This window comes from Aythya ferina (genome assembly GCF_964211825.1).
Source record: "Aythya ferina genome assembly, chromosome: 3".
NCBI lineage: Eukaryota > Metazoa > Chordata > Aves > Anseriformes > Anatidae > Aythya > Aythya ferina.
The window spans coordinates 65,024,694-65,168,872 of record NC_140298.1 but is presented as its reverse complement, the minus strand read 5'-3'; the positions used below and the strand labels follow the sequence as shown (position 1 = coordinate 65,168,872).

General features: G+C 36.9%; 1 protein-coding gene and 1 long non-coding RNA gene across 7 annotated transcripts; one reads left to right on the top strand and one right to left on the bottom strand.

The window, feature by feature from the left end:
- Positions 1-31,487: 31,487 nt before the first annotated feature.
- On the bottom strand, positions 31,488-142,792 carry FUT9 (fucosyltransferase 9). Of its 5 annotated transcripts, XM_084515639.1 has the most exons (5): positions 66,931-67,035; positions 64,302-64,404; positions 51,217-51,257; positions 49,029-49,127; positions 31,488-41,541 (listed from the first exon to the last, which is right to left on the bottom strand). In XM_084515639.1, the coding sequence occupies exons 4-5, from the start codon at positions 49,075-49,077 to the stop codon at positions 40,454-40,456; spliced, it is 1,137 nt and encodes a 378-aa protein (XP_084371765.1). In that variant the 5' UTR covers positions 49,078-49,127; positions 51,217-51,257; positions 64,302-64,404; positions 66,931-67,035; the 3' UTR covers positions 31,488-40,453. The 5 variants fall into 5 exon arrangements, with proteins under 5 accessions (XP_084371765.1, XP_084371766.1, XP_084371767.1 ...); XM_084515640.1 differs by lacking the exons at positions 64,302-64,404; positions 66,931-67,035 and adding an exon at positions 136,784-137,283; XM_084515641.1 differs by lacking the exons at positions 51,217-51,257; positions 64,302-64,404; positions 66,931-67,035 and adding an exon at positions 46,221-46,311 and having other exon boundaries at positions 49,029-49,238.
- On the top strand, positions 70,853-111,734 carry LOC311435021. 2 transcript variants are annotated; one of them, XR_014691878.1, is made up of 6 exons: positions 70,853-70,916; positions 85,476-85,599; positions 87,057-87,283; positions 94,128-94,228; positions 109,429-109,592; positions 111,339-111,734. It is a non-coding gene; the product is annotated as an uncharacterized lncRNA (long non-coding RNA). The 2 variants fall into 2 exon arrangements; XR_014691877.1 differs by lacking the exon at positions 94,128-94,228.
- Positions 142,793-144,179: the final 1,387 nt, after the last annotated feature.

Here is a 144,179-nt window from a genome sequence, read left to right as displayed (position 1 = left end):
GTAATTATTAGAAAACATAAAGTAATGACAGAATATGTAAAGACTTTTGTGGATTGTAGTGTAGTTACACTAAGGAGATCTAAAAGTACTTAACTAGTAAGCTGCAGTGCTGCTTAGAAGAAATAAAAGTCATATATTCATCTCATAATCACAAGGATACCACATGGAAATTAATTACCATGTAATTATATGATCAGTATTTACCAAATTTAAATAGTATTTGTGCCCCTTTAATTTGAATTGCCACTTTAATTCTAAAATATTAAATTACTAAACCTCCTGTGACTGTGATCTAAATCTAGAGTAGTAATCACTGTGTGTGGTAAAGCGTGTAAGAAAAAGTCGCTGAATGCTGAATGACCTAGTTCACTTTCTATATACACAAGAAAAAAAAATTGGCTGATGGAATTTCACTGCATATCCCTCTTTGGATTCTTTTTTCATATTCTTTTAAAAATATTTCCATTTTGACTGAGCTAGAGGTTTGATCTAGCCCAGTCCAAGACAGCAGGTAAGCATATGCCCATACCCAGATAATCTGCTTGGAGACAGGAGGTTTAGAATATGCTTTAAAGTCAGGGCATGACTCATTGCTGTGTTACACAGGGGTAAGTCATGGCCTTGTGCTTATGTTTCCTCAGAGGTAGCATAGCAGTCTTCAGCAGAGTTGGCAAAAATTAATATGCTGCACTAAAAAGGAGGTTCAGGTTTTGTCCAGTCCTAGGTGACTCCTGCCAGAAGAACAGTAGGAGCAGAAGAGAGTGGACAGTGATGGATGAGGAGCTAAGGGCGAAGTCCTGGGGAAACCAGCCTGCTGCTCTAGTTGTGACAAGAGGGATGGTGATAACAGAGCATGGGGTTTGAAGCTTTTATGAGAGATTGGTGCACCAAGCAGTGGCCTTCACCTTCTAGTCTCTCCTGGGTGGCATCAGGAAAGCAAGCTGATTTTTCAGGGCTTTGAAATAGTTACTGTGAGCAGTGAGCCATATCCAGCTCATGATCCTCGGCAGTATCCTGCCCAGGACATCTGCCAGCTTTGCTGGTGCCTTGGATCTGCTCAGTTTTCCTGAAGAGGTATATTTTTTTTGAGAGGTATTTTCGCTCTAGGATGGTACAGCTCACTTGCTTTGTACATAAGATCTTGGCTGCTGGCCCTAGCATTGGAAAGCAAAGGTTGCTTTTGGGGTTGGGAGGAAAAATTGTTGTTTTCAGTTGTTGCTGCAATTTAGTTGCCGTGGAAACCTGTTTATGACACGAGTATCTTCCTTGCGGTAATTTCTCTGAGACCACCAGCTATCACTGATATTTGCAAGGTGATAATTTTAATTAATTGACACCCTGAATTGTAGGACTTTGCCTGCCCCCCCAAAAAAGTTTGAAAATTAATACAATACCAGCACAGGTGAAATCATAAAATCTGATCAAATGAAAACTGATGAATGGAAGTGGAAATGTCTATAACTAAGTATCTGAGACTTAATAAGACTAGTTCCTGCTCCCTGACTTGTTTTTAAACCCTACTCACAAGAAGTATGTTCATGTGTGGACACCCACATAATGCTCCACACAGGTGAAATTTGGATTGACAGCACACAAGGCAAGACAGCAAAGAATCAGGAAAACATTTTTCCAGAATCCTGAAGCAGAAATGTAAAGATGTTCATCACTGATTGTCCCTCAAACACAATATATGGTTACTCACCTTTCTTTGACATCTACATCAACCTGAGATACTGTAAGGCAAGCATGAGATATTCAGAAAATCCAAACCTAGACCTGCGTGATATGGCTGGCTACTCTTAAACTCTTTTGATCTTTGGAAATTGAAATTCCAGATCTGGATCTGATATGTTCTACTTTCTATAACTGTGAAATCAAAGCCAAGAGATAACTGTCATTTCCCAGAGAAAGATTGAAATAATACCTGAAGATCTACCTTAGTATAGGTCTCTTAATATTTTTCTGCATATAACTTGTATTTTTCTTAGTTGTATCTTTTCCTTGGGCATATCCTGTGAGCATTTTTTCCAGTTTCGTTGTAGTATATGGAAGTAGCTATGTGAATGGTATTATTCATTGTCCTTTGAGTAGTTCATGAAGACATCTATTCAAATACATGGGAAGGTCATCATTTTTGTGCTGACAGCATGAAAGGAGGTACAGTACTGGGCAAGAAAGCTAAATTTTGTATAGATATTCATTGTTTCAAATAAAAAAAAAAAAAAAAAAAAAAAAAAGAGAGAGAGAGAGAATGAAATAATCCTCCCTAAACAATTCTGAATGCATGAATACAGAGTGTCTGGCTATAGAATTGGAGGGTAAAGATACAAAAATCTGAAGTTAAATTCTCTTTTTCATGCCTTGCTTTTGCAGCTCATAGTCCTGCAAATGCCACATTCAATGATCTGATCTCTTGTCAAAAAGGTGCTTTTTTTTTGTTGTTTGTTTGTGTTTGTGTGTGTGTGTGTGCTGGTAACTAACAAGCATGGTAGAATGAATCAGTAACTTTTCTCAAGTTAGACGAAAACTTAATTGATTTTTCTTATTGCTTATGGTCCCAAACTCTCCTAGCTCTAAGCTCTGTTTACATAAGTGTGTTGTGTGCCCTCTCCTTTGCCTTTAATCATTTTAATTATTTTCTTCTCTGAAAATCTAAGTTACTACGGCTAACAATTTCTTCTGTCTTTCAATGTTGGAATGAAGCATGTTATGTTTTTATGTTGAAAAAACGCAAAATTCCACTCATTCATCATCAGTAGAGTGAGAAAGTGTGTTCCAATTGCTTCTCACCATCAGCAATGTCCGAGATAGAAATGATTTTATGGAATAACTTTGTGGCTTTTAAATAGAAGTAATTGTTTACTCAAAAAGTAGTTTGGCAATAGTCAGAATGACAGTTTCTATGGGAGTCATTGTACTTGGGGAACTATTTGTTCTCCTGATTCTATTTATCACAAGGTGATTAAGAGGCAGAAGCTGTCCACAGTTTAGTTTTCAGAGTGAATTTTTGGAGGACTGTATCAAATGTTCAGCTAGGGTGCCAACATTTGACAACATTGTCCCTTAGTTACTGATACAAATCTGAAGGGATTGCTGCTTGAGGAGTAACATTTGATTTACAGCAGTACAAAGAGCATAACTGACAGTAGGATGCATCTATACTTGTATGTTTAGGGTAAAGCATTTATCATGTGGTGTATAGAATGAACCAGTGTGGAAGTGGAGCTCTTGTTAGTTTAATGTCTTTTACCATTTATCACAGCCCAGGTCAATTGCTCATCTTTGAATACTGAAAAAAAAAAAAAAAAAAAAAAAAAGAATAATTTTGTGGCATATATCACATTGTCAAATTACCAGTTAAAAATTAAATTTGATTAAGCATGTAGGTTGAGCCAAGTAAAACAGTGAAGGTAGGCATATGTTTTGATATTCTTTATCAATGAAATCCACACTTGAGAAAAGTGAAACAATCCGATATGATCTAGTTTTCATACACTGACATGACCATAATATAAGGAGTTGACACATAATGCTGAAAACTGTTGCTGGAACCCAGCCGCATAGCAAGTGAGCAGCAGGAACTGATGTGCTTTTCCTGACTCTTATACGGGCTTTTGTCATGTAGTAACAGTTTCTCCCTTCCAGTCCCTTTGCCTGGGTTCTGTAGTACTCACTAAGGCATCTTCATGATTGGCAGGATTTCTAGATGAAGCTGGACTTTAAGGACAACTACCATTCCTGATTACCCGTGAAAATCAGGACTTGTAGATAGTTCCATAATTCTTAACATAATATTCAGCCAATATCCAGATCAAAAACTTCTGTTACAGTTTTTTGGAAATCTTTAAATCAAGACTTACATTCCTAATTTCAGGTGGTTTCTATTTCCTCATCTATGCTACCTGAATGCAGGAACTGTGGGTCAAAAAAATACCATCTGCCGGGACAAAAAGACAGCCTACATAAGGTCTGAGAAGATGGCGCAGCTACTGCCAGTACTGCAACTGTGTCTTATGCTGTATAATGTGTTGCAAATAAGGGTATGTGCTTGAAAATTCTGCATAGCCTTCTGGTGGCTCTTCCACAAATAGGATAAGAAACAGCTTTTACATACAATTACAGAAAGTTTTTCACTTAAAGTGTTTTTGGAGACTTCTGTTTCTGGAGCTGAAGGACATCAGAATTACATTCATTATATGTTCTCAGTGCACATTGTATGTACCCTTGCTTTGATTCTTCTTAAAATTTTAAACAAAAGCACATCAGCAGAATTAAATCACATAAGAAGACAATATTCATACTAGGGAAAAATATGTATGCAGTGACATTCAAGATAATATTGTTGCCAAAGACTCTGTTCTAATTTGTAACAGCAGCATCACACAATCATTAACCTAATAATAATATTAAGAACTGTATCAACTGTATCAACAGCAGTTTGAAAATCAAAACCTTATCTGTGTGTCATACGCTATGCCACAGAGGGAAAATGTAAAATATTTCTACGTCATAGAAGGAAGAGTCAGCAAGAGACAGCAATTTTCATCTCCAAAACACTTCATAAACAACAACAGTCACTGTAAATATCACTACCCCCATTTCTATAGATAAGGATAATATAATTTACTTTCACATTGTCATGAGTCATTCTGAGCAATTTCAGCACTGCTCAGTTTCATTTTCTGTGTTTTTGATAAAAACATCAGACTAATATTCCAGCCTCTCAAACATAATTATTTCAATCTACGATCTATTTACATTGGACAATGTAAGTTATATGTAAACAAAAAACTGAGAAGGTGAGACTGCACACATAGTATGTGATATTCATGCACAAAGAAATAAAACCAAGGGAGAATGAATTAGGCAAGTGTGAATTATGACTTCTTTAAGAGAAGCTTTAAATTTCATAATCACTACGTTAGTTATTTAATATAGGTCTTCAGTGCTAAACTGTAATAGTTAACTGTAATAGTTAACTTCATATTTATTTAGTCAATTGCAATTAAAATAATTAAAGTATGAGGCATATAAACTTATTAGCCTAGTGCTGATAACATGATTAGTGTGCTAGTAAAAACATAGTATCACAACAGAGAAACTGACCCCTATAAGAAAGGTTAATAGTTTTATTTATCATTTATTGACACATATGTACATGATCTCCAACCTCATTGTCTTTCCAGGACATGATCAATGTATTCTGAACTTCAATACACTTCTTATGTTAAAAAGCTGTAAAAGCAAGAACTTATTGATGCAATTATTTTGTATAATTATTTTATGTTTTCTAATTATGAGTTGTGCAATCTTTATTAGTTGAATAGTGAATATTGTTGAATAGTGAATATAATTGAATCTAATATTAGATGAACTCTAACTAGTCAGACAGATAACAGCTAGATAAAAAGTTTGATGTGATACAATATATTTTTTTTCAATCAGTGGAAATACAGTAACATAACGTTCCTCTTAAAAAATGTGTTGACTTTACTTAATTTATTCCAGGCAGTTTCTGTGCCATTATTCATCAGATAAACTCCAAAAGTTGTGTTAAAGCTGGGTTGGAAGTGGGGATACTCTACTTTATTAAGATGAAATCACATGACACTTGCCGAGGCGATCGGCTCCGGGGCAGACACATTCTGCAGCGGAGCGGGGGATCTGACGGGCAGGGCTAATTTTTCCGGCACCGAGACTGGGAGCCGCCAGGACCCGGCAGCCCTCGAGGGAGGCGAACGAGGCGCGAACGAGGCGTAGGCGGAGCCAGCAGCGCCCCCTCCCCGGCCGTTCAAAAGCTGCCCCTAGGGAGCGCGGCGACCAGGACGGGCAAACAGGGGAAGGTTTACAATCTTTGGAAAAGAGGGCAGGCCACTGAGGAGGACTATAAGGAGGAGGACAAAATTGGGAAGGCCAAAGCTCATCTGGAGCTCAATCTGGAGACTGCCGTTGAAGACAACAAAAAATGTTTTTACACATACATCAACGCAAAACAGAGGACTAAGGAGAATCTCCAGCCTTTACTGGATGTGGGGGGGGAACTTAGTTACAAAAGATGAGGAAAAGGCAGAGGTGCTTAATGCCTTCTTTGCCTCAGTCTTTAGCGGCAAAACCAGATTCTGGATACCCAGTACCCTGAACTGGTGGAAGGGGATGTCCCTTCCAGGGCCAGAATGGAGGGCAGAATGTGGCCCTCACTATCCATGAAGAACTGGTTGGTGACCTGCTACAGCACTTGGATGTATGCAAGTCGATGGGGCCAGATGGGATCCACCCAAGGATACTGAGAGAACTGGCAGAGGAGCTGGCCAAGCCGCTTACCATCATTTATCAGCAGTCCTGGCTATCGGGGGAGGTCCCAGTCGACTGGTGGCTAGCAAACGTGACGCCCATCTACAAGAAAGGCTGGAGGGCAGACCCTGGAAACTATAGGCCTGTCAGTTTGACCTCAGTGCCAGGGAATCTCATGGAGCAGATTATCTTGAGTGTCATCACTTGGCACTTACAGGGCAACCATGTCATCAGGCCCAGTCAGCATGGATTTATGAAAGGCGGGTCCTGCTTGACGAACCTGATCTCCTTCTATGACAAAGTGACATGTTTATTGGATGAGGGGAAGGCTCTGGATGTGGTCTACCTTGATTTCAGTAAGGCTTTTGACACGATTTCCCACAGCATTCTCCTCAAGAAACTGTCTGATCGTGGCTTGGACTGGCGTATGCTTCGTTGGGTTAAAAACTGGCTGGATAGCCAGGCCCAAAGAGTCATGGTGAATGGAGTCAAGTCCAGTTGGAGGCTGGTCACTAGTGGCATTCCCCAGGGCTCGGTACTGGGGCCGGTCCTCTTTAATATCTTTATTGATGATCTGGATGAGGGTATTGAGTGCACCCTCAGTAAGGTCACAGATGACACCAAGCTAGGTGCGTGTGTCAATCTGCTTGAGGGCAGGAAGGCTCTGCAGGAGGATCTGGATAGGCTGGACCGATGGGCTGAGGTCAACTGTATGAAGTTCAACAAGGCCAAGTGCTGGGTCCTCACCTGGGGCGCAATAACTCCAAGCAGAGCTACAGGCTGGGAGATGAATGGTTGGAAAGCTGCCAGGCAGAGAAGGACCTGGGAGTATTGGTTAATAGTCGGCTGAATATGAGCCAGCAGTGTGCTCAGGTGGCCAAGAAGGCCAACAGCATCCTGGCTTGCATAAGAATCAGTGTGGCCAGCAGGTCTAGGGAAGTGATTGTCCCCCTGTACTTAGCTCTGGTGAGGCCGTACCTCGAGTGCTGTGTTCAGCTTTGGGCCTCACTACAAGAAGGACATCGAGGAGCTCAAAAGAGTCCAGAGAAGGGCGACAAAGCTGGTGAGGGGTCTGGAGCACAAGTCCTACGAGGAGCGGCTGGGGGAACTGGGTTTGTTCAGCCTGGAGAAGAGGAGGCTCAGGGGCAACTTTATTGCTCTTTATAAGTACATCAAAGGAGGCTGTAGCAAGGTGGGGGTTGGTCTATTCTCCCATGTGCCTGGTGACAGGATGAGGGGGAATGGGCTTAAGTTGCACCAGAGGAGGTTTAGGTTGGCTATTAGGAAGAACATCTTTACTGAGAGGGTTGTGAGGCATTGGAGTGGGCTGCCCAGGGAAGTGGTGGAGTCACCATCCCTGGAGGTCTTTAAAAGGTGTTTAGATGTTGAACTTAGCGATATGGTTTAGTGGAGGACTTGTGTTAGGTCAGAGGTTGGACTCGATGATCTTGAGGTCTTTTCCAACCTAGATGATTCTGTGATTCTGTTATTCTGTGATTTTCTCTTTAGAACCATGGTTGACTTCAGAAGAAACTATACTGAAGTAGCAAGTAGTGTTTTTTGACTGAAAAAACAAATGGCTGGAAAAATTTGTAATATGTTTAGCATACTTAAGTATTTTGTTAGCTAAGGGGAGAACTTCATAAGTAGGAAATGCTGAAGGTGATTTCATTTAGTCATATTTAGAAGTCATTACAGGCTTGTCATGAGAGGTTCACTTTAAAGCACCAGGTCTGTGATGGCAGTTCTGGCTTCATTCTGGGTCTCAATTCCCTTTTAATAAGGGCACAATACCTGTCATGGCTTGATGAGAAACAGAAAAGTTTTAATGTGACCACTTGACATGACTGCAAATGATGAGACATTTTATTCTTTGAACGTTTTATTTTCTTACATCTAGATAAGAATGTTATGTGTAAAGACAACACTGTGGGATGCTAAGGCCTAAAGGTTTTAGTGACTTAAGTGTTGGAAGCCCACAGAAGTAATCAGACTTAAAGTCAATCAGTCAGGTCATGCTGTGCTTTGATATACCAGAAAGAAGAAAGAAAGCTTCAAAGATTTTTAGGGTTTTTTAAAAAGACTTGTGGGTGCCATTTGTATAGCCATCTTCATATTCAAGCCATCCAAACTAGTTATTCAGAAAGAAACTGAAAAAAAAAATGGGAAAAGTAAAATGATCAAAAGCAGTGCTTACACATTTAGACATGTAATAACCTTGTACGTTTCATCAATGAAGTTTTATTATAATCTAAAAAAAGGTATTCTTACATGGGCGAGAGTGTGAGAGAGAATGAGGAAAGGAGACAAGAAATGTGATTCACTATAACCAGTGAAGAATTTTATGAATATTTTGATCCAGAAGTTATTGCAAGTTTGTTTTTTCTGTCTTCCTTCCAGTAAAACAAAGTTGCTTTAATTTAAATAGAAAGCTTTAAAGGCAAATATATATTTAAAAAAATCCACTAAAATTTTATATTAATTCTGTAGCAGATTGTTTTTAACACAGCTTTTTGTGTTTATATAGAAGTCGTATAATAAGTTCCATTATATAATTAATGTATAGCAAATTCTAAGAAAGACCACAGTGGCTGCAGAAGTCTTTCAGTGCAGATTTATCATACTGAAATAGAAATATCTGATAAGAGTACAATTAGGCACAAAGCTAGCAGACCACATTAGTAACCTGTCTACCCAGTCCATTGGCTTATTTATACTGGCTGGAACAAAATCCTCATATAGATGGTAAAAACACTTGTAAGGAAAATAATGACTCAGAAAAAGCCTTACTTTAAGTCCTATCATTTTGAGATGAATTAATAATTTGAATTAGGAGCTTTTAACACTCTTCAAAACATTTACTTCCACTCTCTGAACTTTAACATGGAGGTGTATACCCATGTAGACATTTAAGTATTAATGTGCAGCTTCATGTATGACTTGTCTCTGTGTCTAATCCTATTTTTGGTTTAATTGTTTAGCCTCAGCAGTAATCTGGCACAGAAAAGCCTTCTGAATAGTTTAGATACATCTACATTTGCCTCAACTCACTGGTCTCAGGAGTGCTATGAGATGTAGAACATCTGATTTTCCCATAATTTTCCTGTAGGCAGCCTGAATGTGGTTCAATTTTAGATTTCATCTGTCGTTGTATTAGGCAACAATGAAGCTCTTCTAGGAAGGGCCAGCTTGTCTCCTGACAAGAATGTCAGTCATGTTATGTGACTGCAAGGGCAGATGAAATAACTCAAAGGCAGAGTCCAGAGTCACAAAGTCCATCCACATACTAAATAAATCTCTGCCACATTTTGCAAATTCTCCCAGCTCCTGAGATATCTCCTGCAAAACCACTGCAAGAATGCTCCTGCAGGCAAGGAATATGGATGAATGCAAATGTGGCCATCAGCCTGGCCTTAGAATATTTCTTACCCACCAATGTAGAGGCAACAGCTGTACTGTAGTAGGATACATACTAAGTAGATACAAATTTGCTTATGTGAGAAAATTTGTCTGCAATACAAGTTCTGTATTTGCTTGAGTAAGGCTCCACATGACAGCTATAGCCCTAAACTTGATTCCCAGGTAGGACTTTAAAATATCATTAAAAGCCTGCAGCCTGACATCCTGGCTTACAATATTAGGCTATAAATAAGTCTACATATTATTGTACAGACAGGTTTTTACTCATTCCACCTATACTTTAAGCCAAAAGGATATCAGCCAGCTTTAAACTAAAGGCACCATGGTCAGAATTATCCTTGCTCAGAGCACAATGCTGGCTAATGAAGCTATGTTGTTTCTGGATGAGACCTTGATTGCATCCAGCCAGTTCAGAGCACAAGCACAACAAGCTCAGAGCTGTCTGCAAAGGATCAAATGGATCCTGAAATGAGGCAAATTGCAAGCTCTTAAGTGAAAACTTTAATGGCTACTTCCCCAATTTCTAGAGCAAGAATGAGACCAAACTGTGGTTAATGTGAGAACTGAAGTTGTGTAAAATCGGGGTTGGACCCGATGATCTTTCAAGGTCCCTTCCAACCCCTTCAATTCTGTGATTCTGTGAAAATTCCACTAACGTTGCTTACTCAAAAGTGATTGTGCAGGCATAACAGTGGAGAGTATGTTAAGCAGAGAAAGAGACAGTGGAAACTGTCCCACTGTCCCAAAATAAGGAGGATAGCTAAGAAAAACAAGATGAGCAGTGCGAAATCGGTAAAAAACAAAAAATCATGGGCCCTCTAGTCATGAGAGAAGGGCGGAAAAAAAAGGGAAAAGGAAAAGGCTAAAATAATGATTGGTCAAATAAAATTGTACATATATAATACAGTAATAAGCATTGAGTAGTTTGTGAACCTGTAGTACTCAGCCAGTGAGGAAATGGGAGGAATTAAGCTTTGTATAATTGCGAATATAAGGTTATGATAATGCTTTTGCTGTGCACTCCTTCTTGCAATCACTAATAAAAACGCTGCTTCACTGAAATCCTCACCTGAGCCTGTGGATGCAGATTGTTTCTCACAGTTGAGAAACAGTAACCTGATGCCAGTTGTGAAGCAAAGTTGTGGAGTGCTTGTATATCAGTCCAGTGCTGCATCAGACTGTGTCAATACAGCATAGATGTAATCAAGGGTAATGAAGAAATATTGGTATGATGAGTGACATTTTGGAATGATTTTTAATCTTCTTAGATATCCCAACTGTTTTAGTGTAGAAGGTATTTTGGGGTAGTAATGCTGAATGAATATATATAGCTCTTTGCATGCTTGTATTTATGCTTGTGTGTCCCTATATTTGTTGCTATTAATAGATGCTCTAGCAGAAAAATAATGAATGTATTGGAATAACAGAGTGGAAGCTGACATGGATATTGGAGGCAGAAGGCAGCATGCTTTTAAGAATGTCAAGTGAAGGTAAATCTAAATTCCTGATACAAATTTTGATGACTAGCCCATGATTTGTTTTTCAGTGTTCATACTTGTATCATTTACTTTCTTACTGCAGGCAGAAATCACATGAGAAGAAATTCTGAAGTCCTTATTCTTTAGCCAAGCAAAACTGTCAGAGACCAAGTATTCCACTATTCTTAGGTGGATTCAGACCAACAAAATATACTTGTTATCTGTTGTTTTCCACAAATTCTGTAAGATATTAATATGCTGAATGCAGATTTCAGGCATGTTTAGGTCTTGCTGTTCAGAAGCAGAGGGAGGTTAGACTCTTTGATGCCCAAGGCCTCATCTCTGAATGCCTCTCTCTTCACCACACTGCACGAGAATTTAGCAGCTGATGAAGCGATGGAGGGGGAAGAAAGTCAGTGTGACTAACATGCTCGATTGGTTGTATTCTCCTAAAGCAAAGCAACCACCTAGGACTGAATTCTGATATTCTGAGTCTCAAGATTTGGACTGCTGTGCTCCTGGGGCAGTACAAATATGTGCCGTTCAGGGCTTGTCATAAATCCAGTTTTGCCCTTAAAAAATGGTGAATTTTATTAAAGTGAGAAAAATACTGTTAGTAAGAAGAAGGGCACATTTGGAAGTGCTGTAAATAGCTTGTCTCTGTTAAACTTGGTGGAATTTGACTGCTATCACCAGTTCACAATTTTGATAATATTTTGGCAGAAATGAGCCTTGAGGTTCCGCCATAGCGAGTTCATTGTTACTGTTATTTTCTCTTAGGTTTCACAGCAGGGAGAAATGAAATGAGTGTGAAATCTTGTTAGCTATCTGAAGACCATCTGTATTTTCTTAATGAATGCAGCATTCCTCTTGAAACCATGAAATATGTAATATATTATGTTGATTCTAAAACAAATTGTGTGGAATTTAAACTTTACATATACAGTGAACCTTCCTTTATTTAGGAGATTCTCCTGTGAAATCTACCAATGTGATATTAATCATTTAGCAGCTGCTACAAGAAAGAGCTCTTAGAAGGTTTTCCTTAAAGTCTGGCATTGAAGTAATTACTTATTGGCTATAGGCACTTGATTTTATCCAGTGAGGAATGCTGAATTTTAGCTCATTACTTTTTATGATGGCTATGTCCTTTAGTGTAAACCTTTCATTGGTTGTAAGCAGTCTATACATTCTAAAGCTATAAAACACAAGGATGGGGGAGGACGAGTTATATGTACAGCCTACCTGAAAGGAATTTTTCTCCTTTGAAATCCTTTGAGGAAACCTTTAAATAGTACCAAATGTTAATGCAGAATAGCAGTAAAATATTCAGCTGAGTTTCACAAATGAAGATGTGTGTTTCATAAGTGTCCCAGAAGAGCTATGAAATGTCATATCTTATAAGCCATTAAGTATTAGGCTGCTTAGATTCTTAGTGCAGAATTGGCACGGTTTAATTTTTGCATTGTCATTAACACAATGATACAGCATATTGAGGTTTCACAGAGCCTTTTAAAAAGCAAGATGGCATGAAATGTGGTTGGGGAATAAGAGGCAGGTTGTGCCAGAGAATCTCCACTGCTCACACTTACCAAAATAATTGACACTTCATTATGTCAATGCTGTGGGATCTAAGACAGGTTCACAGCTCCTGAGATCAGACACACAGCTGAGCCAAAACCTCACTCCATGTTGGAAAAGGGGATAGACATGAACCATGCCTATACAGCTGGCTGATCCTGGTTTCCATGGAAAGAAAAACTACTACTGAGCAGAAGAGGACCCCTGGTGCACTGTCCCACATCCCCAGATTTGGACAATGAAGGGTCAGGTGTCTCCTGTGGCACCATCAGAAAGGTGCCATAAAAAAAATACCCCCAGTATTTATATATAATATTATATATATTATATTATATTATATAATTATATTCTATATTCTATATTCTATATTATATTCTATATATTATATTATATATTTAATTATAATATATTATAATTAAATAAAATTATAATATAATTATATATTATATATATAATATATATATAATATATATATATAATATATATATATAATATATATTATAAATATAATATATATAATATATAATATAATATTATATATATTATATTATATATATTATATTTATATACAAATACTGTGAGCCAGGTAGCCAGGGAGGAAAAGAACTTTTTTTTTTTTTTTTTTTTTTAAGTCCATTTAATTTTTTTTATTGTATGCACTTGCTTGATCTAGTCCACTTGATGAAATAGGGTAGTGAAATTTAGCTTTATATCAAGTTTGTGGCTTTTGGAAAGCCACCAGCTATAAATCAAGTATGAGAAAGAAAGTCTTATATAAAATAAGGATTATAATAAAAACTGTTAGGGACCATTAACTTTAAGCATTGTTACTGCTCTATGAATATTACAATTAAGCATCTCCTTAAATTTGAAACATTAAGGGGTAACTTCTTGCATACACAACATTTAAGTTTGGGTGTAAAATGTTTGCAATATAAACACCACAGAGGTGAATGCAGATAGCTGTTTTTATTTATGACTTTCTTATATGATTAAGTGAAGCTTTTCCTATTCATTTGTTTTCCTAGACACGGGGCCTTGCCTTGGAGGAACTATTTTGCCTATTTGCGTCTATGTAAATGAAAGGCATGGGGGGCATTCTTCTACAACAATTAGCTCTACAACAACTTTGCACAGCACAACATTTGATTTTTGAAAAGCCCTTACAATTTGACCCTCAAGAAGCAGAAGTCCAGATGAGTAAGCTTCACAGTGCTGTTCTTTTATTTAAGCACCACAGAGAATGAGAAAGGAAAGGAGCCAGGGTTCCCTGCTTAGCTGTTTGATACAGGTAATCAACAAACAAAGCTCTAAGCAAAACTGTGGCAAGAAATAATTATCACGTTCATTCCCTTTGTTATCATGGTCTCTTGTCTTTATGGAGCTGAGCACTGTTCCCTACTACAGTAAGTGTTGATTCGAGAATCACCAGGTAAAAGCTGTACTCGGTGTGGGTGCATTCCTTTCACTTAGCACAATAATTTTCTGTTCTTACTGTTCTCATGCTTGGTCACATCTCTGTGATGTAATGAAATGGGGAATGGAAAGGGGGAAAAGAAAGGTTTCACATTTGAAATGCGCTTGCCAGTTCATTCTCCTTTTCCTTCTCCTTCAGCTTGGCCTTGAAATTCTCCATTACAGAATCCCTCACTGAGCAAAGGATTGCATGAAAACCAGCCAAGAGCCCTCAGGTCCCCTGCCCCACAGCACAGAGCATGCACCATTTCAGAATACAGGCTGGAAGATTTGAGGACAAAGAGATTGGAATGAAGACACTGCTTGATGGGAGGAGTGGGTGAGGGAAGCCTGTGAATTACTTGCTTCTTGGTGAAGAGAAAGTTTATCTGAGAATATGCACTTCAGGGAGAGGATCCTGCCTCACCTCTCCAGGCACAACTTTGGTTTTGGATGGCAGCACACTTGGGTCTCTCACTTGGAAGCTGGGAACTTAAATGTCATGCTGGCTCTAATGCAGATCAGGGTCTGCCCCGTGACTCTCCCACTGCTGATTGTCCTACGTAGAGTCTACAACAGACAGGAGGTGCCTCACCACAACTTTGGTAGGTATATATGCCTCTGTTGTGACTTTACCTCAAAAGAAAACTGCTGCATTAGACAGAAATTAATTTAATCTGTTGGGCAATCCCTGGATTGTTCTGATACACAACTTTTCAATTAGCAGTAGTGGTGTTTTCAGAATTGGGAGCTCTTTTACCCTGTGTTTCTCTGTAATTTCCTGCCAGTGTTTAAAGGAGCATTTGTGAAGAAAATAAAAATGTTTTCTATGGCTTGACTTTTCATCACATACTCCAATGTGCATAGGTTAAGTTGTTAAGCAAAATCCTGTGTAGACAGGAGTTCTGTTTATACTTACCCACAATATGTATAACATTATAATATATATAAACTGAGTAACTTTGTCATGGGATATTGTTTAGACCATACATCTATTTCTTGTAACATATGCATTGTTAAGTTCAATAATACTAGGTACTTGAGGGTAGAGAGGATTAATTGCAGACTCTGTTTTTGCAAGCAGGAAGCAGCCACTTAGGGTGTGTATGTGTGGGTACTGAAAGTGAAATGAAAAGCAACAACGGGTAACGACAAAAGTTCATGCTGAAACAGAAAATAATATCAAATGAGGCTTTGTTGAACAAGGAGCCCCTGTGAAGTGGGGTTTCGTACCCCTTATTGGCTTCATATTCTTTCTGTAGAGCTCAGAAATCCTGAGCCTTCATTACTTTTTTATTGCAGCCTGCACCTTTCCCTACTCCCACAGGCACACATGTAGCAGAGCTATGGAAAGGTTTATTTCCTCATGCTAGCAAGGATTTAATTGTGTGAGCTGTTGGACACTTATATCTCTTATTCAAGTCATCACAGCTGAGGGCACTCAGGATCCTCCAAGATCAAAAAAAATAGAAACCACAACATCTTCCTATCTTTCAAGAAGTGAGAAGAAAATCCATAGTAGTGCTAATCCTGCTCTGTCTCCAGTGCTACTAATTCTTGTTTGAATGAGTGCTAGTGCTGCTTTTCTAATTTCTGATTTACAGCAGGTGATTATCACTTGCCCTCCTAACAATCTATTTTTAACTACTCCTAGTAAATATCTACATTTTTGAAATGAAATGGGATCATGAGAAGTCACTCTACGTTAACTTGAAAACTAGGAATTATTCAAATTTGTTGCTGTTCTCAAGGCTACCTCAACATATAAAGTAATTTAGATGTTAAACCATCTGTAATGCTTCTTCCCATAAAACATAGAGTGAAATTCTAACACACCGATTAATTTGTTATTTTTTGCTTTCCATTCACAACACTACAAAGCCAGGCTGTTTTCAGATGTCCTATGTTTTATTCATAAATCTACCTTTAAAACAATAATAAATTTTAAATGATACTAAAGCAAAAAACATTTAAGTTAGTGGCAGCTATAACTGTTTCCTTTCGAGCAAAATAATTAAACAGGGATTATAATATTATTTATTTTAACGTGGTTGGCATTACGTTTTCTCATATACGAGCTTTTGGCATTGATTAACTTTATTTTCATTTAAATTAAAGCCCAACAAGAAGAAAAAATAAAAGTCAAGTGCCCATCAGACAGTATAGTCTCACACAGAATTCAGAGCACTGAATGAAATGGAAACCATCTCTGCAGGAAGAGTGCTTCATAATTTAAAAGCAAAGTACACAAAAATCAACTACTATGTGTTTACTGCCTCATATGCCATATGAAGGATGTTATCACTCACACTTTTTAAATAGCTCTTCAAAATGAACTTGTTCTGTATGGCTTGCAGCTGTTTGCATTTTTATAAGTTTAGGAGAAAATTACAAATTGTGGATGGATTTGCACTTACTCAGCTTTGTATCTCAAAGATTTTTTAGAGATATATAAAGGCCAATATAAAAACAATTCAGTATGGAAAAATAAGCTTGGACAGACCTGTTTTTGCCTCACAGAAATTGAACATCAAGATAGCTAGGTTTCCTTTTCATCACCATTAATTTATCTGAATCTATGTTCTGAAAACTGACTGGATACTGGCAAGAACATAAACATACAAGTTGGATAATGACATTAGGTTGATTTTTATAACTGGTGATACATGGCAGGGAGTATTCAGTGCTCTAAATGTCAGTGCAGGTCCCGTAAGAGGTACTTGACTGGTTCTGGACACCAGAAACAGTATATTTGAGCTAGCACAATGCCCTCCTGCAGTTCTTTTACTATATCCAGTAACAGTATGCTTTGACTTTCAAATCCCATGCTGCATTTCTCAGACTGAGATCCAACATGAACCCCCAAGCATATTTTGCCTGTGACATAATAAAATGTCACACAGCCACATGCATAAAATGCTTCATTTTGTAGTATCTTCTCATAATACAGCATCATTTTGAACATCATAGTGGCAAGTGTGGATTCTATTAGTTACCACATAGCCCTCAGGTACAAGAAGTCCTTTCACTTTTGCCCCTCATACCTAAAAAGCAAAAAGGTTGCATCTTGATACTACCCCTGCAGAAGTTCTTCACAGAGTCACAGAATGTTCCAAGTTGGAAGGGACCCACAAGGACCATCGAGTCCAACTCCTGGCTCCACACAGGACCTCCCAAAAAACAGGCCATTTGTCTGAAAGCATTGTCCAAACACTTCTTGGACTCTGGCAGGCTCAGTGCTGTGACCACTGACTGCACTGGGGAGACTGTCCCAGTGCCCGACCACCTCCGGGTGCAGAATCTTTCCCTAACCCCCAGCCCGACCCTCCCCTGTCCCAGCTCCATGCCATTCCCTCAAGTCCTGTCGCTGTTCCCAGAGAGCAGAGCTCAGCACCTGCCCCTTCTCTCCCCTCGTGAGGGAGCTGCAGGCCACCATGGGGCCTCCCCTCAGCCTGCTCTGCTCTGGGCTGAACAAACCGAGTGACTTCAGCCACTCCTCATACATCTTCCCCTCCATTCCCCATCTTCATAGCCCTCCTTCAGATGCTTTCTAATAGTTTTATGTTCTTCTTATACTGTGGCGCCCAAAACTGCACACAGTACTTAAGTTGAGGCTGCACAAATCCACAAATCTTCCTCTCCAGTTTAATTCATGCTTTACTGACATAAACCCTTTCCCACCTCTTCCACTTATTAATCCTCTCTGCCCACTACAACAGTTCTTTGATCATTCACCTCTGAAAAGTCTGTGAATATCAAAATGATATGTCATTCTGGACTTTTAAAGCAGGATTTGCTTCCTCTAATTTAACTGCCTAGAATTTGTGTATTTCAGCCATTCATTTAAACTTCATTTACAGTGAGTAGAGAGAAGCAGGCATCTTCAAGTATATATTCATCCTACCTATCTAAAATACATACTTTTTTTAATCATTCCTTTAATCAGTTCAAGGGGGAAAGGACCTACACATAAAGCTACATTCATAGCCTTAATATTGTGCAAGATGAAGCAACTTCGCCAAAAATCCAGTTGGTTCTTAACTACTCATTCCATTTGGGAGGCTACTGCTTCTAGTAAATTTCCAAATGATTATTATTATTATTATTTCCCTTCTAAGCCAAACCAATGTGTGTAATGGTATTTTCAGCCTACATTGTTGCTGTATATTGAGAAGAGAGGCAGTGAAGATCACATCAGATAGCATAACTGGGGATGTGTTGGAATAGTGAGCTTCTTACTCTGGAGTAACACAGTAAAGGAGTAAAACTTTCAGAAGAAATGATCTCTTTTGGGTTGCTCATGATCTCCTCAGCTGTTGAGTGTTTACATTGACTCTGACCTGGAGCTTTTTTTTTGAGATCTTTGATTTCAGTAATAGCTAATTGTTAAATACCCTCAGAAATTTTGTGTGCAGAACAAAGGCAGGGAATAGCATAACAGGTATTGGCACCCTATATTATTTATTTCTTCAAAAGAAATGGAACTATTTTGATGAAAACGCAAGAATTCTATTTGGACAGCACAAAAAAAAAATAATAAAAAGCATTTCTTATTTTCTTGAAGCATTTCTTTCTTTTACTTATTTTTTCTTTTCTAGCTGAACTGACAGTCTGAACAGCGAATTTTCTGGATCATGAATTTCTAAAATTGTCTTAGTTGCTTTACGCTTCCCTGTTAGATACTTCTCTTTGAATTTGTCCAAGTTCTACAACTTAAACATTTAAACATTTTCATTCCTACCTTTTACCCAGTAAATACCAATTCCCCACTGTTGCTTCATTCTGCTTATAGTTTTTCTAAACTAGTGATTAGAAGCCCATAAATCATCCAGTTTCCTGTTTTGCTGTTATGACACTGCAACTTGTGTGCTTCTTTTCCTGTGGAAGAGGCAAGGAGCAGGTGACGAGCTGTGGTGTTGGGAAGAGGTATCTTCTCGCCACCTACCATGATAACCCCACAAGGCTGAGGGAGGATGTGACAGGTAAAAGTGCTCCATTGCTACATGATTGGACGTTAGCAAAGATAATCCTGTATTACTTTACATAGTTGAAGCCATTCAACCTTACATTTCTGCTACAAACACACGTTTGAAAACAACATGGGCTTCTTCAGCTGTAAAGTTTCCTTGCCTAGAGCAAAGTGATAGGTAATGGTTGAAAATTTTGTTTCACCCCTCTCACCACACAGAGTTATCAGATTCATATCTCCATCTCCTTCGTTGAATCAGGGCCAAATATTCATCACCTCACAGGAGAGATCCTTTGATGCACGTACATGATGAATGCAGCATCCAGTTCAGCTCACCACATTATCAGACAAACAATTTGAAAGAGAAATTAATGCTTTATTTTTCCAGTTTTATCTGCTTTAGAGTTTTATCCTGAATTCAATATCAAACCAGCAAACATTATTGTAACTAAAGAGAGGGACCAGATTGTATTACTTTTGTCTGTCCTAGCTGCTAAGCTTTGTGGAGGAGCCTGTTAATTTCATGCTGTGATGCTATGCATAGTAATGTATATATAATGGTAAAGCCTTCATCACATCAAGCATTACAGGATACAACATAGGGAATGGGGTTTTTAGTCTGGGAGGACAGTTCAGGTTAGGTACCTTAGGCTTTTTCTTATGCTGGTAAAATATCCTCATTAGTGATTTGGATAACAGAATAAAGAGTAAGCTTAAAAAATTTGCAGATGATGCTGAGCTGAATGATTTGAAAGTACTGTGGAGGAATCAGAAAGATTAGAATTCAAAGGTTCTTGATAAATTGAAGAAATAATCTGAAATCAGAGAGACAAAATCCACTAAAGAAAACTGTATAGTTCAACGCTTAGGAAGGAAAAATCAAAGGTTTAAGTACAAAATGAGTTATAACTGAGTTGTCAAAGATAGTGCAGTGAAGACCGTGAGGGCTAAAGCAAATCACTAATGAAACATGAATCCCTGCTGGGTTGTTATAACAAAAAAAGTGTATCTCATTCTGTGATATATTAGCACGAATAGTATATAAAGGAAACAATTACTTCTGTTAAGTGCTGGTGAAAAACTGGAACTTGGGCAACGTGTTTAAAGAAGGATCTATATAAAAACTAGAGACAGACCACTAAAACCACTGAAATGAAAGAAAACTGTACTTCTGAAGCAGTTGGCTTTATTTAATCTAGAAAAGAGAAGAGGTGGGAATATGGCAGCAGCCTGTGGATGCTGAAATGTTAGTGTAAGGATATTGTCCATAGTTATCAGAAGCAAGAGAAAGGTTACTTTGCAGCAAGGAAGATTATATAACAGTCTATGAGAACTGCCAGCCTTCTTGAACAGTGCCTGTTTTATCACTTATTTATTGTGTTTATTTATTTATTTTTAAATAGATAAATGTAGTTCATCCTAACTAGAGAGATAATGCAAGTACAAACAGAAATACATGTATGTTTCCTCACTCTTTTCATAATTAACTGTGAGATCTTACCAAGGTGAATTGCTTCCTTCCAAAACAGTTAAAGGATGAAACAGATGGGCAGGGACTTTATGTTGTTATTGTCTATTGTCTATTCAACTATAACTTAAGTTTACCAAACTATGTTCTGTCCAACAGGGGACCCACACATGTGCAGTGTATTCAGTTCTACTCACAGTACAACATTTGGTAGAGATTTTTATAGACTTAATAGATAAGTAAGTGGATATCAATTTAAAATCAATATAAAAAATCTTAGAAAGCAAAAACTAAGACGAGAAGATATGCTAACATTATCTTAAAAAAAATATAGAGAGAAATTAGTATGGTGGTTTCACACTTACGTAGCTAAACATCACCATGCTGCTCTCTCATGCTCCTTCCTCAGAAGGCCATGGGGTAGAAAATAGGATGAAAAGTTTGTGGGCTGAGAGGGAGGGGAGATCACATATCAATTACCATTGTGCGCAAAACAGACTCAGCATAGGAAGATTACTGAATTTTATTACCTATTACTAACAAGCTAGAGCAGTGAGAAACTGAAAGAAAACTAAAACAACCTTCCCTTCCCATCCACTCTTTTCTACCTCCTCCCCACAAGAGGTGCAGGGGAATGGGGAATGGGGGCTGCGGTCAGTCCTTAACGCTTTCTCCCTACTACTCCTTCACGGTCACTCTCTGTCCCTGCTCCCCGTGGGGTGCCTCCCATGGGATGCCATCCTTCCCAAACTGATCCTGCAGGGGCTTCCCACAGGCAGCAGCTCTTCAAGAGCTGCTCCAACATGGGTCCGTACCACAGGGTCCATCCCCCAGGAGCAAACTGCTCCAGCATGGGTCCCCCTCGGGTGGGAGGCAGCTCCCCCCAGACCCTCTGCTCCTGCTCCTCTCACATGGGCTGCAGCTCTGGCCCAGGGCCTGCTGCTGCGTGGGCTCACCATGAGCCTCAGCCTCCTCCAGGCCACATCCCCCTGCTCCACTGGGGGCTCCTCCACGGGCTGCAGCGTGGAGATCTGCTCCATGTGGGACCCATGGGCTGCAGGGAGACAACCTGCTCCACTAGGGGCCTCTCCACAGGCCACAGGGGAACTGCTGCTGTGTGCCTGGAGCACCTCCTGCCCTCCTGCTGCAGTGACCTTGGGGTCTGCAGGGCTGGTGCTCACTCCTCTCTCCCAGCTGCTGTTGTGCAGCAATTTTTTTTCATTTTTTTTTTTTCCTTCAATCTTCTCTTCCAGAGGCCTAGCGTCGCTCCCTGACTCAGTTCTGGCCAGCAGCAGGTTCCTTTGGAGCCCGCTGGAGCTGGCTCTGCTCTGACGTGGGGCAGCTGCTGGGCTCTGCTCACAGAGGCCACCTATACAGCCTGCCTGCTACCAAAATCTTGCCAGGTAAATTCAGTACAATTAGTTTTATATAATTTTGGAACCTTTTTTTTTTCTTTTTTTTTTTTCTTTTTTCCCCAGCATACATGTTTTTAAGCCACATGGAATAACACTGTACTATTTGCAGGATAATCTAGATTGTGGTAATGGTATATTCTGCTAGTGATGTTCCTCAGTGAATAAAATAGAAAGACCTAAAAAGACTGCTCGGCCACAATATCTTGGATAAAGCACTCTGAAGATATTGCTAGTGGGTTCAGAGACATGCTATAACTGGAAACTGATCTTGACTAAATATCAAAATGGAACTTGATAAATTCTAATGAAATTAACAAGTAAGCAATCTGAATTGCACCAATCAATTATTCTGCCCATCTTGCCTGCAGTTGTATGAGTGTTTAATATTATGCTGAAGTATAGTCCCATTGTAGTCACATAAATTCCATTCTGGAAACAAGGTAAACAAACATACACTCAGAGTCACCTCAGAGTTTATGAGTAGCGTAGGCACAGTTAAATATTGCTGTTCTAAGAATGGGATAGAAGGGCCTTGTTACCTTTTTCTGCTAGAAAAGGGAGGAAGAAGGGTGGGTCAGAGACAGAGGGTAGCTTAAATAGAGATGTCAAAATATGTACCTTTCATTCACACTGTGTTAGATATCAGATGGTGTCATCTTGCCGGTGACAGACTAATCTGGAACAGCTTGGAATATTGAATATAAATCCAGCTTAACGTAACTTGATTTTTTTTTTTTTTAATAAGAATCATTGTTCTCTTAACAGGATCTAACCAACTCTAAGGATATCTACATGGAAGCTGTGGTGATGCAGATTTTTTGTACTGAGTTTTGAGTTTTGATGAAAAAGTCATAAGCTGTTATGACATCAGGGAGTGTTGCACCAGTGAAGTTTTTATTTATTTATTTATTTTATTATTATTTTTTTTAGTACTGTATTGAAAATCAGAACATAAAGGAATTGTTATATGGTCATAAATACATAAGCATTGCACTTCTGTGCAACTTTTGATTCTTTAAGTTTTAGATCTACTAGGTTTCACATTCTTTACTCAAAACAGCAAACAGAACAAAATAAACAGATCAAAACAATGCAACAAAACTGTTACAACTTATTGTAATTTGTAGTCTTCACAATTTTTGTCTAAAAAGGATAACATTTTAAAAACATTCTAGCCTAGCTGACAAATTCATTTCCTAACATCCTCCTTAAATGTGGAGTGCCAATATATGAGATAATAAGTGAATTTGGTTGGACTTTGAGTCAGTTATGTATGCAAACATGCAAATGCTCCTTTGAATCCTTTCATGCAGGACGTCCAAACTGACATAATTCACCCATCTCCTATGCTTTTATAAACATATTCAGTACTTGTTGGATTCATTAAAAGAATGTGTCACTAGATTCAAGGAATGTCAGCAGATACTTATTAAAAGAACAGAATTTCTTCTGCTTGTTATTTATCTTTCATATCTGTACAAACAGCATCTTGGTCTTGCCTTCTATTTCAATTATACAGAAAATATTTTGGAGAAGAAAAAAATTATATCCCCAAATAGATATCATGTGGTGTGGAATAATGAACGAACCATTTAATCAAGAGCTACCTCTTCTCCAAATATGTGAAGGACTCAATTCACTCATACACCATTGAACTCTGGAGGACTTTCATAATAATCAAGGGAGGGAAGGTGGGACTAAATTTAGATATAAGTTAGTTTCTCATTTTATGCAATATCAGTTGTAGAATTTTGTTTTCATTAAGAATAAATTATCACTAAAAAGGGTAAATTCACAGTGAATATGTGAATGTGAATTGTCAGCATGTTGTCAAATTGGTCACGCACTGAACAGTAACAGCAATTTCTTGAATGAGTTCATAGCTCTTTCAGGGTAACATGATTGCTATCCCCAAGGGAATATGACAATACCATTTTGTAGGTGGTGGGTTGTTACATTGTTCTAGTTCATGAGAAAGACAGGGATCAAGAATCTAAGGAAGGACATAATATTAAATGCTTAAATATGTACTTAGCTTTAATGGCATTTATACTAGTGAAATATGTCCACGGCCATTTTCTGGCACTAGCCGGCATCTAGCCAGGCTAGTCTAGTCAAGTCTATCCTCCAGAACAGAGTAATCTCATATTAAATGCCTCTTGGCATGAGATGACTCCTGAAATGTGCTAAAGCGATACTGGGATGTAGCAGCTGGCCTGAGGCATAAACGGTACCAGGGATCACTCTAACAATTTAATAATATAGATCAGATTACAATGCCTGGGGCATGATGGAAAAAGTGACCTTATATATTCATTTCCCACTGCCTCTATCTACCTTTGCAGCTGTGGCTCATAGTTTTGCTGAAGCCAGATTTCAGGGAGATTTGGGTATTCCCCAGTCACTTGAAGGACCAGCAAGGAGGGCAGTTCTGTGGGGCTGAAGGCTGTGGGAATACATATACACAAGCAAGGACAAGTCTTATGTTCATGAAAGAGGACTGAGAAAACTGTATCTTCCACTCCTCTGAGGCTCTCTGAGTCCAGTGCTGGTTCTGGAATTGGTTAACGTTTGAATTTTATAGAGAAATATGGTACTCTGTTGCTTGTGTACCACATACAATGTCATGATGCCAACGCAGCGGCGAATTAGCTTTATCCACATGCTGCTGCCTCCGAGGTGTGTAGCTGGCTTGCACATCCCTGGCAGCCTGCTGTTTCTGTGAGCTAACACAGGTACAGCCGGATAAGCTTTCAATTAACTCTCACAGCAGACTTGCTATGGGAGAAACGATACCATTAGACAGTGTGCCACCTGCTGCCATATCTGAGTAGCGTGCCACTGGAATTGCCTGAAGAGTGCACACAGACTGGTAAATGAGAGGGATTTTAGAAGTTGGCCAGTGAATGTGGTGCTCACATTGGTCTCCAGGAATGACAAACTGTGGCATCGGTAGGTCAGATTTCAGATGCAATCATGGCAAGCTCAGCATGATGCTTCTGTATGAGGACATAAGAAGGATCAAAGTTGGCTGGACATGGAGTCCACCTAGCCCAGTGGTCTGTCTCCACGAGCAGATAAAAGCAGATGCCCATATGTACAGTGCAGTAGGCTTCCTAAAATAGTTTTTCTTTAATGCCTGCTTGGCTGTGTACTTACTTGTGAGCAGCTTGTATTTTAATGAACAGTTGGGGAATGGTTGTTCTTTAGCAAAAACTCTTAGCTGTTATTCTAATGCTTTCTTTTCTTTTCTACTTTTTTTTTTTTTTTTTTTTTTTTTTTTAATATGTGGACGTTTGGGAAATACTGTCAATACTGTCTTTGTAGGTAAGACAAGAAGGGAAATATTGCATGAAAGGAACTTAATGTGATTCTTACAAAATCAAGAGTCTGATGAAGAAGGAGCTTTGTAAATGGATCGAAAGTGAAGCAGTAGTTGTTTCAGCATAGAGGCTGGTTTTTGTCTTGTTTCTTCATGGAAGTTGAAAGTTGAGCTTGTGTTTCTCTAAGGATATGAAAATGGTAAATATTTGTAATGCTTCATGGTAGAAGGAGCTTTGTTTCAGAATGAGATATTAGAGATATTTCCTAAGGATACGAAGCTTAGGAAATGTGATTTACTAAGTGATTAGTGAAGTGATTTTACTAGAGATTACTTTCTCCTTTATATGTATCTACCTATGTCTCTCTGTTTAGTGGTATCTTTCAAAATTTATCAGGACATGAGACAATTCCACAGAATGTTTGTAGATGTGAAGATAATATGTTCATATGACGTTCATTGAAATGGGCAACTAGATAGTTCAAACAGTCCTGTAAAGTCTTCCTTCTGGAAGAAAGCCTGACTTCTGAATGCAGCCCTCCAGAGACACCAGGGAATCCACAAGAGAGAGCTATTATGAATGTCCTGATTGTGAGAAAAGCTTTAATCAGACATCACACCTAATTATATGCTAGAGAATCCAGCTACAGGACCTGAATTCATAAAACTACGCTTCATTTCTTCTTCTGCTAAAGGATCTTAAAAGAATTAAATGTCTATTAAGGGGATAGAGCTGGTGATGAACTTCACTGAATGACTACTGTGGAGAGGCATTGTTATGTTTAGGAAATAAATTGAGAATGAGCAGTGTGTTGTCAAGGTAAAAACTGGTGGTGGAGAGGGATGTTTTGAGGAACTTTTTAAAACCAGAATGTGTTGTGAAGTAAAAGCCACAGAAGTAATTAGCTTCAGAGGAGGTGATAAAGCTTATTAAGCCTGTTTTCTGTCTTGGAGGGTGTCATATCATACAGTGGAGATATTGCTGCAAGTATTAGAACAATGCAATCAACGGTGCCTTGAAATTAATGTTTCTGGACTTCACAAGCAATTTCAATTATATTATGCTAATATGTTAAAATAGGAAAACAAAAGTTATGTAAGGTTTTTAGATAATATTAGGGTGCTGAGCTGGTAAATGAATGAAGGGAATTCTGCTGTAGTGGGAAGGGACTGAGAAACAGTTAAGGGAGGAGAATTGGGAAATGCCCTCAAGCTGAAGCAATCTGCTATTGGGAGAGCAATAAAAAATCACTATAAGGCCAGAGACATCTCCAGTAAAGGGCTCTTTGGGGAGGGGGCTGGAAGAGAGATGGAAAATGGATCAATCATTTTAGAGAAGTACTTTTGAAGCTGGTACTACCAAGCACCTCAAATACTGTATAGAAGTCTAGTCACTCATATTCAGGAAGGATAAATTGCTCTTGGCAGATAAAAATATCAGGGCATAGCAAAACTGTGATGTGAAAAGCAAAAGGAAGAGCAAACTGAAAGCAGAGAAGGGATGCAACACTAAGAAAACACATCTTGAAGGTAAATTTAAGGGAGGAAGAAAACATTTTTTTCTCTTTTAAGCTGAAGAGCAGTGCTGTCACAAGATAAGATGGGCTTCAGTGAGAAGGAATACATTAACTATTGAAGCACCATGATTCTAAGCAGCAAAACTGCTTCCTGAGTAATTTTAAGGTAAGGTATAAAAAGATTATGCTCAAGTTACTGAGAATGGCTGGTTCTGGGCATTCTGTCTCAAAATGTATCCTTTCCAGTCCTGTCGTAAATCTCAACTATCAAGTTGGCATTAACAGATTGTCAGAAAAAAAAGACAGGGCTACAGGGTAGAAAAGTAATGGGAAGGGAGAAAGGAGCTATCTCTTCAGTGGGGATATAAGCATTAAATGGTTTCCAAAATATCTAAATGTTTCACTCAAGACAAGCTATATTTGCTTTTCCTGAGAGATTAAGAGAAAAATCTCTTTGTTAATGACACCTTTATTAATGATGTGGTCAGCTGTAGTCAATTGCTTTGTAAAGGTATGTTCACCACAAGGAGAGGCTCCCATGTAACTTAGTCACAGATTTCATTACAGGATTAAGAAATACAGAAAATCACCTAAGGCTGTTTTTCTTCCATTAGGAGAAAAAAATACTAATCTTGAGGGAGAAGTCTAAAGATTTCCTGGATGGAGGGGTGTAGCAGATCCCTTTCAGAAGTTCAATGGCTCAAGGTGAGCTTGCTCAGGTGCTGGGAGTGGTGCGGGCAGGTGGTTACATTGGTATGTATGCGTACTGTGCTGTACAATAGCTGAGCTAGTTCCTCCTGCTCATGGCTGCACTGTGATAGCAGACAGCCTGACTACCTGAAGTGGACTATCTCATTCGTAAACTCTGCTTCAGTTCTTGTAGGAGGATGAAAACATGAGGATTTACACAAGACACCAGTTTGTCTGGAAATTAAAGGCCCCAATTTTGCAAACACTTGTGCAGTGATTTTCTTAAGTATGGAAGGAGTCTTATAGCCTTTTATGTCTACAAATTGCATTATCAAAGAAAAACAGCTTTAAAAATGCTGAAGGGTCAGATCTATTTCATTAACTCTTTGATCTCCTTGGTTGAATGGAAGATTGGAAAAAGCAAGAGTTATCATTATCATTATGGTGCACATTTCTGCATATTTTTTTTTTTGCTGATAAGAAAGAACTTGTGAGCTGTGTTTTCATTTGTAAGTACATTTCTGAGCCTTATAAAAAACAAGGTAGAAGATCTCTGTCTTGCTATACAATATGTTTATCTGTGGAAAGCATTCATCTCAAACACAAACTAAAATTTAATGCATCAGAGACATGTAAAATCACTACAAAGATTAAAGATTTGGTTCTGTAATTTTTGTAAGAGGTTCTGAATGATAATATTAAGTGCCACTGCTTTCAGAGCTAGTGGAAAAGAGCATGCTCTTTAATATCAAACAAACAGAAGATAAAAGATTTTTTCAGACATCCAACATGAAAGACATAAAAATAAAATAAAATAAAAAAAGATGAAGCTGCACTTTTGAACATTCTCTCATTGACCCAGATCTTGTATGGCCAGTGGGTGTCCTGCAGGATTAAGCCTGCCTCAGTCCTCACCAGGCAGTGCCATCCAGCTCTCAGGAAAGCTTGGAGATGTATGTATTCTTCAACTTGCTAGACAGCTTGTCTGGGGCACTGGAGAGCTCCGTGGGTCCGCATGGTGCTCTGTGCTAGCCAGAAGCCAGGACACTAGGTGCAGACTCAAGGATTGTGATGAGACAGAGTTGATAAATGGTGCTGGACATGAGATGGGGCTGTGCAGGTGGATTTTGCTGTAGTAAATTGTACAGTATGTCTACCTGTATCTGATTTTTATTTTTCAATTAATCAGGAAATCTCAGATAACATCTGACTGCATGGTTATCCTGTGATATTGCTCAGTCCCCTTCATATTGCTTGCTGTCTTTGAGCTCAGGACTGGGTCTGGTACAGTACAACCACATGACAGCTTGGAGCAACATTGGAATAAAAGGTTTCAAGGGTAAAATTGCCATTCTGGATGTGATTGACACATCCAGTTGATTGCATTACAATATATTTGGTTGAAAAGCAGAACCAATTAAAAAGTACCTGATTGCCCATGTACCTTGTTAGATTTCATCTCAGTGCACTTATCAGTGAATTAAATCTGATTTAATGACAATGAGGGGGCAGTGGTGTAGGAGTATAGGGCTCACTAGTTCAAGTGTACAGGGGCTTGAATCATTCTAGCTGGAAGTAAATATTATTATTATTTCTTTCTTCTGTCAAAATAGAATGCAAAAATATAGATTCAGTGCAGAAGGGGAGGGCATGATATGGCTGAGGAAACCAAGTTGACATAAGGTGGAGACAGTGTCAACAAATGCCAGAAACTGATGGTTCTGGAAAACAAGAGTGAGCAGCTTAAAAAGCAAAGTGAACTTTGTACCTTGAAAGAATGTGTCTGAAAGATGGCAATGAACTATTAGACGATTGCTCCTATTGCAGGAATAACATGATTGTGGTGTATCAGAGAGTCTGTGACTATATAGAAATTATTTTGAAACCTTTTGCAACAACTTTTCCATTTTGATTAACCACAGCCCACTGAGTATGTGTTCTTCACACATGACAGAATTCAGATGACAGAGGCCAAGTGAAGAATGAAAATGCTGTTGATGACATTTTCCTCATTCAAGAATCCTGTCATTGAAAAACAGCCTCTTTTGGGAAAAAGAAACATCTCATAAAAATTAGTGTGGAGTTTCTCAAATTAGTCTTAATATTATGTAGTTATTATGGAAATATTAATATTATTTTAAGGTTTGAATTAAAAGCAAAAATTTTGAGAATACTTTTGATCTTTCATAAATATAAATTAGAACATTATAAAAAACTAATTTTTACTGAAAAAATTGAACCTTATAATTTTTCACCTTTCAGCACAAGCAACTATTTTCTTCTTCCTTGTACATCAAAATTAATTGTAATAAAATTATCATTGAACTGCTAGATAATACATTATTTTTTAATGTGATCTTAGGCAGGACTGAAGATAAAGACCCGCAGAGTAGGTGAGATGAGTTGCTCTCAGACTCCTTTTACTTTTTTTAACTTGTGACTCTTTCTCATGTAGTGGGAACTTATTTATTGCACCTCTACACACCTATATGTAGGCATCTGCTCTGAGATATCTTAAGCTACAACCAGGTCTTTTGCCTAAAGGCTTGTTATCCTATCCAAAAGCTTCATTGGAATTAAAATATGTGTTGAGAAAATATTAGACTTGGAAGGAAGCTGCTATTTTAGTTAGTGAGAATCAAAATGGGGTATTTTGTAATGTGGTGTGTCAGGGTGCAACCAGCTGATAGACTAAGAAGTGCTGTAACTATTTGTCTGTCTCTAACTTCTATATCAGCTTTGCTGAGAGGTGCTAGCCTGTTCTCAGACTCACACTGGCTTCATATTCAGTTCCATGCACTGTTTTGTGCCAAAGTACCAGCCTGCATAAAGCTAAAGTGGGGTTATTGCTGGTTTTACTGCATGAGGAAGTTGTGCCCACAGCAGCTTTATCACTCATAGATATGGTTTCAGCTTCTGGAACCCTAATGCTGGCAGTGCTAGAAACCTGCACAACTTCTGTGCATGACAACTTCTGGCTTTCACTTCAGGTATATACTTCTAGAGGCAGATCAAAAAGTCAGTTGCTTCTGACCCGGTTTTCTAAACATGTAAAGCTTTATGTCCAATAAGTTGGTGTATCCAGAAGGAGTTTGTATTTGAGAGGGAGAATGAAATGGATCATTTGAGAAAAAAAAAAAAAAAAAGTTCTGTTTTAAAGGCAGAAGGTTGTATTAGCTGTCTTAGCCTGACTTTTTGATATGGCTTTTGAATGTAAGAAGAGGAAATGAGAAGGAGTGAATAATGAAATGTGACAGGGATTTCTTTCCCATGTACTATTAAAAAAAAAAAAAAGCCTCTGCATTTTTTATGGGTAAGTTGAAGATAATGATAATTCTAGTTTGAGCAAATGACATAAATGTAAGAAATTTTAAAGAATGTATCCAAGCTTTAGCTCAGGTGGAAAGCAAATTACCCAGCTAGTGGGAGGGAGAAGGATTTTTGAACACCCTAACCAATTCTACAAGTTGCAATGTAGCCAAAAATAATATTCTGCCTTGCTATTCTTGCCTGTTATCATGGGGACCAAATACTCTGTTCTTTTGGGAATGCTGCATTAGTTAGTACATTTATTTGACTGGCATCATCAAAAGCAAGGCAAAGTAACTTCAACAGTAGTACCATAATGATTTAGCTATGTTGCTTACTGTACACGGGAAAGTCAAACAAGAGTCCACATGAATTCATTCTGACTCTGACCACTTGCAAGGATTTTGTGTGTAACAGCTTAAAAAAAGGCAAAGTACTGTTTGTGAAATCTCAGTCGGAAGTCATGGGAATGACTAGCAACAATCAACAATCTTTAGATACGGCTCTTGTTGAGAACTACAAAAAGAAAAAGAATGGCATTAGACCTACAAAATAATGATCAAAGACTGTAGTACACTTAGAATGTTTTCTTTTATTTTAAATATACCTATTACAATAATTTGTTAGGCTTATATAGAGCACTATTATTTACATAATTCAGTGTTTATCCTTTGGGGTGAATTCCAGTGCTCAATAAATAAGAGTCAGTGAGCTGCTTGTTAACCATGTCAGGATCAGAGTTCAGAAAGATTAATTTCACATAAATGATGAAAGTCCTTGAAATGGTTACAGTTACCTATGGTTTCATACAGCAGGTATCTTCTGACTGCAGTCAAATTGTGTTTAAAAATCTGACCATAGTTATACGTAATTAGAACAAAGATTAACAACAACATCAAATTAAAAATATACTGAAAAACATCAGTGGTTAAACCTCTACATTTTTCAGATGCATCTCAGGGTGACGATATTGTTCAAAGGTAACAAAGAAACAGTTTGGTAGAATTCCTGTTATAAAACATCATGGGGCAAAATATACAGTCACTAACAAATAAAAAATACAGCTTTTTACAATATTTCCTTTTGACATGGCATCTTAAAATGTGCCTGCAGATAAGAATGGTTTTAATTCTTTTATTAAAATTAAGTTTTCCATAGTTACTATTTCTTACACATGAATTTATGCATTATGTATGCTATTTAAAACATATAAAAGATTAAGTTGTCAGTACACGAAATATTATTAGTTGAGAACATGAATAAAGGGTTCATATCAGATCCCATTCAATGTTATGCTCAAATACACAAGAAAGGAACTTTGGTCCTGATCTTTCACTAGCAGAGTAAATGTCCCATGTTTCTACATAGAGAACTTACTATCTTTACAGAGATTGTGCCAGTCCTGAGTGCAATCCCGTGATCCATGCCCAAAGTGGGTTTGAATCAGGACAAGCAGCTTTAGGGTTTTTCTCCTAATTCTTGTCAATATGTTTTGGAGGTCAAGTCTATGGCACATCATGCAAGTGGCTGAATATCTATGACATTCAGCTATGGCACCCAGTATTGTTTCTCGAACAGAGAGAAAGATAGGGAAGTGCAGCTCATAACTACCAGGCATTTATCCTAGCGAATGTAGCATTATCATCATTATCATGGACCAAAAACCATTGCTTATTGACAGTATGCCTGTTTGTTCAACAAAACATTTTGAATTTCAGCAGCATTACAGCTTTGCAGAGAATAGTTTCTGAAGTACCTTGTTACAGTTTTGAACATCTGGCACATTTAAGACACCCACCCAGCTATTTAAACAATATTTTAAAGCAAAATTAATGTTTGATATAAAATAACAGTTGTGTTGTAAATGTGGAAAAATAGCCTACAAAAAATAAGTATAAAAGTGATATCAGATTTATGAATATGTTTCATATATAAACAAGTCCAGGTGACTAGTCTGTGTGTTAGAAATGGCCCTTGACAGGCTGTGTCACAACAGTACATCACATTTTTCACAGTTTACATTAACACAGTTAGATTCACTATATGATGACACCTTATATAAGAAAAATAGTATTTTACAAACTATACATTTGGCATCTATTTTTACATTTTTTTTTTCTGTTTCTTTGTCAGTTCCTTTTTTTTCTTTATCCCTCTTTTTTTTTTTTTATTTTCTTACAAAATAGTGCAAAATTACAGTGCATTAATAGAAGATTTTGCAAATCCTAATAAAAAGACATACATAACTTTTTATTTTATTTTTAAATTATTATTATTATTATTCACTGGAAGCAGTTTGGCACATTAGAATTTTGTATAGATGGAAAATCTTCTCATTTTGTTGTCTTCAGGATATCCACTGAATCCTTGAAACATTAACCTGCACCAAGGGAGTTAACTTTCCATACTTTTTAATCTCATTTAACATATGCATTACAGAAGGAAACAGCAAAGGAAAATATAGATTTTATGGTTAAATTATTTACCAAACAGCATACATATATCAGACTGGCTTTTCATACCATGTTATAAGGAAAAGGACTGATGGGAACATTTTCATTTGGTGACTGTTAAGTGGTTAGTTACAGCTTCAAGGCTCTATAGGAAATTTATCCCAATTTCAAAGCATTAGTTTATGGTATATCTTTCACATTTTGCTGTCATGCATGTCCTTGTATATAGATCCAAACTGTCTGTATCAAGTCAGGGGGACAGGGTTTCATGAAAGCTTGTTTTATGCTGGACTAATTCATATATAGAATAACAAACAATTGCTTTTCCTGCCAATTTGCAATGATTAGATGATTTTTTTTTTTTACTAATTATTTACTTAGGAATGTTAATGAAGAGTTCCCCCAGGTATGAACACTTCATTTGTACAGACAAGCACTATACTTCAAAGAAATGTCAATACTCTTGAAGACAAGAGACTTATGTGTAATCACAAACAGGCATGGTGAAGGCAGCAGGACTGGGAGCACCCTAGGTCACTCTGTGCACTGAGAAATGCACAAAGATGTCACATGAGTTCAGTTCACATGACTTCAGTTCTTTACCTCCTTAGCTAAAAGTAGGAATGAGAAGCCTGGTTGAGATCATAGTATCACCTGCTAGAGGTTCCCAAATAGCCACCTGCACCAACCTACACATAATTCAGGCAATTAACCCAGAGGTGAAAGGCTCTGACATGTGACCAAACCTCTGAACTCTTCACTGCACAGAAACTATTGGGTTCAGTTAATTGCATGGGGAATATGGCAACATAAAGGTTTCTCAATTAAATAGCTTTCCAATAGAGTAATTAAGTGACTTTTTCCAATACAGAAACCACAGGATGATGTCTCTAGGACTAATTATTTCTCATGAGTTTATGGTTTTATTATCTGTATCACTCTGTGGCATTTGTGCCATGAATTAAAATTACTACTGCATGGTTTATTTAATCAATTTCTTGGCATTCCTGTACTTTTTATGAATATATCTAACCAGTATGAATGTTACACCAATTCTTTGAAGTTAGAATGGGCTGTAGCACTAGAACCATTTATTCATATATTATAAGGAAAACATCCACAAATAAGAAGGTTGCTTTTTACCCCAGCCATTCCACTCTGGGCTCATCCTGTATGAAAGTTTGGGAATGTCCCATTTGGGAATGTCCCATATCGGCTACTGACTTTGGTGGAATATTTGCCTGAGCAAGGGGTAAAAGATGAAGCTTAAACAACCATTTTGAATGAATTGTATTTGTATCGATTGTGGTCTAACATCCAAAAAAACCACTTATATGAGAAAAACAAAACAACAAACAAGAAAGCAGAATTGTCACCCATTGTTAATAAGAATACCCACCAACTGTTAGATAAACAAGTACTTCACCTAGATTCTCTTCTCAATAATTTACTGGTTTGGATGAAGGAAGCACTTGAATATTTGACTAACTTCCACCATTAGATTTAAAGAGGTCAGAAGCCTCCCTGTGTGTGCAGACACACTTGTGTTCTCTGTCTCTCCCAGGCTGTCGGCCTCTAGTTCCTAAAACTCTAGTTTAGTATAAATCAGTAGTCCAATTAATTTACTTACAACTCAGTTGTTTCTGGTTCTATGCTTCTCTAAGATGAAGAATGCAAACATTTCCTCAACAGTGGGAATAAAACCATGTGCTGTTTTTCAATTATATGCCTTTTCTTATCCTCAGAAAGCAAATAAGTAATTCAGGGGTTCACATTTAGATGTTCAAATAGCATTTGGACAATACTCTTAGATACATGGTTTAACTCCTAGGTTGCCCTGTGTGGAGTCAGGAGTTGGACATGATGATCTTCATGGGTCCCTACCAACTCAGGATATTCTATGATTGTTCTAAGATTAGACTCATCCCCTCTAGGACGTCCTTGGTCTGGGTTAAATGAAGCAGATGTGACCAGGTTTTATACTTTCTTCCTAGGAGAATATTCTAAATATCATCTCAGCAAGCCTCAGCTCCTCTCACCTCTGTATTCAACATCTAAGTGCACAGCACAGGGAGGTTGTAAGGTGGGGTGCCATACTGAATGGATGATATGAGGTGATGATGCACATGCTATATGCTGAAGCAGAAGAGTAGGGCCAACGTCTGATGGATAAGCACTAAGCTAGAATTAGTCTGAAGAGTTTTCAGTTTGGAGTAGCCAGTTTACTCACAGAATAGACCCATGGATGTTAAAAGGACACACAAGTTGGCCTATGCTATAGACTGTGCTCTCAGGCACAATTCCCAAAGACAGTAAAAAATATACTGTTAGAAGCCCCATTGCATTAAAGCACTTAAGATGATCTTAAATTCTCATGGTCATATGCATGTGCTTAAGGTCCTTTCTGAATGAGGTCCACAAAGCATTGTTGCATAAGTGCAGAAGGATTTATTTCAAAATCAAAAAATAAAAGATAATAAGAATTCTTTATATCAAATGGGAAATATGATTAGCATACTGACAGACTTCAGTCTTCCACCCCCAATGTTATTTTTTACCTAATAAAAGAGATAATACAAGGCCAACAGGAGTGTCATTTTTGAATAACCAGTAACAGTTATTAGTTATTTAACAGATGCCTGATTAGAGAAAATTATATGGTACTTTTCCTTTTCCTTTTCCTTTTCCTTTTCCTTTTCCTTTTCCTTTTCCTTTTCCTTTTCCTTTTCCTTTTCCTTTTCCTTTTCCTTTTCCTTTTCCTTTTCCTTTTCCTTTTCCTTTTCCTTTTCCTTTTTCTTTTTCTTCTTCAGTTCCAGGTTGAAAGTGAACATAAGTAGCTAGAGCCAGTAACCATCTGTTTACTGTGATCAGCAGTGCCAGTTACACAGATAGTGCTCAGTCTGCATGAAATCCACAGCCCCACATACATATTCTAGCTCTCTCGGTCTTTCATTTCATTTAATATATTTCTTAAAAAACAAATATGTTGCTGGCTCTTTCTTGCACAGTCTGTGGGCCTCGCTCAGGCTGCTTGTTCATTGCAATCACAGCCACCTTGGATGACAAGAGGCATTCAAAGAAACTGGGAACCCGAATTTGCTAAGGAAGGGAGATCTCACATTGAGCATGAGCTGCTATGGTCATTGAGTGTTGGTGAAATGAAAGGAAAAGTCTTCTTTAGAAGGATCTGCTGCCAGTTTGTCTGACATCTCTTCACATTCAGTGGGATAGCAATGCATCTGCTGTTAGCATTTTATCTGTTTTGGATCTTATTTTCCACACTGATTAAGACAGTATAATGTTGATAGCTCAGCATAGCACAGAGTGCCTAAGAACAACCAAACGAAGGTATAGTAAAAGAAAGAATAATGATTACTCTGTCTTCAATGACTGACGATGTAATATGTGACAAGTAAGCATGCTGCTGGATTACTTGGCTGGCAAATAAAATGAACTGACTGGCTAAATAAAATTGTTAAGAAAATAGTAAGAATTGATGTGATTTCTCATCTTTAATTTCTCTTTTATTGTACAAGTATCTTCTTTTGACAGTGGTACCATGGCATAAATAATGCCTTGTTTTCCATTTTAACTAATTCCGTGTAATTTTTCTTTCCATAATTAATTGTTTTTGCCCATTCTCCTTCACAGTGATTTACTATTTGAACCCATTACACTAATTGTTCATGTAGGATGGCACACAGAAAGACCATAAACAGACTGGAATCAATCTTCTGTTAGTTAGGTGTGTAGGTCCAGGCAGATTGCATTTTTGCATGCATGAAGTCCAGATAATTTACAACCATTTTTTCCATCATTATTCACCTAGGCTGGATACGTCTGAAGATGTTACAGCTTCTGTCAGCAAAGCTCTTTACATTCAGTCTTCCATACTGCTTAAGTCTTGACAATACATACACGTAGATCCCCCTAAAATCTTCATAAAATGACTGACTCACTTTTGTTCCAGACTGCACACTTCAGGAATATCAATGAGACATTAGGGCCATGTCTTGTGTTAGGATTTGATCATGATTCTTAGTCATTTCAATCTGGTTTAATTTTTTCCTGTTTTATTAATCTTTGAAATAATTCAAGTAATGAATCCTCAAGGCAAAGTATCTACACAAGCTTGTGTAGAGTTTTTGTGACAAGAATGACTGTTTCCGGTTCCAGCAAAAGACTGTCATGTACCTTAAAATTCAGCACAAGATTAGCCACGCTGACTGGATCCAGTGCTCACAGAAGTAACAATATTACTTACAGGCTTAACACATAGCATATATTTCAAAACTTTCCAGTGTATACTCCTATTGATCTTTTTAGTAACGAGTAATATATATTCCCATCTCATCTCATTATTGTGCTTACTTGTTATTAATATAAGAATTTATCAGATGAATCTTGAAGCCAAGGAATTAGTCTCCTCTGACTAAGGCCTTGTAATGCCTAGCACACCTCGTGCTATCTGGAATGAGGAATGAAATAAGAGACAGTACATGTTCACCAATGGGTGAATATACTTCCACTGAGGTCAATGCAAAGAATTTTAAAATTCCAGCATCAAAGAAATCAGGTAATCTAGCTGAAGCAGTGCCATATTCAGCAGCTGAGAATTTCACAGCCCTGAAAACAAAAAGTATGAAGAAACAGAAAGGTTTTGTTCCTGTGGGTAATAGCCACTTGCCTTCAAAATGATAGAAATATTATTCACATTACGACAATGTCAACACTGGTTTTAGAAGACTGGGTTTCCTTATATTGCATTAATTTGCAAGGTAAGCCCATCTTGTTTCCTACAGGAATGCTGGTGAATTTAGGAGGTTCACAGTATCTTGTAAATTATTTTTTTAAGACAGCAATACACAGTATAAATAAATATTTAAATGGAGACATAGGGAGAACACAAGTGTTTCTATAAGATTTTCAGAGGAGTTTCTGAGTTTAGAAATGTAAGTATATTATTCTTACAGCCTTCCATGTTTCTGTTCCAGCCTGGGGTAAACAAAGTATCTCATAAATCACTTTATTGTTTGTTAATCATCACTTACAACTTGATTCATTATTGCAGCAGACTTGTTGTCTGCAAGTTTAATCTTAAGTACTTATCAATTACATTGCTTGATCAAGGTCTTCTACATCACATAACTAGAAGTTTTTCCAGTTAAACTATTAGACTTTTTTTCATTCTTTTCTGTATGTAGCTTCTTTTACCAGGCCTTACTTTAGTAGCAGGACATGTATTTGTTCACGGTAAACGAAAAGTATCTTACACCTTCACGTTTCAAGCTTTTTACATGTTATTTTCTTTTTCTTAGGGATAAGTCTCAAAAGTTTGAACTCAATGTTCATCTGTTAACTATTGAAACAACGTACTAATTTTACTGTGTGATGCTTACCAGTGAGTTTGTACCTTTTAACATTTCTTTTACAACTCTTTCTGTAGTTTAAATAAAAGATAACATAGTCAGAAAAGAATTCACATTTCTAGTATCATTTTAAAACATATCAAAATAGTAGACACAAGATTCTGAGAGCTGACTGCAACTCAGTAGAAACTGTACTCTGTAATATTTTGACCTAAAAAAACAAGCTGATTGGTTTTCAGTTGGTATCAAAATATATCTGTATGTCCTACATCATTAAACTAACCTTGTACTATACACAGCAATCCAGAATTTAAGTCTTAGCTGTTGAAAGAAAAAAAGTGATAAAATCAAATAACACACATTAGAAACAGACATATTTTTAACAATCATGACAATCATCACATTTCTGTATTTGTTATCAGAGCAAATTTAATACTTAAAAACCTGCTTGTATATTCAGATTTTGAAAGCATCTACTGTTCTTAAGAATGCATTTGTTTATACCTGTCACACAAAATGTTTTCAGAAAAAAAAACTCATTAGCATAATGAGTTGAATGGTTGAATATGTCATCTTGATAACTTATTTACTGATTTTCAGCATATTTCTTTCAGAAAAGAAACTCGGTACTCAGCAAGTTGTCCAACTATAATTACAGTTCAACAGATCTTTACAGAATTGGAGAGAAATTTAACAATAAAAAAAAAAAAAAAAAAAAAAGGAGAGAGAAATTTCTAGAATCTTTTAACAAGCTATTTCTAAAAGGTTACTATTACCAGCTAAATTCAGTGCATGAATCTACGCGATCAAATGCCTATATTAAAATCCGTTTACTTCTGTATCAATATATCACCAATTACAGCCCTGATTCAGGTAAACAATACTTGATACACCAGGAAAATTAAGGACATGCTGCATTTAAATGCATTCAAAAGTTGGATGAATCGGGCTTTGATCACTATGGTTGTTCATCTTGTTCATATCTGGCTTCTCTACTCTTTGGAGGGTAACAAACGTATTACTAAAGTAACTCTAGGAGCTGTTTCTTAGGAAACTCATCCTTTTTAGAAACAGAGCGTCTGCTATGGTAATACGTTTTAAAAACTGTATTTCTACATTCTGCACCCTTAAAAAGGGGTGCAATTGATCACACTGAAATAATGACAGATATTGAACTTCACTGTGTTCTCAAAATATAAGATGACCCATAAAAAAGTTACTGTTTTTTAAAACATTACACACATTTCAGAATAGAACAGAAAATTATGTTCTTAAAATTCTCTATGGCATTTAAGAGTTGTGTCCTCATTTTCCAAATAGGTTAAAAAGCAAATAAAATCTTTAAAAAAAAAGGAAAAAACAAATGTTAAAAATCACCACTTTATGTGCAAGAATGAGGCATACTTCATAGACAATGTGAAAAATCTTGTTTAAAAATTATAGTAAACAATCAAATATTCTTCAGTGCACATAATTAGTATGTACATTATAATTTAAAACTGAGTATTGATGACTGTTGCTCATGATCTTTAAAATCTCTTACAAAATATAAATAGGACAGCCAAGAGAGGATAGCTGATAAACCATGACATAAGGTTTTCTCTTCCTTCTTTTCTTTTCTTATTCCTTTCCTCTCCACTTGGACTAAAGATCCTTCTGGCTTCTTCAAAAAAGTGCACACGTACGTGCGCACACACACACATACACACACACACATTAATTCCAAAACCATTTTTCTAAATTTCCAATTGACTTGTATTCCTGGTGTCTTTTCACATGATCACAAGCAAGACATGCATGTGATTCCCAAAACCTAGGAAGATGCACTGAGAAATCCTTCTTCCAGTTGAAATAACTAAGGTACATCTTGTTATTTTTGTCAAGCATTAGAAGATATTCTGCCAGCTCTCTTGGGGAGAGAAAATCTTCCACATGTATGAAAGAATCTGATGGAATGTAATTCTCATAGTTTTCTCTGGAAGGGCCCAGTACAACTGGTACTGATCCAGCCAGAAGGGCATTGTAAAGTTTCTCAGTAATATAATCTTTGTGGATTGAATTTTCAAATGAAAGGTAGAATTTACAAGTAGAGATAGTTGGAATTAAGTTTTTATCATTGACGTAGTCTCCGAAGGCTTGCCCATAGGTATGGATTTCAATGTATTTGCTAAGCTCATTGTAATACTTGACTCGAGCATGCTCAGGGTTCCAGTTACTTACAACCCAACACACCAAGTTTTCTTTACTTGGCACTTCATATGTAAAGGAACTTGTACCAACCATCATGAAGCCATAAGGCACCTGAATATCTGAATCACGCCGATAAGTCAGGGTCAGGTTAAAAAGGTGTTCAATGCCACTCTTTTGAGGAGTATGAGTTGGAGACTCCAAGTTCATCCAAATCCATTTCTGGAATGGTGGCCTGGCTTGCTGAGGTAAATTAGTCAGATCCCAGCTAATGTCCCTGTGATGAATGAGAACTGCATGGGATTTGTTATATAGTGAGCGGTCAATAGTCAGATGGCACCCATGGATGTTGAACATTGTTTGGCAGGATGTTAGATCAAATGTCTGACCAAATGGCCAAACCCAGATCAAAATAGTAGTCTCGTTAATATTATCAGTTTTGGAAGAAAAGAAGCTCTTCATTTTCAAAACTGAGCTGGCTGATTCTATAGGACCAGAGATCCAGCTGTTTGTCGGTTTAATATAAATTAGTATAAATGCCATGAAACAACCAAGGACAATGAAGATAATCAAAAATGGCCGGAAAATTCCTTTAGATGTCGATGTCATAATTTGTTCTGAGAAAAAAAAAAAAAAAAAAAAGAGGAAGAGAAAGAGAGAAAATAACATCAGATATTTAAATCATATATATATGTCTTGTTAATGCAATCAGACATCAGACCCCAAAATGGACAAATTTTGATATCATTGACCTATAATCTCAGAAACTTCTTCTAAGTAGAGAAGGTATGTTGTGGGTGCCCCATCCCTGAAAGTGTTCAAGGCAGATTGGATGGTGCTTTGAGCAACGTGGTCTAGTGGGAGGTATCCCTGCCCATGATAGGAGGGTTGGAACTAGATGATCTTTAAGGTCCCTTACAACCCAAGCCATTCTGCACTTCTATGATTCCATGAATCCATTTTCCTATGAATCTATGTGATCTTGCACAGCATTCATGGCAAAATTTTGGATAATAGCATATTTCTCCTCTTCACATTAGAAGCTATCTGACATAAATTGAAAGTAGGGTTTTCAATATATATATCAAGCATGACATGTGTGACATATATATATCAAGCATGACATGTATGTCTTAATCATTGTATATCTTAAACAGTGTTTTTGCTTAAAACCTAGGCCGAGGATTTGAGACAAATGATTCTCTTTGATTCTCTTCTTGTGTGTCTGCGTGAAGGATAATATGATGCAGTTTTGGTCCATACATATTCATATGTATATATGTATGGAGGATGCAGCTTTAGAGAAAAGAAAAAGGAAAGCACTGGAACTTTAATTCTGTTATCAGTAAGACTGTCAAAAAATTAGCTTATGCCTGGTGGGTACATGGGTATGAACATTTGTGCCTTTTCCTGAGAACTCCAAGAACAGATAGGGAAGCAAACAGCAGTACAGGTTCTCAGCTCCCATATTCAGCGTCACAGTTCCCACATAAAGAAAAACAAACAGTAGTATGTCCTTAAACATTTAGTTATGTTTTTATGCCACAGCCCTGTGTTAAAAATTACAAAACTACAGATATGCTGCATCTTTTTGAGGCATATTTTTTTTTTCTTTGGGGAAAGAAAGGGTAAGAAGTTCCTATAGTTTCCTTTGTTCTCTTTCTGGTAGTGTCTTTCTGAGATAACTGATAAATCTCTTTCCAGCACTCATTTTCCATATGTTTCTTGTGAAACCTAGCAAAGTTAGGGATTGTTTGTGGTTAACTTCTACTGCTGTATGTAGCCCTATAGGTGTTCTAAAAATAAAAATAGTTAAACATGTAAAAAGTACTATGACACACAATGAAAAACAAACAGAAGTTAGATATCAATAAGAAGTGTTCTAAATATACTGTCTGACTGTAGAAATGTAGTCCGACAGTACACTTTAATTACTATAAAATTTGTCTGACTTTCTTTTTCTGCATGTTTTTCAGTGCTTTGGGTTTCTTATTTATTTATTTATTTATTTTATAAAGTACTCTTTGATTCTCTTCTTGTGTATCTGCGTGAAGGATAATATGATGCAGTTTTGGTCCATACATATTCATATGTATATATGTATGGAGGATGCAGCTTTGGAGAAAAGAAAAAGGAAAGCACTGGAACTTTAATTCTGTTATCAGTAAGACTGTCAGAAAATTAGCTTATGCCTGGTGGGTACATGGGTATGAACATTTGTGCCTTTTCCTGAGAACTCCAAGAACAGATAGGGAAGTAAAGCAGCAGTACAGGTTCTCAGCTCCCATATTCAGCGTCACAGTTCCCACATAAAGAAAAACAAACAGTAGTATGTCCTTAAACATTTAGTTATGTTTTTATGCCACAGCCCTGTGGTTCTCAGGTTCTCAGCTCCCATATTCAGTGTCACATTTTTTTTTTAATTAAAAAAAATCCCATGCCTAAATATATATAAAATATCACTCTTAAAAAAAAAATCAGACAGAAAGCAAAAAAAAATAATATATATATATTTTAAATTTAAACCAGCTCATCTCATTTAACCTGTGAAATAAACAATTACATTCAGCACAAAGACATGGTAGAATGTTGTGAGTGTAAAAGATGATGTGTAAGCATAGCAGCACAGTTACAACAAAAAACATTTTCACATTCATCATTTATGAAAGGGACACAGAGGGGATGTCATTCCTAGTTCTACACTACCACTGTATCTTGAGGAAAAGAATTTTCCACAATTTCTTCCTTATTTTAGAAGGTCAGATGGTCTTAATTTTCTGGTTTTAGGTACTGTAGGTTAACCTTGGCTGGCTGCTATGTGACCACCCAGCTGCACTCTCAATCCTTCTCCTAAGCAGGACAGGGGCAGAAATTAAGATGGAAAAGCTCACTGAGGTAAGGATAGGAAGATAACTTACCAATTACTGTAAGGGGACAATAAAACAGACTCACTCTGGGGAAAATTAATCTGATTCATTGCCAATGAAAATAGATTTGGATAGTGAGACCCCTCCAAAGGGAGCAGAAGGGATTGTTAATGGGGATTGAGGTCAGTCTATAACAGCTCCACCACACCACTCCTTCCTCACACTTTTCCCCTATTCCAGTATATGGGCTGTAGTCTTTCTATAAATAACCGCTGGTCCAGAATGGGGTTTTCCACAGATTGCAGTGTGGATATCTGCTCCATCATGGCCCTCTCCGTGGACTAGGGGGAAATCTTTGCTTTGGTGCCTGAAGCATCTTCTCTACTTCTTCTCTGACTTTGGTGTTCACGGGGCTGTTTCTAACACTTTTTTTATTATTATTTTTTTTTTTTAAAAAAAAACCCTCTCATTCCTCACTGCCTGTCTAGTGTATTTGCCTTTCTTAAACACACTTTTTCCTAGGCACTGCCATCTTGGCTGCTGACACCAGCTGTGCCCAGTGGCGGGGTCAGTGGAATTGGCTGGAATCCAGCATGGGGCAGCCCCAGCCCCTGCTCACAGAGGAGCCCTGTAGCCCTCCTATCCTACGAGTGCCTGGACATGGACAGCCAGTAGAGATATTTAAAATCTTGTGGTGTGTTTAGTCTGACTCCTTTGTCTCATCCTCTTCTTTTGGACATAGATTAGGAAGTCCTCTGTGCTTTCAAGCAAAATGATCCTGAAAGGAGTAAAGGGGAGGAATGTTTGTGTCCATAACTTTTCCACTTCTTCTCATCAGTTCAAGTTCCTCTGAAGGAAATTTGTGGTTTTACAGCTACATCACACTGGCTTTTTTTTCTTTCTTTTTTTTTTTTTTTTTTTTTTTTTTTTTTTTTTTTTTTTTTTTTTTCCCCAGCTTATGTTGATTTTTGCTTGAAATACATCTAGAGGGCAGTTTATGACCCACAAGAGCAGAAGGTTCTTTCCCTGCCTTTCTATAATGACAGTCTGAGCAGGGTCTCTGAGGAATAAGGGATTTAGGTTGAACAGCTCTAGGAGATGAAACTCAAGTTAAAAACAAGGGGCTGAACCAATCTTTATGTGACTGTTCTTAGTTTCTCTGCTATCGAAACCAACACAGAATAGGGACAGCTTTTCACATAAGAGCTAGTGTGAGCTGAGTTTGGAGAATAGGTTGGGAAAGGTGTCTATTCACAGAGACTGATCATTTTCTGGAGACTGAAATGGCCGGCAAATCAGAAAAGTACTTTAACATTGTGCCTTGTAATGCAGTCACCCTCCGGTTAAAAGCTCACAAGGCTTTCATTGCAGGGATTATTTTACACCAAGCTCATCTGCTAACTAATGAAACCCCCTGTATCATCACAAGACAATTTCTGCTACACAGGAAAGAGTCAAATATTATTTATTCTGTTCTCTGCAAGAAATTATAGTGTATTCACGGTGCAGTATTTGTGTAGGAAGTTTTGAACTATAATGTCAATGTGAGGATAAACACTTGCTGCTCCAGAATACCAACATTAACTTCTCACAACACTAAAAAAGTAAATTAACCTATTTTCTGTCCTCAAAATCTGTTTCCTCACATTGTTTTGGTGCCCTCTACTTATGTGCCCCCTACTGATGCGGGATCGTGGTTCTTAGAATTTACCTTTCACTGAAACACTAACTCACAGACAGGATAGTACTGTCTGGTTTTACATCCTTTGGGTTCAGAGAACTAGCCATTCATTACACAGACTCAAACATCTATTAGGAAGTTACTGCTAACAGGATTGTGGAAAAGTGTTACAAAAGCAAGATGTTAAAACCTGGAATGAGAGGTTTGCAAGGAAGCAGAAGCCTAGAGCAGAATTCTAGCAATGCCACTTGCTTATACTCCAAGGAGCTGACAGGATTTTGTGGTAACTGCAGTAATAACTATTAAGATATTCACTGGGAATAGCAATATTTTTTTTCAGAATGAAGTGTTAACCTCAGAAGCAATAACTTCTGCCTTCCTTAAAGCAGACTGAACAACCAGCAAACTCTGCCTTCATGGCTTTTGGGACCCTTAGTTCTATATACAGGGAGGCAGTAGACCAGTGAAAACATACAGCAAGCACCTGTTGACAAATAGTATTTTCTTGCGAAGCAGCTTTTCTATAATGCTAGGATATAGAGATTGGTTCCTTTGTTTGCCCACTAGAATTTATGGAAGATTTATTTTTCACAATGTTCTTCAAAATGTGTTTTCCATATTTAACATTTCCTTCTTCCTTTTTGTGCCTAAGGTAACTACCAATCTCCTGCTGTAGCTCTCACATAAAGGTGACAGACACTAAGGAGACATTCATTACAAGACATCCAGCCAAATAACCTTAGCTCACCCTTCCTCTTTCATGGCTTTCCTTCCACCACGGAAGCACAAATTTCCTTTTTGCAGATCCCCTCCCCCATCAACCTCTGGCATGCCAGCCTCTGAAAAGAAAACTTTGTCAAAGAAATGTGTTTACTGAGACTATTGCCAACTGGAAGAATTCATTACCTTTGATAGTTTCATTATAAAGTACATTTCTGAGTGTTGTGACATAGCGAGTATCTTCTAGGTGCTTTTTTTCCTAGTTGAAAGTATAATATCTCATCAGTACAAGACTATTTTTCTCAGTACAAAACTTAGCAAGGCTCCCTTTAAAGTGCAAAATTTGGCATTACATCTGCAAGCAACTCCACGTAGTAGCAACACAACCAAGGAGATACTAGCAGGGTACTAGCAACATTAACCCTAAGTACACCAGGCAAGGCTTGCAAAAAATATATCTATTGTGTGAATGCATCATGTTCACAAAGAAATAAAATGGAATTTTAAAGGAAATGTTTTATCATGGCTCCTTTGCAATGGTGACTTCTTAGTTATTCCAGAAGGGATATATATATACATTTCTGATATGCAACACTGCAGGAGGGAGAAAAAAAGGTAACCTTCCTGGTCAATAATATCAATATCTGCTTTACTGGCATATCTTTATGCTAGCTTCACTGGCATACTATCAAAGTTTTCCCAGTAACCCAAATATATAACTACTTGCAGAAGTATAACTGTCATTACTAGTCTAGTACTGAAATCTTCCAAAGGCTTAGTGTCAAGGTCAGTCCTATGATTTTTTCAATCCAAAAAAGCTGGCCACTGCATCCATCAAAAAAAACCACCTGACTGTCAGCACTGGCAGTCACTGCAAATCTCCTAGAAGAGCTAAGATGGCTTTCTGGAGAATTTGAAAGTGTGAGGGAACGTTTTGTTTCCAAGGGTGGAAAGGGGCATTGAGGACAGTATTTTAAAATTAAGCTGGAGCAAAGGGACAGTGTTATTTTTGAAGTCATGGACACTGAATAATGAATAAAGACCTCTTGTTACTTTTCTTGCCTTACTTAAAATCCTGAATTGTTCAGGGCTAACTCTTATCTTTATCAGCATTTGGTTTCAGGAGAACTCAAGAAGAAATACTTTAAAGTCTCTGGTGATCACTCCTGGGATCAGATTGGGCATCTCTGGCACAGAGGATTTGTCAAAACTGAGAAGCAGGAGGACACTGAGGCAAACAGATGTGTCAGAGATGGGCCCATCTAGAAGCAGATAGTATCTATGGAGATACTCTAGAAATATTAAAAGGACAGTTGAATGCAGTGGGAACTGATACGAATCTCATGAAAACAAACATTATTGTTGGAAAGAACATTCCTTTGAAATTCCTTTCCCTGTCCTCTGGCATATTGTAGCAGCCCCAGCCGTGACATATCTACCTTTATGCTAAAGGTGGTGTTGTCTTAGACCAAACTTACAGTTAGCTGGAGGTTTCTTCACCTGCAGTATTAAAAGAAAATATATTGCTTCAGGCTAGCTTGAGTTTATCTTTCTATCTCCAAGTCATTGCTGTGTGGACATGCCCCAAACTACTTTTGCTTCAGTTCTCTGAGACTAAAAAATTTTTCTTTTTGATGGAATTAACTCTTACTGCTCCCAGTTATGCCTTTTTAGCAACTGAAGTAGTGGATTTTTTCCTTGCATGGGCTTGTTTCCATTCTTTTCCACACCTGTCCCACAGATTTCTGAAAGCAGCCCAGTCTGAAAAGACTCATCAGAGCTACATAGAGTTAAAGGTTTTCATGCTGAAAGTTGAATGAGCTGCTAATCTCAGGCTGTGTATTTTGATTCTATTTGCACCATTCTTTTTCTTCCCTTCTCCACCTCTTTTGTTTTTGGGTTATTTGTTCAATTCCTCAGATTCCAGTTTTGTGTGTTTGCACATTGAGGACAATATAGAATGTTCTTATTCAACAGTGGTAATTTTTATTATTATGAACAGTTTTAGAAAAATAATCTAAGAGGACAGGTAGCATAATTAAGACATTGTTTAGGGAATGTGCTAAAGCAATCACTGGAGACTGTTAAGAACAGGTTAGACAAGCATCACTCAGCAAGGAGAGATTAGATTCTCTCAGGTCCTGGGGCTGGGCTAGATGACCTCATTTGATTCCTTCCAGACTTTTGGTCAGTGATGATATTAATCACAGACTGTTGTAAAAAGTACCTAACAAAAATGCATCCCGACAGCCTAAAACTGCAGAAAATTGCTGAATAAATTAGTAAAAAAATCTCTCATCTTGAAACTTTTCTTGCAGTCTATGAAACAGCAATACTGCATAGTGAAAATGTAAAGGAAACTGAAAAATCAAGTGCACAACAACGACAACAACAACAAAAGTCCCCGTTTTCAAAGGCAAAACAGAGAGCTTCCTGTCAATTGCTGGCTGAGGTACTGCTGCTTTTTTGAGAATCTCTGAATCTTGTCCTCTCAGGCCTTGGTGAGGAACACCCTATTCTCATCTCCGTTCTCCCGATTGCTGTGCAACACACAGAATGCTGCAATGGCTCAGCAGCCTTCAGCGTTCCCGTGTGATTGCCATCTATCCTCTCCTTCTCCTGGTGGCACTCACATACTGTCACTCCCCAGCTGCTGAGGCAACAGCTCAGTGGTTCCTTTCTGCAATCTGACACTACAGCAGACAGCCTTAGCCAGGGATGCAGGGTCTTTTGTAATAACAGAGGGAAGCAGCTACAGCATTGCTCTCCGTACTGGACAGATCCTACTTCCACGCCCCACTGCCACATATTTGAAAAGAAAAAAGAAAAGAATTACCTGAAAATCCTATCCAAGGAACTTTTTCCAGCCAATACAGAAGTAGCATCAGGACACCCCACTTCACACTGCAGCTCTATCTCTTTCTATTTATGAACTCTAAGGGAACATAAGAGTACTGTCTGTTCCCTCTCTTGCACAACTGGAAAATTCATGCATGCAGAGCTTTAAGAAACACCAGCAGCATTGCCAGGCTTGGTAACATGCAGAGACAGTAACTTTTTACCTTAATGACCATGTTGGCTTGTCCACGTCAAAGCTAGTTTACAACTGATAACATTCTGTGAAGGGAGTGGTGGCTTTCCATACTGTGCTGACTACAGAAAAGGCAGTTCTTTACCACCATAACTTACGAGCCAAGTTTATCCACCTCCCCAGGAAAGTACTTTTTGTCTTCCTGAAGATAAAACTCCTCCTAGTTATACAGCACAATCCAAACTTCTTTCAAAAGCACTGAAAATGCTCTGCAACAAATGAAGCTGTTCAAAGAAAAGCACCCTCAGAAGTGGGTAAGGGGGTTTCTTTCTCCCTTCTTTCCATGTAGTTTGGGGACAGCAAATTGCTGTTCTCACTGATTGTGCCAGAACTGCAGAAAGAGCTGTTCAGTAGCTTTGTGGATGGCTTGTAAAACTGCAGCCAACCAGCTGAAATATGGAAAAAAAAACATATCTACACAAGGTATGAGTTTGTGATGGCCACCAGCCTACCAGAAAGCCCTAGTTAACTCACAGTAGCTGTGAAAATGGTGTAAATTAAGTTAAAAAGAGATGGGATGTAAAGTGGCAAATGAAGAATCATAGGCTTTGCTGTGTATGTGTGCTAAAGTGAACATCCCAGAATCATGGTTGCTTCTGACCAATTTCCTAGTATATAATTCCTTAGTACAATGGAAAAAAATGCCTCTCCATGCAAAGCAGACAAATCAGGGTCAGGAAAAAGTGGAAAATGCCTGCTTATAATAGTGAACATTTACTAGGGGACATTACTTCTGTGGCAAAGCAAGGCTTTTGGAGCTCTAAGCACCAGCTGTTTGTGTAGATATGATTAGAGGCTGTGTGCAGCCTCTTACACTGCTGAATCTTGCTGCATAGGCAAGCTTGAAAATTTTAATTGGGATTTAATGCTGTTCTTTTTGCAGATACAACTGCAAAGATCTGGAGGATTGTGCCAGTGGCAGCATAACTTCTGAGACAGCTCTGTAGCCTAGACAGCTCTGTAGCCTGAGAGGCCTCTAAAACTTCCCATAAAATCCTCATAATTTGAGCTCTTCTTAACATTTCAGTTCCCTGCCTGCCTAGCACCTGTTTCTTAAGAAACTCATAAATATTCTGGCTTTTGGATCTGTACTGATATCAGTATTTTAGGATGCAAATCGATGGTCTTGCTTTAATTTACAAAGCCTAAACTGTTAAGAATGCTAGTTGCTGGAGAGAAAACTGCTCTTGAGAGAAAAGGGGGCAACTGAAGTGCTCACATCCATTGTAATCAGCTCTATGGCTGAAAGGGAAAAAGACATTTACTTATAAAGTCAGAATAAAAATGCAGAAGAGAGCTGATTTTCAACAGGACTCAGCAATGGCCAAGAGTCCTTATCCAGATTCTGCAACTTCTTGTCCACACTGCTCTTGCTTTCTTAAAAGAGACTCAGTAAGTCAAAGGCTGAGGTTAAAGTCAGTGTATATAAAATACAAATCCTTCGTATCCTATGATACTGAGTGCCAAAAATGATCGTCACTTATTTTCTGTATTGAAAAAATGTACTTCAAGTAAGTGAACACTTATAAGTGCAAGTGCCTCAATACAAAATACATGGACAATTGGAAAAACACCAATCATTTTCCAATTGCACACCAGCAGTTATGTTTTCAAGGTGAATTATGTTGGTAAAGTGTTAAACATTTTAAAGAATGAGCCTGGTAGGTGTAAGATGGAAGGTCATTATAAAACAGGACTCTTAAGGTAAGTATTTTATCTTGCTGGAGCAAAGAAGTGTGTAAGTCACTATAAACGTTGGCCAAATTTGGAAATTTTAAAAAATAAGAAAGGAAAACTTTTTAGAGACCAATCCATTTGGCTTCTTACTCATGCACAGAAAGCAAGAGCAAGATCCACACACACACACACAAAAAATAAATCATAATTGCTCATAACAATTTTATAAGAGCTTAAAAATCATGCATATACATACCCTCACACACAAACAGAAACAAAACTGGAATCCACCAAAACCTAAACAGCAGAAAATTAAACAGTAAGGATGAAAACATATTTTAAATATATGTATTAAATAGTATATATTGTAAACCCAGCAAAAATAGTAACCCCTAAGCCTCTCAAACTGTACATTCCTCTGAGAAAACAAAATCTCAGTTGAGAGAAACAGCGGTTAATTTCTTGGAGTATCTCTTTGTGTGTATAATGAAAGGAAGAACAAAGAGCTGGAACTACTAGTATAACAAGCTGAGAAATACAAAGCTGTAACAACAAGTCACTGAAAAGACATTTTCTATAGAAAAGAAAAAAAAATCTTTCAGTCAAGAAACAGTAAATACATGAGGAGTGAGTTGAAGGAATTACAGTCTGGAAAAAAAATCCTACAACACCTACATGCACTAAGATGATGTTTTCTTGTTACTACTTACTGTCTGGGTTAACATATGCAGTGATGCCTCTGAAAGCAACGCTCACAGTTAGAATATAGGAAGGAAGAACAAGTTGATGACAATAAATTGCATAAAACAGATTGGTAGTTAGTACAGAGATCATGCTTAATTTGAAAAGACTCAGGTTACTTGCTATGGAACTTGCTGTTTCCTAGCTAATTTTCTTCCTTTTCAGACTATTGAAAAAAACAAGTTGAGCATCTGCAGTGTAAGTTAAAGCAGTCCATTCTGATGTTCAGTTACTGCATTTTACTGTCATACATTATTTTATTCTTAATAGAGCAAAAATTCCATAGTGAATTCATGTATTTTTTACCACTGCAATAACAGGTTAAAGTAAAATTATTTACTATATCTTGAAGATGCAATTTGCTAGGCAGTCTTTTTGCCATCTTAAGGTTTGCAGCCCATATTTTTTATCTGCTACAATCCTACTGTACATATTAGAATGAGGCATTTAAATAGGGGTGAAAAAATAGTTCTCATTTGTTCCAGTACATGAGGAAGACTTTCTATAGCCATTTTACTCAGAAAACAGCTTTCTAAAAAAGTCAACTGAGATGTCTAGGAGCAAATGCAAGGAGAAAAAGAGAGGACAATGAAAAGAAATTAGAAAATGGGAAAAAAAGGAGCACTCTGCTAAATTCCATTTTCCTCTGCTTTGAAGATGTTGGTGTAAAGAAAAATGATGGCAGGAAGTTGCCTTTATTTAGTCTGTGTCTCCCTGCAGTTAGTGCAGCTTAGCACAGGTGGGTAGGACTAATTTGATGACAAGGATGATAAGAGGGACCGAAACTCATGCTTGGTTAGCCTACCCCTGGTCCTAAGGAGCCCTAAACCAGAAACAGGCACTACTAATAGGGCTCAGGGGGTATGCTGGTGTCTGACTCCAAAACTGCAACCCTGAAAATCTCTGTTCATTTGTTCCTCAATGCTAGTCATGCTTGAACACTCTCTGGCCCTCTGCCTTTCAGGCTCCTGTGCACTCAGCAGCCTGGTGCCAGCACATGCCTGGAAGGGGCTCATTCTTCACAGGGAAGGGCCACTTAAATCGATAAACCAGCTATTCTCCCAGCTCGCAGCCCTGAGGAAGAACTTAGTAGCTGTGTCTACAACCACAGACTCCATCTCAAATGCAGTGTTAGCAGCAGCTTTTTGCTTCTCTGCTTTTAAACAAACCAGAATAGGGTGAAGTCCCTTTATGCAGCACTTGAAGCTACAAACTCGGATGAGAGATACAAATCCTACTTCAGCATGAAGTGATTCAGTCCTAGATATTGCACTTTCCTTAAAGATTTCCTAGCTCCTTGATGGCAGTGACTGTTGATTTTAAAATGTGAGAAGAGATCTAGGATTAGAAGGAAAGAATCCTTTCCTCCTTATTGGTGCCCGAGCTGCTAATCCAGACACTACTATTTTCCCCTGACCTCCTTCTGTCTCTTGCCTATTGACTCCTTAATGATTTATGCCCAGGGGCACATCTGCAGCAGTGGAGCATGGTGTCCAACTTCCTTCCCTGTGCAGTTTACAGCCTTGTAATGGGGGATGGTGCAGGGAGGTGATAGAGGTGGTCTGAATCTCCTGTGTTGGAAAGATCACAAAAACTGGTCTGTATGATGGGCGACTGTTTTTTCTGTCCTCCTCTTGCTAGGTGTAAAAAGCTGTAACACCCCAATTTCTTCATAAAAGAAAGAGTCTAGCTCCCTGATTTCAAGGGAGGATTCCCAGCTCTGAGTCCCAGGGAGAGTACTCTTAAAGAGTACCGGATGTGCCTTGGTGAGGGATGGAGGAAGGCACATCCCTGTCCCATTTTAGGTAGCCTCTTCCATTGCTTATCCTGTGTCTCCATCCTCACTGGTTTAATTTCCTGCATTTAGGTTGGCAGCCTAAATACCCTAAGGAAGCTTTTGGGTTCCTATCCTGGGGCTGACAGCTAACAGGCAGCCATGCTAATGTTTAGGGCACAAGCTGGATCTGAGTGCAGATTCTGGCATGCATGGTCAGACATCAAACAAAACCAAAGACCAAACTACTATGAATACTATGAAGTCTCCCTCCCAGCCAAATTAAATGAAGTAAATAAAATTCTTATGTTGTAATCTTTCATAAAGGGAGTGAAACCAAAAAGAATAATAATGTTAGTAAATCTTGATATTTCTGACCAGCATATTGATCTAATGAAGAACAGCATGGTTTTGCCAAGTCTAAATCACTATTAGAGCCTGCTGGTGCCCTAAAAAACCTCTTACATGGGACAGAGAGCAAGGTGATAGGAGAACTTCCTGGCTCATTTATCCGTTTCACTTGAGTTCAGTTGAATGAAATTTAATTTGGGTTAATCACTTTCTATCTCTTTTTTTTTTTTTTTTTTTTTTTTTTTTTACAACTATAGCATGAAACTAATGATATTTTCCCTCCTTTAATAAAATACTTTAAATAGTCTACAGATTATAAGCACCATACAAGCAAAACCAATGCTGCATTGGTAATAGCAATAGTTACTTCTGAAATGCCTTCCTTAAATAATCTTAAAGGACTTTTACAAGCATTAGTTAAGTTCTAATCATAGCACAGTTAGAAAATTATTACTGAAACTGCTTTAGTGGGAGTCAAGGAGGGGTGAAAATGAAGTCCAAGAAAGATTAAGTGATTTACATAATGCCATATAGTTTTTATGGTATTTGACAATGATGATTTTAATTTATATCAAAATGGTTGCATCTGTGGGATAGAATATCTTCCTTCAAACAAATGTCACCAGAAACTACTCATCACATTAATTCAGACCAGATACCTCTAGCATACCTTCATTTCAGTCTCTGAAAACAGATCCCGAACTTCTTGACTGTAATACATTAGTAGAGGAAAATGTAAGATATAATCAGAAGCCAATATAAGCCAATGACGCCTTGATTTGTACAATAAATAAATAAATAAATAACACCTTGAACTCTTTTTCTTTTTTTTTTTTTTCAGAACACTGAAAAACACTGTCAGAAGAGCTGAATTTATTGAAAGACAAGAAGTATCAGAGATGAAATCTTGCTCACAGAAACACTAGCAAGCCTTCTATTAATTTCAGTATGGTTACGGTTTTGTTCTTTCAAGTGAATGCAGCAACATCTAAGAAGTGAGAAAAAGAGCACAAAAGCTATTCCTTTGTGACCAAAGTTGGCTTAGAAATGAAAAACCTAAGGCAGCTCAAGAGACAGCAAGAAAGATACATGTCAGAACCTAAACTCTAGAACAAGTTACAAATAATAAACACTCTCCCCTACATAGACACACACACACATCAGTAACCTTAGGAAATTTAACACATTTTTTAGATTCACTGTAATGTCTTATCAACACCACTTTACATTCTTTGTGCCTGTACCCTTACACACATCATCTATACGTATGTAAATACACGCACACACACACATGCTTATGAACATATAGAAAACTACTGCCCAAACTGCTGGACATGGGTAGAAGCAGTGGGTCTAAGGAGATAAGCTGATGCTTTGCCGTGTGACAGCCAGGAGATGTAGGTGGTAATGGCACAACTACTCCTGCCTCACTGACAACTATGAGGGAGAGAGATAGGTGAGAAGAGGAGATGAAGAGTGGAGATGGGGTTATTGTGTATGAGAAATAGTATCTTTTTCTTTCTTACCTTAACCCTTTTATCAGAGAGGATGTGAAAGAAAGCACTGATCTCAAACACTTCCCTTAGAAAGAAGCATAGCAGCAGGCTGAATCCTGAAGTCCTGAACATCATTAAGAGCATAAGACTTCTGTATACATATCTTGAGATCAGAAATCTTCCTTCAGACTTTTTGAAAAAAAGTACATCAAGGAAGAGAAGGAAGTTGCTCATATCAGGACGTTGATGAAATTTGTCTACGATGTGGCAGTAGGGTGGATTGACTCAATAATTGTTTCTAATATGCAAACAAGTACATCTATTTGCATAGTTGACACGAATAGAAAGCTTTAAGGATAAAGGATTCTTAAAATCCATTTTAGTTTTCATTCATATTCTGCTCCTTTTTTTTTTTTTAAATTTCCATGTCAGCAAGGATTTTTATTTTCTATTTTTTTTTATTATTACATTGATTACATTGCATTGCATTTTATTATTATTTTATTACCTATTATTATTATATTTTATTTTTATTTTATTTATTATCTTTCAAAGTTACTACGCTATGCAAGGTTACTAGGTTGGATTTGGGTCTTAAGTACAACAAATATGATAACTGTTTTCAACCAGCTACTTCTAGTGGATTTATTTTAACTGCCAATACAGAGGATTAATATTTTTTTAATCAAAGAACATTAAAAATATTTCTAAGGACGTTTTAGAATAAAATCTTTCAATGTTTCAGCAAAGTGTTTTTTTGTGTGTTATTTCCATGACTGTGGTTCCTAGTGAACTCTTACTGACACCTGTTACTAGCACTAAAAACAACAGGAGAAAAAAATATATTTACAGAAAAAAAAAAAAAAAAAAAGCCTTTAAAAAATGAGTTACTTTGGATTTTCAAAGACATAACTGTGTGGAGAAGATGTTTTCTAAGTTCCAAATAGTATAATATTAACTTGAAAATGTATTTTTTTGGGGTACTCAAGAAATATTTAGAAAAGTACTTACAATTTCAAGGAAGTCTTCCCACTTTAAGCTATTTTCTGAATGCCAGGCAAGCATTTATTCAATGCCCATGGTGTAAACATTAAAACACGAAGTAAAAGATCACTTAACAGAGCTCGTGTATGATTGACAAATATTGGAATTTGATTGCATTTCTCTGTTATTTAAGAAGATACCAAATGAAATATGTACAACCGGAAAAAAAAAAACAAAAAACAAAAAAAAAAAAAAAAAAACAAACTATTTTGGATAGATGACCTTACTTGCTGATAAAAGTAAAATGAAATAAATTACATTTCAGCATTTCTGAAACTACCCTATTATGCTGAACTGAACGGTAAGTATTTCACCGGGAAATTCTACATTCTGAAAGATATATTTTTTTATTATTATTATTGCTTTTTTTTTTTTTTAATGGAGAATAAAATATGATAATCTCCCAGGAGACTTCTGGAAAGATACTTTAAATTGTCATTTTGTGCAAGGAAGCAAGATAGAGTTCTGCAGAGCTGATGTGTTGATAGTATGATTACTGCAGCTAGATTTATTTTTCCATTGGGATTTTACATCTCTGCTTTATTTAACTGCTACATATAAGGGAAATTACATAAAAGGGCAAATTTGGCACAGAATTTCAGTTTGTAGTACCATGATTTATAGAACCTAAAAACAATAGACAAGTTTCCACTGCTGTTATTGCTTAAAATACAGAAGTAAGAGTTTTATTTCTTTTACAAATTCTTGCAGTGTATAAGCTGTTGCTCTGTTAGTAGAGGCCAAACTGAGATTTACTGGACAGCAACTATAAACTATGGTACAAATGAGTGTCTTGTTTTCATTGGACAAGGTGAATTAAATTCCCTTTGTTTCCTACTCTCCCTCCATATATTGCTTCTGAAATGTTTTTGGATTCTGATGCATTGCACATAAAACTATGTTATTCTCTGGAAAAGTTCAAGGAGACTTGATCACAAAATGTTTAATAAATTTTGTTGTTGTTTTAGTTATCAGTGTGTAAAAAACAAAACATTCTCTTGAGAATATCATTTTGTTAACAATTTCTCAAGGATATTTTTTGGCAGATTTTGAACAATTTTTCAAGGAAGCCCATAGCTTCTCTAACTGCTTATTAGGGAGGGAATGGTTTGAAAGCAATTTTGCACAGAAAAAAGTAAGAACATTTTCAACATCACAAAAATTTGTGGAGGGCAAGAAATCATTCCAGCTATCAATTCATGATAGCTTTAACCACTGGAAGATTTCTCATCCTTTGTGAAAACTGAAGGACAGGTACACACTGTTGTACGATACTAACAGCATCACAATGTCCTCCTGAGTTGTACAACTAGAACACCTAAAGAAAAGCAAAAGCAGAACTACATCTTGATGCAGACATAGCCTGGGAGATTACTAGTTTCCCTAATTACCCAGCAACTGGGCGGCTCAGGCACCAGCCACCCAGATGAATATTTTGCTTCCAGTTTTCCCTAAATTTTTTAGGTAAGGGTACTTTGAAGAATCTGCCTCAAAGAGTTTGTACCTGTTGCATCCATATGTACAATGTTTCTGAGATATCTTATGAAATTTCAGTATACAAAGAGAATCATAGAATCACAAAGAGCATGAACATGGTGACAGCTTCATGGTCTTAGCCTTAAAAATCATAATTCCCACAGACAGTAGCCCCAACTCTCTCTATTAACGGCCTCTCTTACCTTTTTTTTTTTTTTTCCTACTTCCAGTGGCAAGCTCATACCCTTGCTATATTTCAGAATTAACAACAGCTGTGGGAATCTGGCAGCTCCAGCAACATCCTAACAACTTATTGAACTAGCCAAATAGTACTGCCAGTGTCGCTTTTTTGTCTTCTTCATTTGGCTTTTGCTGTTGTCTATGTATTTTCCTATTTTAAGGCCAAAAACCAGAAATTAGAATGCTTTTGGTATGGCCTAGCATGTGAATACAAGAGTAATTATTAAATAAATGGGAAGTGCCCCATGGACAATAAAGGCCCATGAGAAGACTGAGAGAAGAGCATCTGGAAGCTGTGCATTTTTTTGTTTTAGTACTCTACTCCACTGGGAGAGACAAAAGATTATCAGTGCTAGACAAGGATCTGGAAACTTTAGGACTTTAAGTGTGTTCAGGAAAGACGGGATCTCCAGGCTAGTCCAGAGTAAAGACTGAAGAATAGAGACGGTTTGTTGATAGCAGTACTTGTTTGTTAAAATATATTTTATGTTACATATATGTTATTTGTGTTCAGACATGAAAAACAATACATTTTATGTGTTATTTGCTATGCAAAATTAGTTCCATGCCTATGAGTGTGTGTTACTCTCAGGGAGACATGGTACAGCATGTACTACATCCCTGACACTTCCTGCAGACTTCATTCTTAATCTTAATCTTACATTCACTCCATACCAGGTTCACTCGGCTCATTACTCATTAGTGGAGTTACTCCTTGTTCCCCCAGCAGCAGACATTCCAAATTAAAAATATCTGCAGGATCCAAATCACTGGAGCTTTCAGGTGAAGCCTCTGCCCCAGTAATGAGCATGAATTAAAATCCCACAAATTTGGTTATAACAGTGGTGTTTTGCATATATATTTTCTGGACCTACGGTTGCAGGCCTCATGTAGGTGACTATGTTAATGCCTTATTTCAAAGAAGAGGCACTATGCTTTTCCAGCTATATTCATCTCTGATTTCTCAGTCCTTCTGGAAGACTCTGGATGCAGGTGACAGCACTGCCAGCAGCTGATGCTGCTCTGAGCAACCAAGTCATTTTCTCCCATGTTCCTCAGTGTGACAGACCTAGAGCCCTGCACTGGCCCAGCAACCAGCCAACACAGGGCCTGCACTTCCATTTAGTATTTTTAGTGGAAGCACCCCGCTTAATAAGTTTTTAGTTTACCAGATGGGAATTACTGTTGAAGTTTTCCTGGTTGTTGGCCACAGTCTAGATATGACCACTAGGCTATCAAGATCTATATACTCCAAACAATAGGAGTAAAATAGAGGGTTTCCTGGTCATCAGCACTCTCCCTTTAGCTTTGCAGGTCTGAAAGCTGTTGTCACTCAATGCATAATAAGCCTCACTTTCTCTATAATAATGGTGGTAGATGCTTGCTACTGTGTGTCATAAGTCTGAAGGTATATTTCCATTGTAAATACAGAATATAAAACCCCGTATTTGAATGTCATACCCACAACTCAGCTAACACTGTCACTGTCATTTTAGCATCCTAATTACATCAACATTGTCCTTTGTGACTCATACTGCAGATTTCCAATCAAAATGTCTCTGATGAGGGAAGCTGCATTATGGCAATCAAGCAGCAGAACAACATCTCTAAATAATCCCAGCTTATTCAACATCCCAACTGCACTGTAAAAAGGTGATCTAAACAGCTAAATATGGCAGGAAAGTACACATCACTATGTGAACAACTCTGGCTTAGATAGCTGATGAGGAGCAATTAAATATAGAATCATAGAATCATAGAATATCCTGAGTTGGAAGGGACCCTTAAGGATCATCAAGTCCAACTCTCGACACCGCACAGGTCTACCCAAAAGTTCAGACCGTGTGCCTAAGTTCACAGTCCAATCTCTTCTTAAATTCAGACAGGCTCGGTGCAGTGACCACTTCCCTGGGGAGCCTGTTCCAGTGTGCAACCATATGTCTGAGTATTGCCAGAGTTCAGTACACATTACCCATGGAACCACATAATGATGAATGATCGTAAAGAAAAGGTGAGAAAATATACTTTATGCCTGTTAATATCTTCTCTGCATGCCCTGTTTTTATTATTATTATATTATCTTTTATTTATTTATTTATTTATTTATTATTTAAATTCAAGTGAATGGGGAAGCCTAAACTTGCATCAACCTTAAGTTCCTGGGAACCACAGCATTGTGAATTCACAAGAACCAGAGCTTCCATTTTCCCAAGGAAATACATTCCTAGCAATTGCAGCTGTAGAGGAAAGCTTGAAAAAGCAACCTGGTGTACCACAAAAAATAAGATAAAAAAATACAGTACTGATTACAAGAAATCCTATTATGGAATTGTAGGAAAGCAGCTCCCGAGTTTCAGTGCCGGGTACTTCCAATACAGCTTACAGAACTCAGTTCTTTTTCTCTCAAGGTGGAAGACTTTTAGTGTGGAAAGTTTGAAATAGTCCCCAAAAATGCTTCCTCCCCCAACCCCCCCCTTTTTTTTTTTAATTTCTCTTTTAATGTCACATGGATCCAAACCATTACTGCAGACTATGTGTTTGGAGCAAAATTATACTAAGTATACTTGGCTGTGATACTTCATTAGGAATTGATGTAGCAATTGAGTAGGCTCAGAGTAGAAACATATTTGGGTGATATTCTCTGTATTTTGGAACACATCTGAGAGGTGGAATGGGTATGGTCTGAATTGCTTTAGCTGTATTACTGTCACAGAATGACTATTATACTTCCGAGAAATTTTTCTTTGGTTAGATGCTCCTGTGCTGCTTTGCTGCATGCTAGGGCTATGCTAGATAGCATATGCTGTGAGGTACTTTCTGCAGTCTCTTGTTAGACTTTTTTTCTCCCCAACTTATCCATGAACATCAGTGGTGGAGAGTCCCATCCTCTCTGGAGTACCCCAGGACACTGGGATGACCAGAACCCCTCCTTAAGCTTGTATCTTCTCTGAGAACACTGTACCACTGCTGTCTGTACAGGACTGCCATTTGGTAGAGAGAGAGCAATACCTGTGGTTTGCCTGCAGTGCTATAATCACTGTCCCCATTGCTATAACATGAAGAAAGGTGAAGAACAGTTTTATTTTGTGATAGTGAAAAATATTACAGAAATTCTGCTGGGGAAAAGATATGCAGAAATAGAAAACACCCTGTTTCAGAGTTACTTATAAATATCTAAAAATGTCTGATTTCTTATTTCATTCAAAAAAAGACATCAGGATGCTTACAGAGCTCTCACCTCTGGGATCCACTTCTGGGCAAGACCCCCATCCTGAGAACTGTCAGTACCGATCAGGATGCTGACCTGCAGCACGTCTTCCCAAATGCACACATCCTCCCCATTCACATTTTACTCTCTTCCACAGAATTTCCTGTGATTCTCAAACTTAATACTTAATCAAGGTATCAATTTTTAACATTGTTCCTAAAGGATTTCTAACTGTTACAGCATAGGTTTGGAAATGACAATATCTCTAGGGTGTAGTTAGAACTGTTGCCTGGCCAAACCGTCAACAAGCTTTTTCAGAATAACTGTGGAAAGCATAATGACTGGGCTGGTATTTAATTTTGTGGTGAACAAAAGATTTATCTCACTCAAATAAAATCCTCCCTCTAGACCAACAGGGAGAAGTTTATCTCAGTAAAAATTCATTTACACATTTAAAATATCATTTAATCCCTTTACACGGAAAAGCACTCTTTAGGCTACCATAAAAGAGAAGCTATAATCATAGTTTTGGCAGAGACTAAATACAAGAGGAACCAACTAGGAGGATACTCGCAGTTTCAGTGTGGATGACGCTGATACCTAGTTTGCTTGGGTGGTGGGACAGGTGATGGTGACACTGGTAATTCAGATCTTCTTCCTGATTTAGTTTCCTTGAATGTAAAATGAAGTTAAAAATACTTGCCTTCTTTATAAAGTGTTCTGAAAGTACCTACAGAAATTATCATGTAACTAAGATCGGTTCCCTTGTACTTACTGAATCTTCTGTTAACCAATTAATTGAAATCTGTGCCTGCTTTGTGCTTGCAAATCAGCACAGATGAGACCCAGCAGAGTGGAAAAATAAAAAAACAAGTTATGGTCTATCAAGATACATTTTAATATCAGTTTCATGTCATGTGCAAGAAGTAGGTTGCACTGATTGCAGAAGAAACTCTGATATGCTCTACTGATAGACTAGTAGGTCCATATCATCAGATTATAGCCTTGGATTGCTTGCCCTCTAAGTAAGCCCAAATCAAGCCACTCTATTTCAGTGATGGTGCGAACACAAACTGTAATCTAGCTGATCTGATGTACCCGACCTTTAGCACGATGTCAAGAGGGCTAGCTGTGCTGATGACCTTAAACACAGCCCAGGGCAGAACTAGCTTACTTCCTGAGTATGGCCAGAGCAGTGTTACAGCACAGATCTTACGCAGCACAAATGCGTAATGACAGTCCTTATGAAGAAGAGATTCTTAAGGTTTCCATTAATTTGTGCAAAAGGACAATGAGTTTCTCTCATTGTGACTTCTCTCACAAGGCACACATAGGTGATCACACGTTGCTAGGCACTTGTGTCAAGGCCTTGCCATCTGAAAGACTGCTGTGCACTTTCTTTGATGGACACCAAGACTTTTAGGCTGGTAGAAGCAACCTCTGTTCTGGTATGGCTTCAATACCTGGAAGAAGCATTTCTTAGTCTTAGGATGATATAAAGAAGGGATAGGTAGAACTGATGGTTACAGAGGAAGAGAGGAGTAGGTAAATACACTCAGAGCTGATATTTTTACATTTCCTCTCCCTTTGTATTATATCATATGCTTAGATCAGTCAATATGCTATTAAAAGGCAAATGTTAAATTAAGATATATTTGCTACAGGAATATAACCCAATCTTTCATTCCACTTTCTGAGATATAGGAGTAGGTAGTATCAACAGTCTCTCTTCATCTGCTCATTACTACAATTCAAGTATTTTTATCTGGCATAGATCTTAAAAAAAGAAAACAACAAAAAAGTAGACAGTAACACAGATATACATTAGTAAATATATATGTATTTATGGAGATATGTCCCATATTACCCCTTTACTGCCTGTTAGTATTGTATTAAAGCATCTATCAAAACAGAATAAGAAATAATTGTTTTGGAAAGGATTATAAAGTTTCTAGTGGTGATGGACTCTATACTTCCCAAGGTAGAAGTTGTCCCTTCCTGTGTTCTTTTCAGCTGTTTCAGATTATGTCTCCAAACCATGATTTTCAATTCAAAGCTCTTTTGATAGAACATATGAATTATAGTTGTTATCACATGAAACCCCCTTTTTTTTTTCTGAATAGTAACTTTAAAATTGCCCATTGCAAATCTGTAAGAACACTTTCTTTGTAAAGTCATAATCTTGTTTTATAACATAGTCAAAATGGCAACAGAAAAGAGTGAAACCCATGATTTCCACATTATTTCAGAATCTCTTAAGAGAATTAAAAAAGGAAGAACTAAAAAAAAATAAAAAATGTAATGATCAGAAGATTAAATCTTAAGAGTTAACAAGTGCTTCCATTCCTCTCTGAAGACTCATGTATAAAATTAATTTTTAAAGCTTCTTTTATAGTATTTTATAACTGTTTTACATAGTATGTTATATCTACTTTATACAGAGTGCAAGCAAACCACTGAATTTTAAACTATAAGTTAATTAAATATAATGAATTTTAATGGAACACAGAAATAAATTGTTACATCTTACAATTTGCATCTCATAATGATGGCCACATTAAAATTCCTTATTAATACATCTAGTGGTTTTAAAACCAGTTATAATTTAAACTATTGTTATGAATCTTAGCTTTCTCATATAAATCTTCCTTGAAAAATGTAAATGCTAAATTTAGTTTGCAGAATATGTTGCACATATAAAGTCCCAAGTCCCAAGTTAATGAAATGCACTAGGGTTCTCTTTGCAGAAGCACTAAGGGGGTACCCTTTCCAAAAGCCGGTATCATCTATATGCTTTAGAAATCTATCCCAATTTTCAAAACAAACCTAGGCATTTTAATTGGGACTTCATTATCTTAAAAATTAGGTGTCTGTTCTAAATTTTTCATATAATCTACATCTCATATTAAAGAAGAGAGAGGGATATTTCTCAGTAAGTCATATGTCTCATCATAAGATAACTATCTTGGACATTACATGCTTATTTCTCTGAGAGAATTGAGAGAACTTACTTCCCCTTGTAATGGAGAATCATTAACCCTCTTTTGGTCTTTGGTCAGTCCTTTCTGGGTTGGAAGGTGGGGGACGCAAGCTGCAGCTGGATATAACGCTGTTCTGGAAAACAGAAGAATCAAATCCAAATCCCTTCTGTGTTTGATTTAGTTTCTTATCTTTTACGCAAGAGCTTAACAACTAAGCCATAAGGAGGCATTCAGAAATTAAGATCTCAGTGCATCCCAGAGTGAAACTTAAGTACTTGACTACTGCAGCAGACCTAACCAAGCTATTCTGGTTGTGGAGGTGAACATCCTCCCTCTATGACACATCACAGAATAAAGCAGTTGCATGTGAGAGCCTGGAGATGATGTAAATCTCTACTTCAGATTCTCAAACAAAACAAATTTTAATTAGTGATATTGTAAATCAATAACTTCAGCTACTTGTCAAATAGATGTTCTTCCTCTAACTCCATGCCAACTGGCAAAGCTTAGACAAAACTGGTAATGAAGTCTAAGTATGCAGGTAGCACAGGGAAAATCCGTTTGGATTTGAGGATCCTATCAGGAGGTGCTCCAGGCACTGGAGCAGCAGTTCCCCTGCGGCCTGTGGAGAGGCCCCTGGTGGAGCAGGCTGTCCCCCTGCAGCCCATGGGTCCCACATGGAGCAGATCTCCATGCTGCAGCCCATGGAGGAGCCCCCAGTGGAGCAGGTGGATGTGGCCTGCAGCCCATGGAGAGCCCCCGCAGCAGCAGGGCCCATGCCGGAGCTGAAGCCCATGTGAGAGGAGCCCATGAAGCAGCAGAGGATCTGGGGGGAGCTGCCGCCTGAGGGGGCCCCGTGCTGGAGCATTTTGCTCCTGGGGGATGGACCCAGTGGTATGGAGCCGTGTGGGAGCAGTTGTTGAAGAGCTGCTGCCTTTGGGCAGCCCCCGCAGGCTCAGTTTGGGAAGGACGGCATCCCGTGGGAGGGACCGCACATGGAGCAGGGGCAGAGAGGGACCATGAAGGAGCGGCAGAGACGAAGAGTTAGGGACTGCCCACAGTCCCCATTTCCCTGTGCTGCTTGGGGGGAGGAGGTAGAAGAGGGTGGATGGGGGGAAGTTGTTTTTAGTTTGTTTTGGGTTTCTCACTGCTCTACTGATATTAATTGGCAATACATTAAATTAATTTTCCCCAAACCAAGTCTGGGACAGTAATTGGTGAACCATCTCCCTGTCTATTTCTACAAGTGCCTGAAGATCAAATGTTTTCTGTTTATGTCAGAATCATTTAACGTGCCAGGGCAATTTTCTAAAGTTTTTGGGTACTGTTCATTAATTTACATTCATACCTTCAAATTCCGCCTTGTCCTTCCCTTGCACTTGCTTTTCAAAATGAAATTTCAGAAACTGTTATACAAGGTGCTTTTAAAAACCACCCTTCCCTTTCCTAGAAAAATGTAGAGTTTCTAGTCTTTTTTTTTTTTTTTTTTTTTTTTTTTTCCCCATAACAACAGGTTTACTTAAAATGTCATGTACAATAAATAAAGAAAAGGGAGAATGTAAATGTTAGCCTTTTAGGGTTTTGATATGTTTGAAAACCAAATCCAATTATACCTCCATATTTGCAATTCTTTATCCTAATAAAGTTGCCGTGGGTGTTTTCTGCTATTTATACCATGAAAACATGAAGAAACAACATGATTATTTTCAGATTTGTGTTTAGATTTTTTTTCACATCATAATCACATGAGAAAACTGCTTGAATGTATTCAATATTAAAATCAGCAAATAGTTTTTAAAGGAGAGAAGGTAATTAACTTCCCTTTTTAATGATGCTTCTAATTTAGATTATGCATGAGATGTATCATAACTGAGAGAGATTTCACACGAAAAGACTGTTCTGTAGCTAAAGTACTAAACTCAGAATCAATACAGTTTGATTCTGTTTTCATGTCTTCAGCAGACTTGCTGTGTGACCTTAACTGAATTATTTAATTATTCTGCTCCACAGTTTATCTGTAAAATTGAAATAATGACGGTCAGATTACTGAGAGGATGTGAGGATTAATTATTTAATATTTACATCTTCAGATAGAATAGAGTTAGAATTATATTATAGAATTATATGTTAGTTAGAATTATATGGTGAATGGTTAACATTATTTTGCTACTACCAAATTCTCAAATAGTAGCCTGGCTATTTTATTGTACAGAAATATTAATTTTTTATAGTCTTGCATCTGACAACTACTCTTCCTGAAATGTGTTAAAAAACAAATGTAAAGTCCTTCTCTTGGCTTTTAAATCTAATTAATGCCCAAAGTACTCCAAGAAGGGGTAGAGAACAGTACTGTTCAAGTCTACCTTTGTTGCTCCCACCTGCCAGTTCCACAGAAGGACGAGTAAAAGATATCTTCCATATAATAGATATTTACCACAATCCAATTGTTAAAATAAATACCACTACCACAGAACAAAACAACAACAACAAAAAGAAAGAAAGAAACAAACAAAAAACACCAAACCAACCAAACAGAAAAACCGAACACAGAAACACACAGTGCATTCACTACAGGCTTATAATGCAGGTCCTGGAGACCAAAATAAATAAATAAACTAAACACTTTCTGCTTCTGGCCAGAGCTGGCAATTATACTCACAGGAAACAGACAAGATTTGTTTTGAAGGTGATGGGCTCCTGAAGTACAGATCTGTCCCACACAGAATCTGGCTACCTCAGATGTTATTCTATGCAAATCTCTCAGTCAGTGGTTAAAAGAAGAAGGCTGTATATATACCCCAAATGTGTATGAAATGCACTCTAACTGATGATAATGAATTGTCATCATCAATTGATAATTGATAATTGGCAATTACACAGCAATATTAATGATGTACAAGTACTACCATTTTGAATCAACAAGTAATTGCCAGAAAATGTCTCTAAAAATTTTCAGCATAGTTGTATTCAATATACTGAGTTAAATGGCCTTTTTAATTCAAACACTTTCTTGACATTATTGGCTGTACTTTGTGGATTATTACGTTGAACTGGAGTGTGCTGATAAAGGTCTTCAACTTCTTCAGATATGTGATGCAGCTGAGCAAGTTGAACTTCCCACCTGTTTGATTTATCAACGCAAGCTAGAGGAAGGTGGCATGTATCCTTTCTGGTATTAAAAGGAATGGAGACCGCAAGTGGATGATTGCTATCCCCGTGACCATATCCTAGGATGAGTCCTGCATACAAATACCTGCTCCTTATCACAGGTAGGGCACACAGCAAAGTCTGGGTTAGCTCATAGCTCAGCTGTGTTTTGCTCCCGCATATGTGCAAGGAAAAGTGATTTTAACTGTAGTGCTGAGGCACAGCTTGGAGAACTAAGAGCTCGTGCAAATACTTTGGAGAAAAAAGAGAAAGCAGAACTTCATTATTTCTTAGCAAGGCACCCAACACATTTAGAATAGATTATACTGAAATGCGATGATTTTAACTCTTGTGCCTGAGGATGATGCCAATAAAAAGCAGCTATTATCAAACATAGCTTAATATGAAATTTTTACAAATGGTTCATTTGTAAGAAAGAGGTCCCTGGTGAAAGGCAGGTTACTCAGATAAGCTGTGAGACCATAGTTTTTCACCCAGGAGTAAAAAGCATGAATTAGCCTACGATCTTACAGTGATGCCACAAGCAAAGATTAAACATTGTGAAACAGGCAATCTATAAGGTTCTTGAAGCTTAATGTCCAACAAAATCCCAATAGAATAAACTGTCTAAAATGACCTTTCTTATTACCTCACATTCTGTGAACACTGTGACAATATAAACACAGATAATTTAAAATAGCCTAACCCATATAAACACGATGTATGTGTATAAAAACTTCTCATTTTTGACTTGAATCTCTCCCAATATTTTACTTATCTCTATTACCTTTGGAGTCAGAAGCTTTGTTTCTGAATAACTGTAGAGCCTGCCTTGCTATAAACAAGCATTAAGACCCCTACCTGATTGGGGAAGCTTGTATTTCTTGGTCTTGATGAGCAAATGCAAGACTCACAAGTTCCACAACATAAAAAATAAGAGCAGGTGTACCTCTGAAGCAATTTGGTTCTTGTACGACTGCTGCTCAGACATAGAATCGTACGTTATGCAGCCAGAAAAAAAATCACACAAAATTTCCCTGAGTTTTTCTCACATAGAATAGAAATGAATGGGATTTGAGCATAATTCCCATTGAGCTAAATTCTCTACAAAGCCTTATTCTGATTCATAACAGCAAGAAAAACCTGATCTGCTTATTCAAAATAAAAGCAAACTCCCCAAATAATTATTTTAAAGGACAGTACCAAGTTTTCTGATAATTTTGTTGGTCTTGGTCAATCACCTTACAGAACATTATTATGACCTGATAGGATATACAAAAGGCAGTGAAATCAGAGCAGCAAAAACTCTTAGTTAAATACTACTCTCTTTACTTTCAATGAACAAGATCGATTAATTCTAGGGCCAAGGTCTTTCTGTCCAGTAAAAATTTGCATGCTCTTGCTTTAGTATGCAGAAAAGTCTAATACCGCTATTCAAAAATAAACAAATAAATGAAATTTCTTTAACACAGAGAAAAATCTAATGCTATTGTAAAAAAAAAAAAAAAAAAAAAAAAAGTAACAATAAATAAAACCAAGGGACACTTTCCTGTCTATGTTTAATCTGCTCTGTGGACTTTGCACAAAAGTATTGTCATTAGAAGTATGAAATGTGATGTAATCAGAAATGTTCTACATCCTGTCTATAGACTAAGCTGAGCTGATATAAGAAGAATGCAGGGTGGTGGATACAAAAATCTTCTCCATCTTTCAGAATCAGGATCAAATAGACCATTGCAAATATGAAATAAATAAATAACTGTCCAGGAAATAGAATAAATCCTCAGTAACACAGGTTCAAATATACTTAATGAAAATGTTGTTGCAAAGAAAATATCAGAATAAAATACTTAAGAAAGTATGGAAATTACAGCTTACTTACTTGGTTAAAGTGATGATTAAATATTTGTCAGGTAAAGTGACATGGTAACATGCAAAACTATACATAAATATTACAGTGATGAAGAAAAACAATGATTTTAGGAACAGAACCATAATCTCTTCTATCAAGCTCAAAGAGAATTACCTTTTTTTTTTTTTTTTTATGTGAACATTCTTAAATTCACAAAAAAAAAAAATACAGAGATGAAAAAAGTACAATTTCATACTATTTAATGACAGCTACACAGCTACATCACAGCCACTGGCCATGACAAGTGAAAATACCAAATATGAACCAATGTAGTAAATAAAATTCCAAATGCTTGGAATGCCAACCAAAAACATTATTTTTGACTTACAGGTCAAAAAATTAGAATTGCCCTTAGGAGGACAAAACACATATACTTCAGACCAGTATGATTATATTTTTAACACATGTCAATTACATTTACAACCCTGGATACACATTTGCAATCTATCAGAATAATCTAACTAAATGAGTGTCAGATGTGATTAGAAGCAGCAGAAGGAGGCAATGCAGTTAGAATATCAAATAGGCACAACATGTTTAGCCCTTTTCTGCATTCTGTCTACCCAGCTTTACTATATGTTTGCCATAGCTTTCTGCCCTGGACTCTAGGGAAACAATCAAAAATGAGAAATGTAAGATTTTATAGACTCATAGCCTTTCTTTCATTCCCTAGCCATTTTTAACCCTTTAGATATTTCAGTTGTTTAGGTCTATCAGGTCACAATTAGGTCACAATGTGAAAAAAAAAGGTGATTTTTATATGCCTCACTCACACTAAAAGATTTTGCTGTCACTGACTGTATCAGTAAATGCCTCAGTATTGCTCTTGATTAGCCACTGGTTTTCTCTGGATTATGCCAAATTCACCAGCAACACTGAGGACAAAGCCTTCTGAATATTCCCAGCACTTGGCTGTGCAAAGCAAGGATTTCAAGTGAGTGATGCCTCTTGCATTAAAACTGTTTGGACTGCTGAAGATGCAGTGAGACCTGCCACAAATACACAGGGGGTTTTGGAGCACAGCTGGTGACAGGTAATGGTGACATTGCATACCCTTACCTTAAAATTAAGAACATTTATTAAATATGTGCTTATAAGGCCAAAATTGTAACAGAAAAACATACTAAGTTAAAAAGGAATTAACATCTACTTGCTGCTACAGTGAAATGTCCCAGTTAGGGACTTTTCTGGATACCCTGGGCAGTCTCTTACAGAAAATATTGAAAATAGATAACAGCACAAAACCTGCCACCTATCTGTGCTTACCAAGGGCATTTCTTTCCACCTCCGTTCCTCCAACAGACTGTTTTTTTTTTTTTTTTTTTTTTTTTCCCCACAATGTCTCTATTTACCCCCTCAGGGAAATCCAAAGTGAGCATGTGCCTTTGCTCCACCTCATATCACATCAGCTCTCAGTCACCCACATTCTCACAAGCTCTTAGTCTGATCTCAGCTAGGAATCATTAACTCTGCTTAAACAACTCTTTATAAAGATATCACTAATATAATGTATGCAGTACACAGTCAAGGTCAAGCTGCTTAACATGTGTGTTTGCTCAGGTGTTTTTGACTTTCTACCTGCAAAAGTGAGTATGTGGACTGGGCTAGCAAGTTTGATGCTCTAAGGGATAATAAATGAAATAATTGGGGGTAAGTTTCTTCAGCTGCATCCATGAAACTGGATTCTCAGACTGGGTTTTTAAGATTTTTTTCATTGTTTTAGAGACAAATTTCATTTTTCTTCTGAAAATATTAGCTAATATGTAGATAAAATACATAATGTTAGAGGACATTGCATTACTTGAGAAATAATGAAATACATGTAATTTGCATCTGTACTGTAAAACATATGTAGAAAAGAGTAAAGTTAAGACTGCAAATGGAATTTGTCATTTCCTGATGAGTACAACTTTATAATAGGCTATGTTATTGCATATCACCAGAAAAATTGTCACACTTTTTTTTTTTTTTAATTTTTGTAAATACCATGCACTGAAAATTTACATTACATGGAAATCATAAATACTTTGTTGTATCCAAAATATTTTATTATGAATTCCTCTAGTTCAGTGGAATTTGCTTCACGTTCATGTGTTAAAAGTGATGACTTATGTAATACATGTAGATGATGCACTCTATAACTGAGTTTAGGTGGCTCAGACTTCTTTAGCATTTTGTAAGAAACACATGGGCACAGGACCCTTTCTTTTACAGAAGCATGTGTGCTTGGATGACCAACGCAGTTATAGTTTCTATAACAATATGAAAATTAACATATATATTGGTAGGTTCCTGCAATAACCCATCTGAACAGAAATTTTGAATGTATTTGCACCATGAAGATTCACATACATGTGGAAAATTTGCCACAAGGAACATTTTTTCTGAATCAAGATAAAATAAATGAATGCAGCAAAAGATAAGAAGAAAGACAAAGCAGAATTAAGATCATGTGTTTAAGTATGCATATCCAAACTGTTTTAGAAAGCTTAAAATAGATTTATATCAGACATCTGGTTTGCTCTTGAATTTATGACAAGGTACTTCTTTCCAAACTTCTTTCCTTAGGTCTTAATGGGAAGAGAATATGATCAATTTATGGATCAATTTTAGGAATCTATTGTAGGATTAAGAGGCTACCTCAGAGAAACTTCCAAGGTGTTTGCCTCCATAGCAAAAGAATGAATAAAGATGGACATGGTCCAAGGTGTTGTGATGTGCAATGTCAAAAACACAATGGCTGACCCTGATGTGGTAGGAAATAGGACAAGAAATAGAGCTTCAGAACAGAGGAAAGCATACTATAATAACCGACAGGACTATTTTGGCAGATGCATTTTTTGTAGGCAGAAGAGTGCAGTGAGAAGACTAGTTAAAAAAACAGGAGAGCAAATAACAAAAATCAGTTGTGGGTTTTAGCAGCAGTGGCAGGAAAACACACTTTGGAGGAATACGTGGCCAGAGATGGCTTTATCATGGCAACAAAGTAGAAGGAGGAACTGAAAACTTTCTTTAGTGAGTTAAAGGGTCACTCTTTCCTACCAGATGGGTTGTCTGAGCACACTACACATATTTCCTCATGGCGACCCAGTCTGAAGTTGCGAAGGAGCAAGTCATCCGTATAAGAGAAACATCCCTGTGCCTGCACACTAAACCAATCACTGCTTCTCCTCAGTTTATTCCCTTTCCTTTCCAGTGTATAACACTATTGTTCTATTTACCAAGTATTTCCCAACATGGTCTACATTTCCCTATGATGATTTCTATTTGCTCAGTGCTTACTGAATCCCCTATTTTTAGAATTTAAAGAATTTCGATTATTCTTACTGAATCCCCTAAATAATCGAAATTCTTTAAATCTAATCATATTACTTATTAGCTTAGTACTTTGTGAGTAGACAGCTAACTTTGCACATAGCCTCTGAGATGTTAGAACTTGTGAGGACACTGTCCTGGCTGCCACAAAGGTCAGCATTATCTTTTCTCTTCTCTTCTGCTGTGTGGGCACAACAGTGAAGGTGTTCTAACCTTGTTCCTTTGAATGAAGGGATTTTCTCTGTAGGCTATGTCCTATTTGAGCACAGGTGAGAAGGGTGCTTTATAAAATGCATTTATGCTCAACAGGTGGTTAAAGAGCCTATATTACCAATCCCAGGGATGCTGTGTGTATGAATTATTTCTCAATAATTGCATTGTTTCTGAGTTAAATAATTTCCTTACCCATTTTTTTCATCAGTTTTCTCCACCAAGTCACAGGTATGTTATCTAAATGCAAAATAGCCCTAAAATTACCCAAGCACACTACAATCCATTCCCAAACTGAAAGTTTCCATCCCAAATTATGTTTCACAAATCAGCTTTCCATCCTGCAACTTTTCAATTCTCTTCATTTTAAGCATTAATCTCTGAGGTGAAATCATCTTAAACACTTTTTGAAATAAATTCTGCACAGGAGTTAACTTCAATTTCATCTTCTCAGAACTCATATATGTCTTCTATGGATTTCTGCAGGCAGTAAAATGGCTACTTCATTCTGACTTTTCTCAGTAGCATGATGTTTTTTCTTTCAGTAGTATGTTGATTGTAATGTAACTCTCAGGGGTATTTTTATCATTATTATTATATATATATATATATACTTTTTTTTTTTTTTCTAGTGTAAGAAAAAAAATGAGGAGAGAAGAATGCAGTGCTCAGTGTTATCTTTTTAAGAACTAGAAAAGGGCTCAGGCAACTGCAATTTAATGCTGCAATGCCTAAATCCTACACACTGAGAACCAAGTGTAACATTTGCATTGAAAAGTGTGCAATATGAAGTCAGGTGTCCATGTTCCCTTGAATGCATGAAGAACATTTTGCACCTATCAGCAAGTGAAACAATTTGGTGCTTAAATGAGTCCAGAAGAGGGTGAATCTACAACTCTTTTTCTGTTAGAAGCAGGCACTTGGTAGTTAGTCATCTCTCTTAAACTGAGAACATGAAGCCCAGCTCCTGAATATGGCTACCAAGCTGGATGTTGACTGGTCTTTGCTTCCTATGATGGGAAGGGCACATACCTGCTTGAGTGCAGCACTCAATTGGAGTGAGTGGTCTCAGAAAACTGTCCAAGCCAACAAGCAGTAAGTCATTATGGAAAGATAATGTGTGTGCGTGTAACTTTTCTTTTTTCCCTGGTTCAGCCTGTCAGCCAAGAAAACAAAAGACAAAAGGAGTAAGCATGATACCAAACCCTGAAAGGTTTTTATCTTTCAAATCTTATTAGCTCAGAACTTTGTGTTTATGACATTCACCTGAGAAAGAGTGTGCTGGAGGTTTCCTGCAAATGTGCTTTATTTTAGGTACTCAGAAAATATATTGTTTGACCTGGAGATAATTGTAAAGATAAGTAGATTCTCCTTGCATAGAGGATGCACAGAGACAGCCTAGTTATATTGCCTTAAAAAGTTCAACTTGAGAGTAGAAGAACCTTCTGTGAGGTTCTGTGAGAAGAACCTTTCTGTGATGCTACCTTGGATTTAGAGTAGGAAATGTTTGTTGTTGGATTTATTTTTTGTCTTTCATTTGAAATTTGTGCGTAGTCACACTAAACTCAGCAGAACTAATTATGAATTTAGCAACAAGCACGTGAAAATTATTTGGAGGGCTTTGGACCCAAACTAACTGGTATGTCTACTTCATCTCCAAATGACAAGCTCCCTGGCTGCCTGCTTCTGGTCTGCTGGGAAAACCTGTGCAAGATTAAACTTTTTCCAACTTCATGCAAGAAAACTTTTTTTTTTTTTTTTTTTTAATCTTGATACTATGTAAATCCTTTAGATGGGAATCAGGCTGCATGATATAAAAAACAGGACTAATCTCTTGAGAGCAGAAAACCCTTCTACCTTAACTTGATAGTTGTTGATCATTTCTTTGTTTGCATGGGGACGAAAAATCCTAATGAGCATCTCTGTAAATTCCAGTGTCAATTTAAATATTATTGAAAAACTGCTCAAGACTTACAAATGTTCTATTACAAAGATTACACTATACTGCATAGTGGTCTTTAATAAGAACCGAAAGTGATTCACTTTCAGTAACATTTTTCACCTTTTGATTCCTATAAATTCAGCTAGTACACAAAATAAACTTTTTTTTTTTTTTTTAATATATGACTAATGTGAACTGCTAGTATTGTTATTACAATTATTTATATATATATATATATAAAAACCCAGCTACCTCAACCTAGCATCCTTAAGAAAAGGATTGACAGCCAATGCACATTGTTCATCAGAACAGCTGAGATCTATTTCCACTACAAGTTTTTCTCTGTTACTTTTAAAACATCAAATAATTTAATTCACCCTTCTATCTGAAATGGCATTCGTCATATCTATTTTTTTTTCCATTTTCAATTCTTTTTGCTATTTTTGCTTTTGCTATTTCTCTGTATTTTTCTTATGTTTTCATATGTTTTTATATGTTTATGTTTCATATGTTTTTTATTTGTGTATGTTAAAATAGATTTTAAAGCATTTTGTATAAATGAATAACTAGAATCACTTTGTATTTCTTCACAATTCAAAATGCTGAAAAGCTTTCACCATTCTTTAATGTGCTAAGTTTCTAAAGGAACCACAGCAAACATTTATTAAATTGCATGCTGGCAGTTCTACTGAGCTGTTACTCACATGTGTAGAGTTAAGCACAGGAAAAAAATTAAGACTATAATCATCTTTCTGTATATATTTAGAGAATATTGATCTAGAGGCACAATTTGGAGTCAAGTGCCAGATTTTTGGTTTGACAAAGGCAAAGCTGTCACATTACATATCTTTCTTCGCACCTGCTTATTGATACTAAATTTTTTGGCACCTTCCACATAGAATCACAGAATCATTAAGGTTGGAAAAGACCTTCAAGATCATCTGGTCCACTGTATGAAATAAGCATCAACTTAAATAACTGAATGTGGACAATCTTATTGTAGCTTTCTGTATATTGGATTAAATATAATGCCCAATAAGTATATTGGGCTAATATATATTTTAAATATATAGTTATATATAGAATGTTTCTATACATATATGGAATGTATATAGAATTCTATATACATGTATATAGAATGTTTCTATATATATATTATATATTGTAAAATATACATGATATATTAAAAATTATCTGTGTTGAGTATCCAATGGATAAATTAATAAAGTTCCTAAAATGACAAATAACTTTTTAATATAATATTATGTAAGATCATACCCCTTTTATTTTTCAACATTTTAAAAAATGGTAGTCAATTTGTATCACTCAGCTAATTATGACAATTTTACTTAGATATGTCCTTTGATATATTGCAACTTCTTCTGGAAAGAAGGCAATGAATGATTATGATTCCCTGGTTCAGAAGGTGGATCGGACCAGATGACCTCCAGAGATTCTGTGAAAAAAATGTAGTTTCTTTCTGGAAATTCTGCTTGAATAAAGAATTCATGATCATTTCCCAATTCAAGGTTTAGAAGAATGTTGGCCCAGCATTCCTGTCTGTATCTTCAATCCTTTGAAGACACTGCAGCTATGTTTAGGTAAATATGACAGATAGCAGAACAGGCTTAATAAAAATCAAAACCAGATTTGTTTGAATAGGGATTGCGTGATCAGGTTATTTACTAGCAGAATAGAAACTACCCAAGGCCACAGGACCTTAGAGGGAAAACATATTCTACGCAAACAGTGAAGACAGGATGAGCTTTATGGAAAGAATTATTTTAGAGTTTGAGAACTGTTGTCTCTGGTATATATAGCAGCAATGTATTTCTGCTACACTTCTACAGTGCTACATACCACAAGCCTCACCTGTGTTGGCCCCAGAATTTTCATCTGTATGCACAAGGGTGAACTATATACCTTACAGCTATTGCCTGCTCACTGTTTCCTCTTATTATTCTTTAAAAACAATAAATTGTTTTATCCACAAGATAAGTGACTTTTGCCACATTTCTCTCTCATCTACCTAAGAAGATTAATTGATGTAGCATAGATTTTAGATGCAGAAGACCTTTCCTGCAGAGATTTATAAAATGCTTAAATCCACTTGTATGAAACTTTTTTTCTGAAGTGAAATGCCCTTGATATTGTAAAGGTGCAGTGCCAAACAACAGATACCCGTCCTTTTGTTAATATGTCATTCACTTAGAAGTGATTTGTGCCACCAAAAGAATGATAAAGCTGGTGTAGTCTTTGACACTTACACAGACAACATAGCTACATTACAAAAAGGATATTTGTGTGTGTATTTGCACAGGATTTAAAGTACTCCACCTCTATAAAAACTGTCAAAGAACCTTTGTGTTACCTGACACCACTGCACTACCAGAAGTTTTAGAGTAGGTCCTATAGAAGATTCCTGTGTAAAATACATGAATGGAATGGGCAAGGAAAGGAGCTTATCCATAATAAAAAATATCAAAGTGTTCCTTAACCTTCTGGAGAAAAATATCCATTGGTATTTTGTTATAGTCTGGTACTGAAGGATGAGAAAGAGAAAGAGCAGTAGTGAAGAAGAATGAATAAATACAGAAACACTTAACACTGAATTAAAAACAAACAAACAAACAAAACTATTGTTTTTTTTTAAAAAAATGACTTTTGAAATTACAAATAGTTTCATGAAATGCTGGTTTGGATTTCTTTGTTTTCATACTGTTCAAGTCTCACTACCCCTTCATAAATTAGATTATCACTTCATACCCCCTCATAAAAAGATTGTTTATCACTTTACGTTTTTGACAGAAGTTAAGAAAGCAATGTTAAAAAAAAAAAAAAAAAAAAAAAAGTGAAACAAAAACCAGACTAGTCTCACTAGCACCAGTGTGTATTTTCCTATAGAACTGTAAATTTCTGTGCTATGGGCAGGGACACTTTCTACTAGATTAGGTTGTCCAAAATCCTATCCAACCTGCCCTTGAACTTTTCCGGGGATGGGGTGTCTGCAGCATCTCTGGACAACCTGTGCCATTGCTTCACAACCCTCATAGAAAAGAATTTCTTCTTAATGAATAATCTAAATCTATCCTCTTCTATTAGAAAACCGCTACCCCTTATCATATCACTCAACACCCTGATAAAGAGTCCCTCTCCATCTTTCTTGTAGGCCCTCTTTAGGTACTGGAAGGTTGCTATAAGGTCTCTCCAGAGCCTTCTCTTCTCCAGATTCTCTCAGCATGTCTTCATAGGAGAGGTGCTCTAGCTCTTTGATCATCTTTGTGGCCCTCCTCTGGGCTCACTCCAACAGGTCCATGTCCTTCTTGTGCAGGGGGTCCTATAGCTGAGTGCAACACCTAGAGTGTTCCACTCTCATGAGAGTAGAGAAGGAAAACCACTTCCCTCAACCTGCTTGCCATGCTTCTTTTGATGCAGCCCTGAATACAGATGGCTTTATGGGCTGCAGCTGCACACTATAGACTCTTGCTCAGTCTTTCATCCACCTACACCCCCAAGTCTTTCGCCACAGAACTGCTGTCTATACCACTCAGTGCCCAAACTGTGTTCATGGTTTGTCTACTACCCCCTCCCTGTCTGCTACCTTTAAGCTACTGAGAACTGATCAGATGGAAGCAGGGAAGCAGGTAACTACAGAGATTAAGCATGATGAGAGTCAGTGCTGCGACAACCATTGCCTTATTTTCTCCAAATTTCTTTACAACAAAAGAGACTCTTGGTCTCTATGGTCTCTTACATATCTTTTTTTTTTTTTTTTTTTTTTTTTTTTCAAACTAGGCACTTTCTAATTTTTGACAAAAAACACAAGTGGAGAACTACATGGAGTTAAAATTAATATGATTTCCATGGCTTCTCAAAAAATTGTTCATCAGTGACTCTGTGGCTTTTCATATGAACATTTAGGCTACAATACTAAAAGTGAGCACCTGCTTGTCATTTTGCATTGCAAACAGCTTCATTGATTTAGTGAGTTAAGCCAGGTCTCTGAGTATACCTTTGCAGGATCAAAGCTCAGCTGCTTCAAATTTCAAACAATAATAACATGACATGTCTAGCTCTAATGTCGCTTCTGCTTCAACAATCTATTTCTGTAGCTGGTTTTGTTAAGTACCCTGGTTTTTATCCTACCTGCAATAATTAAATTTGAGTTCAATCTCATGCTTATTTAGAGATTTTTTTTAAAAAAAGAAAACCAAAGTTAACTACTTTTTGTAACTTGATTTGACAAGAAAATAGAATGAGCAAAAGAGGTCAAAAGCTTTACAGGCAAAATAAAACCAAAAGAAGTTAGGAAACAATACAGAAAACTTGAGACTTAATTAGGATGTGCATAAGAAATCTTAGAATGGAACTAGAAAGACAGAAATGAAATTGTTTTCCACAAAATTAAGTGCCTACAAACTGCACAATGGAAAGATTGCACAGCTATTTCAACTTAGAAGCTAATATAGATATTTTTCAAAACATGAAATAAATAGTAACTAGACAGAAGTAATGGAGTACTTCTGCTTCCTTGTTTCTTTCTAACAGAGTCTAAAGTTCAGAAAACCCAATGAGAATTACATGCCGAGTTTTTAAATCATTCAGAGGAACCTTATCATATGACTTTCTCACTCTTTATTCCTTTCATTTAGACCTGCTTTGTGTGTTCATACCATATTGGTTTGCTAGGCAGAAAAGTCATTATCTTGAAAACTTACTTTCTGATTTGGTAGCTTTGCTTTGTAGCAATAGCAGGTACAGTAACTTTGTAGATGAAGTAGTCAAACTTTATGTCAGGAACTCATGAATAAGCTCAAGCAGGTCTGTCTATGATGGAAGTTAAACTGCTGATTAGTTACAGATGAAAGTGAACTTTATTGGCTTGCATAGAATCTAATAACTTAGAAATGTCCAATAAATCCCCAGTTTATGTAATGGCTATAATAATATCAGGTAGGTTAATCTTGCCTCTCTTTTATTCAAATTGGCCTTCAACTTGATTATTAGCTTGAAGAATGTAATGCACAAGAGAGACAGTCTTAGTGCTTTTGGTTCCCAGTGCTAGAGACCAGAGTGACCTGTAGAATACGGGAGAAGAAATTGTAGGGAAAGTCCCTCTCAGTCTACATAAGTCTGAGATGTAACATTCTCAGTTTAAATATATTTTCCAGAGAAGTTAGTAGCTACACTATTAACCATTTATGAACTAAACATTCTGAGAAGCTATTTTTTTTTCACTTGGCTGAGTTTGAGCATTCTTACATCTTTTTTCCCTTTCCCTTGCCCTTGCACTTGCCCTTGCCCTTGCCCTTTCCCTTCCCCTTGCACTTTCCCTTTCCTTTTCCCTTACCCTTTCCCTTTCCCTTTCCCTTTCTCTTTTCCTTTTCCCTGTTAATAACAACAGCAGTGATACTAAACATCAAATCTCAGCCTTTTTACTTCCATGTTATTTGGAGCTACTTAAACAATTCCAAGAATTACTTTGAAGAACCAACCAACAAACAAACAAAAACATCCCGCAAACCCCCAAACAGAAACAAAACCCACAAAAAATAATGAAACTATCTTTCTTCCATTTTTATCCTTGGAAATAGCGAACCAGACTTGGTCTCAAAATTGTCATAAATCAAACAATACAGAAAAATGCCGATCAGATGACTGAAACTTTACCACATAGCAAGAAAAGGATTTTGTGTCTGAATATATCATGTACTAGCTCTCCCTATAGAATCAGGTTGGAAAAGACCTCTAAGGTCATCTAGTCCGACCTTTAAACCTATAATAAACTATCATAAGTGACATGGCCTTAAGAGTTTAGAAGAGGACTTTTAAGCCATTGCTTCTCTCTCTCTCTTTATTTTATTTTATTTTATTTTATTTTATTTTATTTTATTTTATTTTATTTTATTTTATTTTATTTTATTTTATTTTATTTTATTTTATTTTATTTTATTTTTTTGGTCTTCAGAAGACATTGTCAAAAGTCATGGGAGGTGGCACTGATTGCTTTTGTGCTATCCAAGATATCTTCTAGAATAAATGAGCTAAGTACTTGGGTGGATAGCATTCTTTTTCAGATCCTGCCTTCTGCCTCCTATTTTTGGTGATCTATGCACTATTCCAGATGGTGAATAATCTTCATAAAATAAGACAATAAATCATAATAAGAGAAAAATACTACATTATGAGGTTGAATTGGAATAAGTTTCCTATGTCTAATGATCTTCTAGCAGTGCTCCATGTTTTGGTAATATCTGTTCATCCAGAGTATATTTCTCCTACTATTGCCTAGCATTAAGATTAGCAGCATTTTTGTTTCTCCAGCTGCTTTTGTTTCTCTTGCTTAGCAATTAAATACAACTACAGACAATTACTTACTTTATAATTTGTGTATGTAACTGGGCTGTCTTACTATTATATGTTTCAAACTGTGCATGATCATCTTTATTATCAAACACAATATGGAGGAAAATTTGTGGTGGCACAGAGAAATATATTTGAGTAACTATTATAGACATTAATAGAAATCACACAGCCTGATCTATTTAAAACTTGCTGGAATTTAAATACTGAAATATTCTAAAGAAATGATTAGGAAAACAGGATAATTCCAATCAAAGTAAATTCCATATGTCAAATTCTTATTTTTATTTATATACCTTAAGGCCACTCATGAATATTCACCCACTTCACTTCTGTCAAGACAAAATCAATTTCTGTTGTATCAATTTTATACTATTGTCTGAAAAGTCTTTAACTTTCTTTCAGGATAATAGTGCTTTTTGGATGACTGTTTCTTTATTTTCTTTATCCACTGAGAACTTTCCAAATTTTGTGTTCAGTGAGTCAGAGGTCCTTTGAGAAAAATAGTATGTGATCATGTAATTAAAGACAACATGCACATTCACATAAGGGTAGACTGAAGACTCACAAACAGCATTGATTCAGGCATTTCCTAACTCACAATGTTTTGGCTTTGCAACCCAAATAATATTCTTCAGTATATTTTTTGCGGGTCAAGAACTGATTTATGTGAGTGAACATTTGTAGGAAGTATGGTTCAAATAGGAAAACAATACTCTGGACTAAATATGAATGTTGCAGAACTTCCAAAGATGGTCATTTCGTTGTGCAACACACTGATTAACTTTTCCTACTTCAGTCTCAAAATGTCTTAGCATGATGTCATGACGTTACTTTATATCTTCTTGTGGCTTTAAGGCAACTCCTCTGCTTTTCACCACAGTATGTAGTTATTTATCTTCAGCCCAGATGTATTTATCTCTGGCTATATATATATATTCTTCTTACAAGTTAAAGAAATGACTTGATTGAATTTACAATTTAGTCTACAGTAGAGTAGTGTTTGAACTTCATGGTTTAAAGACAAGGTGATAACAAATTTGGAGGGAATCTTATATACTGTTACTCAGATATGCTATTTTTTGGTAAATGAGAGCCAATTTGGTGCAAATTGCAGCATTCTGAAGTAAACATATATATATATATATATATATATATATATATATATATATATCTGTGGAAGCTAGATCCTAAGAACTGTATAATCTCCCATTTCTCTTTCAGTTCTACTGAAGTTCAGTAAGGCTAGGTGCTGAATGCGATGATACAGGCTGAGGTAAGAGTTGCTGGAGAGTTGCCTGGTGGAAAGGGACCTGGGCGTATTGGTCAATAGCTGACTGAACATGAACCAGCAGTGTGCTCAGGTGGCCAAGAAGGCCAACAGCATCCTGGTTTGTATCAGGAATTGTGTGGCCAGCATGACTAGGGAACTGATTGTCCCCCTGTACTCAGCTCTGGTGAGGCTGCACCTCAAATACTGTGTTCAGTTTTGGGCCCCTCACTACAAGAAAGACTTTGAGGTGCTGGAACATGTCCAAAGAATGGCAATGAATCTGATGAAGGGTTTAGAAAACAAATTTTATGAGGAGCAGTTGAGGGAGCTGGGGTTGTTTAACCTGGTAAAGAGGAGGTTCAGGGGAGACCTTATCACTTTCTACAATTACCTTAAAGGAGGCTGTAGCGAGGTGGTCTATTCTCCCAAGCACTAAGTGATAAGACAAGAGGAAATGACCTTGAGTTGTGCTGGGGGGAGTTGTGTTGGATATTAGGAAACAATTCTTCACTGAAAGGGTTGTGAAATATTGGAACAGACTGCCTAGTTGAGTCACCATCCTTGGAGGTCTTCAAAAAAATGTGTAGATTTAGACATGGTTTAATGGTGGACTTGGCAGTGCTAAGCTAAAGGTTGGACTAGATGATCTTAGAGGTTTTTTTCCAACCTAAACAATTCTATGATTCTATTGGGTCTATCCTGTTTTGCATGAACCAATAAGAACCATTAGAAACATAAGAACCATTCTCTGATAGGAAAATCTTATTCAATTCTCATGACTACTCTCAGCAACTTGATGGATGTTAACTGAATATGAGTTCATTACTTGTGAACATATACCAGGATAGGATTTTTTGTCTGCTGCCATTCTAAGATAACTTCTGAAACTGCAATATTCTTATTAAACTAAGTGGTAAAATAGAAGTATACAGGCAATTGTACAAATAAACCCAAGATACTGGGTCATAAAAATATGACATATTTACCATAGTTTTTAACGCAGTATGAAACAAGCAACAGATACAAGACTCAGAGAATGAAGCTCCATCTTTTTCTTCCCACCTGTAGATTTCTAAAGCAATAATGCTGTAATAAATACAAAGGTGCCTGCCATCTGTTCTATTTTATGAAGATTATTTGTTGCCTTTGTAACACTGGAAACTTTCCAGCAAATGTTCCAGCAAATTTGAGCAAAGAAACAATCAGGTGCAAGGTATATGACCATTATTCATGTGATGTGCTATAAAACATAAAGCAGCACAGAAACACACAAAAAATAAATAAAATAAATAAAATAAAATAAAATAAAATAAAGTACCAAGCAGAAGAAAATAAATGTTAATAAAGATAAATTATATTTGATATGTTTTTTTTTTTTTTTTTTCATTTTCACTAAAAATTAATAATTCTATGCAGAGAAAAAGGCAGTGGCTCATAGAATCATAGAATGGCTTGGGTTGGTAGGGGCCTTAAAGATCATCCAGTTGCAATGCTCTTACCATGAGCAGGGATGCCACCCACTAGATCAGGTTGCCCAGAGCCCCATCCAACCTGGCCTTGAATGCTTTCAGGGATTGGGTATCCACAACTTCTCTAAGCAACAATTTCCAGTGCCTCACCACTCTCTGAGTGCAGAATTTCCTCCCAGCATCTAATCTAAATCTCCCCTCTTTTAGTTTAAAACCATTCCCACTTGTCCTGTCATCATGCGTCCGAGTGAAAAGTCACTCTCCAAATTGTCAAGCTGTGATTTCAAACACTTTTAAGCTAGATAATAAATATGTCATTGATGAACACTCTTGATCAATAGCACACATCCCTGGTAGCTTTAGGAGAAACTAAGCACTACCTGAGCAAAGTGAGGCCAACAGTGAGGTTTGGAGCTCGTGAGAAAGTACTGTTGTTATGTGTTAAATGGATAGCAGCAAACAGCTCTAAAACAAGACAGGATGGAATACTTGGATAACACTTCAAATTTGGAAGAAATTACTGTAATTTCATTAGGTTTGGAAGAAGAATTGACAACAATTTAGCATTATTTTTGTCTCCTTTTGTGAAACACTGTATGACTTTCAGCTTAACTTCATTCACTTGACCATCTGAGGTTGTCCAGTCCTCATTTATGAACTAGTAAAGTGTTCTTACTGTAATCTCTTCAAAGATGCAGCAGGATCAGCTTCAGGTTTTCCAATAAGATGTTCTCTAGAAATAAAAATGAATGAGATGCAAATAGACTTTTAGAAAAACATTGTTCTGGCCAGTGGATTCAGGTTAGGATGAATGGTGTTTGGAACAAAATAGAGACCCAACTGTTCTAATTTCTACTCAGAGCTTTGACATAGCCATCCTCTATGATCATGGATAAGACCTATTGTAGACTGGAAAGTCTGGCAGAGTTGAACATCTAAAGATGATAGTCACTTGGAATATTTTTCATTTGGAGTCTTTATGCATTTCTACTTTGACTGAAGCCAAATTTTAGTTGGAATCCTATGACATGCCAGGAAAAAAAAAAAAAAATCAACTATTGCTCAAACCTGAATGGAAAAAAAAAAGAACAGGTTTCTTTTTCAGTTTATTTGAGATTTAGTTTTGTGCGCTCATATTAGATATTTTGTCAGTGTGTCTAGAATCTGAAATAGAGCTTGTACAAGACCCAGGTTAAATGGTCATGAAAAGTCAACACTGCTATCTCAGTTTTTCATCAGTATAACTATGCTTGCTCTTGAAACATTCTTCTCAGTTGCTATTAACATGTTTGACCAGCCAAGAAGCAAACACTGTTTACATTGAAAAGGAAAGAACAAGTCTATGATCCATGGTGAAGACAGTACAAGCTACTGGAATTTTCAGGGTTACCAGAAAACTAAGAGAATATGCTCCAGTTCAGGATTTATTTAGCTGCTTTTGTAGTTAAAACACCTTTTCATGTTAAGATATTCATAAATAAACTCAAATAAAATAATGTGTAACAAAGAGGTGTTTTGAAGATGCATCATAAGAAAGAAATAAAACAAGACAATATCTCTCTGTACCACTCAGGGGAGGACACAATCCTGGATATCAAGGCTTCAGAGGATATTGATGAAAACAGAGCAAGATCAGGAAATGGAAGAAAAGTGATAAAGAGTCCTGGAGGAATTGATTTATGAGAAAGATCAAAAAGGTAAAACAAATCTATAGCTAAGTAGTGACTAAGGATAAGAGAGAGCAGTAGAAACTGGCATGCTTTATAGCCACACAGAGAAATGTTACTGGAATAATAGCGGGGAATGGTAGTCCTGTGAAACTCATTACAGAAGAAGCTGGTAGAATAGCAAAGTAGGCTGACTAACATCTTAGAAAAACAATGGGAGAAAAGATGTTAGTTATTGTAGGCAGATGACAGAGAGAACATGACTATTTTTTTAATTACAAACTTGGTAGTGTATTAATGTTAAACTGGAGTTGATGAATAAATTAGTGGTGCTGGCTGCTGTAGTGGGTGGCCTCAGCTTAAATCACTTGGTTTATTTTTCAGTGATAACCTCATCACACAAGGCAAGGAATACATAAGAATCTTGTATACCTATGATGCTAAGTTGTGTATGAGGCAGGAAAGATGCAAAACCTTCATTCAGTCTAAATTCAGAGTGTTGGGTTGTGGAATGAACTGAACTATGTTCCCTCTAATTAGTGTCTGACTTTCTGAATTCATTCGTCATAATTAGTCATTCATATGAAGACAAACGTGGAAGACCTCTGTGTCTAGTGACCACAGATATATTGCCATCCACTTGGAAAACAAACAAACAAACAAAAAACCAAAACCAAAAAAAAAAAAAACAACAACAAAAAAAAAAAACACACAACAAAGAAGATTTTGTTGACCTGATATGAAAAACTAAAGGAATTATTTGGTGTGTGAATTGATAGAAAGATATTGATACTAGTATCTAAAAGGGCAATCCCGAATTTATCATATGAATTACAGCCTCTGGCAGGAACATCCGTAGGGGAAAAAATCCAGGAGAAAGAAGACTTTCTTCTATTTTTGAATGAGATCAAACTCCTTGGATACTCTAGTGAGGGAAAAACAGAGCGTGTATTGGACCTGCCTGCTAATGACAAGCCTGGGTCCAGAATTTCTGGCACTAAAAAACTATGACTGGAATTTAGCACATCAGGGAAGATAGAAAAAAAGTATTATCTAATGATTCTATCAAACTCAGTGATTCTACTTTTGATGAAAGTGATTCAGATTTTGTGTTCTTCTAAAGCACCCCTATTCAGAAGCAAAAGCAAATCCCAAAGCTGCTCTAAGTCAACAATGAATGATAGAATCCTAGAATGGTTGGGTTTAAAGGGAACTTGAAGATCATTTGAAGACCAAACCCCTTGCAATGGGCAGGGACATCTCCCCCTAGATAAGATTGCTCAGAGTCCCATCCAGCCAGGCCTTGAACTCTTCCAGGGATTGGGCTTTTCTAGCTTTTCTGGGCAACCTCTTCCACTGTATCACCACCCTCATAGTAAAGAATTTCTTCCTAATGTCTAAGCTAAATCTATCCTGTTTTATTTGCAATCTGTTACCCCCTGTATCATTCCACCCCCTGATAGAATCCCTCCCCATCTTTCTTGTAGTACTGGAAGGATACTATAAGATCTGGTCTCCATCCTTGGACATTTTTAAGATCTGAATGCACACAGACCTGTGAAACCTGGCCTGACCTGAGTTTGAGCATTTGAGCAGAAGATTGGACTAGAAATGTCCTTGGATCCCTTCCAAACTGAATTATCCTAAGATTCTGCCTCAATAAATATTAAGGAAATGGAAGGAAGGAAGGAAGGAAGAAGTGAGAATATTTATGGTAAGATCAGAAAATTGTCTGTATACTAACTCCTGCAACCTTCATTCAGGTAAAATTGTCATTTTATCTTGTGTGATATAGGCAACTGGGATCTACAGAAGGATTTAAATGACTGCATTTGCATTGAACTGAAATCAATGAGGGCTGTACCTATTTCAGTAGAACACTAGATTTAACACCCAAATCTGCTAAGTATATCACAGACTTTTAAAATAATTCTGCAACACTTCAGTTCCACCTTATTCAAAATAGGAGTAAAGTAATATCTACTTAGAGTTACAAAGACTTAAGTGCTTGTTTTTATTTCTTCATTTTTATTTTTATTTTTTTGCATATACAGGGTGGTGCAGTCTTACTGATATCCCAGAACAGTAACAAATAAATAATGGTTCAGTGTACAGTCAAGGGAAAGTGAGTTGCTGATGGAATTAACACTATTGTTTCCTGGGTTACCTGTATGATTTATAAAATCCCTTCCTGCCTTTAGAAACAAGAAAATTTAACTTTTTTTTTTTGATCTGCCAACAAATCAACAAACAAACAAACAAACAAAAAACTTAAATACAAGGACATCAAGTTTATTCTGTAATTGTGCTTGTAGCCAGTGTTATACCTAGGTGTTGCCAACAAAGATCTATTTTTTTTTTTCTTTTTTTCCAGTTATCTTCTCCACTGCCACAGACATTATATGTGAAATGAAAGGCACTCACAGTGCACCTGAAGAGTTTAAAGTCTGTACATGCTACCTATATAAACATGTAATATTATTGTAACTATCACAGAATCATAGAATCATCTAGATTGGAAGAGACCTCCAAGATCACCTAGTCCAATCTCTGACCTAACACTAACAAGCCCTCCACTAAACCATATCACTAAGCTCTACACCTAAATGCCTTTTAAAGACTTCCAGGGATAGTGACTCCACCACTTCCCTGGGTAGCCCATTCCAATGCCTCACAACCCTCTCAGTTAAGATGTTCTTCCTAATAGCCAACCTTAACCTCCCCTGGCGCATCTTTAGCCCATTCCCCCTTGTCCTGTCACCAGGCATGTGGGAGAATAGACCAACCCCCACCTCACTACAGTCTCCTTTAAGGTAGCAGTAGAGAGCAGTAAGGTCACCCCTGAACCTTCTCTTCTCCAGGCTAAACAATCCCAGCTCCCTCAGCTGCTCCTCGTAAGTTTTGTTCTCCAGACCCCTCACCAGCTTTGTTGCCCTTCTCCGGACTTGCTCGAGCACCTCGATGTCCTTCTTGTAGTGAGGGGCCCAAAACTGAGCACAATACTTGAGGTACGCCTCACCAGAGCTGAGTACAGGGGGGCAATCACTTCCCTAGACCTACTGGCTACACTGTTTCTTAGGCAAGCCAAGATGCTGTTGGCCTTCTTGACCATCTGAGCACACCACTGACTCATATTCAGCCAACTATGAACCAATACTCCCAGGTACTTCTCTGCCAGCCAATACAAAATATGGTTGGAATTACCTTTTTGTGTATTTACTTTCCTTCTACGTTCCTAATTCCTCTTTTATTATGTGTGTTTTTGCTTTTCTTCTTTTTAATTTCTGGAAGTTGTCCAAATTATCCCTATCTTGGAAGCACACACTTCTTTTCCACTTATGCTCTAATTCCCTCCCTCCCTCCTTTCCCTTATTCTTTGATATAGGTTAATCTCCCTTTTATTCCAACCCATGACTTGACATTTGCTCTTTTTAGGAACCAGAGAATCTGTAATATTTCAAGAGAGAGAACAGCACAGAGCAGGAGAAGCATGCAACATACTGAAAAGAGGAATGGAGAAAAATTTGGTGTGGGAGGGTGGTTGAGCTGAGTAGAGAACTAGCAGAGTCCTGACTATTCTTTAGACACCAGAAGACTCATGGTGTAGGACTGACAATGGACCTTTGGGGTGATGAAACATCAGCAGAGAGCACAGTTGTGATGGCCTTGTTCAAGACAAATAGGAAGAAGACAATGTCATATAACAATAAAAAAGTGACAGTATATGTCATCATTGCTATTATATTTCCTCTCTTTGTGTTTCCTCTCTCTGGTTTCAGAGCTAGAAAATCTATAATATGCCTTTCTGTATATTTTGCTATCAGAATTGATCTCTTTTTATACACTGTTTCAGTTATCAACAACATGCTTTCACCACAGGCTGCACAATTAAGAGACTATTGTGGACTATCCTAAAATAATGACTAATGTACAAACTAAATTATCTGTAGAAAATGTAAAAAAAAAAAAAACAAACAACAAACAAACAAAAAAAAAAAAAAACACCAAAAAAACTAATTACAGAATTCATCCCCTTGGAATATGAAAACCTGAAAGCAAACAAGTCAGAGCACTGCTTAACTTTCATGCTAAGAACAAGACAATGTAACTAAATACAATTATATACAATAAACAAACAAGAAAATATTTATTGCAGCTATGTTCAGAAGTCATGTTAGAAACATGAATACTTTCTGAACTTATATTAAAATGAAAAGTTATGTACTTTTTACCAGAAGTTATAAACCATGTCTTAGCTCAGTTTTCTGATATAACATACTTTGCAAAAGCACCTGCATTGTAAAATGAAGAAAAATATCACTTTTCAAAAACAGAAAATAATTTCATATTGCATGAAAGATGGATATTTATATATATATATATATAAAGTTGCATAGTTTATAACTATATACCTTGAGTTTTAAAAAGTCCATCAAGAAATTAAGGATAACAAGATGGTCATCCTCACAAGTAATGACGATATTTTGTTTTCAAAATATAAGCATGGGCTAAGAATTATTCGAGATGGGAAAAATCAACTTTTACTGGGGAATGAAAAAAACAACATTTTAATGAGGACTTAGAGAACTTATACATTATACATGATTACAGGCATACTGCATACTGATGAAAATATTAAAATAAGCCAGGTTAAAGGAAAACAAGATGTCTTATTCTGCATAAGTCAACATTTAAGATTACTGTTTCAAATCAATGATTTTGAATATAGTGACCTTCTGTGATTTTAAAACATGTGATTTAAAACTCTTCCAAGTTTGATGTTATGGCACAGAGATTTGAATCCTCATTGTTGACAGATTAACAGCATAGGTAGTCGTACCCTACTGCTATGGATACAGCATAAAAACCTAGATAGATGAGTTACATATGCCAGATTTCCTAAGAGAATTTAGGATCATGCTTCAACAAAATTAGAACAATTAAGTGGCAAGCATGTACTTCACAAAGAAATACTGCCCATTACAGGTACATCATGTAAGCCATATGGTACCAAATTTTCACAACAGAAATATAATTTGGTTTTAAAAATGAATGAAATGAGCAGGGATGGCTTAGAATGAACAGAAAACTTTTTAAGCATGAAATGCATAGAATAATGAGGATGTTGCACCTCAGTGGAGAAACACAGCATAATGACACAGAGATGCTTGCAAACAACTGCCTTGTACAGTAGACCTTAATCAAATTACACTGTTCTTGTTTTTACAGTCCAACCCCTCTCGGTTTCCCTTTCTTTCCATTTATTTCTTCTCTCATAGTCACTAGGGATGACAGAGAGTACATGTAATACTTTTGACAGAGACAGGGAGAAAGGACAGATCTGGTTCTGCTCTGAAAGTGATTTTCCAAGGATCATGCTACTAGTAGTCACTACTAATGAACACTGTGAAGATAGGAAGAATGTACATTTGTGTATGACTCAACACCCACTGAATTAAAAGGAAAATTACTTCCTAAAATTATATTCTTGATGCATTTTTGAGTGTGTGTAGGCACAAAGAGAGAAAGAGAGAAAGAGAGAAAGAGAGAGAGAGAGAGAGAGAGAGAGAAAGAAAGAAGGAAGGAAGGAAGGAAAGAAAGAAAGAAAGAAAGAAAGAAAGAAAGAAAGAAAGAAAGAAAGAAAGAAAGAAAGAAAGAAAGAAAGAAAGAAAGAAAAAGAATACAAAGAGAAAACATGATTTAATTTTCAGTTTTTAGGAAGAAAATTAAATTGATAATAGCTCCTGGAAAAGATATAACTACAGTTTATTTTTAAATGTATTGCTCTCCTAAGTTAAAATTTGTTGCTATATAGATATTGTGTTTCAGGTCTATATGGTGGCTTGGAGTGATGCAGATCACTGAGGTTTTTCAAGGAAATGATTTATCGAATAAAATACAGTCCTTAAAGAACAGGCACAAGTGATTGCATATAGGATAAAGAAGAAATAATGCTGGAAGTAATATTTGATTTGAGCAATGCTATTCAAAAGTAAAATGCTACGACATGTAGAGCTTGTAATGCAATAATTCTTGCATGTACAGGTAGTTTCAGCACTGTTTTTCTGCAAGACAGAAGTCTTTACAATTACAATATTTAATTTAAAATAATATGGGTTCTTTTCCTATATTAATTTACTTGAGAAAAGAAACTTAAAAAGGATCCAAAGAAGGAACTTTACCTAGGCTTGCACTACTTCCTGTAAAAAGAACTAGAAAAGGAATGCATTCACATATTCATTCAGGTCAAGAACCTGAACCTGTGAATGTTTATATCCATCTGGATTCTGCAATCAGATTTGCCATGGCTGCTAATAGGGATTAAGCTATTCGTGTATCAAGGAATCCTAGGTGCTGCATCACAAGGCCTGGACCCTTCTGAATTAAGAGATAAAAGGGTAAGCCTAATGTGTGCACCTGCCTAAAAACTTTGGTTCCAGCAAGTTCTATAAACTGAAGCCATATTATTAAAGAACTCAAGAACACATATGCATTTGTTCAAAAACTCCAAAATCCTATTTCCTTTTTAAATCTGGTTCTGGGCCATAACACGTCACAGGGACTGAGCAATTTACGGAGTACTTAATTATTGAGTGCAAATTTTCTCAAGTGCCTAGCTAATGAGTTTAGCAAAAACAAGCAAAGCAATAACCAGAAAGAGGTTCGAGTTGAAATTAAAGTCAGTGCTTCAGCCAATTTGTATGTGGGTAATACCTCTTTAGACTGTTTTTGTAATTCCATCTGGAAAAGATATGCTTCTTTTATCACTTTTAAACATTTCCATTTTGTTTCTATGTGCCATTGACCTGAAGCTGTATTTTAAATCTAACCTGATGTATTTTGTGGCTTCAATTAACTCAGTGCGTATTGAATAAGGGTCTGATCCTTCATCTTTGATTCACAGGTATATTCTGTATTTGATTCATATCTGTATTCTTTGCTTATCTGGACTATCTATTTGTAAGAGTAACAGTCTGTAAAAATGGCCTTTGGAGCTCTTCAAGCACTTTCAGATGAGACATGAATTACTGTTCTATAGCAAATTTCTTCTGTCTCTACTACGGTGTTTTGACTTTTATTTAACCAATTCTCTCATTCTTTTTCTAAATATATGCTACCCTTAGTTTGGTCTTTTTTCTATATCTCACAATTAGAAACTTCTTTAAGTCTCAAGACATGAAGCCTCAAGACTTTGGTAAGTAGTAATGGTAATAATTATAGTATGTCTTGTTCTTTATTCTCTTTTTATTGAATGAGACCTGGTATAATGCAAACATGGTTATCGCATGATTGTTTTAATTATATTACATTTTGTGGAACAACATACAACTGTGCTAAGTTGGTGTAACAGCCTACAACATCAGAACTGTGCTGGTCTACATCCACTCTGAAATTGCTTTGCACGGACAAACACATATACAAAAATGGTAAGGGGGGGGGGGGGAAAGAAGACAGAATCAGACCTTCTCAGTATAGACAGAGTTTAATTTTAGATCATAATTGAATTACTGTAACTGGCTTAATGCCTACTAAAGTCTGTTTCTTGCATAAAACATAAGAACATTTAAGATATGTGTTTCTAACCTCATAAGACACCTTTATAATGTGGATTATTGAAAATTATTTTAGACTTGTTATCAAATAGGCCCACATAACTATTCAAAAAGACTTGTAATTTTCAACCATCACCAGCAGAAAAAGTCTTCAACAGTGAAAGAGGTGGGCAAAGAGGAAAGCACATTAGTTGAGCATGCCAAAGGGTAACCAACAGAGAAAGAAACCACTCACCCTTTAAAATTAAAGCTTGCTTGGTGTGCTTTAATGTGTTCTATATCTAGGGCTGTGCTTTTCACTGCTCTTGAAATTCCTTTCTAGTCCAGAGACAACAGCTATTAGTGTAGCTGCTCTGAATTAATTTACACCATATTTTATTGCATATATTTTTACAACGAAGCTTTTATTCAAATCAACCATACCAACATATAATTATCAATCATAGCTTTCTCCTGGAAAATTACCAGTATATTCAAATAATCTGACTGCATGGGAAATAAATATTATTTAGAGCTCTATTTCTGTAAAACTGTGAGATCAATACTTCTGAGGCTGTGGAATACTTTATTTTTATGAATATGATGTGAATTAAGTTACTGCCATGACTGATGTGTTAAAAAGCTTTATTTATTATTTCATGCCAGACTCACTGAAATCTTTGGCCTGTTCTGATATGTAACTTGAATTCTCTTCATTTTCCCCCAATTACTAACTGACACAGAAAAGAAAATCAGCCTACAGAATTGCTTCCAGGAGAGTCTAAGGTGAAACTTCATTTGCTTCAGTAGTACAAGGCAAATTCTAGCAGTTTTAAAATTATAATTTTGTTTAACAACATCAATTTGTGCACTGATCTCTTTTATGGTTAAGAAGTGTCTTCTGTAAATGCGAGTACTGGTAAAAGACATACACAAAACCAGGGAGGTGCACTATTAATTATTTGAATGTGAAGATGGAATTGAAGTTTAAATGTGAAGCACTAGTCCATGGTTCTTTATTTCTAGGTACTTTCTAAAGCCTTTAGCCCTGTGTGCATATTAATTCCATGATCTTCGGATGGGAAGGCATCAGAGCTGAAGCTGATGAAGACATGAAAGTTGATAAGGTTATGTTTCTATGCTACTTGTGCTGTGCTATGCTATGCTTTACTGTCTTATCCTACCCTTGACAAATCACATACATTTACAGGACTCCTAAAACCAATATTTTTATCTACAAGGAGACTTCAAAGGGGAGTCCTTCTTCAGCCAGAAGGAGGCAGGATCTAGATGGATAATGAAAGATAAAACACTGAGATGATGGTACCGTTTGCTTGGTGGAGATTATCTATGGAGAAAAATACAAACAAGTAGACCCCAAAAGAAGGTTGTTAAATCTCATGGAAAATTAAGGAAGGAATGGGGAGAATCTGCTGAAGTGGAAGACAAGAAGTGTTCATCAAGAAGATAGTCAATATTGCCTGGCAACCTAGGGAATGTTAAGTTCAGTTCTGAGACACCTAGACTGGGACATACTTGTAGAGTGACTTCACTACAGTGGGTAGAACTTGATTTAGAAACAATCTAGCATAATTTTTGTCTGGTCATAGAAAATGTTGCTGGTCAGGCAGGACTTGCCTTGACACAGGACTTTGTGTCCTCCATTCCATTCTACCTTTCACTTTAAGGTTTATTACTTTTAGAAGTCTGGCAAAATGTAAATTTTTTGCTCTCAACATAAAAGGGCATGATATGATTGGCTCAAAACACTTTAGTACAGTCACTTCTGAATGCCTGAGTACAAAGGCACTGGCAGCAAAACATATAAAACAGGAGAGAAGAAGAGTGATGTTGTTCATTTTGAGCGAAATAAGGTCAGAAAGGCCTCAGCCCATTTTTTTTTAGACAGCTGTAATAAAGAAATCTGTGGCAAGTCATCAAACATCTATGTGACTCACCTCTTTCCTTTATTTAGTGGCCTCAGTATGATGTTTTCAATAGCAGAAAATATCCCTAGGTGTTTTTACTCTTTTGATTTGCACTTCTAGTTATTCAGATGCTGCCACAGAGCTTCCTGTTATGGATAACTTGTTGGAGCCAGGAACTTTACATGAAACAGCAGTGCAAGCTACAGGCATACCCTTCACAGTATCAGCTGAAATAACACTATGACCCAGATGATCGTCCTGGAGTTCTGTATGGTGTATAATCATGCATATGTTGTTTTCTCCTTTGAGTACCAGTCTCTTTATAACCAAATGCTCAGAAGTAAAAGCACTTAACCTGATCCTACTGATTATGCAGTGAGACAGTGAGACAATGTGCTCTCCTCTGTCTTTTAGATACAGCATTTAGGTGTCTGACCCCACATCTGAAGCTGATTTTTAAAAATCATAACAATCAAATTATGGATTTATTTATTTATTTATTTATTAATAACAAAACTTTTAAAGCCTTTCTAAGTAATCTCATCTGGGATGATGTTGTCTTCAATAATTTTAAGATACCTTTTCTTCCAAGATGAATTTATGCTAATCTTTCATACACATTATCAGATTTCATGAGGTCCAGGTTTTTAATTTCTCTCTTGATACTCTTGATAACAACAGCTATGAATATGTCTTTTTCCAAATCACTATTTAAAATGTTATGAAAAGTTACACTTACCAACAAAACTAATAGCAAGGTCTGGATAATTCATCAAGTAATGCATGTTTTATTCTTTGAATTTAGTCCTTCAGAATTTAAATTATTTGGGTTCAGAAGCTGCCAGGATGAAGACAGCATTTATATATTGCTTCTCCATGCCTCCATGTTGTGGAAAGAAAAAGTTATTAAGATTAAATGAAGGCAGAACAATTCTGCTCAACTTTTCATGGATTTCTGGGATTTTTTTTGATGTGAAACCAAGCAGATGATCTACACCTTTGGCAGTGCAATGACATGTCACTTTATATAGATAGTACATACATTCATACAATACCTTGTAATCTTTACAAGAACTGTCACCTTATACTGTAGCAAAATGTACTATTAAGCACCATTTAATCCACATATCAATGGCATAATGCCATGGAGTAAGATTATAACATTTTCCTTGCAGTTCTAAAAATTATCTGTCTGAATTGTCAGCTCTTTAAAGACTGACATGATTTTGGTGTGGTGTTACAAGTGTACATCATGATAAAAAATGTAATTTAAAGTAACTCCCCTGAGTGTACAGAATCTTTTTAAACAGCTGCTTCAGATTTATTTATTTTATTTTGTTTTATTTGTGAAGCATAAAACATAAGAAGATATTAACTCAGTAGGTAGCAAATGTACCTATACTTCTTTTTTAAACAAAGTCTTTGTCTGAAATTGAGCCAGGAACAGTATTCCCTTTCCAGCAACATACTGTCACAGTGGAATATGAGATATATGAGATATTCCTTCCCATGTTCCACTCTCTCTTCTCCTGAAATTATATATACATATAAATCTATTTTCCACTAGTATCTTGTCACAGTCCTCTACACTTCAATGGGAGAAATAGATATTCAACATGAAATCAAAATGAAGGTTTGTAGCATGTATAAAGTAAGCATGTAGCATGCAGAACTTATTTATATATATTTTTTAAAGCATGCACTTTCATTAAACTCCATGCAATAGACCTGATGGGAAGAATTGTTTTTGAGTAAATGTCTCAAAAGGAGTTCAGTCATTTCTCACCAAAGTACTATATGTAGAACAGCTAAAGAAGACAAGAGGATATATTAGTATTCTGGTGATCTTTTATATACAGACTGCATGGAAATCACAAAGGTTAATTTACTGCTAAATTAATTAAAACAAATACAAAGTCAGACTGTGGAATTTCCAAGGTTTTTCTGTCTCACCCAAACACTAATTCTTGATTTTATTCTTCAAAGAAAATAATACTTCTTTGTGTTCCAAGACATGCAAAAGACTTAGGAAAGCAAAGCATAATGAATCTCATAAATCATTTTAATTCCAACCTCAAAAACAAACAAACAAACAAACAAACAAACACTTTTTTTGTCTGTTTCTTAGACTACTGATATTATGTAGACTGCAAAGGAGATCATACTGAACTCATGACTGTGAGAAGTGCTGTATGATGTCATTCAATCATAATTTTTGTTGTTGTTATTGGTTTTTTCACCCATCTTTTCCTGAATAAGTGCAAAGTTGTTAATAATGTGTTAGACCAAAATGTGGGGCAGAGAAAAACAGAGAAATAGTACTCAGGGGGAAATGAACAGATCAGAAAACTGGCAAAATAGAGCAGTGATCATAAATTATGGGAAGGAAAATCAAATGTGTTTATATATATCAAAATATCAGCCCTATTCAAGTACTTGTTTCTATTTCCATGAAATGAAATGACATCTTAACTGAACCCATTAAATTCTATGCAGGAGAATGAAAATAACAAAATACTAAACTTGAATTCAAAAGCAGAAAACACAAGATGGATAAATATGGTCACATTTTGCGTTATCAGTATTGGGAGCCTCCATAGGCTGGTATTGACTGAATAGGCCTATTAGATCACGTGGTGTCTCTCTTTCCATTTGACCACAAGCAATCATTACTTTTTTCCATGACTGCAGTCCTGTAAAGTGATCATTGATCACTTCATAGATTTTAAGGCCAGAAGAGAACTCTGCAGTCATTTAATCTGACCTGCTATGTGACACAGGCAGTAAGATCTCACCCAATAACTTCTATACGAAGTCCAATAATTCATGGTTGACTACAGAACACCTTTTAGAAAGAAACCAACACTGATTTTAAAATGTTGTATGATGCACAGAAAATCTACTACTTTCCTTCATAAATTGACCCAATAGTTATTTTCTCCTCACTGTTGGAACTGTGTCTCATATTTCCATTTTGAATGTGCCCATCTATAAACTGTGGACATTTTTTGTTGTTGTTGTTGTTGTAGTTTAAATAACATGGTATCCATTAGCCCTCCCTTGTTACATACATATATGGGAGTATTATAGGTCAGTCTCTTTATTTTCCCCCTGATAAACAGATTATTTCCTGACGTATATTCCTGTAAGGGAGTCTTTAAGCCTCATGATTCATTCTTTTGAGCAACAGAGCTAGAAGTTACATTTTCAGCCTACACTTTGTACCTGCAAACAACAGAACTAGAAAACTTTCCTGTATAGAGACAATATAAGCTTTTGGTTTCTGTTGTAATTATCTGTATATACACAAATAATTTAACTTAGTATCTGTTCTAATGATCCTATGAAGATAATTGTGTAGTTTGTCTTAATGGGGAAATGGCACATGCACATTTGCAAATAGAATAGAATTTACAGCTAGCTAAGTGTAAGGAAAACTAACTATGATAAGCAGAAAGTTACTTAGTCCAATATTTCCTTAGTCTGAAATATTCAACAGACTGTGGAAACAGACATTCCCAGGAAGGAAAAGGTTAGAGCATACCAAAATTACGTAATATTTTCTGGATCATAGCACATAGTGCACTGATACTAGAAACATCGTTCTGATTGCAGCTTAACTTCACATGTATGTGATATTATTAGAAATGGAAAATAAATATTTTTATTTTTTATAAGCTTTAAAGCATGTTTGACAGTCTTGAGAGGTGAGACTATGAAATTAATGTGAAATTAAGCAAGACCAAGTGCAAGGTCCTGCACTTGTATCAGGGCAATCTCAAGCACAGATACAGGCTGAGTGGAGAATGGGTAGAGAGCAGCTCTATCCATTCCATAAGGACCCGGGGGTGTTGGTTGTTGAAAAACTGAATGCAAGAGAGCAGCGTGCACTTGCACTCCACAAAGTCAATTGTATCCTAGGCTGCACCATGAGAATTTTGACCAGCAGGTCGAGGGAGGTGATTCTCCTCCTCTACTCTGATCTTGTGAGATCCCACCTGAAGTATTGCATTCAGTTGCAGGGCCCCCAGCACAAGAAAGATGTGGACCTGTTGGAGTGAGTCTAGAGGAAGGCCATTAAGATGATCAAAGGGCTAGGGCACCTCTCCAGACAGAGAGTTATCCAGCCTAGAGAAGATCCGGGGGTGACCTTATAAGTAGGGGGCCTTGTAGCCCCCTTTTAAGTCTTCCAGAACTTAAAAGGGGGCTACAAGAAAGCTAGGGAGGGACTCTGTCAGGGAGTGGAGTGATTGTGGAGTGACAAGGGGAAATGGTTTTAAACTAAAAGAGGGTAGATTTAGATTAGATAGGAGGAAGAAATTCTTTACTCAGAGGGTGATGATGCACTGGCACAGGTTGCCCAGAGAAGTGCAGATGCCCAGTCCCTGGATGTTCAAGGCCAGGCTGGATGCGACTTTGAGTAACCTAGGCTAGTGGGAGGTGTCCCTGCTCATGGCTAAGAGTTTGGAAGTAGATGATCTTCTACCCTATTATTCTATGATTCTATGATTTTATGATATTATAAAGTGATAGAAATTAGTGATAATGTTTGGAATGTTCTTAGCAACTCCTCAAATGAATAAAGTTTCTAACTTTCTGTCTTAATACACCTCAAATATACTGTAGGAGTCCTATTTCACTAGGGCCATCAGATTCTCTTTGCTGCATTTCAGAGTTAGTTTGGGATTTTGAAAAGTCTTTTTCCAAATAAAGCTTCCTCTCTCCTTTCAGAACAACCCAATTTCCAGTTTGATTTGCAGTTTCAAAGCTTCTCAAAACCAAATGAGATATGCTGGATTTTCTGAATTATTCTAATGACATAACCTAGTTTCCACAAAAAGCAATGGGAGCTTGATCAGTTGCTCTAATGGGAGCTAAAATGGAAAACTTGAAAAAAAAATCACCCATAGCTAATTGGCTTTTGTGTACATATTAGCTCTGCCAAGTTGAGTTGTACTGAGGAGCCAGCCTAGAACTGGCAGGATACTTGATGATGCAGTTGCCATCCAGTCTGCCAGAAACACTTTTTTGAAATAATGCTACACTTCCATTACTTGAAACTTTCTTATTTCATTTTCTGTATAAACTGATGTATTAAAACAGTTGGTGAGGGAAAGAGTCCTGAGTTTACAAAGAACAATGTGAATAAAAATTTCTAGAACTATGAAAGACCAACTTTAGGATTTGTTTAATCTTATTTTATAAATGCATATGATCTAAGCAGTAAACTATGTAGAATTCTAGAGTCAAGGTAGGGAGATGGTAAATCACACCTGACTAATCTGATTACCTTCTATAGTAAAGTGGATGGATCTGTGGACAAGGGGAGAGCAGTGGCTGTAATTAGTGTCTGTTTTAGCAGGGCATTTGGCTGTCTCTCAGAGCTTCATTGTATGCAGATTAGGACATGATCTGTATGGGTGGATAACTATATGGGTGGAAAGCTGACTGGCTGGATAGACTCAGAGGATGCCAGTTAATAAATAGGCCACAGTCCACTTGAAGGCTAGTAAATAGTGAGTACCACAGAGGTCTAAATGGGGACCTGCCCTCTAACATCTTTATTTATGACTTGGAGGATTCAATGGACTGCACTCTCAAGTTTGCAGATGATACTGGGGACACTCATCAGTTCACCTGAAAGCAGAGATGTCATCTAGAAGGTACCAAACAGCATGGAGGAATGGACCAGTATTAACCTTTGAAATTCAACAACATTATGTTCTCCACCTACAAAGAAGAACCCTTTGTGATTATACAGTCTCAAGACTTAATGGCTTGAAAGCAGCACTGTGGAAAAGGACACAGATATTGTAGTGATCTTGGAGGAGAGTAAGCTGAATGTGAGCCAACAACGTACCCTAGCAGGAAATGTCAACAGTTTTGGGGGCTGTATTAACAGAGGAGCAGAGCCAAGAGGTAAATGAAAGTGATTATCCTTCTCTACCTGAGACAATTCCTAGACACAGTGTCCAATTTTGAGGCTCCTCCTTCTCCTCCCCCTTCCTTCCTTTCTCCCTAGCCCTATCAGTAATCTGGAGAAAGCACAGCAGAAGTGACCAAGATGCTCAGGGGGATGAAGCACTTGCCCTGTGAGGAGAAACTGATGGACTTCACCTTGCTCAGCACTTCCTGAAGAAGAAGCAGTTTTGAAGGGACCTAAAAGAAGCCCCCTAGTAGCTACAAGATGGTCACTGAGAAATGGTGCCAGTCTCTTCACAATGGTGAAGGATGAGAGACAACAGGAATAGGCTGAAACAAAGGAGGTTCAGGCTAGATACAGGGAGAAAAGTTTTCCACTGAAGACAGCTGAATCATGGAACAGGCTGCCTGGAGATGTTGTGTAGTCTTCATTCTTGGAATTTTTAAAGGCCCAGTAGGATGAACCCCTGAGAAACAGTAGATTGGACTGAGAATTTTCTGAGACCACTTCCAACATGAATTAGCCTATGATTTAAATTCTTTGTAAGACATAATTGCCCTTACCAAGTGTCTAAACTGCTACAGAAGGAGCCTAGCTTGGGGTAAGATGACTAATTTTTAATGTGTCATTGTTAAATAAAAATGTCCTCCTATTAGTAGGGAACTTCAAGTCAGCTAATGAACTGAATGGGTGCGATTACTGGTAATAATAAAAAGGCTTTTAAATCACAAGCCAATTCTCCAATCTCACCTGCATAATAGTGACCAAAAGTCTTTTCTATTGGACAAGGCCTTATCTGTAAAATCCTGTTATTATATATTTTCCTCCTTCCCCCACTTTCCCCTCCTCCCCCCCACCAATATACAAACAGTGCAGCAGCTGTATCAGAACTCCACAATAGTTTCTGAACTATATTTATACCTATTTTGCTTACTTCAATGAGCAGTAAATTGCTCTAACTTTCTGTTTAGATGTGGACATGAGACCCAGAAGGATGTTGCTTTCCTGGTTTCTAAGCTACTTCTCTGTCCACTGCACTACCTTTCATCTTTATCAGATGGTCTTCCTTGAAAATTATCATCCTACATAAAGGTCTAATCACATGAAAGAGTCAAGGACCAAGGTGCTGCTCGTCATGCTTTATTCAAACAATGCTTATTTTTCCTATATCTTATACACTAACTTCCAAAGCAGTAATTAGCTTCACGTTCAACGATCTTACAGAATTCTCTGGTCTTCATCAGGCTTTTAGCCCTTCACAAATATGAGCTATTAATTCATTAATAGATGAGCAGTTAAATTATAATGTCTTTTTGGTGTCAAGAAAGAAAAATATCTTAATGTCACAGCAAAGCTGAGAATAGTTTCAAGGAATATAGAGAAGGTTGTTGTCTGGAGTACAGATGTGAGAGGATAAGATAAACAAAAGATGAAGTAATAGTCTGAAGGGAAACCTGATACACAAGGATAAATTATGTGTTCTTAATTCCTAGATGAGTGTTTCCTATATCTACTAAAATGTAGGATAAATAGATGTAAAAGGGAAGCATCCTTGAAGACCACTGTAGAGAGGATAGCAGGAAGTGGCAGGAGTAGAAACCATAGCCTGCCTGCTCTTCTTTATACTCCAGAATAAATAGGGCAAGTATAGAGATCTGGAAATGTCCATAAGCAGTATGAAAAATTTTAAAGAAAAAGTATGGACTTCCTATTGATAGGAATAGAAGAAAAGGTATATGTTTCTTGAGATTCTTTTCATCATTCTTTCCACAGTCTTTCCCTTCAGCAATTAGTAAATTAATAAATTTAATTAGTAAATAATTAGTGATCCTTTAATTTACATGATTATAGTATACATACATTAATAAATTAACACAATTTGAAGAACTCTGTCCTTTCTTGTTTTTAACCTTCCAGTCATGCCATCTGGTCCTGTGCAACGGCTGCTTAAATCATTCATTTTCCTTTTTAAGTTGACCTTGGGTTGACTTCTTCACTTTCCACATAACTGATTAAATTTAGTGGCAATTATTTTTGGGTAGTCTAACATACTCTCAATCCTTTTTAATGTACTTGCCAGAAATCTAATTTTAAAATAAATTTGCACATGTACAATTTTTGCTGTTTGCTTTGCTTATATAATTATACTTGCACCACTGTGCAGGCAGCTTCAATATGTTCAAAGATGGGTAGAAAGATCTTCCTGTAAATGTATTCACAAAGGTAATTTTGGCATCACCTTTCAAATGTAAAGGTAATGATGAATCAAGGGCAAACACCCTTTCTTTACAATTTGGTCTGTAGTAATATATGTTCCAACAGATTAATGTCTTTGGCAGTACAATTTTAAGACTTCATCTCAGTCATCTATTTTTTGTTGGAAATTTCTTGAATCTTTGCCATATGCTGAGGCAATCCCTGTTCAGTAGGCCAGTTGAATTACCGAATAAAATTCAAAAGGCATGCAGGCATTTTGTCTCAATAACTTGATATTGTATCGTCACTTATACTCAGAAGTTATTATAAATTAATTAAAAGAGCATCTGAAACCCCTCAGGTAATTTTTAAACACAAGAAGAACCTCTCTTGTAGTGATACTGCTGTCCCCGTAACTCTATGAAGATATTTTAATCAGACATACTAATTTTACTGCACTAAAAGGAAAGGGGGAAATATATGATTATGGTCTGTGCCTACTGTCAGAAATGCATAAATTTTCTGGCATAAGTAGGATACACAGGGTGTAAATCAATGGCACAAAACCAGTGCCATTGATTTCACATGAAGTATAGCAGCCTAAAATGAAGTAAAAACATTCTGTGTAGGCTGTCATGTTTAAGAAACCAAGATGCAGAAGGATTTACTTGACACCTTTGGCAATTAATATACATATGTGCTGTGATAGTTTGTGGAAGAGGTTGGCAACAGTACTCTCTAAAATAGCAATTTGGCTGAGATGCTCAAGGATTTCAGGGTATCCACTGATGACAAAAGATAGCTGTCCGAAAGCTACTTCTTTCTGCACATCTCTTTTCCAGTCTTACTCAATGAGGCTCTTGATGTGTAACATAGTTTATGAGCTGTCATACTGCTGGATGGACTGGAAAATGATTCCCATCCTTCTCAAGTTTTTTCTTGTTTTGGCTTCGTACATGTAAAAAACTTCTTCTGCAGGCTATTTTGCTCCCAGGTGCCCAATATTTTCTGCTTACTGAAGATACTGTTCTTGGGATAGGTCTTTTACTGCTCATGCTTCCTTCTCTGTATTAGTCATTAGCTGTTGTAACAGGGACTTGAGCCTTATTTTCATTTCATTATGTCACAATGGAGCAAAGGCTCTAATGAATTTACAGTAGCTTTTTAAGTTACTGTCTCCCTGTATGTGCTGACCTACTTATGGCCATGTTGTTGCTAACATGGAACGGACAAAAAAAGTGGAAGTGCATTGGCTTCTCAGTTGACACAATTCATATCCTATAATATGAAAGTAAAATCCATTAATTTCAGTTCAGTATGGTATGATGTGCCACAGGGTGTCAAGAACGAAGAGAATAATATACATTCAATTTTCCTATCTCTGATACTTGGGCAGAAAAAATCTGGAGCAAAAAATAAGGATGATAATTTCTTAAAATATTTCACCAGGATTCAGGAGGCCTCAGTAACTGCTTCCATTTCATGTTTTCCTTCTGAAACTATTCCATTTTCCAGGGGGTTGGCCAAAAGAATTTATTTATTTTTAGAAGTGGTTCTTCTAGAATGGAGAATGGCTATGGGTGCCTAGAAGCTTGCAAATTAAACTGGAAGGAAATAAGATATGATTTCATCATAGCTGGACCATAGTTTGGTATGATATATTAGTATGTAGTTTTGCAGGAAGTCATGTGTCTTTAGATATCCCTGAAAATTATTATTCTCATAGAAACATGATTCTCCATAACAGGTGTTTTAATCTATAATCCTGGTAAGTAATATAAAGGTAAAGTAAAATGATGAAAAAAATTCTTAGTTCACTTGTATGCTTTACAGTTTTATATTCTTATATTTATAACTCTTAAGGGCAAAAATCACTTGTTACTCATATGAAAATGGATACGATAGTAAGTGTGCTGTTGAAGAGTCAGTACTGACTCTGACTTCTGGTTATGATTCTTTTTTCCCCCTGTTACCATACTGAAACTCTGCAGAAGCAATGCAAAGAATGGAGAAAAGTATAATAGAAGGGGAGGGGAAGGGTGTCACTTTTTGAAAGCTGATCAGCTAACTCCATCACATTATTGTGTTTGAAGGAAAGCATACTTATCTTCCAGGCATGAATACAATGATAACAATTTTGGCCCTACACTTTCATAATATCGTTAAGGTAGTTGTAGAAAGTTCAAAGGTCAAAGTGTGACAGATAATAGCCAGCTCTTTTAGGACAGTTCCTGAGGCTGAATTCTATGCTTATCCAATACTTTAAAAAGTGTCATTGATACTTGACATGCAAAGATTTTAAAAGCCCGACTCATTTTAAATTCAACAATATCATTAAGCTACACAGGACTCAACACTGCCATTGCTTTTCAATCTGAGAATTTAAAATTCAACTTGGAAAAAGTGTCCTAAGGAATCAAAACTAAAGTAAAATAAAATAAAGCAAATCTAACATATGTAGACCTCTTAAACTATCTACAAATACATTGCTATTAATTTTTTCTTCTATTTACGTAAAAAAAAAAAAAAAAGAAAGAAAGAAAAAAATGTTTGCTAAAATTCTACCTCATATCTTGCTTTGGAACTCAAAGTAAATATAAAACAATTCAGCCCGAAGAAATATCCAGATCTGAAGTGTACTGGTCATAGTGCTCATATCAACATTCACTACAAATCTGCACAATCAAGTTCTATAGCCAGATTTAAGAACACAGAAGCATTTACATTTACATCTTTTTACTATCCAAACCAACCTGTAAGCTGTGGAATATAAAATGGATTTGTTCTTTACTAAAGAGCAATAGAGGCCCTACAACATGCAACCAATCCTCCATAAACAAAATATAAAACAGGAATAAGTTTCTGTTACCTACAGCCCATATAACAGCAGTTTAAATTTTGGTCCAGATAGTGAGAATTCCAAGATTCTAATTAATTCACATTTTGTCTGCCTCAAACTTACAGAAGGTCAATATTTTAAAAACAACAGCTAGAATAATAAAAAACTACAAACATTTTTGTGATCATGCACAAGAACATTACCCCATGTCTCTGGCAACCTTGCAGCAAAATTAGCTGACTAGGTCCAAATTATACTGATAATAAATTTTCTCACTGCATAGCCTGAGGAGAGAGATGAAGAAAATGAACAAATACAAAATGAAGAAAAGTGAGAAAGGAGAGACATGGAGGGAGAGTAAATATATATTAGAGACAAGGAAGCTTTTAATAACACTGTTCCCTGAGCTTGAGCTTGTTCTTTTCTTTTGTTCATAAAGGTTTATAAACTATGAACTCACAGAGAAGAATCACTATATTTTTTCAAGGAAGTTTTATAACTTTTATTATCATTTGCACAATCCAATAGATATGTAGGACTCAATACAAAGCAAATTGATATCAGATTCTATCTTAAGTATATATGGAATTACAGATGGAAATATAGAAAAAAAAAAAAAAAAAAAGTTTAGCACAGCATATCTAAGCCCACATTTAATATCTTCCATGGAGTAGCATTGTTTTCAGTGCAAGCTGATGACATTCACTTGGATATTATACTAACTCTTGCATTGGTATATAAGAAATCATAATTTTGTGTCCAGATAAATGGCAATGTAGAACATGTAAATCCTAACAACACGTTACTGCTTTGGATGCTTTCTAGTATTAGGATGCTTTGGAAGCAGCACCTAAGCAAGCATCATCATAAAACTCACAAACCGTTTAGAGGGATATACATGTAAACCTACTGACAATATTTAATTTGAAGAAAGGAGACTTAAAATGGCTCAGTTTCAAATTCAGCTAATTATATCTTGTGCAAATCAGACAGATGAGAAAATTATCTATCACTTTACTTTTAAAAAGCTTAAATATTTTTTCAATATTTACTCACAACACTGGAAGAAGGTGGCATTTCCAGGCTGAGACAATTCAAGTATAGTACATTCTTTTGGGAAAGATGCTCCCATTATCAGTTAGAGAAATTAATTTATAAAAGGTAGTCTAACAGTTAATTACTCTTATTTACTCAAAGGAACCAATAGCATAAGATTATGTTGGTAGAACACCAGCCCTACTAAAGAAAAGTTACTTTCAAAGCTTAATTGATACCAATTACAATAAATTTCTTTCCTTGACTGAAGCAAAATGCGCTGAACTTTCCCAGTACTCAGACAAAAGCATACTGATTCGATACTTTTTCCATAGGTCTTGAAACTCATCACTTGACTCCTCTAGTAGTTCTGCTTTAATGTGACATGCTGGGAAAGCTACAATAGTGAATCATATTAGCTATTTTTTTAGCATTATTTTGGAATGCAGTCTGGGTTTACAGTCTTAAATAAACAAGCATTGAGTCATTTCAAAAATACATTCTACTGCTCCGTTACTTTTGTGCAATTTAGAATGAGATAGAAAATCTGTGGATTGAAAAAAAAAAAAAAAAAAAGAAAAAGAAAAAAGAAAGAAAGAAAGAAAAAGATCGAGGAGTTATGCCCTTTCATTCTTAAAATGTACTTTTTGGCAGTGAAAAAATCCAACTGAAAAAAGGCTTTCTTTTAATCTGGGGGCCAATTTAAATGTCTGCACTTAAATTTAGTGCGTAGGTTAATGTCCCTCCAATTGGATCTCAATTACATACACTCCAGTTCTTGCATTTAGATCATTGTACTCCTTAACAAATCAATAAATAATTTAGCTCCCTAGGGAATAAACTATTAAAGCAAAATCCAGTGGACTTTAAGAGAGGGGTGTTTGAACTTTCTAAATTATATTGGAAGTCTTTCAATAGTTATTGTGTAAAGCTAGTACAAAATTATGCTGGTAATGATATTGTCTTGCAGATACAGTGACATCACTCACTCATTTTGCCATTACAAGACATTCTCTTATCATTTATTTTTACTTAAGAGTTTATTTTGGTTAATGCTAATGAAATAGTATTGCTCACAATTTTTCTCAGCTTGAGTGAATGCTCTTTTACTTTGCACCAGCCAAGTATCTTTATTTATTCATGATTCCTCCCCAAGAAAGCTGGGTGTCACAGAGGCTCCTTTTGAGGGCTGTGATATCACTGTCCCGTATGGAGCACAATGGCCCCATGTTACCTGTGACAGATCTACAAACCCTTACAATGAAATACAGCTCTGAGGAGGTGAGCATAAGTGCTCAAGACTTAGAGAAGAGTACAGGAAGTGACCATAATTATGGTAAAGGAAGACTAATTTATCTCAAGACAAAGTGGACTGCAGGGTGGCCTTTGTTTTAGGTGATGGTTATATCACTTGGATAAATCAACTGGTTCTATAAATGGCTTTCACATAGGTAACCAATAGAGAGTATTCTCTTCCTGAGCCAGTCAGATCAGTATGGGGGAAGCATATATGTGCAGCATAGAATAAGAAAACTGTCAAACAATGAAATGAACTTTGAAGAGAACAAAGGGCTTTAAACCACATAACCTTTTCCAGCAACATGGGATGCCCAGCATCATGACAATGAACATATAGAGACCAGTAACAGGAATTACATTTGTATTATGATCCAACTGCATGTCGCAGTTGTTATATTCCATATGTATTTTTATTTCAGTACACTGCTGTAACACTCTTGTAAATCAAAATCCAGTGTAATGTCAGATTATCTCAAAATAAGTAAATTCTGAATTAAATGTCAAATCCTCATTATGTAAAATACCTAAAAAAACTTGGTCAGATAGTATTAGACTCTGACACTGCTAAACCTCACTGACTTACTGTTCCAGAGCATTTTCTAGCATGGTTCCCCTTCTTGGGATAAGAGGCAAAGAGGACAAATTTAAAAACAAAAAACAAAAAATGACAACATGACATTCCATATGAACACAAGAAAACACCTTTTACAAAGTGGGTGGTAAAACACTGGAACACGTTGCCCAGAGAGGTTGTGGAGCCTCCATACTTGGAGATATTCAGAACTGGAGTGAACATAGCTGAGAACAAATTGCTCTTGCTCTTGCTCAGAGTTGGATTAGATGTCCTCAACAGGTCCCTACCAATTTAAAGGATTTAGTGATTAGGCACAACAGGCAATTCAAAGATGTGTTACAAAGTGAAAGAGAGTAACAAAAACAAAACCGTCAAAGGAGCAAGAGGTGTCCAAGGCTCTTCATCGTGGCAAAAGTCTTCTATAAAACCTCACTCTTATAATTTGCACTTTAGATATATGAATACAGATAATGAATACAAATAAGTACTAGTTGAAACATAAACTTAAGCCTAAAATGCGTGATATTTCACAGATTTGAAATGAAGCACTACACAGATGCGTGATACATCTGAATTACTCCTCAAGCCATTGAAGCAGCTCTGCTAAAACTCCTCAACCATTCAACAAAGATGAAATGCTCAAAGATGAGCATTGGAGATTGCATAAAGTTCTGCAATACTGATCTGTGAAACACAGGTAAGCCCCTAAATTGGGTAGTCACATAATTAATTCTGTATCACCAGCCTCCTGTGGAGTGTGATTAAAGCGTGCTCGGATACATGTTGCAGACTTCTCTGCACAGCCCTTATCTCCAGTACTGGGGACAGCTCAAGGTCCCTGTTTGTGCCTACAGGTTACGATACCAAGATTCCAAACAACTTAAGTGACTGTAGCAGCACCCACATCAGAAGTTAAATTCTATTAAAAATGATACCACACAAGCAAGTGTTAGGAAAAATAGATAAGTGTGACAAATTGGATTAACTCCTGGCAAGATAAGACATGCTTCACCTTTCGCCAATGACTGGTCTGAGGAAGGAATTGTGATGCAGCTTGATGATCTGTCAGGAGATATTGAGTGATGAGAATAAGATAAATATTTAATGGAAGCAAAATAATCAAACCAATGAACAAACAAATATATAAAATCTGCACATTTTAGAAAAAAAAAAAAAAAGTATTATAGAACATAGTGACTGCAAAATTGCTATCTTCAGCACAAATAAACTTTACCATTATGTCAGAAACTTGAATTCTGACAGCAGAGCATAGTTACAGACCACAGCGTCTATCTGTAATCATTGATGAATTTTCAATATCCTAGTTTCAGACTACTCCATACCCAGAAAAATGCTGAGACCATCAGTTTGCCTTGCTATGGCATCAAAGTCATACTGCTTGTTGCAAAGGCAACTGGCATATTTACTTTCTCTAATTCATATGGCTGAAGAAGCTTGTTAAAATTTTCAGTACTAATCTGTGTTTCTGAGAGACTGATGCCCACCATACCTATACTATTTTCTAATTAACAAGAGAGATAAAACACTTGTGTAACTAGGGCCAGTCATGAGCAAGGTGAAAAGACACTTCCCAGGCCAACTGAAGAGAGTAGAGGTTTTTATTAGTGGTTGTATCTAAAGAAGAGTTAAGTATAGTGCTTGGAAACTACAGACTCTAAGGGACTGACTGTAGATATGAACTTTAAACAAGAGGTAGAAGTTTCACCTTTGTTGTGGCAAATATTTCCAAGAACTTTCTTCTGAACTTATAAATAACTGACTTCCTTCTGTTCAACTTCCACTGGCTGTTCTCCTTTCCAAGGCTGATTGTGTCTATGTGCTGCAGTTGTTAACTGCTCTTGCCTCAGTCCCTATGGAAATGGAAATAAATCTGAGATGATACTGAAAGGTTGCTAGGAAACAGCCTGATGATGAGGAGGAGGAGACCAGTTTCCTGGCCTCTCTTCAGGGTATTTCCCTGCTGTTTGTCGATCAAGATCACCACTGATGATTTGCCAATTCCAGGTGCTACTACAGAATTCTATTAATAAATAGATCAGGATTACTTTTTTTTTTATACCTGTGCTTAGTAAGGCAAATGCAAAATTTTCTTTCTGACAAGATTTTGAAGCCTTTTCCAACTCAGCTGAAATGCACTGTACGTGGAACTACTCTTAAAATTCATTTAAACTCAGGCTGATGCAGAATGCAACAACTTATTTGACAAGTTAATACATTTATTATATTTTTTATATCTCTTTATAGCTTAGTCACAATGAATATTTGAGTGCCTTCCAGTAGTGCGTTAAGCAATGTGACTAATGCTTGTTACATGTTTATTCTTTCATTCCTTTCCCCAGGGGAAGATATGTCTACTGTGCAATGTTTTGTTTTACAATATACAATGCTTGTCTGACTGTTCATCCAAATGTTTATGTTACAGAATGAAAGGTTAAGAAAATCCAATTTGCACATGGAAAGGGAAGTGGCACTCAAACTTGTTCCTCCTGCAGAAGTTGATTTCTCAGTCCCAGACTGGCCCCAGCAAAAGCACTCATTTCTGTTTAATAAGATTTACCCTCCCTGCAAAGGTTTCTGTTCTCCAGTAAAACAAAATCAACAGTCACTATTTTCATTTGGGGACTTCAGTTTAGATACTCTGAACTCTGGCCACAAAAAAGACTTTGAAAAACCTTACAACTTTGAATATGATTCAGTAGTTGATGAGAATGGAAATGATACTGCAGAAACCACAGTACTTGGAAGAGCTCAAAATTCATCACAGCTCACAATTTTCTTACCAGAAAGACAGTTCCTTCTGTCATACAATGTTGTTGTAACCTGTAAAGGCATTGAAACCAGGAATCTGGTCAAAGGTGAGTTTCTGATGGTATACGCTTCAGGAGAAATGCTTATTTATGCAGGAAGCTTCTGAATATGAAAACCTAAGGACTGGTGGTATCTAGACCCCTATAGGAAAACCAGATTCCTGGAGAAAATAATAACTGGGAATGAAAAGAAGGGATTTGTGGTGATGTATTTTTAAAGTAGAAAGCTTTGGAACAACATTATACTTTCTTTTTTACTAAATTTTCAGTACAATGTATTGTACTGAAATTTTCAGTAAATTTTCAGTACAATATTTAATAATGAATTGATTAATGTGATAAAATATGTCACTAGATTCTGATTTTAAACCTTTTCTCTACTAAGTTTGTAGTGAACTGCAAACAATTTTGTAATAGGAAAGTATGAGAGAGATATTGATTTCAGTTTTATCCTTATTTTACATCTTCTCTATAAATAGTATTTTGCCATAAAATTGTTACTCCATGCTTTATGGTATTTTTATGCTTTAGTTGTATTACTGTCATTATTGTAGATTTTACATTTCAGAGAATATAGTGTTTTGGAAAGCAACAGAAATGGCTTTGCCAATACCAGGCAGTATCATAAAGGCTCTGGAAGGTATGTCATAGCTTGCTTTGTAGCAATCAAGACCACATACTCAGTGTAGAACATCTGGAATAGCCACTAGGCTCAGGATTTGCATGTTTGTGATATTCAAAGGGTTTGAACAGGTGTCAGAAACTTCAGAAAAATGAACTGTCTGCTTACAGCCATGAGTGGATCTCCAATGAGAAACTTGGTTTGTTAATATACACATCCCTCTCAGATGTCTTTATTTGGACAACTCATTTTTTTTTCTTTGCAATTTGCAATATTTTTAAATCAAAAAGGAGAGTAATGGATTAAACTTGTTTTTGCTAGTATTTTGAAGGGAAAAAAGTGATGACTACTGTAAAAGAATATATTTTTTTTTCCTTTTATTTTCTGTTCTCCCTTTATACATTAATGGATATTAATTATAGTTTGATGGATCTCTGAAATACTTAACCTTCTGGAAGAGTATAAAAATAAACCTTTTGTCTATTATAGTCTACTACAGGGAAAAAAAAAAAAAAAAAAAAGAAACATTCTCCTTTTCAGTCCTGTGTTTAAAAATGTAATATCAATGGGATGTGTGTAGGCAGATTAAGATTCCTTTTCACATTCTCTTACACCATGAAATGTAATTTGATGTGAGTAAATGTTGCTAAGAAGGCAGCTTTTGTGATCTCACTAATTAAGTGTAAGAAATCTGATCCTGATTGCATTGATGATAGTGAATAACATCATTTAGTTTAGATCCAGATGGGACCCATGGTTTAATTAATGTTGCAAGCAGCCATAGGATTGCACGGAGGTGTTGAAAAGAGTTTACTCTAACTTCAGTGATACAAAGTTTGCCTCAGAAAAGCAAATTGCAAAAATGTGTAATTTGGAAAAAATGCAGGAGGAAAAGTCAAAATATGCTATATTCTACCTTTAAAAAAGAAATCTAAGTTACTCTAGGAATCTACTACTGTTCCTTTCCTTAAACGACTATTCACTTCTCTGATACTCCTCGCACTCCTTTCTTAGATAAATGAAAATAAGTTTCTTTCAGATGTCTCCTATTTTTTTTAGCTCATTCCTATTAGTCATAGCAACATCAGCCTCAAAGGACTAATATCAGAAAAATCTATTTGTACTAGAGTCTACTTTATAACATGTGCTTTCAAAAACTTCCTAATAGCAGCCATTGTAAAATCTGTATAACACCTGGTACAGCTTTATTTTCCCTTTAGAGGGACGAGAAGAACTGGAATTGAAGATCACCTGTTTATTTGTCTACTATCTTTGGGTTTGACCCATTCCATGAAAAATCTTCCATTATATTTATCTGAGTTTGAAAAAAAAAAAAAAAAAAAGGTTTATTTTTCCTGTTTTCATCAGGCAACTTTTGTATCTTAGTAAGAGTCTCCTTGGTCAAGCTCCCTCCACACATGCATCGAAATATCTGGTATCAATTTTGATCTCTTCTATTTATGTAAAATTTATTCTATCAGAAGAATGATGAGAAAAGCCTTACTGTGATGATCAGAAGAGGGTTGGTTGTTCTTGGGAAAAATTAAGAGGCCTATTAAAGAATAGATTGAGAGGATTTGTTATTACTTTTTACAAATATACCAGAGCAAACATGCGAGTTAAAATAAATACCTTGAAGAATGATAAACAAATTGATAATTTAGTGACTAAATTCTACTAATTACTTATTATACCTTTAATTCAAACTGCAAAACTTCTATTTTTCTGTTAATTAAGGTTCCAGACTCATTCTGAATTCAGATGAAAATTGGATTGCAACCTCAGACCTGACTCATGACCTTTTTCTATAAAAAAATCTTGTAAGGACTCAGTCAAACACTATTAGTTATAACATGTTTTATGTTTTATTTTGTTACTAAACATACTAAATTATAAATAAAAAAAAATATATTATTCCGGCATATGTGTTTTGTCCTTTTCTCCTACAAATTCATCAACTTTAAAAAGAAATTCTGTGTTTCTAAAATAGGCAATGGACATGTTGTTCACTCTGAAAATAAAAACATATGCAACAATCAAGTGCTATGAAGGTATTTTTCAAACAGAATAGAAACCATACGAGAATGCTATAGCAATGATATGTTCCAAACAACAAACTCCTGTGAATCCTTGTAGAATGCAAACTCATAGAATGTCAGCTGTGCCAAACAGTCAAATAAAACTGGCATTCTGATATTTTTCTAACTTTCCAATTTTCACACTTTTTAATAGCAATGCAACTATTTGTGCATATGAGATTATTATATTAATTATTGAGTGCAGTGATAATTGATATTACTGAGCTGTTAGTGGAACATTTATTTATCAACTGATAACGTCTCAGTTAAAGACCTACACAAAATAAATGGGATAGTTACCATCAAGAGTTATAATGATGGGGACTTAATCTGTTACCTGTACAAAAAAAAAAAAAAAAAAAAAAAAAAAGTAATAAAAAGCAGTAAAAAGCACTGTCACCATACATGTTGACATGTTGACTGCATCCGAACTTAGTATTTACTGTAAAAATATCTTGTGGTATGTATGGGCATCACTTTCAATAAAAAAGGCTGTGAACACAATTTTAAATTGCTGGCTAACAGCCAGCCAACTCTTTTTTCAGTGCAGCTTCGTCACACTATGGCTGTTCCTTGAACATTCTTCAAAGTGTTATAGAATGTGATTTACCCCTGCCATATTTGATTTTGGATGTATGGCCCTGTAGAAGTTATGTTGAGTCAGATGCATTGAAGGATCACTTCTTTAAACTTGGAAAGATACAAAGCAGAGAAAATATTGAGCTACTAAATATCACAATTAAGCAGAAAATACACATGCAACTAGAATACCTAAATTTCTGTACCAACTACAAGCAGTGTTTGCATGCTTAATTGGCTTTCCTCAAAGGCTTACCTACCTCTTTTTATGCTCCCAATTATGCAGACAATTACTATTATTAGGCAAGCAGTACAGATGTATCTGTCAGAAAATTCTTGTAAATCTCAGAAGGTAGTTTTGAAGTGGTAGACTTTTTACTTCCAGTCTCAGACAGGAGGCTCTGAAGGTTTGGAAGAGTAAATATCCTCCCCTATGTCATGTGTCTGTTATGGAATTTTGGATCTTCAAAAAAAAAATAAATTATTAATTAATTAATTAATTACTCCATTGAAATCAATGGGAACTTCATAACTTCCTCCCTGTCTCTCCAGCAGCAACATTCTGCAGAAGAACGCTCTGAAAAATGAGTAATAAACATACCATTTTTTTTTTTGGTGTTAGCTTTTGTTGATCTTTATGCTATAATAAGTTTATGAGGCCTGAGTACTAAAGAGGTTAGTTGGTCTTATATCTGGACCTCTCTCAACAAAGTTCTTGGGAAGTCTGGGGAAGTCCCTGCTGACTGGAAGCTAGGCAATATTATACCAATTTACAAGAAGAGCCTGAGGAAAGACCCAGGAAACTACAGACCTGTTATGGTCTAATCTCTATACCTGGAAAAGTATTGAGAACATTATCTAAGCTACTAAAAGTTACCTGAAGAACAAAGCTATTATCAAGCATAGTCAACATAGGTTCATGAAGGGAAAATCCTGCCTTAGTAATTTGATCACCTTCTATGATAATGTCACCTGTTTGTTGGATGAAGGGAAGGCAAGGGATGTAATATATATACATGTATACATATATTTTTGACCTTTTATGCCATTCCTTATGGTATCCTGAACAAATTGTCCAACTATGAGATAAACAGGTCCATGCTACACTGGATGATGTGCTGGCTCAACAACAGAGCTCAAAGGGTTGTAGTGAATGGGGCTATATCTAGCTGTCAGCCAGTCACTAACAGTGTTCCCTGTCAATTCTAGGGTCAGTTCTGTTCAACATTTTTACCAATAATCTGGATGCAGGAGTGGAATGAGTCTCAGCAAGTTTGCTGATGATAGTAAACTGGGAGGTACTGTTAGGTACTGGAGGGATGAGGGGCCTTGCAGAGGGATCTAGATAGACTGAAGTGTTGAGCAATCATCAATGGCATGAAACTCAGCAAAGGAAAATGCTGGCTTCTTCACCTGGTACACAGGTGAAGACATAGGCAAGGTTGGACATATGCACAGACTGGGAGATGAATGGCTGGAGAGCACCTCAGCAGAAAGGGATCTGGTGGTGGTAGCTGACAGCAGGCTTAACCTGAGTAAGTATTGTGACCTGGCAGCCAGGAGGGCAAACTGTATTTTGGAATGCATTTAAACACACCACAGCCAAAAAAAGAGGTCAAAAGAGGTGATTCTTCTGCTAGAGAGCATTGGTGCGGCCTCACCTTGGTTATATTGTACAGTTCTGGTCTCCACAATATTAAAAGGGTATTAAGATACTTGAAATCAGCCAGATGAGGATAACAAAGCTTTTAAAAGGGCTGGAAGGAGAGGGTGAAGACACCTGGGTTGGCTAATCATCCCAGGCAATAATACAAAAAAAATCAAGAGACAAACAGTAGGTCTGTTTGACATCATCAGCAACCCCCTGCAGAGAGCCACCAAGAAGATCAAGGGACTGGAGCACTTCTATGAGAAGCTGAGAGAGACAGAACTGTAGAGCCTGGAAAGGAAAAGGCTCAGAAAAGCTCTTATCAAGGTGTATATAATACCTGAAGGGAGAATGCAATAAAGACAGAGCCAGGCTCTTTTCATTGGTGCCCAGCACCAGCAAAAGAGGCAATGGGCAAAACTGGAACACAGGAGGTTCCCTCTAAACATCAGGAAGCGCTTCTATACTGTGCAGGTGACTGAGCCCTGGAACAGGTTGCCCAGTGTGGTTGTGGAGTCTCCCTCCTTGGAGCTATATGGACATGGTCCTGGGCAACCTGCTCTAGGTGTCCCTGCTTGAGCAAGGGGCTTGGACTAGATGACCTACAGAGGACTCTCCGAACGTCAAGTATTTTGTGATTCTGTGATCATGTCACAGAATGAGAAAGAATAAGAAGGTTGAGTTAGAAACAGTGAGTTTGTATTTGTGCGTATGTATTCCTTTTCATTATTTCTTCCTCTCCCAATCCTTCCCGTCGTCATTCCCTGCTACATACTTCTTCAAGTAATACTTCAATCTCATTCGTGCTGTAAAAAGACCAAATCATCAGCAGAGGAATGTCTGCTTCTCTGGTGAGTCAAAGTCAAATTCCCTTTTTGGTTCCTATCATCCCCCAAATGTGTTTTGACCTTGTCCTTCTCCAGTCTAGGCATCACATAGACTTCTGGTATGTGGGTGCATGTGGCTGTGCTCATGAAAAGGACAAAAAATCATGTTTAGAATGAAATAAATACTGCAAGTCACTTGACAGCCTCATCCACCTCTCCTAACCACAAACCTCCATCCCCAAGAGATGTGTTTTGTATTATCCTACGTTATGCAGCCATCAGTTATAAAGATGATGAAAGTTGTGGCCTTTGTGAGGTTGTTATTGACAAGTTTCCCTTGATGAATAGATCTTATTTTTTGCCTCCCACGCCTGTTTCCAGGCACATAAAACACTACTTAACCTTCAGGGTATGTCACATATTCAGCTATGATTCTCTGTTAATTAGACACTGTTTGTATTTATAGGAATGCCCCTTTTTATTGGGTTTGAATATCTTTGCTTAAGCATGCTTTATGTAGCAATTATTGAATTTGAGTTCTCTGCAAACTAGCCATAATTCAGTTTCCTTTCTGTGCTTACATAGAATACTATTAGCAGCTTCTTTAGGTAAACAGAAAAATGTGTAATATGTATCATTAGCTGGGATATAAAAAAAAAAGAAATGTTTCTGTAGAGTAACTAGTTTTGATTATGCCTGCTTTTCCCACACGTTTTTCAATCTATTTTCAGCTCTCTTCTCATAGGCACAAGGGATTCTGCACTATAATAGCTTCTTCCCTATCCTCAAAGGAAATAAAACTGATAACACCCTTTTCTATTAAGCAAGCAGAGAAGTCAGTATGCTGACAAGATGTTAATTTTTTTTTTAAAGTTTTCTCATTTCCTTTTTTTTTTCTCACACTACTTCATTGTAGATAATTGGGCCTGTGTGTGTTTGTAGTTTTAAACCCAGACAGCAGTTGTATTGTCACTTGTTTTCCTCATCTAAAATATTTGTAAATTCATCCATTAACACTTCAAACATTCATTTATATATACATATATATATATATATATATATAAAATGTGGGATTATCATATATTTAGTTTTTATTCATTTAAAAAGATTATGCTGTGTTAATTCTTCAAAGGAATACCAAATCATTCAATTATGTCCTAAAATGTAGCTTTTTCTTGTTTTGGAGGAAAGCCAGTTTCCCAGTCTTTGCTTTCTGCCTCACTGTCCCTGTCCACTTATTCTAGTGGTCATGAAAAGAGTTTTTCTTTCATGACTGCTTCAACATTGAGTGTTCCTCTCTTGTTAAAAAAAAGTCAAGCATTTCATACTAAAAACGAAACTGACATTTTTATTACAGTGTTGATTCTGCTGAGTGAGAAGACCTCAGACAAAGGAAGCTTGTACAAACAAGCTATTCACATGAGGTACTTGGTTTCTTGGGAATGGGAAAAGCTTTACCTATTGTCAGCAGCTAGGGGCTGCAAAACAGAGCAAAACTGAATGCAGTAACAGCACCTCAGATTTCCCAAGCTGAAAGCAAGAGTGATCAGTTAACAACACTAACATTGACCCTTAATAGGTAGGAGATTATGAAGCTGAATATCAAACAATAAATAATAACATAGGTCAGGCTACATGATGCAATATTAGTTCTTAATTTTTAATGCTACCTTCATTTAAAAAAGGAGAAAAAAAAGGTACAGTGAATACTGAAAATGCCGTAATCACAGAAGGGTCAGTAAATAGATCATTTCCTGCTAATAAGAATGCTATCAAGACTCAAATTGGGATGAAAAAAAAAATAAATAATAATGTGTCTTTGGTAATAAATCAAGATTTAGGAATTACCATGTTGCCTAATTCAATCTCCAAACACGGTCTCCAACTTGAGCTAATTGATCTGTTCATTAAGGATTAAAAAGAAATTATATATGGCATTAAATAGCACTAGCAGACATTTTTTTATTATTATTATTATTCATTAATTTGTTTGGACAGCATTAGTCCTTCACATTTAGATGCTGTTGCAAGGACGAAGGATGAAATCTGTCAGGGTTGATCAGGATCTCTTTGTCAGGAGATTTCCTTCCTATGCCTATGTCTATAGCCAGTCTAATGTTCCCTCAGTGCTCTCGAATGGGACTCAAGAATAAAAGCTACCTCCTCTCTGACAATGATGATACCCAAATCTAAGAATGAACAGTTTCAAAATTTCATCTGAGAGAAGACTATCTCTTCTTACTTAACTTTATCTGTGCAATTTTAGTCCCATTCCCTGCTAATGAAAATGAATAAAAATAAAAATAATATAAAATGTAGTTAACATAATATCTTTAGCATAAAAGAGTTGGTTTTTGTTTGTTTGTTTGTTTTTTCCCATTGAATAAGAGGAACAAGAATCTATAGGGAGGTAACTAGCATCTACTCATCATTTGATATTTGTAAGTGTCATCTCATAAACATCCTGCAATGCTGTCTAGCATATTTCTGATAAGTGGAGTATGTGTCAAATGTTGGAACAGAGGAAGGGAAGACTGACCTTTGGCTTTCTTTGGGAATATAATGCCTTTTGTGTCTTTTTTATTCCTTCACTGACAGTAGTACTTCCATATGTAGAACTGAGAACAACCCATTTCATCTTTCTTAATGATTAAATATAAAATAAGTATCGCCTGGAGCAGAAGCCAGGGTTTCCTCTTTTTATCTGACTATCCTATCTTAAATGTAGAGTAAAACTGTCTTTTACTTATTCTTGACTACATGTATATCACTCTATTTGCTGAACAATACTTTAACAGACAGCTAAAGGGATGGAACAAATGAGAATATCCCATGGGATATTCAAGAAGTGGGAAGGGTAAAGAAAAGTGGATTTCCCTCATTCAATAAGGTAGCTTGGGTGAATCTGCCATAAAAATAAATAAATAAATAAAAATCAACATGACCACTTCTGCTGCCAGCCATTGGCTTCCTTTTTTCTCAAGCATGGTCCAGCTCAGTCTTTTCTACTACTTATTATGTGACTGCCCTCAGAAGGAGGTATTTGCTTGAACCTGAGAGACAGTTGCACTTCTATACCTCAGAAATAGGGCTATATAAGCAAGGTACATGGTGCGTATCTCTTCATAAATCATTTGTCCCATAGAATTTATGTTACTAGATCGATTTATTTATTTTTAATAGATCTACTTTCCTTTGCTAGTGGAATCTCTATTTCTCTAACTTAAAACATATTTAGAAATTATTTTGGTAATTCTGTCATTGTGTCATCAACAATTTAATTTTACAGTCTACAACATTTCTTATTTGCTAATACTGTTTGTTTTAATTTCTTCAGTCTACAATTGTTTTCATTAAGTCCCTTATTTGAATGAATATTCTCAATCTGTTACACGCTGCCATTATTCTTAGTCAGTAAAAATACCCCCACCAAAACAAAACAAAAAAAAAACACGACCTTTTTATCCCTGCATCTTAGCACAACTTTGACAGATTATTAAATTATCCAATTTGAATGATAAGTTCAGTGTAAATTCTTATTGATAAAAATCTGTCATCAAAAGGAAACAAATCCTCTTGGACATAAAGCTGTCATTCACCAAGCTAGTTTCTTTCAATATTCTTAAAAAATAGACAAACCAAACCTCAAGTAGGCTGTTCCACCGGAAAATGTTACTTTCCTTACAAAATGGCTGAGCAGACAAATTCATAACCATTCAACTACAGTAAAATTTAAGGTTTTACAGATGAACTAGAAAGCACTGAAAAATGAAAAGTCATATCTTAAACTTGTATGTTTAAATCTTTGTTTGTCTAAGAGTTTATTTAGACTTTAAACAAAGTCTGTTCCTTTTAAAACACAAACAAGCAAAAAAATAAAAACATTGTAAAGCTAAATCCCCTCACAAAACTACCTGTGCAAACAGCAACATAAGCTATCTCCATTCAAAACTCAGTAAATCTTCCCTTCCCTCCCCTTCCTTTTTTTTTTTTTAAAAAAAAATATATATATATTAATTACTCTGTTTATTTAAGCAAGAAACTTCTAAAGTTAGAGTTAAAAATGCGTTCTTAATTACTAGTGCACTAATTTCACTGAGAAAACAGACAACTTATATTTAGTATCACAGCAAGAGGTTTTATTATTACCTGCAAAAGTATGTACTGAACTGAGTTTAAATACTTCATTACATAAATAAAAGTAATTGTTGCTGTAAAGAGACAGTGAGAATCAAAACCAGAATAAATTTGAAGTGCTGATACTAAATTGATTATGTTGATTATGTTGACCATACCTCAGCAATTTTCTAAAACTAGTATTGAGATCTACTTCTGTGTGCAAAATTTCACATTATTTAGAATAAATTTATCTATATCCAGCATAATTTAGTTTCATTTAACACTTACTATATATCTATACAAAGAAAAAATACATTTTAATCCAAAGAACACATCATTACATAGTCATGAAAATAATCATATTTTCCGAGGACTGAAATTTATCACTTTTACCAAGACTTGGCAAGTTGAAAAATGGACTGATAACTATACCAAGGTTATAAAACACAGAAATCAAATCACAATGAAAACAACATTTAAAGCTTCTTAAACAGAATACAGCAAACAGACAAATGTTAATTGTGGAATATTTTGCCTAGGAATTAGGAATGGGCCTTCTTTTGTTTTGTGAAAAAAAAAAAAAAAAAGTGTTTCCTTCATTAGAAAATAGCTTAGAAAGGAAACGATGATCAATGTTTCCTGGGGACAGGTGTTACAGGGGACTTTCCACTCCCTTTGAAAACATGCATATTTACAAGGGTCGGCTCTGCAGGCTCTGTGAGTAAGCAGCTCTATTATCCTGCACCTTCCAAGACTTATTTTGGGAGCCTGGTAGGGTATTAGTGAAGGACAGTAATGTTAAAATTTCTCTTTTCATCTCTGTGTTGAGTTCCTCATGACAGTTCCCAAGTTGATGGGTGTCTACAGATAGGCCCAGAGGGCATTCAGAGGAGCTGTGAGTGCTGGTTGCTGTGACCCACCATTACCAGCTTCAAAGCAGCAGGGAGTAGCAGAACTTCAGGACATTAAGGACCGTGTCTTTCTCTGGATGTCCCAATATATCCATGATACTCTGATTTTCCATAAAGCACTGAGTTACACAGAGCAATGGGAATGACCCTGTGAAGGTATTTCCTGGAGGCTTGACACTGGTGCCTGCAAGGATCTTTAAACTGAAATAACAGAAAAGTACAAAGCAAAATTCTCTTCCCACAATACTATTTGCTGAAGCCTAAAGCAAAATTGTGTTAACTGCAAAACAAAACTAGCATTTAGGAAGACAGTATCTTTCAAAATACATATTGAAACTGAATATTCTCTCAGTTACTCTGATGTCTGATCTCCATCATAATTCTTCTGAATCTTATACAGTGGCAACTTGCAAAGATTGGCTGGCAACAGAACAGTAACTCAAGACTTTCTCAGTCTTGAAGCATAAGTAAAATTGTGAAAGCTAGCTAAAATCTATATTTATTTGCATAAAGACCTTCAATAGATATAACAGGACATGACCACAGCAATCTTTGAGTCATGTAGAGAATACAGAGTTGGGCTACAAACTTGTCAAATATCCCTTTAAATGAATTGAGATTTTCTGTTTTGAAGATCTGTTTGCCCAACAAAAAGGTCTGTAGACCAGAGCCTATGAGGCATCAACAAAACACATAAAATCACAGTGTGACCTGAAGTCCAATAAAGTGAACAAAAAAACAACAACCCAAATGTTTTCCTGCAAATATCAGAAAGAAATGAATTCCTGAATTTCACTGATCCATAAGATTTTAGAATACCATGGCCTGAAATGAAATATAGGCATACATTTTACAATCGAAATGATTACTGCTTGTGGGTGTTATTCCCAGAAAAGAAAAGAAAAAAAAAAAAAAAGTTATTAATTTTCTAAAATATCAGGTGGATAATATAGTTAAATTGTTACAGCACAGTGTTGGTAATAATTTAACAAAATGTAGATGCTTATGCAATGACAAGTTCCAAAAATGGTAAAAAAACACACAAGGCTAGAACTCAGATAATCCATTGTGATTAATGATAAAAGAGATGACCTAGTAAACATGAAATGTAAGTCATAGAAATGCTACAACTTTTTTTCTCCTAAGGAAAACTCAAACAAAAACCTCTCCTGTGAAAGCAAGAAATCATCAGATACACAAGATTTAAAACAAAACCTTCTCTGTCCATATGGGGGGCTCAGAATGAATGTTGGCAGTACACAGCCAGAGACTTGAGTATTTTCCAAGTGAAAGTGATAGTCAGAGGGACAATTTCCAGTAAGTGGAATGTGCTCATGTGCAGACCTTTAGTTCCTCATAATACTCTTTTTGCTCTCAAAACTGCAATAGAAAAGTATACATCCCTACTATTCTATCCCCCCCTCCCAGCTATTTTTGTTACATTTGAGCACCCAGTGTTTCATACTCCTTTCTCCTGTTATTTTCTTAAGTTATAATTTCAACCTGCCTCCACTGATGCTTATCGAAACTTTCAGCAACTTCTGCAAAAGCAAAATAGAAAACACAGATGAAAATACTTGACCATCTGGGAACATACAGTAGAATAAATACTATGAATGAAGCAGCTACATACAAAGAGCAAGACCTAATGAGCAAGTAAAATATGCAGAAAATCAAAGACCCGGTGTAGAGCATTATGTCTGTCAGAAAAAGCAGCTGCTCTGGGAAAGCTGCAGCTCACAGCATCAAAACATAATGAGTTAACATGACCAGTTCCCCACACCCCATCTCATAACAGAAAGATACATAGACTCAGTAAAGATCCAAGTGTAAGGCTTAACTTTATCTATGAAGCAAAATGAACAGTTAAGAAGAATACTACTTTACAAAAGATTATAATTAGAGCATCAGAGGTTTCCATACTGAATTTGGCTCAAGACCCAATTTTGCTTTCTTTACTGCCCCTGATTTATAATCCTAGTGATGAGTAGGATTACACACACTGTTGTCAATAGTACTATCTGCCTAAGTATATATGTCCATCAAAGTACAGAAGGGAAATTGGGATTAAGATTTACCAAAGTTAACATAATTCAAGTTATATCTAAAAAAGATATATTTTTTTTTAACAGCTAGCCCATTAAAACTATTCTGTGTAGAAGGTTTTATTTCTACAGGTCTTATTTTGTTTTATCACAAGAAATAAAACTTCTATAAGCCAAAAAAATGTCTTTTTTTTTTTTTTCTGCACAATTTCATGGTTCTCAAAAGGCGAGAGAAAAAATAATTGGATATTTGTCAAATTATATGACAAAGAGTATGTATAAAATAGAAAAGTTTTCTACCTCCTTTCTGAAGCACAAATTTATCCAACTTCACTGCACTCACTCAAAATCATTGTCACTCTCCAGGCTCCATCTTAACTACCCCAGTGGTAAAGATTGTTCTGTAGAACTGCCAAAAGAGCTCAAAAATGGTAACTCAAGCTGTACAAGACAGGCTCAAAAAATATTTTACTTAAAAATAAAAGAATGAGGAAGCTTTTAAAATATGCTTTAACCTTGCTGTTTTTTGTTGTTGTTTATTTCTGGGAGTGAGGTATTTTGAAGCTGTGTCCTACACTCATGATATCTATAAACTTATCATTTGAAAACAATCTCATCCTACAGTTCTGGTTACAGATATGACTTACCTTCACCTACCTACATTACCCCTATTGACAGATGGAAGTTATAACTTCTATGATCCAGAAGTTCAACTGCTCACATAATTTCCTATCATTTGTTTCAGGCTAAAACATCTAATCTAATTTAAATAATTTAAATAGTATCTGTTAGCTAACAGAACTAAGAAACAATAATATTTAGTAGGTGTAGAAGGATTTTGCATAACAAATGTAATACTTATGTTCCTAGCTTTTCTTTTTTCTGTCTCATGGCATTTGAGATTTTCATGCAATACTGTAATTTTCTAAGTTGACGCATTAAGAGGGAGAGAAACAAACAAACAAACAAAAAAAAAACAAACAAACAAACAAACAAACAAACAAACAACACCGGGCATATATCATAAAATAATGAAATTAGGCATCAACAGCCCTTTCCTGTGCCCCTATGTAGTAGGGAAAATTAAATACTGAATCTGTAAGATTGTAGTGAATTTAAAGATATCACTGCTATAAAACTGATTTTAGTTCCTCTTTTGTGTGTCTTGTTACATTCAGCCCAAAAGGCCAGTAAGGAACTTGTGTATATTGAAGAATTGAGGTCAACTCTCTACTCCAGGGAGACAGAGCCGGATCTGTCGTCTCCATATTCAGCAATTGGAAGTTAGGAAAGGAGAAAATGTTCTGACATTTCACAGCAGGGGGCGCTAGCTATTCCCCCCAAGCATTTAACAATGATAAAACTAGTTGAGCCCTCTGATTAGATTAGTATTTCCTTTCATAGAGATTGTAGTAACTTCCTAAACTAAAAGGACTTATAGGTGAAACAACAGAGAGTAACCCTAGTGTAAAAGAGTAGTAAACCAAAATGGGAAACAGTCCCATCCTCATGTACCATCCTTTGGCAAAGACCAAATTTAACTCTACCTAGTCAAAACACTCCCTCTGACAACACGCTATGTAGCTCTAATATTTCAGAGTCTTATTTAAATGGTATCCATTCAGATGGCAAAATGACAACAGTGGCACAGAAAGTCAGGCTTGCTTTGCAGGCTTTCCAAGAAGATTGCAGTTTTATTCTTCATAGCCTTGCAGTTCTAAAAATAAATATTGGTATGTCATGAACACCTTCAGAAGATCTTATTTGGAATACTATTGTGGACATCTATTGACAAATTTAGGTCATGCATGCTTTAGTTTTAGCACTAATTGATGGTATGCAGTCATCTATTAGCATCTAGTTTGTATTCATTCACAGAAATGAATGAGAGGACTTTTCTGTAATTAAATTAAGTTGCATTACTATAAGCCCTACTCCAGAGCTGAGTATCAGGATGTTCTCACATTTTCCTCCATTGGCTTAATATAGATGTGCATACATACAGAAATGGTAGGACAAAATGAATGATTGTACTGCTTCTAAGGGAGCATATATTCTGTAACAGAAAATGACTTGTACAGGATGTCCCTAAACTTGCTAAATTTTTGTAATGATTTGTTCAAAACCTAGTAAACTGGGAGACGGGTTAACTGGAAGAAAATTGAATACATAGAATATCCTACTTATCTATTTGAAATAAACAAATTTAAAGAAAATTGAGGTACTGTGCCAGTGAATTAAGCTAGTTTCAACAGAGTTTCTTAGCTCAGTGTACAGTGTCACAGGAACACAGCTGTGCTGCTTCTAGCCCCACAATGGCTTATGTGCTGCCAGCTGAAATCTCTCTGTACCGTACTCCTCAGCTTTCCTAAATACAAGGGGAGCACAGCAAGCTCTTTTGGCTCCATTCCTACTGTCTAGAGATAGCCCAAGTCAGCCGCAGGTTATGGCCTTGGAAATGAAAGTCCTATATAAAAATAATTGATGGTCTTAAATAATTAAATTGCATCTTAAAAGAGAAAGACATACTCTCCATAGTGCTCGCAGAAACTCCCTTATAGTCAGAGGGAGGAACAAGTACTTTCACCGGGTAATTCCTCCCATTCTAAGAGAGAGGTCCAGAAAGCACAGTGAATTGCTCTCTAGAAATGTCTTTCCCTCTCTTAACTGCAGAGGAAACTCTGAAAGTTAGCTTGCTTTTGGTGGCTAAAGTGAGGTGAAATGAGGGCCATTCATGAATACATTTTTAACCTGTTCAGGCACCTCTTCACAATTTTGGGTTGATTATAGTTGATTACAAGTAGAATCATGTCTGAGTGATAAAATACTGCTAAAGAAGATGGGAAAGTAAAGAAAAAAAATGAGAGTCAAAGATGCAAATTATAAGTGACCAAAAAGAAGATAATAAATATAGAAATTAAAAGACATTATCATATCTGTATTTAGACTTAAAATTTTGGTGGCTTTACATAAAAGACTAGGCTGAGTTATAAATTAGTTAAATGCTTCACAGTCAAGGGCACATTTCTAGCTTCACTCACTGCCTTTCAAGAAAATTTAGGGATTTCAAAATGCAAATATTTAAAGTGGGTTTTCCCAGGTATATTCATGCATAACTGATCAGTAGATGAGGATTTGATTCTAGCAGGAAGTAATGATAGTTCTGGCATATCTATGTGTCAGAGGGGAAAGCCAGTTTTCTAGAACTCTGAAAGAGACATAAACCCAATAATGATTTGTAAGATTAAGAGACCATGGAATAGATATATTCTAGTAACTGGACTGTAAATCTAGGAAGATTCCAGGCCAAAATTGGTCTATCAAAAAACTGCAGGCTAATCATCTGAAAGGAATAATATATGCAACAATGAAATTCTATGCTATAGTTAAAGAGACATTTCCCACTCATTATAATTTAGATAAAATTTTTCCTTGAAAACACTCTTTTGAGGTTAGAGGAAGTCATAAAAACAGGGAAAGACAGCCTACCAACCGAAACAGATTTGCAGGCACTGACTACATTATTACCTGTGATACTCTAATGCTCTTGTCAACTTACTCCTGCTTCAGAAAGGTTTCGGTCTAAACAGAAGATAATAAATTTTAATGGCTAGTTCTTTCCCATAATCTTTACCAGAGAAGATTTATCACAAATATTAGGGCTTTCACTAAAATGATATCTACAATTTGATAATTGCTCAAGGAGCATTAGGAAGTATGAATGCTTAACTCAGTATGAATAAATCAGATTTTTAAGGACTTCAGAAAGGTGTTTGTTTTGTTTTGTTTTGTTTTGTTTTGTTTTTTTTTAAAGTGTTGCAGAAACCTATGTAAAGGTTTGCTTTGTAAAATAAAGCGTAAAAACTAGATTAGATTATGTTGAGCTATCATGTTAGTACACAACAGCTTTTAAGGCTACTGGAAAAGTGTCTACCATGAAGACTTTAAAATCTTAAATAAGAAAAGAGACAAAGGACTGGTAAAGATATTTGTTTTTTAGTAAATAGTCCATCAAAAATGAATGTCTATAAGAAAATGATAGATACTTACTTTCATCCAATGCATAATTCCCTGAACTAATATATTCTTCTCTTCCCTTGGACATTAGCTTATTTTGTGCCTTGGCTATAGACTTTAATATCTTATAACAACAAATGGAGGCAAAGTGATGAAGAACTATGGGAAAGCTATATTATTGCTCACTGCACTATATCTATTATATGCAAGAACAGAGATCTTCAGTTTCCAAACTAGCAACTAAGTGCTTTTTATAGACCATTAAATTCACTGAAGGTTTCTATTATTAGTAGTTCTCTGTAGTTCCAAAACCTCCTTTTAACACTCTGTTTTTTTAAATGAACTATAAAGGTAAAACTTATCAAGGGGTTTAGTTGGTGCTTTGGTCAAATGCTAAATTCAGTGCTAAGGCACCACTAATGCTTTTCAGCCCTCATGCAGCTGCAGCCTAGCATCTCAAAGCACTGTGGTGCTTACACAACAAATCCTCAAGCCCTGACCCTGCCCAGACTCTGAACACAAACTCCCTCACAAGAGCAGCAATTGACTCCACAGAGCAACATTAGTCCACTCTTCTGTGAAAGAAGAGTGTCAGATTTAAATTCTTCCTCCATTACCTCTTTAATCAATTATGCAAATTGGCAAAGTTTCAAAAGGAGAAAGTCACTCACTTCATCCCAAAATAACCATTCAGTCAGTAGTAAGGGCACATTTCTGACCTGAAAGTGTCTGTGAGCGAAGTATTTTCTCTAGTTCAGACACATGGGGACATTTTTAAAAGGTCATCCACCCAAATGGTAAGTCCTCTAATTAATGGATACTTGGGTATCAATTAGCAGCATGTTTTAATTATTTTGTAGAAAAGGCAGGTCTGGTGTACGTGCTTACTTTCAGTAAGTAGGTGGTTGCTCAGTGCTGAAAGTAGATCCTTTAAGGTGTAGGTTGTATGTGTATTACTGTCCCATTGTATTTCCTTCTGACGCTCAGCTTGCTGATTTCACTGAATTCTGCTCTTACTCATCTATCTCCCATGCTTTCCATGTGAAGCCTAATTCAGGGCAGAGAAACGAGTCTTTAACTGACAAGTACTGTGTTTATAAATGTTTCAATGCCTGATGGCTGAATCCAAGAAGTCTGGGTATTAAAAGACAATTCATTACTTCACTTTTGGTGTCTTGAAGACACATCACATAAAGCGTTCCTATTTAAGTTGCACACAGTCCCTCAGGAAGTCAGGTGGAACAGGCTGGGCTGTGGGCACCCTGCACACAGAACAGATAGTTATGTGAAGTTAGGACACTGACCAGACATTTTGATACAGAGGACAATACATGTCACAAAGCCTGTTTTAAATTCTACCAAGGCAGAAGTTAAGCATCCTGCTTAAGGTTTTAAGGACCATCCATATATTATTCAGATCCTTCTAGCAAAGTAGATATAAAATACTTTCTTTTTTTTTTTTCTTTTTTTTTTTTCCTCTCCTTTAGAAACTGAATGGAAGACAAAAAATAAATTGAAATTATTTTATTTTAAAATAAAAGGAAAGGTGATGGTGGTGCTCTGCTAATAAAACTGATAAGATTTGTTTTCCAAACTGTCCACAGCCTGGGTTTGGTTCTGCCGACTGCCTTCTCTGGCACTGCAACCTGCTGCTCCCAGAGATTATTCTGAGATAAGACATTTGTCACACCTGTAGGAACGATGCCACTACATGGTCAGAATATTTAAATACTAAATATTTATTTGCCCACATGATGAATGACTCTTTAGCCTACTATCCAAAGCAATTGCCCAAGGAATGGGTTCCTGGTTGCAGTACTTAGTCCATATGATCACATAATAGAACATTTATGCAAGTCCTTTAACTTCTTTGATCTTCAGAAGACTTAAGGTGCTTCTTGGGACATAGACAAATAGAACTTTAAGATTGAAAACTGAGCTAGCAATAGGCAACTCCAGGGCAAGGTGATGGTGGATTGTGCTGTTCAGAGACTAAAAGATTATGCTGCCATTTGTCTGGGAGAAGTAGTGTTGTTTTGTAGTGCATCCCATTTACCATACATTGGTTTGGTTTCCAGAGCAGTCTTGGTGTGCAGGAACTAGATTTCTTTTGAAGGAAACTAAATTGGAAGCTCTGCTTACAGCCTGTACCAGATGTACTTTGTCCTGCAGAGGGGACAAATGGATCTGAGCTAATCGGTCCTTTGAACAGCCTCAGACTATGTACAAGGTAGTAACATTTGGTTCAAGACAACAAACTAAATCTAGTCCATGGTAAAAAGCGTTGATCACATATTTTAAATAAAGGGACCTCAGCACCAGCTGCTTTGATCTACTGGTCTGCTCCTGTTGTGCAGAATTACTTGCTAACACAGACAAATACACCCAAGTCATGTTTTTTGTTGCCTAAAACCTTTAATGTATTTAGTTATAACTCTGTGTGTGAATTTTGCCCTCAATCATCACAGGTAGCTGTTAGTGAAAAGTTCATTTTTTTTTCTTTTTTTTTTTTTTTTTTTTTTTCCTGGGTTGAATAAAATGGCTTTTATATAATTAAGAAGTGACAATTTGGGAATCCATGTAAAGGGGAAAAAAAAAAAGGAAATTCTGATCTGAAATGAAATGAATCTGAGGCATAAAGGAAACAGCGGCAGGAAGAAAGGGAACAGACTGAAAAGGAATACAAGTGGGAGTGAAGCAGGAGAAAATGCTATTTTGAAACAATAGATTGAAAAAATATTTAGAAATATATATATTTCTATTTCAGTAGGTAGAGAATTTTACTATCTCGACTGATCATTGACAATTCTCTCAAGTCTATGCCAGCCTTTTTCCATTTGCTGCTGAAAGAGTTTGTGATTATCACATATTACCCTCCCTTCATGACATCAGAAGAATTCTGTATATTTTGAGGAAAATATGTGCTAAAAAAATTTAGTAGTATAGAAAGAGGCATGGCTGCAGCTGTGGACTGGGAACCTAGTGCCTTGGCTTGCATTTCCGGCTTTGCATCTCTGACCTTCAGAGAGGCAAAATTCTGGAGTAATTTCTTCTACTTACCTGAAAACTACAGATAATCCATAATCATTACACAGCATTAGCCACTTACAAAAATGGGGCACAAACATCAAAATGATTTATTCAACAACCCAGTGAAAGGAACAAATATTATCTGCATAGCGATGAGAGCAAAAAGGAGTACAAATTAGGCCAATCCAAGAAAGTTCAAGAAAAGAAATAAAACCATAAATCTAAACCAAGAAACTGCTCTATTATGGAAAAAATAAATAAAAATCTCACTTTCAGGGAAGAGGTTTTCAACTAAGCAGGATGCTTAGTAGCTCAGCTGCTACTGTGGACCAGGAAGAATAGGAGTATATATGCTTCTGTGTGTGTGTGTATGTATATGTATATATTCCTATACCAGAAAATATATTTACTTAAAAAAAAAATACATTTAGACACAGTGATTCTATTCAGTAGTTTAGACTGTTCTCTATATAAAACTTAATACAGAAAGCTGCAGATCTTCCTTGTAACATCCAATAGGATATCATATTCTTTTCTGGAGATCAGAGTTGCATGATTTTTTATTTTATTTTATTTTATTTTATTTTATTTTATTTTATTTTATTTTATTTTATTTTATTTTATTTTATTATTTTTTTTTCCAGGGGAGAATGAAGGTGTTTTTACATCAAAATATCTCTTGGAAGAATGTCAATTTCAATAAAACATGTTTTGAATAAGTGACTGCTGTGTATTTTTAACATTTAAAACAACAAATTACTTTGATTTTATCAAAATCAGTCTTCCAAATTTATCCACTACTAGATTATCCTACAAGTAAAATTACTGACCAGAAAAAAATAAATTCTTAATCTGTAGAACATATCAACTTTTTGGTTTTGTTCTTTTCAGAGTAGAAAATTGTAAAATTGTAAAATTTCCCACAAAGTGGTATTTTCATCTAGCCAAGTGCTTCATTACTCAGTGTGCAACAGAATCATAACACGTTTTTTCCTTTGCATCTTAACTGTTAAAGAAAACAGAACTTGTTCCTCAGTGATAAACTTTATACATATAGTAGGTCACTAAATCATTAATTGAAAAGCGGGTGGTCTTCACAGCTAGTCTATTTTGACTTATAACAAGATCAAGAGGAATATGATAATGTGATGTCTGATGTAGGGCTATTTGAAAGTGTCGAGATGTTGTGGGAAGAAGCAACTTATTTTAGTAATAGGTAGCCTACCAGTTTCAGGCTGCATTTCTAAGACAGACATTTGTCTCCATATTTTGTAATCACATCTTATAAATGTGAAAAAACTATGACTTGCTGGTATCTTCTTAGATTATTCACTGATGTACTTCACAGGTTTTGGTCAACTACTTCCTTTTACTGAATTGCACAACTCATTCATACTGTAGCTTATACGCACATACACATACAAACCATTTTCCTAATTGTTTCATTGATTGCATGAAATTAAATTACTCCCAGTCTTATGCTGATTATTGTCAACTGTGTAAAAATCCTGGTCCCACAGCAGTACTGTGCTGAGCTCCAATGTGCAATCAATATGGAATTCCTTCCCATTGACCATTAGCATCACTTGCTACACAAGACTTTGCATAGCACTTTGCACAAAATAGACTTTCCATACAAAAGAAATTTTCGTGCAAAGAGCTAAAAAACAGATTTAGTTATTATAGTCAATATTTTTGTTTGTTGTGTTTTAGCAATATGAATGCTCTCCGATCCTTGCACTTGCCCACCCTAGGACACCTTTGGAAAGAAGACTCTTCCCCTAAATGAGGCCTGAAGGACATAAACTTTGTCTAGTTATGAACACTAGTTCCAACAGATTTTAAATGTTATTTTGTGTCCCCTGGGAAGCCTCACTGGAGAGGCAGATGTTTATTCCTTTTCTTTCCATGCATGCTGTGAACAAGGGTGGCCAGTGGAAAGCCGTGGGGGAGTTGCGTAGATCTTTGTGAAGTGCAATTTGGCTCCTTCACTGAGTTCCTCACTAACAACCCTAATCTAAGTGATAATGTATCATGTAGGGACATCAGTTGTCTCTTAGCGGAGGTGGTTATGGCAAATGTTAAAACTCTCTTAATTATTACAAGTTCTAGAATTAGCAAGCTTGTTATGCTCCAAAATGGCATTCATTGGATATTATCACATTTCCTTCTGCGTTCAGTATTGTTTAAAAACTCTTTTAAAAGTTTGATAGTTTGCAAGAAACCAATTAGCATTTGTTTCAGAGCAAGCTTACTTCATTATACTTAAACATTGGCCTTTACACTATGGGTATTTAGAACTGCTGAATAATAGTCTTAAGCAGTTAGTTTGTGAAAATTTTGTATTGCCAGATTAAATAAATCGTAAAATCAGGATAGCCTAGGTTGATAGCCTTGGCTGTGTAGCTGACAAATTTGATTCCAAACATAAAAACACAGGCAATAATAATAACAACTTGAATGCTTTCTAAGTGTAGTTGGATGTTGTCCCATTCCATTTAAATGTAATATTCAGTGTTAGTGACTGTAAAGTATTTCCTTTTTCGATTCCTTAATTTCAAAAGTTTATGATTTTCCATAACTCTCTCCCTCTAAGCCAAGACTTCCCCTGCTTTGGCGAAGAGTAGCAAGGACTCAATTCTGACAAAGTCTGTTAAAGTCAGAGTGCTTATCATAGGACTAACATGTTTTACACAATCAGCCAATTTATTGGAATATTTGCATTCACAGAAATTGGCATACATATAAATGATTGATTGATATGCCTTCATTTGGCATAACCCTAACTTTAAGGAAGGCCTTTCTTCCTTTGTAGTTAAAGCCACTGAAGAAAATTCACTGAAATCCTATTCTGTCAGAATATGCTGTTCAACAGGTATCACAGCGCTCTATGAATTTGGACTAATTTTGGTGAAGTCTTGATTTGAAAGAAAATCTAATAAAATATTCAAATGGTTTCTGGGTTGTTGAGATGTATATTATAATATTTTAAAAGCCGGGCTTGAACAGTTCAGTCTATCTGAAACAATTTGGAGGAAAGACTTCATTTTTTGAGGACTTCTAAATTTGTATCTTTTATTTCAAAAGGACACAATATTTGACATTTCAATAAGCTCTGAAATGTCACCCTGATAAGCAGAGAGAACTAGATTTGACACTTTATGAGCTTCCTTCACCCCATGGTGTCTGGCAAGGTCTACATTCCACCTGCATCCATCTGTCCTCAGTTAGTAATCTGTTCTGGGTACTACTGTTAGTACCTGACTTCCTAAGATGTGGTGACTCATCTGAAGGTAGCCCTTCAAAATACGCAGAGTTGAGGCTGCTTAATAATTTAGAAGCTATTTTAAAATTTGGAACTCCTACCTGGTGTCTCTATTTGGACTGAAAAAAGTGGGTTTAAAAAAAAAAAAATGCAGGAGGAATTGTGGGGAAAATTTTACACCTACCTGAAAGGAAGTTGTGGGAAGCTGGGGGTTAGCCTCTTCTCACAGGCAACTAGTGATAGGACAGGAGGGAATAACCTCAAGTTGTACCAGGGAAGGTTTAGGTTGGAAATTAGGAGTCATTTCTTCTCAGAAAGAGCACTTAGGCATTGGAATGGGTTGCCCAGGGAGATGGTAGCATCACCATCCCTGGGGGTGTTTAAGGAAAGGTTGGACATGGTTTAGTGGGAGACATTGGTAGTAGGGTGATGGTTGGACCAGATGATCTTGGAGGTCTTTTCCAACCTTAATGATTCTATGATTCTATGAAATGTAAAGACAAAAATGTAAACAAGATGTTAGTGTTGACTTTATCATAAGAATTGGCAGATTTCAGTCAAACTGTTTTCAATCACCAACTTTAACCATAGTTCAAATCAGGAAGAAAGACACCATGTATTAATATTGTATTATGTATTATTAAATAATTGTAATTAATCTTGGACTATAATTATGCTTTTTAGTTATTTTCTTAAAGAATATTTGAGCATCACTCACTTAACCATTAAAGAACATTAATCAGCAATCAATATAAGCTTTATGTAAAATTTGATACCATTTATTGCTAATCGCAAAGAAGTCCACATCTGTCCTTTGTTCAGATTTTCAGCTTGTGCATTTCAATATGAGAAATGGTGCCTAATGTTTTAAAAATACCTAGATGCTTTGGGACAGAAGTCAATATACAATTAAAATACTATATATATATATATTTTTTTTTTTTTTTTCTAGATTTTTTATTAGGTAAATGAAACTGTGAGAAAGGCCCTAGATAAATACAAAATTTACAAACACATTCCGTGTTAAAATAAAACCCATCACTCATTTGTTAAATGAATGAAATAAATAGTTTTGAAGTATATGCTTTACATCTTTGTGTCCTTCAAAGTTTGAATTGTATAGATCTCTGCCTTTCCATTCTAGCACTGAAATAGGTAAACAGGTTTTTCTGCACTTTCAATTCTAACACATTTTATCAGTTTGAAACTGCTATAGTTGTAGTTTATCCCGGATAAAGGACATGGAAGAAGACATCTACAGAAAAGAACAAAGCTTTTAACAGCTGGATTATCACTAAGATATACAAAAGTATATTTGTTAGTGTTTCAGCTGGTGGATTCTTTTAGTTCAGAAGCTTTACATACATAATAAGTTTAGGTTGTACTATTACAATAGTGTTTTTTTTCTTTCCTTTTTTTTTTTTTTTTTTTTTTTTTTTTACAAGAGTTGTAGGTTTCATTTATACAAAGCAAACCATTATGTATAAATATCTATTAAAAAGAATCAAATTGTATTTATTTATTAATTTGTTTTCTGACATTTTGTGCTGTTGGGTATTAGAAGTTACAGGGGAAAAGGTATTAGAATTGGAATATTTTAATTTAGCCAGCTATGGAAACATGGTTAAACGTCTGTTGTCTATAAACATGGCTATAATGTATAACATGGTAATACATTGTCTATTGTCAGATCAAGAAATGTAGCATTATCTTGTAAAGAAGTGAAGCTCTTTGCTCATGGATTGTTTTCTTTCCAGAATAAAATATCTGACAGCATTAACAGTTTCTCTACATAATTAAAAGAAATAGTGTGAAAGCTTCTTCTTTTTTTTTTTTTTTTTTTTTTTTTAATAATAATAATATAAAAGTGTTATTAATTCATTTCACTCTTCTCCAGTTTGTGAAATATGAGCACATACTTCCAGTAAGATATCCTTGAAGAACTAAATGTCTCAGGGGACTGGTAATCACATTTTTGGAGCCTTTCACCTCTAGTTCACTGATTCAAATACAGCCAACATGAAGTAGTGATGGAAAATCATTGTGGTTTGAAAGCTGGTTTGTGGCCTGTGTGAAATGAACTGGTTATTTCACTCAATTTCTTAAAGGATCTTGGAAAGCACTCAGCACTTTTATAAATGGTGCTGAGGATGCTGAGCTCCTCACAGGATCTGGCCAGCACCTATGAAGACACATCTGGGTCTGATTTCTTTGAAGATGGCAGAGGCCAAGACTGACGAATAAAATCCCACTTCTGATCCATTTCCAGGCAAATTTCCTCAGGAGATTGACCTCTTATAGCAATATCAAGTACCCCATCCAGCAAAGCAGAGCTGAGGCGGCAGCACAAGGTGGTAACTCTGAGTGGCATTGCTGCTGTCTATGCTTCACAAATGCAGGGCACAAACAGTGTCATTTTCTATTTCTGCCGTCTGGCACCTTTTCATTAGAATTAAATGAACTTAATTTAGGAGGAAAAACAATAGGGAAAAAAAAAAGAGAGAGAGAGAGAGAGAAATGACTCTTTTTTGAGGGGGTTGAGTGCATCAGTCTCATTTTATTTTATATTATTTTATTTATTTATTTATTTTATGCAGAGGTACATACATATGTAGAAATAGTTAAGTTATCCTTTGTAAAGCTCATATCTACCATATTCTCAAAAACCCATCTGCCAATACTTTTCCTCCCCAGTTATAAATTATCTCAGCTCTGTGTTTCCCAGTGAAGGCTTTAAATTGTCTCCTTCATTAATTCATTTCCTTTACATAAGGGACTTTTCTTCACAAGAAGTGTATCTCTTTTTAAGAAAATATACACATCTTTTTTTTTCTTTTTTTTTTTTTTTTTTTCCTGAACATTTAATATGTGGTATTAGGAACTTCCTCAGAGGAGAGGAAGAAAAGTCTATCTTCATTAACCACTAAATATAAAGCAGGGATATTAAAACATCCAGATGTCATGTCAGCTATATACCTTGTCTTCTATGATGTCACATTTGATTTTCTTATTTTATGACTTTGACAGCATCATATTAAAAATTTGATTGCACAATGACAGTACAGGTTTTGAATTATTCAGCTTATGAGTGCACTCTTACAGGAAGACTATTTTGTATTTCTTGCCATTTCTGAAAAACTGACATTTAAAAAAATGTAAAAGGAAAGGGAAAATGATCGCTAATAACTAATTAATAACTCAAGCTTGGCAAAGGTAACCTCATTTTAATAGAATATCACACAAATTAAAACTAGATTACATATAACACACAACGTATTTCAAAAGTCATTTGAAACATAATTCTCCGGATGACATTTTGGCCCCAGTGAGATCAATGGCAATATTCCAATTCAGCTTCCGTGAAGCCAGGACCTCCTCCTAACTGAGGATGTTTTAGCAATTGTCAGAATCCTTGTGGTACTTCATTGGATTATCTTTACCAAACCCTTTGCTAACAATGTTCTCCAGATACAAGTGGTTACTGAAATCACTGGGACATTTTCCATTGGACTCCCATTCTTCAAGTCATACCCTTGAAGCTGGAACCTTTGGGGCAGTTTTTGCAACAGTCTTTTGGGGCATATGCTGTGTGTAAATGACTACTACAATGACTGACTGGGTACTACCAGCTTTTGTTTTTGTTCCATTTTTGGTTTTGTTCCTCTGTCTAATGTTAAACAAGTGCAATCTGTTTGTTCATTTGCATAAATAACTTCAGCTGTAACCCTTTACAGAGTGACCAAATCTGTTTTTACTTCATTACAATTTACACTTATTTTTTAAATCACTAAAGTTAGAAACATCTGCTCTCCAGCTTGACTAGATTCAGCTAGCTCTTTCATATCAGAACCGTAAAACAAATAATGTTCCATTTTAAGAAACATGTTATTTCCACAGCCTAAAATGAAATTTTACTGGTATCAGATATGAAAATGTCATTCAAAATCGAGCCCTTTTACCATCAAACATTACAATTTTTTAACCAGTAGGGCCCAGAAGAACAGTCCATAGCTATACATGCTTTATTATTTCTCACAAGAATTATTTCAGCTGAGCTGTCTGGGCTTGTAAGAACTATAGGATTGACTACAGCTCAGAAGGGTAAAGCTTGGAATATTCCATACCAGACATAAAATAAATCCTTCCAGCTACAGTGATAGGGAAAAATACAAATGATCTTTTCACATCCTGGTTCCTTCAAAATGGTTAGCAGAAATGTCTTTGATTCAGCTCACACCTGTGTCTGTGGAGAAACTCATACTGATTTAATTGAGATCAGAATCATGACCACAATTATATCAAGAAATGTATTTGTAGTCTCTCCAGAATTTCTGAGGTTTATTCAAGAGTTCAGTTTGTCATTAAAGACATACACTGCTGTTCTTCACCTCCCTTCTAACATGTCTCTATTCCAATTTGAAGATGACAAGATTGCCTGTTTTCATTATAAGCAATGAAAATTAGTTACGGATCACTTACACTATGTCATTTTAGTTCACCTATTTAACCTGCACCTAGTCTGCTTCAACACATGAATCCTACTGGGATAGCATTTTTTCATTCTTAAATGAACAGTTCCACACTCATGTTGCTTTCCTACTGATAAGCAAAACTTATTTCAAAATGTACAATTGAAAACAAGATATCACAATTCAATAACATTTCATTCTGCAGTATCAATATCGGTCTGTAAATATTCTGCCCAAAATAAAAATGCAAGAGCTTCCAGGACAAAATCCTGCCATCCTTATCATTCACTGCTCAACCTCTACTCAGGCAAACTCCAGCTGGAGATAACAAATGGTAACTATATAGTTGCAGAGTAAAAACTGAGAGATAATATAAACCTTTCCCTATTTAATTTCATGTGTTTTTAGCAGCAGTCCTAATCAAAGGCTGCATGGTTTAAACACTGTTTCTGGAAAACACTACTGATTAAATAGAAATCAAAATCAGAGCATTTCTCTTACAACTATTTGTGGTCTGACTGGGAACAGGCTGATCATGACCAGTGACAGAAGAACTTATTTCCATAATAACCTTTAAATCTTGTTGTTTCAGGCTGCCACCAGCCGTGGCAGTTAAGGTGTGATGAAAGCTTTCTGATGAGTCTCACAAGCTTTCCTCTCTTTATTGCAGACAAACTCACCATCCTGTAAACTATGCCAGAAAGCTACATCTACAGAAATACAACCTTTCCCTTTAGTACTTGTATGTGGAATTGCTTTAATCTCTTTACCCAGGGCAGTGCAGGACTAAGGAGTTCTCTGTAACTGAGACAGAATGCTAGGAAAAAAAAAAAAAAAAAAAAAAAAAAGAAAAAAAAAGTATAAGTGAAACACTTTAAAAAAATAAATCAAAAATCCCAGCAAAAATTTAACAAAAAGCAGGAATTATGGGAAAAAAATAAATTAAAAGATGTTTCCCCCCAGACTCCTTCAGTCTTAAGTGTTATCACAGCACCAGCTTCTGGAGAAAGAAGTGAAGATTTACTTTGAATCCTATATTCATACTTGTTGGCTATTTGGCAAAGAGGCAAGAGGTTTCTTATTATTATTATTATTGTTTTTGTTAAGGCAGTTTCCAGGTCTTTAGCATTACTCTGAGCCAGAGATGTTAAATAAAAGGGGGAAGCGCTGCTGCCATAACAACCCTTTTGGCAGGGAACTATTGGGATACAGATAGCTACTACACTACCTACAACCAACCGTGTGCATCATGACACACAAAACCAGAAAAAGGCTTTTCAGCCCCAGCATCTTCAACATTTGCACTCGCCACTCCAGAGCAGCGAAAGCCAAACAAGCACAGACTTCTCCTCCCCATCCCCTCCGACCCTATACTTATTTATTTGTTTGCTGGGGCAGGAGGGGTAGAAAAGTCCATCCCAGAACCGAGTTCTGCCCGAAGGGCTCTCCCTAGAGCATCGCGGAGCATCTCAGGGCCCGGCACCCCGGGGGTGCCACTCGGGGGAGGCAGCCAGCTGTGCTCAGCTGGGTCGGGTGTCGTGTGTGTGTGTGTGTGTGTGTGTGTGTGTGTCACCAGCACATTAAAATGGTCCCTCGCAAAAGTTAAGGCGCTGAACCCTCCCCCGGGCTGCCCCGGGCATGGGGGGCTGCGGAGGGCGTGCGGGTGTGTGCGGGGAGGAGGGGGCTTCTGGCCCCGGAGCTTGGAAGCGGGGCTGTCGGGGTGTCTGTGCGTGCGGGTATCCGTCTGTCTGTGACACAGAGAGAGAGAGACCCCCGTGGGAAGGGGCAGCGGGAGGGGCAGCAGGGCGCCAGCCCCTTCCCCCGCAGCTCCCGCGCAGCCCCAGTGCCACCCCCGCCGCTCCTTCCGCCCCCCCGGGGAGGGCAGAAACCGGGGGCCGGGACCCCCAGTTCCCCGGGGACAGGGGCAGGCGGAGCGCGGTGCCTCCCCCCGCACCCTCCTCAAATCCCCCAGCGCTCATGCCCGGGGCCGCTCCGGGATGGTCGGCGGGGGAGGCTGTGGATGGATGGGGGGGTGAAGGCACGGCAGGTGCTTTTCTGGGGTGATGGTGGTGCTGTGCGGGGGGGCCGGGGCCCGGTGACTCACCCGTCCGAGGCGGGGGCTGCGGGTATCGCGGCGCTGCCCCCGGGGCGCGGGGGGCGGCGGGGCAGGAGCAGCAGCGGGCGCGGGAGCAGGGGGGAGCGGCGGGGCCCGGGCTGCTCCTGGGCGCGCTCTCGCTGCCCATCCCCGGCGCTGCCGCCGCCGCCGCCGCCGCCGCCGGAGGAGGATGCGAGGGAGAGTCAGCCCCGGGCGCGGGCACGCGCGGCGGCGGCGGGAGGGGAGGCGGGGAGCGGCGCGGGGGCGCGCAGCGGAGGGGGAGCAGCGGGGAAAGGCGGGCGCACGGTCCTGCAGCCGTCTGTCCCCCTCAGCCCCGCAGCCCTCCCGGCCCTCAGCCCCGCAGCCCTCCGCCCCGCAGCCCTCATCTGCTCAGACCCCCGGCCCTCAGCCCTCCACCCCACATCCCTCCATCCCTCGCCCCTCCATCTTCCCATCTCTCCATCCCTCCGCCCGTTATCCTTCCATCCCTCCCTCGCCCAGCCATCTCCTTCCGTCCCTCCGTCCCTCCGCTCCCCCTGGCCAGGGAACCGCCGTCTCCCCCCGCTGTCCCCCTCCCTCCGCCGCAGGGGGGCTCCGGAGCCCCCCGGGACCGCGGCGGGCGCGGGCGCGCTGCCGCTCCGCCTGCGCGTCCCGCGGCGCGCCCCCGGGAAGGGCGCCCCGCTCCTCTGAAGGGCAGGGGGTCCCCGGTGCCCCCCTCGCTCCCCGCAGCCCCCGGGGGAAGAAGCGCACAGGTCTTGCCGGTCGCGCTCTTCCCCGTTCTGTCTTTTATTTTTCCCACCCGGCAGGAGAACACAAAACCGTGCCGTGGCAGGAGAAAAGGCGGTAAACAAGAGGAAAACGTACAGAGTACGGTAATCACCGAACGAGAAATAAACCGCACGCTGGAGTAGTTCTTAAAAGCCGTCTTTCGAGCCTGCTCCTGAAACCTAGAGGACTTCCCAGGTGTTTATTTAGGATCAGGAATAATTTTTTTGACATTAGAAATAAAAGAGACAGCAGCTCAAAATGCATTGTGTGAACGTAAGAACTGTCAATCAAGCCTGCCAAATAAACCACCGTACTAAAAGCTGGCCATCAACTCTTTATCCTTGTTCTCAACTCTCCCTGCATTACATAATGTTGATAAACTGCTGCAAGTATGTTCGGGGAAAGGATACAGTGATGATGAGAGCATGGCACTCTCTATGAGAGTACATCAGTAGCCTTACCTGCCAAGGAGTTGTTTCAGAGGTTCATCAGTCCTTTTTTCATCAGCCCTCCAAGTAAACAATCGACTAGACGTTTGGTGCAGACATATGATTCCCCAGTGTCAGTGCCTCTGCCCTCGACGTTTCTGAATTGCTTGTAGATTATTAACTTACTATGCTCTTCCGCTCTGCCTTGTACCAACAGCTATGCAGGTATCAACAGCTCCCACTTGTGAAGCCAAGGAAGAGAGAGATTGGGTAGATTTCTATGCTGCTCCACATTTCAAACTGCTGATTTGCTGTAAGGGCTACAGTCGCTCAGGGAATTGGTCTGTGCCTTTAACAGGTTTATTCCAAAGAGAGGCCTGACCCGAAGTTCACCGAAGACAGCACAAATATTTCTATAACCACGGTCAAACTGGTTTAAACCACTGTGAGCTCACTGCTGGCATGAAGGTATTCCTGAGTGCCACTGTTCTTTCATGCTAGTAAGAACTCTCTGGGGAAAAAAAGGATAATTACCAATATGCACATCTTTTCCATAAAACTGTTGAGAGATACAGATACTTGTTTTTGCTGCTCTGTAGCTATTAGCAAAAATATGTGCTAGACAGCAGGTTACAGTCCCTGGCTAGGGCATGTCTTCTGGTCTCTGTAAGCTCATACCAAGCCATGTAACCAGCAGATGCAGTGGGAAAAACGGAACACCATGAAACTCCTAGGTCTAAATGTGGACATTTGTAAAGCCAGCAGGAGTAAGGCTCAATGTTTCATTGCTGCTCACAAGGAAATTCCTAACAAATTGGCTTTTCAGGGCTTTTCTCTTCTTTGGTCTCAGTCCTGGGATTAGGTCTGAGCACTCCATTAGCTTACAGATTTCTGTTATTTTCCTTGTATTGAGTCCCATCTTCTTTCTGCTTTCTCCAGTAAGGGCTACAAGCCATTAAAAGAAATGTTAGTGGCCAGTTAGGAAAGTGAAGGTAAACTGGGGATTTGGACTCTGTATAGATAACATTTTTGAGCAAGAATTTCGTGTGAGTCTCACTGACATCTGGTTAATTTTTCTTTTAGTATAGACATCACAGGCTTTAAGTATACTTAAGACAATTTTTTTACTATAGCTTTTTTTTTTTTTTTTTTGGCCCCCTCTTGCTTCTTGCTCTGTAGTTAAAGGTGAATGGCCACAGTAGGGACAACAGAGTTCAGTGTAACAGTAGCCTGGTAGTTAAAGTGATTCCAGAGAAATGGGAGACTGAGGGTAAAGACTTTTTCTCTGAGATTTGGAATAGGAAATGAACCATGGAGGTCTTGTGTCTGTTCTCAAATGAATTACTTAGTTCTCTCCTAGCTTTGACTCCAAATTTTATCTGCATGAACACAAGCACATATATGCCCACAGAAATGTTTTCCCTCACCAAGGTGAATTTTTTTGCAGATGTGTCTGTTCTTAAAAAAAATCCAGAGCTCTGTTCAGATTCTTGCATGCTCTTTACACATATACCTTATATTATATACATATGTTATATATTGTCATTTTCCAAGT

Excerpts from the sequence above, each read along its gene's own strand:
- FUT9 (XM_084515640.1), bottom strand. The coding sequence starts at position 49,077 with ATGCTACTTCTGTATTGGCTGGAAAAAGTTCCTTGGATAGGATTTTCA. Across the intron at positions 41,542-49,028 it reads TCCTTGGATAGGATTTTCAG|AACAAATTATGACATCGACA; the intron begins GTAATTCTTTTC and ends TTTTTTTCTCAG.